Source organism: Pungitius pungitius, chromosome 9 (assembly GCF_949316345.1).
Source record: "Pungitius pungitius chromosome 9, fPunPun2.1, whole genome shotgun sequence".
Lineage (NCBI taxonomy): Eukaryota > Metazoa > Chordata > Actinopteri > Perciformes > Gasterosteidae > Pungitius > Pungitius pungitius.
Window position 1 is genome coordinate 11,136,281 of NC_084908.1, and position 141,767 is coordinate 11,278,047.

The 141,767-nt window shown below is 42.6% G+C and overlaps 4 protein-coding genes and 1 long non-coding RNA gene across 10 annotated transcripts; 4 read left to right on the plus strand and 1 right to left on the minus strand.

The window, feature by feature from the left end:
- Positions 1-64,360: 64,360 nt before the first annotated feature.
- Positions 64,361-68,147, minus strand: c9h4orf33 (chromosome 9 C4orf33 homolog). 2 transcript variants are annotated; one of them, XM_062564703.1, is made up of 6 exons: positions 67,819-68,147; positions 67,131-67,324; positions 66,041-66,101; positions 65,900-65,951; positions 65,613-65,812; positions 64,361-65,225 (listed from the first exon to the last, which is right to left on the minus strand). In XM_062564703.1, exons 2-6 carry the CDS (start codon positions 67,309-67,311, stop codon positions 65,129-65,131), a joined length of 591 nt encoding a protein of 196 aa, XP_062420687.1. In that variant the 5' UTR covers positions 67,312-67,324; positions 67,819-68,147; the 3' UTR covers positions 64,361-65,128. The 2 variants fall into 2 exon arrangements, with proteins under 2 accessions (XP_062420687.1, XP_062420686.1); XM_062564702.1 differs by lacking the exon at positions 67,819-68,147 and adding an exon at positions 67,402-67,761.
- A 66-nt stretch (positions 68,148-68,213) lies between these two features.
- On the plus strand, positions 68,214-83,222 carry sclt1 (sodium channel and clathrin linker 1). 2 transcript variants are annotated; one of them, XM_037471576.2, is made up of 21 exons: positions 68,214-68,675; positions 69,258-69,325; positions 69,536-69,588; positions 69,735-69,807; positions 70,994-71,049; positions 71,384-71,519; positions 71,971-72,093; positions 72,267-72,332; positions 72,940-73,010; positions 73,486-73,576; positions 73,950-74,041; positions 77,153-77,330; positions 77,525-77,623; positions 79,272-79,343; positions 79,460-79,534; positions 79,643-79,785; positions 80,019-80,211; positions 81,230-81,426; positions 82,017-82,095; positions 82,731-82,826; positions 82,936-83,222. In XM_037471576.2, exons 1-21 carry the CDS (start codon positions 68,642-68,644, stop codon positions 82,993-82,995), a joined length of 2,055 nt encoding a protein of 684 aa, XP_037327473.2. In that variant the 5' UTR covers positions 68,214-68,641; the 3' UTR covers positions 82,996-83,222. The 2 variants fall into 2 exon arrangements, with proteins under 2 accessions (XP_037327473.2, XP_037327474.2); XM_037471577.2 differs by lacking the exons at positions 81,230-81,426; positions 82,017-82,095 and having other exon boundaries at positions 77,423-77,623.
- A 6,529-nt stretch (positions 83,223-89,751) lies between these two features.
- LOC119217747 (dynein axonemal heavy chain 6-like) lies at positions 89,752-93,708 on the plus strand. The gene is made up of 9 exons (XM_037471634.2): positions 89,752-89,769; positions 89,853-89,973; positions 91,636-91,766; positions 92,004-92,156; positions 92,304-92,555; positions 92,663-92,785; positions 92,979-93,092; positions 93,217-93,360; positions 93,506-93,708. The coding sequence occupies exons 1-9, from the start codon at positions 89,752-89,754 to the stop codon at positions 93,677-93,679; spliced, it is 1,230 nt and encodes a 409-aa protein (XP_037327531.2). The 3' UTR covers positions 93,680-93,708.
- Positions 93,709-95,959: 2,251 nt separating this feature from the next.
- On the plus strand, positions 95,960-100,355 carry LOC119217771 (uncharacterized). Its single transcript, XR_009956875.1, has 8 exons — positions 95,960-96,622; positions 96,984-97,165; positions 97,258-97,352; positions 97,602-97,795; positions 98,592-98,756; positions 99,285-99,399; positions 99,502-99,625; positions 99,772-100,355. It is a non-coding gene; the product is annotated as an uncharacterized LOC119217771 (long non-coding RNA).
- Positions 100,356-114,886: 14,531 nt separating this feature from the next.
- On the plus strand, positions 114,887-117,834 carry LOC119217763 (sodium channel and clathrin linker 1-like). 4 transcript variants are annotated; one of them, XM_062564287.1, is made up of 7 exons: positions 114,887-115,015; positions 115,122-115,207; positions 115,294-115,416; positions 115,590-115,655; positions 116,261-116,331; positions 117,323-117,410; positions 117,504-117,834. In XM_062564287.1, the coding sequence occupies exons 3-7, from the start codon at positions 115,309-115,311 to the stop codon at positions 117,561-117,563; spliced, it is 393 nt and encodes a 130-aa protein (XP_062420271.1). In that variant the 5' UTR covers positions 114,887-115,015; positions 115,122-115,207; positions 115,294-115,308; the 3' UTR covers positions 117,564-117,834. The 4 variants fall into 4 exon arrangements, with proteins under 4 accessions (XP_062420271.1, XP_062420272.1, XP_037327549.2 ...); XM_062564288.1 differs by having other exon boundaries at positions 115,122-115,195; XM_037471652.2 differs by having other exon boundaries at positions 114,896-115,015; positions 115,160-115,207.
- Positions 117,835-141,767: the final 23,933 nt, after the last annotated feature.

Here is a 141,767-nt window from a genome sequence, read left to right on the forward strand (position 1 = left end):
CCGGCACTTTCCGTCCCCTTCCCTTTGCTCATGCTTGATTGAGACAGTGATTACCGAGAGAAAGAAAGGTCTCACAACGTTAATGGAAGACGACAGTTGTGTGTCAGCTGTCTTTGTGAAAAGACCTGCATAAAGCCGTTGCACCTCTGCACATCTCCTGACTACCTTATCTCCTCGCCCTCTTGTTTTGACTCAAACATAACTACACTATTATGCACATCACAGCACAATGAGCCATTGACACAATGAGGTACAATGCGAGGTCGCCCAGGAAAGACAATCCGCACATTACATGCGGCAGAAAACAATGCTGCATCGGGTCTCGCCACAATCACAGCACTTCTGAAGATCTTGGGCTAAAAGACAGGAGAGCAACACAAAGCATAAACACAGTCATAAACCAACTGTATTCAGAGGCCATGTAGTTCTACCAACTGTTAAAGCCATTCCTACTTCGACAAAGCAACAATAGAGCGCAGCAGAGAGAGACTGAGGGATGGTACTGATATTGAGCGCCGCTGAATGGTCGACTGACTGGCATTCACTGTCACAGCGGATAGATGGTTTAATTGTGGATTGGTGTGAGAAAAAAAGAAGGGCGAGAGTGTGTATTTCTTTATGTGTGTTTGTTTCTGTGTGTGTGTGTCTCTGTGTGCATATGTGAACAAGAGGACCCGGGGAGGTGACAGCCGTTATCTCAGGCCTGCAGACAGACACTTAGCCCTCCTCCAAACCTCAACCACTCGTCCCTACGGCATGTTCAGAAATGTCAGGAGCTGGCACTGTCAGAACATTTTCTGTGTGTGTGTGTTGCGCTGAGGGAGACTGCTTGCACTGTGCCCATTTGAGCCAGAGTCAATGTGTCCATGAAAACGATGTCTAATATACGTCTGCTGCTTTGTTATTATTGAATATAATTAGAATTATTATTTTTTAAATATTATTTACAAAACCAAAAGATTTAGCAAAAAAACGCATAGTTTTCCACTGTTGCTGAGATGATGATTGCTGAGACCTGAGATGAAAATCAATTTATGAGATGTACAGTCTATTCAACAGAAACATCTAATATGATTCACCATAGAGTTTAACCAGGGAAAATAGTGCATGAAGAAGCTGATCTGCACATGGAGCACAACAGACACATTAGCTCAATTTTGTCAATTTAGTCATTTTGCCCCGTAGGGCTCTCACCAAAAAGAAACAGGCCTTTGTGAAATTTGCTGCAGCCTCCACATGTAGTATCAAATGTGAATTGTAAGTATTCCAATATGGAAATAGCTTAATTTGATATCTGCTTTGGTCTTCCAATATTAATGATGTGGCAGGGGTACAAAAAAAAAATTGATCCATAGGCAACAAAAGGCCACCCTGTGACGCCTTTCAAAATAAAAAAAAATCATGAATATCTTCTTTCCCTGCGGCCCAGTACCAAGTGGCCCGGTGGTAGGGGAGCATAAATCACATGTCTGACCCCAGTACTTAGACTTACCACAATAACTACTTGGAAAATGAATTTAGTCTACACCAGAGATAGAACATAAAATGTTTACTTTGTAAAAAAAAGTATATATTCATATTAGAATAATTGCGTGACATGTTGAATAGATGCAAATGATGCTGCCTACTCAAACAGCAGTTTTAAGAAGATTACCATTACTATGGATACAATATTAACGACATTTTTCCATACACACAAAAGCGTTATGTTTTTAGAACTGCCGCAAACCATACATATTGCTATAGAACTGCAATAGTGTTTGACCATGTTTATGTGTGCTCTGGTTTTTCAAACATTTGCCATCAAAAGTGTTCTAAGTAGTCCTGCAATTTTCTATGAGTACTGAGAGAGTGGAGGCTCTTCGTACTCTTTCGTCCTTGTAGTGGGTCATAAAGAGTCCTCTTCAGCTATTGAATGAGACTCCATATTGCTAAAATCATAAAACTCACTGTTGATGCTGCTGAACAAGGTCAAGCAGGCAAAGATGAAGAATGTCAACAACAGAAAGCAGGGCCTCATAGGTGTCAGTTGCAGAGAGGAGTTTCAACGGCAGACAGTGGACTCAAGTAGCTTCCATAATACGCAACGGGCAGAAGTTCACCACAGCAGTTTCCTTGGCAAAACAACCATTTTTAATGCGCAAAACTGTACACTCATTGACAAATTTGGGATTTAATTCTAAGTTGGAATTAATTTTTTTATTTATCAGACACGAGGGCTTAGAATGTGCAATACAGAGAACACCTTCCTTCTTGTTGAAAGTTGCGGATTAATTGATGGATGGATAAATGTTGTGATATTATTGCTTGGCATGTAGTTACGGAAGCGCAAGTTATATTTTTATTGCAGGAAAACCTTCAATTTTTTTATTTGAAAAATATTTTCTCCTCTTAGGCCAATTTGGGGATGCAATAGATTCACAATAACAGCAGAGATTTGATCTAAAAAGGTTAGAAAGGCATTTGGCATTTCATGTGCACCGTGAAATATTTTGTTAATAATCATGACAAAATAGGTGTAGTTATGATGTCGACCAAATGTATAAATAATGGAAAAGAAATGAAAACTGAGGTTCCATGAGATAACTTTACCTACAATACGTGATATTTTTTTCATCCCTGTTGTTGGACTCACTGTTGGACAATAGATGGACCAGCCTAACAGTAGATCTCCAACTGGCATTTCAAACCTTTTTGTTCTTGTTGTTTGTAGTATGCTTCAGTGATGCTGAAGCTGTTTTTGTACTCTATGGCTTCATGCCCTTAAAAACATTTTCCTGTTCGGGTGAATTTGTTTTGACTTGAGTGCAGTTCACTTAAGGATCAGCGATATGAACTTATGTAGCTGCTCCCCCAATTCCCTACAGTGGTGTTTATGAACACTACACAAAACAAAGAAAAGTATTTGATTTGGTGTCATTTATATTATGCATCGCCAGTTTGAGTACTCTAAACACTCAAATACTTCCTCAAACTACTGTGTATTATGTAATTTGAATGCAAACGGTGTGCCATCCCACAGTTTGGTTTCAAATGAAACAGAGCTGATGGCGGAAGATAATAAAGATGGCACACAACCATTGCACTTATACTCCATGTTGTACTTTGGATGTGTTTGAACATCTCAACTGAGGAGCCACTGGTCTCCACAAGCCAAAAAGCCACATGGCGTCCTTTGACCATCCCTAGTGCCTGTCTGTTGCCTTCACCAGCGAACACGAGAACAATGGCTGCCTACAAGTATTTATACAGATCAGTAAAGGTGTGAAAGTCAGTGGCCACGCCCCCTGGGAAAGGTCTCCTGGTGAGTTCAATGTAGCTCGGATTTCGAAGGCCTCTCTGTCAATATCAGTTGTGGCGTTATCCAGTATTACATGAATGCATTTCGGTAGATTACTGTATATTACATTGAATACAATCATAACTGTACATTGGTATTATTATATTGATTAGTTTCAAAATTGCAGTGGTGTTACAATATTCTCATTACTTTATTGAGTACATAGTTCCAGAATCATGGTTGTATTTTGGTGTACACTAAATGCATTTTATTTATATTTTATTTATAAACCTGGGTTGTCGATCTATTTCTAATATCCTACAACGCACAAATAAGCACATTCCCCTTCGCTTGCAGCCCTCACCACTTTTTTGCCACGGGCCACGAACCAGCCATCTGTAGTGTTTGCCTCTGGCAGCCTGGCCCCGAGAGATGAACTTTTTCTGTGTGTTGTGTGTGTGTGTGTGTGTGTGTGTGTGTGTGCGCGGGCGCATTGGTTGTAAAAATAACTCAAATGTGAACAACCTAACCCAGTTGCTCCACCTTCTATGAGTACAACTGTGTTTTAAATGATGCCCCCAACTGGTTCCCCAAGTGACCATCATACGTCTGTCTGTTACTGCTGACAACATCTTTCAGACCCATTGCGTACGAAGGCCCCGCCGGTTTCAACCAACGCTGTCAGCCATGTCTGTTTGTGCTAATTGAGAGCTAAATTCTAGATGCTAATGCAGTGCCACAGACTTGGACGCTTGACTTGTGGTGTTGCAGCTTGAAGTTTTTCTCGGGATACAACTTTACACTCAGCGCTGCGCTTCTTTGATCCCTCAACAATGAATGCAAAACAGTAGTTTCATCATAGACCCAAGATGAAATACACGGTGGATTTTAAGGGATGAACCACCAGGGGTTTGGGCTCAACGGAAACAGAAGAAATCAGTTGATCATAATCAAACTTGAAATATGTAGTATTTTAAATCATTCCGCAAAATGAATAAATACAAAGCCTCTCCTCAACCACTTAAAAATATGTAACTGACTGTAAAGAACTGTGTACGATATATCCCATATGGGTGTAGTAGGTTGGCTGGGTTAGAGTGTTTGTGAAACGCTGATTAGGTGAGTGAGAGAGTGGCAGGGTAGGAGAAGGGAAATATATTAATAACAAACCAAATGAAAATAGGACAGAATCATTGAACATTGAAGCAACCCCCCCCGCCCTCCCTCTTACTCATTAAAAAAAGTTAACATTGCTTTTCCGTGTCAATCAATGGGAACGGAACTACACATACAAACACCTGCTAGACGAGCATGGACACTCCCACACACAAAGCTTAGGACTGTGCATCACTAATGGCATATGTCCCAGTATCTGGTATGCAAACAGCTGCATCCAGGTCCATCAAAAGCTGTTATTTGGAGGAGCAAAAAAGAAATATATATTGATTTGCGTGTCCCTCTACCCCTCCCGTTTCTCAAACACTCACACCTGCTTTTTTTTAGCAGGTAAACATTTACAGGCATTTCTTACCCATTGGGTTTTGGATGTGTTTTTCTTAGATTTCTCTTTTTTTATACCGATGACTTAATTTCTTCTCCTTCTTTAGTGGGTAAATTATATGTAAATACAATCCCTTTACTGCACCTTCTAATCTGACATAAGAACAAAACCTATTTTCCCTGCTACTTGTGAAAATGATGTAGTTTTGCCATTTTATCAATGGCGTTCAATAAACGTCAATTTCAGTTAGTCATATACAGTGTGGTTAAACATTGTTTCAAAAATGGGGTATGCATTGTAAATATGTTTTCATATTTTTTTCACGTCAGTCCCTTTTTTGTGTAAGTGCAGGGCAGTCTGGTCGTGCATACCCCAGGATTGTGTTTGCATGTGAACGTATGTCGGTGAAGCCCAAGTGGCAGAGCTAAAGAGTGCATCCTGAAGCACTACGACAGAGAGAGGGTGGAGAGAAGCACAGAGAGAGAGAGAGAGTTTTTCTGTGTGTGAAAGAACTCTTTCATCTTCACCCCACAATCCCTGGCGATGCCTTCCATGCCAATCCATTTCCTGGAGTTGGCTTCAGTCTCACCCAATGGGACGACACACACATATATTCACACAAACTTGGCTGGCTTCTCCCCACTGTGAAAGCTCTGCAATCTTGCCTCTGCTCACGGACAGACGCACACGCTCGGACCCATTGGGGTGGCAGCGAGGAAATGGCAAGCAGCAGCTGGGGGGGGGGGGTCCCCTCGCTCCTCTTCAGAAACTGTGGCACCCCAGAGACATCCCCTAGCCCTACCGTAACGCATTGTGACTGCTTGTGCGCTTGTGCAATGTGTGTTGAGCTTCGTGTTTGTGCGTTTGCAAATTAGTGTGAAAGGAAATGTGTGAAGTTTTCCCCCCTGATCGCCACCACACTACCTGCCGCACTCGCCTAGTGCTCCGAGCATAGCTGTGTGTGTGTGATTCTGTGTAAAGTGACTCCTTTTAAGTTTCCCGAAAAGGAAAAGGAAAGAGGGATAAACACAGCTTAGAGTGCTAAAAACACACACACACTGACCTAAAGGCTGCCCCGCATGCTGAAACTGCTTTAGCTGCATGTGAAGGGGTTGCATTTCTGTTGCAGCGTTTTGTTTGTGTGTGTGTGTGTGTGTGTGGGTGGGTGGGTGTGGGTTGGTGTGTGTATCATCAACAAACCCATAGGCATTTCAAATGAATCTTTTGTGCATAAATGTGTATGCGTATTTGTGTGTGATACTAACCGCAGGAGTCCAAGTCTGTTCATTAGCAGGACTTAGCTAGCAGAGGAACGCATGCAAAGATGACTGCTATTAATTTAGCATCTCACTGGTCTCCCTTGCTCTTGCTCTCTCTCCCTCGCACACACTACACACACACACACACACTACACAGACACACACACACTCAGTCACAGTCACACAAGTACACATAAAATCACTGCCAATTCATTAAGTGAATGTTTGGAGCCCCAGACTGTACCAACTGGTAGAAGCTAACTAATCTGCACTGCGTCAGTGGAGAGAGAACGAGCCAGAGAAACAGATAACATTCACCGAGGGGGACATTCAGTCTCTGAAAACAACTATTAACTTTAACATTTGGGAAGGCCTCAACTTCAGGAAGATGAACACACACTCATGCTGGTGTTTTTTAAATACAGATTGTAATACATAAGGAAAATTTAAAACCGGTAGCAAGGTGTATAGTTGCACTGTGAGGTTTTTGTCCATTTTCCTCAGCACGTGCTGTTGGAGAAAACTCACTTGGTCATTATTGACTCTCTGTTTCTTAGTTATTATCACGTCCAAACTGCCGAGGGAGGCTTGATTGGATGTATATAAACAGTCTGAAGACGGATACTGTGTTTCTATGGTTTCTTTTAGGCCTGGACTCTTTGAGGTAACACTGGCAGATGCTTGAGCAGGGTCCGAACTACTTGCACAAATTATAGGGGATGACAACCACTTGTCGAACATTGTCTGAAAGAGCTTGAAATGTATAAATTCTATTATAAAACTGTAACTGGTTATCTGGATTAAAGGGCTATATATAGTATTCATTTTCTACAAGCAGAAATGTAAGTAAGTTTCACCTTTATGAGGCGTTAGAATAGAAATAGCATATTTGTGCTACTCTATTACACAAAGAGCTTACATTTTTGCAGAAGAATCTTTTTGTTGCTTTTGGTCCCACAAATGTTGTCCAAAACTTGTAAGCTGTGCTTATAAAGTGGTAAAACCCACAACTAATTTATCATTATGTATTCCCAAAGCCCAATACAGCTTATGCCTTAATAAAGTTCTGTTATCATCCATAAATCTTTGCATTAATTTAAGTAGCTGTACCATTCATTATGATGCACACACCACGTTTTTTCCTCCTGCTCCGTGAATACAAGTGAGAAATCACTTTGTCACAGTGGCTGCATACTTCTTCTTTTTACATATTGACAAAAGCAACATCACTTTTTTTTGTGAATCTACCAACACTGCTGTCTTCTACTCTGCTAAATTGTTGCTGCAGTTACAATTATGGGGTGTAAATACCTTAAGAACCTTAAGAGCCTTGATCCATCGCAGAGAGGCTCTGTGTATCCATGTGTAAGTCTCCTTCACCATCTCCACAGCTGTGTTACCCTCACTGCCACTCACTCTCAAGGTCTTAGTGGCCCTCTGTTGAAAGCTGCAACCTACAATTCAAATAATAACAGAAAATGGTGTCAGAGCCACATTAAGCACCAAAGTGAAGCCGTGGTCAGGGCGCTCTGGTTTCAAAATCATTACTTTGCTAATCCTACTGAAATCAATGAATAGGTTCAAATGTATACACAATCTACAAGAGCATTAGCAGAGTCCTCTGCAGGGCTGAGTCACTGCAAGGATGTGCAGCAACACTAAAGATGAGACATGAAGCTTAGTCAAAGGTTGGACTGTAATTTGCTTATTTAGGTTTACGTAGTTTCCTCTACAGACAACAAAGAAAGAATAGCACCTGCAGTGTTTACAACAGATGAAGAATGACGGCCGTATCTTCCACAAAAGTCACGTGATATAATACAAATCTATTGGTAAGTGTTTTTCATAACACCTTTTTGATCATTCTTGGTTTAATCTATTGTCTTTCAAAGTAAAGATCAGTGTGTTTATGTAGGAGAGAGAGGGGGGGGGGGGGGGGGAGAGATGAGCATGTCTGCATAACGAGAATAAATTGGATGGGGCTGGGAGCAAGGTGAGGGCAGTGCAGCTTTTAAGCCTTCTCAGACCATAGTGACCTTGGTAACAAAGGTTTTCTGCCCAGTGTTATTATCAATAATTGGATCTAATTATATGATGTATAAAAAGAGGAGGAAATGCAGAGGAGTGTTCAATTGAACACCCATTACAAAGACTGTATAATGGTACAGCAACAGGTCAAGTGGAAGCATTGTTCAAAGTTTTGGGAATGTTTGTGTGGGGGTATCTGTGCATTTCTGTCACTATTAAAGCATAGCAGGTCACACACACATCTGTCCTCTCCTGAAATAAAGAACAATTACATCTAAATGTGTTCATGCTATGCATGAATGGGTTTTAAAAAAAATCAGTATGTCACAGAAAAGTAAGCAGGAACTAAATGTCTTTATCTGCAAAATTGCACCCCATAAAACAGTGGTTCCCCCTTAATGACAAGCCGCCACCCAAATCGAGGAACATTCTCAACTCTCAAATTTATTCAAAATCAAGTTCATTTGCTGAATTTTATATTTTATATTCAGGATGTTTAATTATCCCAAAAACCCAATGTCTTCCCCCATATCAGAATGGTTTGACCCAATCTGGCACACGCTGCTGAAAACATCGGCGAACCCTGCCATAAAAGAAACACCTCCTGCATAGTTTTTTCACCGGTACTCACACCCAACTTGGTCAGTGCTGATGGTAATATTGATATAATCTATATCATGCATCTAGCATTTTCATATGTCATAGCCTCATGTCTAGTTGACAGTTACAAACAATATATTTATCACAACAGATTTAAAAAAAAATTAAAATACTAACATCATGTTTTCTTCACTATTTAATAAGATACCGGAAAGTAAAGTAAAGCTGGCAACTCTAAAAGCATGTGAAATATTTTTTTTAAATATGTGCATCACTGAATAGTAGTAGGACGACTGTCTTTGTTCATATATAAAAGCCAACACATATTCACAATAATGAGGAATGGAAGTAAAAGGAGAAAAAAGCTGAAAAAGGGACTGTGTGATGGGGCAAGCACAGTGAAGGTGTGCTGGATAACTCTGGAATATCAAACAGTGCCTGCATCACAAAGCAGAAAGGGTTTGGCCTTCCGTCATCACGCATTCTCTCTTAATGATTAAGCGCAAGAGAGAGAACAGCATTCGGTTAATTGTACTAATTTCTCCACGACTGAGTTTGTGGGCATCGTATATGTATGCGTGTTTGCGCATATGCGCTTGTGAATTTTTGGGTGTTTGTATGTCTGTTAGAAAGAGCGTAGAGTGGGTCTCCGTGTCAGGCTGCTCCGTGCACGGAATAACTGATTCCTTCCTGTTTCAGTGGATTTAAAAAACTCTCTTCTCGCCCGTCTCAGTCAGTTGACCTAAGGGGAGAGACAGACACCAAGCTAACAAGACAAATTTAGTCAGGGAAGTAATTGAAGGGCGGACATATTGACAGACACCGAACACAATTGAATCAAATTAGTCCATGGTGTATTTATTTAGTCCATTTAGTTTCAGGACTAATGTCAGAAAAGAACATTTCCAGATAAATGGCTCACCTCACATCTTTGTCAGACTGAGCTAAAGGGTAACGTCAGATGCGTTCTCAGTCTGACGACCGATAATTCAGTATAGTATCAAAGAGTTTTTTTTTTCTCCTTACCATTCACAAGGCAGTGCTCCATTAGTCATTAGTCATTAGTTTTTTTCCATTGCAGCATCATAATCAACCTCAAAATGCAGTGACCGACTTTCCTTCTGGTTCAACTGTAGTGTATCTCAGCAATGATATCAAACAACAAGAGTGTTGTTCTTGTTTTTTAACTAAAATTATATTCTCTACAGAAAAAAAAGAGTGCTCCGGCCGGGGTTGACATATTGTTTTAGGCTGGCCTGGAAGTTCTCTCAACAGATTTTGTAATATTGCAGCAAATAAGATTTGAAACGTAGAAGGATTTTGCCACTAACAAAACAATAGCTGGTCCATCTTTAAAGCCAGCCCACCATCGATCCCTGAACCACCGTTGAGGCTGACTTCAGGGAAACCGCGGTTCACTTTAATCAGCAGTTGACAGGCAAGCCACGGGGGTTGTGGCATTTATGCAGCAAAAAAGTCGAACCAATGCTACCCACGCTGCATTGCTATATTTGTAGCTCCAACGTTACTGACTAACTTGCTAATGATACGCCTCACACAGCAGGTACCGGTAGACCCAACGCGACTCAACGGAGAGGGTTCACGGAGTGGAATAAAATCACATGGCTTTACACTGTTTTAAAAAAAAATCATTTATAGAAAAGACGAAACCCCAAACCCTGATTTAGCAGTCTTTCACAGATCAGCTGCCCCTTGTGTCATAGGACGTGCGTACACTTGCCTTTCTAACGCAATTGTGATCGGGCAAACAAGGTGGGGAGCTCTCTATTTCCACCAGGCATTTCTCACTCTAAAACATATAGACTACACTAGAGTATTTACTGATATATATTTTACATCTCAATATAATTAAAGCCTCCTTCCTCAGCGCCACCCAGGACCTGAATCTGACATCCAGGGAAGAACTGAATCTGCTGGTGAAGTGGCTTGGCGCAGACTCAGCAGAGCAGGCGCAGAGGATCCGCTCCGTGCACGTCCTCAATCCCGCTGCAGGCCTCCACATGGTGTGGCAACGTGTGGAGGAATGTTACGGGACACCAGACGCCGTAGAAGATGCACTGCTTAAAAAGATTGAAGATTTCCCAAAGCTAAGCAACAAAGACAATGCCAAACTCCGAGAATTCAGCGATATCCTCCTGGAATTGGAGTGCGCCAAGGAAGAAGGAAACCGACCAGGCCTCGCCTTTCTGGATACAGCTGATGCAGAGAAGCTACCATACAGCCTGCAAGAGAGATGGACACCGAGAGCAGAGAGTGCTGTGAAATACGGCTACAAAGCCACAGAAAGTGTGCACAAGACAGAGGCCTCACCAGAATCCAGCTACGGCGATACCAGCTCTGCAGAGAAGAGGACAGGCGACCCAGACCGTGAGTGCCCTATCTCAAAAATAAGCTCAAAAAGCGTAGGACATTCAGATCTAAGCCTATAGAAGAGCGTAAGGCTTACCTCAAAGCGCCTTCTTTCACGCGCGAGCTTAGGACACGATTCGTCTTTTTACTAGGCTGCGTTCATCCTGCGTTTCCTCTTGACAGGAATAGACAGCTAGCTAACACTTTTTTACTTATGACTACTTCTGAGTAAAGATGAACGACAAGTTTTTACTGTTTTCACCCTGTCACTTAAACAGGATTGATCATATTTTTTGTAAAACAGACAAAACAAAGAGGTACAGATATTCCACGTAAAACAATGTGGCACGAGGATAACATGAGAGCTAGCATAGTTTAGATGCTACTGTTTAGCTGAGAATTCTCGTAACATCTAAATTCAACATATTTTAGAAATTAAACTGCCTTCATACAACAACACAAAATATATACTTACAGAAGAATAATGTCCTAAACTCGCGCGTGAAAGAAGGCTCTTTGAGGAAAAATTCAGCTTCGCGCCAAATCGGCGTGCTCTCTCTTTCCTGGTAGCGTTACTTCAACTTAATAACAATGAGCCAAACCTCTCCACTACTACATTTAGGTTTAGAGATGTGGAAGAACACTGGTGTTAACCACATCTCTTATCTCAGAAAGAACGTTTTTAAGGGACTTAAGTATGGAATGCCGTTTTAGTCAAAATTAAATAAATGAACAAATACACGGTAATGCATAATGACACTGCATTTCATAATAAATAAATGAATAAAAACACGGTAATGCATAATGACACTGCATTTCATAATAAATAAATGAATAAAAACACGGTAATGCATAATGACACTGCATTTCATAATAAATAAATGAATAAAAACACGGTAATGCATAATGGCACCGTAATGCATAATGACACAGTATTTCATTTCACGTTCTTATATGCAAATCAGGGGGCGTGGCTATTTATCACATTCAGAACAGACAACGGAGACGTGTGCAAAAAGGGCTGGCTAAGGCAGTGTTTCTCAACTGGTGGGCCGTTTGTCTAGAGCTGCCGAAGTCGGAACCGCAAGCCCTAGTACTTCCAGAAAACCCTCAATATGTGTCAAAATAGTATCTGCAGATAACCCATGTTGATCGATTTGATACGCTAATGCTAGCATGCTATCTCGGAGCCCACCGATGTCTTCCATTATGTCAACACTCTCACGTCCCTTAGCCCAGTAGTTCTCAACTTGTCTGGCTTCGGGACCCACCTTTACCCCTTAATGACAAGAGGCGACCCAATTCGATCGGGGGGGGGGGGTGCTTCCGCGTTCGCTAGCGGTGTCGACGGCACACGGCTCTGTCGTCTGTTCTGAATGTGATAGATAGCCACGCCCCCTGATTTGCATATAAGAACGTGAAATGAAATACTGTGTCATTATGCATTACGGTGCCATTATGCATTACCGTGTTTTTATTCATTTATTTATTATGAAATGCAGTGTCATTATGCATTAGCGTGTTTTTATTCATTTATTTATTATGAAATGCAGTGTCATTATGCATTACCGTGTATTTGTTCATTTATTTAATTTTGACTAAAACGGCATTCCATACTTAAGGACTTTGAGACGAGGGAACCAGAAGTGTAAAAATCCAAACAAATTTTCTGACCTAGGAAAATTTAGATATTTAATAATGCATGTATTTACAACTTGGTTTTAGTTATCCTCAAGTAGTTCAGAGAGACTGTCATGCTATGAGGCAAGACGCGAGTCGTGTTCCGACGTTGAAAGAGGGTTTTTATTCAAGGAGCCCAGAGCAAACTTCGCTATGAGTTCTACACATACAACAACACCTAGCATACGTTCCACTACGGTAACTCCGCAGGGACAAAAGACAACCTCGCAACATCTCCCCTTTGGAAGTTAGCAATAACAGGAAGCCAAACATCTGCATTTTGCAATATTTCTTAAATCTCAACCTTCTCAAACAATATAACAAAGTAGATGCAACGCCTTGTAACCAAAACACTGTTTTCACTTAAAGTCTTAGAACTCAGACTCAGAACGGTGCAGGACGTCACCGGGGTAGACTGCCCTCAGTCCTGAAAGGGATTATTCTGCCCTTTTGCACATCAGTCTTGAAATCTAAGAGGCACCTTTATCTCGCGACCCCTGGAAGTTCTTCTCACAGGAGTAGATGGTGGAAGGGGAGACTCTGAGGGAGGGCCTGCTGGTGGCAGGCTCACCGGTGGTTCCGGCACCGCAGTCAAATCTGGCGGTGGAGAGCCGCTGTTCTGCTGGGACGCTGTAGCCTGAGCGCATCGCTGGTCCGCAGAAGGTTCGGTCTCAGGAACAGTCTGGAGGTGGCGTCTGTTCCGACGGGTCACATTCCCATTGTCCATCTCCACAATGTAGGACCGTGGCTCTTTAGACTTACTGATGACCCTAGCAGGTGTTGTCCATCCCTTCTCCCCATCGAGCTTCACCCTCACCGCTTGACCAGGACGAAGGTCAGGGAGCGCGCGTGCCGAATGCCTGCGGTCGTAGTAGAACCTATATGAATCTTTTGCTGCTGCGTCCTTCATATAGACCTGATCCGGGTTGAATGGGCATGGCCGCAACGTCTTTTCCAGGACTGGAACCGTAGTACGGATCTGTCTACCAGTCATGAGCCGTGCTGGACTCTCACCTGTTGCTGCTAGTGGTGTAGCGCGATAAGCCATAAGGGCTAAGCAGGGGTCCGGCTGTCTGAGGATGTATTTGGCAGTCCGAACGGCCCTCTCTGCAGCTCCGTTTGACTGGGGGTAATGTGGGCTGGAGGTAATGTGAGTGAAACCATACTTCTGTCCGAAATCTCGGAACTCTGCTGATGTGAACTGCGTCCCGTTGTCACTGACCAGTTCAAGGGGGATGCCCCACCTCACAAAAACGTGCTTGAGTTTGTCAATCACCTGCTTGCTGGTAATGGTGGTGAGGGAAGCAATTTCAATGTCTCTGGAGAAGTAATCGACAGCGACGAGAAAAGTCTTACCCTCTAATTCAAACAGGTCGACAGCAATCCTTTGCCATGGGCCGCTGGGCAGGGGAGTGGTTACCAGCGGTTCACGTCTTTGTGTAGGTTTGTGCTCTCTGCAAAAGTCACATAATTTCACTTTGTTAGTGATTTGTGCTCCGATGCTTGGCCACCAAACTGTCAACTTGGCTCGCTCCCGACACTTGGTCAGGCCCTGGTGACCCTCGTGCAGCTGGTCCAGGACTCCAGCTCTTAGCGCTGCTGGAACTACTATGCGGTCGTGGTATAGGACCAGATTGTCCAACTCTGACAAGTGATTTCTGGCTGTATAGTATCCACGCAGTGGTGAGCCCTCTGCCATGTTGCGAGGCCACCCTTTTCTGATGAATGTGATTATTTTTTGAAGCTCAGCATCGCTTTGTGTGGCTTTGCGAATTTCCTCGAGCTTGGGTGACTTGATTGGTTTGCTAGCCACCATAGTGTTAACATATGCCTTTACCTGCATTTCTGTTTCGGGCACGTAACTGTCTTTCAATGGGTGTCTGGAGAGTGTATCTGCGACTACTAGCTGCTTACCGGGAACATGTTCGGCAGCGACATTGAATCGCATGAGACGCATGAGCAGTCTCTGACATCGTAGTGGCGTTTTGTCCAGGTCGTATGAGTTAATCAATGGCACCAGTGGCTTGTGGTCAGTCTGCAAACGGACCCGGCCCATACCTTGAATGTAGCGGGCGAAACGTTCACAAGCCCAGACAGATGCCAGACACTCCTTTTCGATCTGAGAATACCTCCTCTCCGCATCTGTGAGTGTGCGCGAGCAAAAGGCAACAGGCCGCAACTCTCCATCGTGGTCTTGCAACAGGGCAGCACCAAGCCCATAGCTGCTGGCGTCGGCACTGACCACTGTTGGTCTGTTGGCGTTGTAATAACAAAGGGCTGGTGCAGCCATGAGCATTGCTTTTGCTTTGTTAAATGCTTGCTCCTGAGGCTCACCCCAAACCCACGCGGTCTCCTTCTTTAGCAGGTTAGTGAGTGGATGCAACACTGTGGACAGACCTGGAAGGAATTTCCCAACATAGTTAACCAGTCCGAGCACCTGCCGCAGCTGCTCCACGTTGGAAGGACTGGACATCCGAGCGATGGCCTCCACTTTGCTCTCGTCAGGCTTCACCCCCTCCGCGCTGATGATGTGTCCAAAGAAATGTAGTTCAGTCTTCCCAAAGTGACACTTGGCCCTGTTGAGCTTGAGACCAGACGCCTTAACGGTCCGCAGCACCGCGTCGAGATGGCGGTCATGCTCCTCTTTTGTAGATCCATAAACCAGGATGTCATCCATCACAACGACAGTCCCTTCTAGGCCTTTGAGCAGGTCAGTCATCAGCCGCTGGAAAATCTCAGGCGCTGATGTAATGCCAAAGGGCAGACGCTTGAAGCAAAACCGTCCCATTGGGGTTATAAAGGTTGTCAGTCTTTGGCAGTTGGGGTCCAATGGAATTTGCCAGAACCCGCTAGAGGCATCCAGAGTGGAGAAAACCGTGGCTCCTGCCAGCTTAGGTGTTATATCATCCAGTGTGGGCAAAATGTAACGTTCACGCTTCACCCCCTTGTTCAAGCGTTTCAAATCCACACACACCCTGACCTCGTCCTTGTTGCGTTTTGGAGCGGGCACCATTGGGGCACACCAATCTGTCGGCTCTGTAACCTCCTCAATGATGTCGAGGCTCAGCATGCGCTTTAGCTCTTTCTCCACCTTTGGGAGGAGAGGAAACGGAACTCTGCGTGGCGTGTTGACGCTGTATGGGAATGCTTCTTCAGTCAGCTCGATCTTAACAGGTTTACAGTTCAGTAGCCCTATTTCCCCGAACACATCGCTTGTTAAGTCACTAGTGATAGCATTGACTCTCGCTACCAGTCCCATGCACTTTGCCACTGCCTTGCCCAACAAGTTACTAACGTACTGTCCTCTTATGACTGTAATCCAGTATTGGTATTTCTGACTTTTGTATGTAGTAGTGGCAAGGAACTTACCCACGCATTGGACTTTCCCGCCTGGGCTATACACTGCTGGCCTGGACTTGTTCAGTTTGGGTTTTTGACGTAGCTTGCTAAAAGTCTCTTCAGTCATAACGGTGGTATCCGCACCTGTGTCAATTTTGAAATCCACCGGACTGCCATTGACTAGTAGCTCTACATCCCAGTCAGTATCCGGGTTTGACTCCTCAATTATGTTTGGTTTTGACTTCGTGGTTGCTCTCAGGAATAATTCTCCGATGAAAAATGAATCTTCGTCTGAATCCATAACAGCCCCTGCTCTAACTTCTTTCAGCATTTTGGATTTACATGCGGCCTCAAAATGTCCAATTTTGTTACACTTTCTGCACCGTTTGTTACGAGCAGGACAGTTTTCTTTTCTATCATGCATCCTGTTGCATCTCTGACAGTTCAGTTTGTTCTCACTGTATTTCTGTCCTTGTCCCTGCCGTTGTTTATCATAGCTCCTCCTTGTGCTATTGTACTGTTTCTGTCTCACCTCATTCACTGTAGTTTCCGCATGCTCTGCACTTTGTTGTTTAACTTGTTCGCTTTGCCGTGCAAGCTGGATGGCTCTCTCCAAAGTCAGGTCCGCCTCTAGCTGTAGTTTCTGAGAAACCTCTTTGTCTATTATTCCGATGACAATCCGGTCCCGGATCTGCTCGTCCTTCCCCGCACCGAACTCGCAGTGCTGCGCGAGCTCGTACAGGCTTCGCACGAAAGCTTCCACTGCCTCACCGGCCCTTTGGCTCCGCTTGTGAAAACAGGCGCGATCGTGGATGACGTTTCTTTTCGGGACAAAGTGTTCGTCAAATTTCTGCATCACTAGGTTAAACTCATACTCCGGATATGGCATGGCCTCGGTTGCCGCAGGAAACACAAACGAGCCGTAAATAGGTTCGGCATCTCTCCCCATCGAGTACAAGAGCGAGTTCACCTGCACTTCGCCGCCCTCTTTGTCCAGTTTTGACGCGACTCTGAAACGGGAGAATCTTTGCCGCCATGTAAGCCACTCCGCCGGCTGCGAGAAGTCGAACGGCTCCGGAGGTCCAAACTTTGCCATCTTACTCCTAATGTCGACGTGAAGTCCTTAATTCTGACACCATGTCATGCTATGAGGCAAGACGCGAGTCGTGTTCCGACGTTGAAAGAGGGTTTTTATTCAAGGAGCCCAGAGCAAACTTCGCTATGAGTTCTACACATACAACAACACCTAGCATACGTTCCACTACGGTAACTCCGCAGGGACAAAAGACAACCTCGCAACAGAGACATTATAACATTTTTTAGATAAGCTTTATTTTTTTTTATTCTTTTGGAACCAAATTTGGATATTATCAACAACAAAAAAGTTGCTTTTGCCCAAAATCTGTCCTTCATGCTTGGGGTAATTTTTGAAACATTGGCTTACCTTTGAAACAATTTGTTTGTTGCTTTGTCTTCTTATTTCTTGACTTTGTGTTCTTGTTTAGGCAGAGACTCGGTAACTGGATTACAATCACTTCACTATACGAACTAAAACCCCATAGTGTTCTTAGAATACCTTTAGGGCTGGCTTCAATTTAGTGCCTTCTCACAGATTTAGGATTAAATTCATGTCATATTCATTCAATCAACGTACTTTTCAGCCACTACACAGTTTGAATCCCCAATTTAAACTGTTGTTTCCATACCGATCCGGTAAGTCTCCAAGGTCATCGTATTAAGTTTGTGTTTTTTGTGAAGACAATGCCTTGATGTCCTGGGTCGTCCTCATGTGTTCAGTTCCGCAAACTCTGATTGTTTTTAGTCTCATCTCAATTTATTCTCTAATGCATCTTATTCATGATTTCTTGCCCTGGTTTGCTTTTAGTCAAATTGTTTTTCCTCATAGTTTATTTAGATATTACGTTTTTTATCGTGTTTTTTTTTACTGTAGAGCAACCTTGGCTAAATCATTTAAATTGTGCCGATATTACATCCCAACGTGAAACCATTTGCATGTGGGTGGATTGGAAAGTTTTTTTCATGATGTCCTCAATTCCATCATCTTTAAGAATGTAGTAATCAGGAAGTATATTTAAAAGCTACGGCATGAATTGTATACTAGTTTACAAAGTAATACATTGTCTCTCATATTTTGTGGCTGCTTGTCCTTGTTTTTCTCTGTAGAATCATTATGAAAGGAAACATGTTTTTGGCAAAGATTGGCCCAGTTGTCATTTAGTTAATTTTGCATCGCCAGATTGCTTAAAGTGGTTTAGAGGAACAGAGAGTAAGAAATCTGTTATTGGAGTAAATAATGCAAAAGAAACATTAGCTGTATTGAAGAATCAGATGGGAAATCTAGAGAATGAAGTCAGTACTGCCGCTCTTCTTCCTTTTGTCTGACCTTAACTTTAAACCCTAATCTCGATTCTGAGGTATTGGTGATCCATGTGTTTTGAACATGTTATATTATTGCACTTTTTTCACAGAATAGGGTTATGGAACAGTCAATAGGAAGACTTTGACCCATTGTTACCCCACCTGTGTAGTTGTTGGATGTTTCAAGGTGGTCTTAATGGGTTAAGTGGTTAATTTCACCCAGTTAATTGCAGTTTGACACCAAAATTGTGTTTTAGGTTAATTAATGAGAAAGAGAATTAAAGATAACACAAACTATGCAACGGTTCTTTTGTGTACATATTTAAGGAAAACAAGGACTCAAGTTCCACTTTTGTACAGTAGTTCACTGTTGAAAGGAAAACAGTTTGAGGCAATGTGCCTTTAAAACTCCCAGACTGCTTGAATGTGAAAGACTCTCAAAAGTTCCCTGATGATCAAACCCTGTATTCATGTCATGAACGTCCTCTGAATGTGTTGACATCCAGCTCAGTCTGAATATGATACTTGAATTTCAAATTAGCCCCGCAACGGAAAATTTTATTTTAGCTCCAACAAAAGACATGAAGGGAATCCGAGTGTTCCTGTTTGGCACGTAGTCACATACCTGTGACATCCATACACACAAATGCTTGTTGTTTGTTTGTGGTGATTTGTTGGTTTGTGGTGAGTTTATGTACATTTTTATTTAAAATCAGACTGAATAAGGATGTAAAACAACCACAGGGATTGGTGTAGTTTTAGTAATATGCAATATCTTATTTTATAACACCACAATGTCACATTTAAAAACAGGGATGGCTCAGGTTTGTTTGTAGAAGCATGTCGTCCACGTCTAAAACTCAGCCCAAAAACATACGTGATATAACTGACACAAACTAAGAAATAAACTTGTAAAAATAGGCGTGTTATTTATTTCCCGGAATGTGACTGGTAATTTAAAGCCAAAATCAGTTGTGTGAGGCAACCGGTGTAAAGTAGCTAAAGGTCTGCCTTCATGGTGACTAATCAGTTTGTGACAAAATTCTAGCAGAAGCAGTTTTTCTCTGTTGTTATCAGTAACAGATAAACAAGGTTATTTCTTATATAAAATATTGGATTTGTTTGGTTTTTCACTGTGAAATGGAACTTGCCTTTGTTCCTTTTGTTGGAGCTAATAATGTAAAATCCTTTTCTGAAAAATTTAAGTAATCTGAAAATGACTAAGATAATATTCATCCTGCACTTAAATCCTACAAAACTGGTATAAAATTACTTTTCTCATTTTCTTCCAAAAGGCATTTTTAATTTCACCTAGGTCAATTGGGGACTCTACATTGCCCGTGGGAGTGTGGATTTGAGTGTGAATGGCTGTTTTTCTCTATGTCAGCCCTGTGATTGAATAGGGACCAATCCGGGGTGAACCCCGTCCCTCACCCCATGTTAGCTGGGATTGACTCAGTCCCTCTGCGACCCTCTAAGGATAAGCTGTATAAAAAATGACTGACTGCCTTATTTTGATGGTTTGAACACACACATGCCCACACATAATACATAGTTATGGTTCCTGAAATATTTGGGGATACTAGTTAATTTAAACAGATTTTCAGTATTCCTAAACATGTAGAATCTCTCAATTATACTTGTTTTTCTGTCTCACTTTTCTCACAATACCTTTTGTTGACTGTGTCTCAAGAGCACACATAACCATTATGATACTTTGCTGCAAGGGGGACACACAAAACTCAAATCTATAACTAAATCATACATTGAGAAATACATTTCCAGTCTAGTTTTAATGAAGTAAACTTGAAGTAACTTAAAAACATTTAAGTAATTAGGAAGCTTCCGGAATAAATTCTATTAATTAAGGGAAAAATAAAAAACACATAGAAATGTAGATCTTTCTCTTCTTTTACTGAAAACATTTACTTCTAACGAATAAGATTTATTCTTACAAAATCCCACAAAAAGTGCAATAAAGACTGAATGTTTTCAAAAATTTAAAATAATGATTCTTTGTACACAGTGAAATTATTTAGGGACCGTTTCCAATAATGATTTTTATGCAAGTGGGAGGCTGCGGTTTTTGGAGAGCTGGTACATTTGTTACAGGTTTTACAGGTATTAAGAGCATACCATATTTCTCTTACTTAATCAAATGAATTCCATCTTTTCTTATAGTGTTGTGTGTTTCCAAATGAGGCGTCTAGCATTTGTAAAACGCTGCTACATTTTCAGATCTCCTTTATTGACTTGCATTATCTACATTTTTGGAAAACATTTTGTCAAGTAAGGTTACCGAGAAAGTTAAATATTTAGCTGAATTCAGCTTAATTTTAACTCAACTGTTACTTATACTGTTTCAGTAATTTGATCTGTGCTCTGGTAATACATTACTATACTGTTGCTTCCTAGTGTCTCTGTGTTAGTGAGCTGAGATAGCATGACTTCACAGGTACCCTGGGAATCCAGGCTGATGTTAGCAAAGTAAACTAATTAGCTTCCTCTTTTCAGCGTGGAATGTTGTTGCGTTGCCATGGTTTCATATTTGGTGGCTCACATCACCGCAGTCGGGTACAGGAAGGGGTGAGGGGGGGGGGGGAGGTAATCTTATGTTGGCAATCTGCAACCACACCAATAGATACCACTAAGCCAATGGCAGCAGCAGAACAAGGTGCTTGTATTTTTTTTATTTCAAACTATCAAGAACATTTCAAGCAGATTATGGGGTCGGTTACACCGGTGCTCGAAACCAAGTATCAGGGCATCGTCTACAAAATGTAAATCTTGACCAATTAAAGTTGCACATTTAACGGGTATGTTTCTACCCGTAAAACCTCCGAATGGATCCTTTAAAATCCGTATGCAAACAGCTGGACGGACTGGCGGTGGAGCACAGCTGCAGATTGAGAGGGAGCGGTGTTGGCATTGATGATTCTCTGTGTGCTCAGGGGGATTGCTGATATTACAGGGTTTTATACATATCAGCTCAGTGGCGCCTCTGTTGTTATTTCGTGGGCCTGATGGATGGTTGTTTGCAGCGGTCATTTTTTAGCCTTGCCTTTCACTCTAACTGCAGCATACGTGCGAAGGAGCGTGTTTACAGGCGGGTGCACGAGTGCGTCTCGCGTGCGAGTATGTTCAAAGCTGAACGACATGATGGATGTTACATGTAAAACTAAAACTGGCCCCACAGTGAACAGTGTAATACATTACACTTGATGACTACAACGTGTCCTGAGATGACAGCAGAACGCGCCCCAATACCAATAAATCCATATTTCCCCTTGTACTCACCTCATTTACTTTCTTTTCTTCCTGCCGAGGCCTCGTTGCCAAGTGAAACGAGAGCCAGTTTTATCCAGCTTCACGGACGGAGGAGAGGGGGAAAAAACCAGAGCAGATATTTTCGAACGGAGAGATGAAGAGCTCAGAGTGAAAGAGAGAAAGCGCTGGTGATGGACATCACTGACCGGGGCGCACCGAAACCAGTGGTTGTTTGATTTTTCATTTAAGCTGTTAGTATTATTTACAAAGAAATCTGTCCGTACTGAAAGGGCTACAGCCAAGAGTAGCTTCTCTGACTGTTTTCTTCCGTTTGAATGGTCAATACAAGGGTTGCCACATAACATAAACACAAATGCAGCGCTGATGTTACGTTTTGACACAAACACAGCGATCTAATAGATAACGTTTTGTACTTTGACTGCATGGTCAGAGTGGATGCAGGTAGATGTCAGTTCAGGCCTTCAGGTCAGATTCAAGCTTGCCTCTCCGTGTCCAAACACACAGGATTAGTCTCACACTAATGGCCCATTCAAGGCTTTCTCAAGTCTGGTTCTACAAGAGGAATACTGTTGCAGGGTCATTTGATGTTAAGCCTTATTCCTCCTTACTACTTGCTGGATTTCTCTTTTGTGCAAACTATCAAAATTATATTGTAAGCATTGTACCTCAAGTCTACCCTAAAATCATATTCCAGCAGCCCTTTATCCTCAGTTAGATCTGCTTGAGTAGGGAAAGTAAAATACATGAAAATATTGAGCTTTGTGTTTTCGCTACATACTGAGAAGACTTTGAACTTCAGTGTGTAGACTGTGAAGGTACATGACTGGGCGGATTAAGAAAAGTTCTGCTGTGACTTGGACTGAGACTCATGCCAAGCAGAACCAAAGTTTTAATGACCTGACAACACTTTACTGCCATAAAAGACTTCCGATATACTGGAAAAAGGTTTCCCTACACAAACATACATCAAAGCTTTCATATTTACATGGTTGTAGACATGCAAGAACACACAGGTAAATACAAAACCAAATCATGAAAAGTCCCCACAGACACACTGAGACACATCCAAATGACATCTTAAATATGCACACATTCACATGTTGGAGGGAGATTCCTTTACGCACAGAAACGTAGAAAAAATGCAGTGATCTGTCATCCTTGTTGTTGTTTTTCTGCCTTGCCTTTCATGTTCAAAGCTTAGTGTTTGATTCCTGCATCTCCGCTGAGGATAGAGGGAGAGAGCATAATCTGTGTGACAGGGTAGAGGTGAAGAAAGAGAAAAAGAAGCGGCAGAACGAATGAAAGGCATGGGAAAACGTATAATTGAGCAACCTTGGCGATCTCACAACCTCATAACACGATTAAGAATAACCTGGCATCTAAATATGGAAAAGGGATGTGTTCCTTTAGGTTACTGTTGCCACAGGCATCCATATTTCACATGATAACATTTCATTATATTGGATGATTTCCTATCCCATGTAGGTGGATGCGGGCAGGGGGTTTCTGCAGCCGGTCGGGCTTTCAACAGAAAGAAACTGAGGCCACATCTGAATGAAAAAAGAACTCTTGACAGCCAAAGAAGACCTTTATGCACAACTGACGTATTGATAGAAAAATATCCCAGCAGGACGACACTGGCGGAGTACGGATGTGAACGTTCAGTTTCACCTCAGATTGTAGCCATCAGCAGAGATGATGGGTCGGTGGAGGCTGTGTGACCATAATGAACAGAGTCAGCGGGAAGTTGAGATGATGCCCGGCAGATATTAACAGCAAATAGGCTCCAGATTCATCTCTCTGTCCTCACTCACACACGCACACACACGGAAGCACACACACACACACACACGCTCGCTGCTCCTCTGGCACAAGGCCAAACTCAGTAGCAACGGGGTGGAGTGACAGAAGCAGCAGTTGGCAGAATATCAGCAAATGGCAGTATCTGTATTGAAGAACATCGTGTGTGTGTGTGTGTGTGTGTGTGTGTGTGTGTGTGTGTGTGTGTGTGCATGCATGGCACATGTTTATGTGTTTGTTTTGACAGAGGCAGCTGGGCTTTAAACAGGAACGGCCTGTTGGATAAATCAATGAGGCAGTGGGGTGGCCACAACCTCCCCTGCAGGAAGGACCCCTATTCTTTTGCCCAGGACACATCTCAGTGTGTGTGCGTGTTGGTGAATATTGGCCTGCTGAGTTTTTGCCAGCAGGTATTTATGGATCCTGCTGTGTACGGCAGCATAGTCCACTTTATTGCGATCAGAACACTTTCTCATCTAACTTTGTCCTTGTGTGATCAACATAGAAGTTGTTTTGGTCTTCACCCACGTTTTTTGTTTGTATTATGACTACGATCAGGTGTGTTCCTGACAGAACAAAAGAAATTGAGCTCTTTTTAAAAATATTTCAGTCCTGTGGTTCTTGCATATGTGAAATTGTGTTTTAGAGTTGAGGTTGATGCTTTTTCTCACATATTTTATATTATTTTAACCTTGGACTGCAAATATGCAAGTTTTTGAAGGTCTAATGCATGTAGGGTTTAGATCTAGATTTTCACAGACAAAACATTAGAAAAGAGAGAGGTGGGTTATTCCAACTAAGATCACCAATGCAGGGGATTGGGAAAAGTCAACTTGGTATCATCTGCATAATGTATGAGAGAACAACCCTTATATGTCAGTGACGAGGTGTGTTGTTACGATGATGAATTGTGACTGAGGACAGAACCTTCGGAGCACATTGTGACAGGGTGCATGTGGTTTATGTTGCTGCCCAAGGAACCTTTGCAGATCCGACAGATGCATAGGAAATAAATCTGTCCAGGGTACTGTCGTTGAATCTGAATCTGAAATACTTGAGCAACATGTTATTGTATCAAAAGCAGCTCTTACTGTGTGTCCATCAGATCAAATGTCTTGTGATTCAATCAAATGAACAGTTTCAACTAATAACTGGCTTCGGTAAAGAATATTCTAGAGGGACTGTAGACAACAGGCTTTCAGGTGAGACTTTTTACATTAAGTTCTTCATCTCTTTATCATCTTTATAAACAGATTGATCCAATTCCCCATTAGAAATGTACAATTATAAAGAACTTTTCTGCTAATTTTTGGTGAATCCCATGAAACATTAAAAACCCTTTCATATAGATTTTTGTGCAATTTATGATTCATTTTCATGATTTTTATTTCACGATTACATCATTTTTTTACTTGAATCTTTTTCTCAAATGCTATTAAACATCAACAAACTCACAGCGGATATGTCAAACAAATGAAGTACAACAAAAATTATTTAAATGAGCAATTACGGCAACTTCATTTCAAATTATTGCTTTTGGTATGTGTACCCAATTTTGTTCCATTGGACTTGGTGGGTCCTTGTAATGTTTCTTGCCTTACACCAGTATCTATTAATGTAAATCTGGCTAGTTATTCGTTTAATAGATGACATGTGCATTGACAGGAGAAAAAAAGAGACTCACTATCTACTCTGTATTCATCCCATTTGTTAAGATTGATAGCCACGTTGCGTCAATGTAAATATAACTCACTCTCAAGATTCTTTTCTACTGTGTACAATGCCAGGATTTATTTTCAGTCAAGGTTATACTATGTACAGTCTATCACTTCAACATTAAAGGGTGACTTTGTATCACAGATTGTTTACAGCTAAAGTATTTTCTCAAAGTATTGCAGTATAAAGACATCAATCACACACTACTTGCATTGAAATTCAATCATCCCGCCATAACCTTGGCCTGGCCAATTTAAATCCTTATAAAAGTAGAGTTTGTCAGCCACCTGTTGCTATGGTAACATTCAGTCTGACCATCAGATAGGGAGTAAACTGACAAATACAGTTTGTTTCCTCTCGGCCGGAATGCATTCACTTTTTTTGATGCCAGGGACATATCTCGAGGAGATGATGAAAAGGAGTTGCAGGTTGTTGAGGTTGTGGTGAAAAGGGATGCAGGGTGTCGCTGAAGAACAGGTTAGCCCACCTGAGAAATGTACAATATGGTTCTTACCACAATAAAGGAGACAACCATGATGAAAGGTACATTCAATTTAATTTTCCCTCTATAACTTGCTTTGTTGTTGTATTCACTTTCTCTGTCCTTCAACGTGTGACAGAGGGGAGGTCTATGATGTGCTATTGCTGAGCATATTGATGTCACCTGGGCTCTTTCTTTTCTCATCGTTTCTCTTCATATTTAGATATTTCATTTAGCTAAACTTTTTATCAAAGGCGTCTTACATTAGGTGATCTCAACCAAAAGGGTACAGACCCAAAACAACAAGAATCAAGAAAGCCAAACTACAAAGTGCTAATGAAGTGTAAGGTACCCAGTCCAGGTATAGTCGGTAGAGATGTGTTTTTAGTGAGCGTCATAAGCTGTAAAAGCTTTCTGCTGTCTTGATGTCATTTGGTAACTTATTCCAACATTTAGGTGCCAGGACGGCAAATAGTTGGGATGCTGTTGTAGTATTTAGTTCTCTGTGAGGAAGCAAACGAGCAGATTGGCGGATGCAGAGCCGAGTGAGTGGGCAGGTGTCTAGAGTTTGACCGTGGATGGATGTAGACTGGGCAGCCACTGGTAACCAGTGAAGGTGGTGGCGGAGCGTAGTAGTGAGTCTGCATTTAGGTCAAAGGCCAGTCAAGCTGATGTATTCTGGATGAGCTGCAGAGGTCGGCTGGCTCATGACCTGCTACAAGGGAGTTAAATCGAGAGATGCCCAGAGTCTGTATCAGAACCTGCGCCGCCTTCTGTGTGAGAAGGGGGCTGTTTCGGCTGATGTTGTGCAGCATCTATAGTATCAACAATATCTTCAAGGTTAATTTTCAGGGTGGTGTGTGGCCATCCACTGAGAGATGTCAGTCAAACAGGTAGAGATTTGTGCTGCTACATGTCCCTCCGATTGTGGAAAAAACAGGATCAGTTGGGTGTCATCAGTGCAGCTACGGTAGAAGCCATGCCGGTGGAGCCGAGATGGTTGGCCTACAAAGAGAAGAGAAGAGGACCAATGACAGAGCCTTGGGGGACCCCAGTGGTGACAAGTTCCAGACACAGATCCTCTTCAAGTTACCCGGTGTGTGTGGTTATTGAGGCAGAATGAGAAAAGGGAAAAGAGCAGAGCTTGAGCCACACGGTTCCTGTCCCAATGCAACATATTCTAGTATTTTATTCGTAACGCTAAAATGCTGCAGCTGTGTGTGTGGGTTGGTTACATTAAATAGAATCCTAACTGCGGCCAAAAGATCAGCCAAAAGATCACCTCTTTCTATCACTCCAATTCACAGCAAACAAATGTGGGTTTGTCTGCTGTGGCCCTGCTCACATGGTCCCATGGATTGGTACACTGCTATCAATGTAACATTCAGTTCAGTTAGTTGTGACACAGTATTGTGGAGTTTCCTAACAATTCAAACAATAATGGGCTTTTTTTATTGTTAATGACAACTGGTTCTCCAATGGCAGCAGAGAAAAAGAGTGAACATTCTGATTTGGAAGAGAACAGGTAAATATGAGGAGAACAGGGAGGTACAGTGTTTATTCTGCAGCGTGAGACCATTGGTTCCACAGGGATTTTTAAAATGATTAAAAAATAATCAGTTGAGGTTGTTTTAACCTCAGCAGGACTGTGCGGCCCACTTGCTGCTAACAGCTAATGCCACTGCCAGTTTCTGCCCCTATTTGTTGATCACAATGTTCCTTTGTCAGGGAAATTTGCATTTTTGGTTCTTTTCACTTTTACAACAATGGAAGTGTTTGTTCAAAAAAAACGAAGACAGAGTTCCTATTTAATAATTGGATCAATTGTGAAGCGCCCTCTGCAAAGTCTCCAGATGGCCGGCTGATGACAGTTATCTTCAAATACAGTATTTGAAGTTGATGACATATGAAGGCTTGAATACAGCAATTATCACTGCTGAACATGTCACTGCTAGAAATGCTGTCTACTATGATCTCTTTTTAAAAGCATCTGAATCTTGTACGCCTGAAAGTTGAAATGCAATGTTTGAGTCTTTCTTTAACGCAATGCCTTGCAATACTTCAAGGAGTTGTTTATTTGAGTGTGGATGAACAGGTGGATCGTCTTTAGTACAAAAGCCTCAGGCCACTTTCTGTTATTCACAGTCTGTTCTTGAAGTGATAAAATAACCATTCACACAATTGAGCTGTATTTAACTGAGTATGTTTTAGACGTAAAAGTACACTTAGTTGCATTGGTAAATTGACGTAAATTGAACACAGCATGTTGTTTATATATTAAACAAATATAAGCGTGTAGCTGGATTGCTTTGTGTTGGAGGTGGAAAAGTTGGTGGAAATAACAACTGAATAATGCACACACAAACGAAAAGAATTGTCATCAAAATAATACATACACACAAAAACACTATGCCTCTCAGGAGAAATGTTTATTTTCAGAAACTGTCTTTTTCGCTTCCTGTTACTCTCCTTCAAAGATCCTTGCCTCACCCAAGCAGAGTTAGTCGGTGCTTTGGTACCATGGGGAGTTTGAAAGTTAAAAGACGGTGTTTATTGTTTCTAAAGGAATATGAGAATAGCCCGACATTTTCTGCCACTGCGGTCTTTTTGAAGTGTGATCTTTGTTTTGTTTTTTCCTAGGTTTAAGTTTACATTGGAGAATTCTCAAAGAGAACATGCTTCTGATTTTGTATTAAATTAACATCAAATGTGATAAGCTGTCCTCTCTTCATAATAGCTCTGTTCTGGACCAAGACTTTTCATTTTTCTTAAGATTCCTTTAGGGCACAGGTGTCAAATTCAAGGCCCCCCCCAAAAAAATTAATCAACTGGATACTTGCTTTCTTTAACATAAGGAACCATGATTTTAAATAGATTCCAGAGGCCTGTTCTCAGAAGGGAAGTTGGTATGGAGGAAAAGGATGTAACACCTGTATTTAACGTTCTACTTTTTGACATGTAATTATGGGTCCACTTCAGAGTTATGGTGCTGATATTTGTGGCTGGCTGGCTTGGTGTAGTGGCTTGAATAGTCATTACGTTTTAAAACACACCCTGTGCTTTTCATAAAAATATATAATTGCTGCTTTGGGGTATATAATGGACGAGTTTTCCATTTACAAACAACTGACAATATGCCTGCCAGAGGTAAGCAGAAAACATCTTGCTGCAATCTAATGTCCGTACACTGAATATAAGAAGTGATTGTAGTCACGCGATTTGTTTACAATGTGGAGGAATGACAGAAGACACAATAATAAGTAAAGACACAATTAAGGTAATTATCTCATTGTCATGTACATTTTTATACATTGCAAATATAAGGTACTTCTTTGTGAAAATATGTCAGTGCCATTAAATCCAGAATGAGGTTTCTAAGCTTTACTGATACATCTTCATCTGTCTTTTATAAAGAAATGAACAGCATGTTTTTTAATATGAAGAATGGAAATATTTAAATGAAAGAGCTTGTTGTGATGTGGTGCTTGCAAATTAAGTATAACAGTAATGATATCTTCAAATGCTGAATCGGAGTGGAAGCTGCCAAATGCGGCCAGCAAAAGTAGTGTAGTGTAAAAGTAACAGACTAAAAAACAGACCTCGCTGCATTTCTTCTGTCGTTGTCCTGAAAAATATCTGAACCAAAGTAGGTATTATGTCCACAAAAGAGAAGTTAAAAGGACGAAGCTCATGTTGTGGTGTGATCAAGCCTGACTGGAAAAAGATATTTCCAATAGGCCGGTAATTAGGCCTGTAATTGTTAACAAGATGTCTAGATTGTTCAGTTTTCCTGTGAAATATCCTTAGAGACAAGGAATTCAATTAATTACCCTGTGTTTTTCTACTCATTATTTGTTTTATAAGAGCAGTTTCCTTTTGTTTGCCATTGCCAAGGAAATGTTGCTGAGCGTTATCTGGTCTTTGGATTACGGTGCACTTCCTTGGTATTTGAGTGTGCGCCCGAGTCATGAGGTGTGCACACTTTCTTCTGACATAATGCAGTTTGTCATAGGTTCATAGAGTTAGAACTGTGCTATAAGTTGCATTATGACTGCGGGATTTGTTGTCAGACTGTTGACTGCCTGTACTATTTTGGTGCACAACTAGAGAACCTTACCTGATCTGTTATCACCTGGTGATGGCCACGTGAAGGACAGTGTGTCTAGAAACGAAAAATAAAAGGCAGTTTACACAGTTTTCTTGTCTAAAAAATGAGATGAGCATGAAACAGTTTATCAGTGATATATGTTGGTTTCAGTCCATATAGCCAACTAAACATAATTGCCTATCCCTAGTGATAAGCAATTATGTAAAACAATGATAAGCAGTGAAGAAAATACTCTCCCAGCCAATAGCTTCCGTCTCAAGACTTTGATGTTGCCAAACTCCAGCCTCATTGAGCAACTAGGCAATGACAGCACAAATGAGCCAAAGTACACATTCACACAAACCTGCGTAACTGCACACTCAATTAGAGAGACAAATAGAAAATGCTCAGCGTGCACCCTAACACACAACCATGTGCTATCGCTCCCCTGGAATGGCAGTGATCTAGATTATTGAGGGACAAAGCGTAGTCGGTCACGGGGAATCAGCGCATGAACATCAAAGCTGGCTCGGTGGATATTGATCATAGCTTGTGGGTGCATGGAAATGTGCAACGCCACACATTACTCTCAGAGTGATATTGGTCTTTGGGTTGGCATATGGGTAAAATTTGTAGCAATCCTTCCATCCATCTATCCGGTTCAGCGCCTTCTATCTTATGAAGGACAATTAGTACCTGCGTTCAACAGGCCTAAGGCAAATGTGTTGCACCTACATTTATTCTTTTTTCTTTGGATCATCCTGCTTCCCCCTGACAGACATATAATATGCATATTAAACACATTGAAAAATGTTGCTGAAAGCTAGATGACAGGTTTGATACTCATGCTTGTGCAGTACATTTGACTTTGGAGCCAGTTTGCGTAGCATAGCAACCTAACTGGCTGCCTACCAGCACCTTCTAAGCTAACTAATTGAAGTAAGGCTGTAACAGAATCACATGTAAAATCCCAATTTTTCTTTTTTCCCTTCATTTTCTTAGTCCTGTGAAGAGGGAGGTCAAAACAATCATGACTCCCAACGAATAATGAAGATGAGACTTTATAATCTTTGGGCCGGTTGTGTAAGAACAATAAAAACGGCTTACGTCGTCTCACTGTACAGCGTAAATACTTCTAACCACCATCTGACAGAAATTCCAATAATACCAATAAAAGGAAGGAGTATTTTATTTTATAAAGATGCTAAAGAGTGAAATAAAGTGTAAATATTAACGTTTTCTTAAATACTTTCTTGTGAAGCTGCGATTGACAGCAATCACAAAGACAAATAACCAAGGTCTATGCATTTTGTACTTGGCCCACTGAATGAAAGATGAACTAAAGGGAGTTTTTACCTTGAGAGAGGACAAAGGTTCAGATGCAATAAGGAGTGGAGAGTAGAGGATCAGAAAGAAAGGAAAAAGAGCTTTTAGAAAAGGTTCATGACTGCAGATGAGGAGGATAGGTGGAAGAAATAAATGAAAGGAAATCAATCGATTTTAGGGATAAAGAAATTAAGAAGGGAATATATTACATTCCCTCCTTTGCTCTTCAACAAAAATCTGAAAGATTACATGCTAACACAAATGTGTACATATAAATAGAAGCTAATGTTTGCATGTGACACAAACTTATTTAAAGTAATTCTATCGTAAACAGCAGTGCAAACATAATAATATGTGTATTTAATATATATGCTTTTCAAAGCTGAAACGGTATTTGTATTAGTGTTGTATAGATATTGTTTAAGGAAAAAATGCATATGCAGAGAAAGACTAGACCAACTATCTGACCGTAGTTGGATAAGCTTTTTGCATGAAAGTTTAATGTAAGTACAGTAGGTAGAACTAGATAGATGCTAGAGTAAAACTGAGCTTATCATACATAATACGAGGAACAATTTTTTTGTTTTGTTAAAGCTGTATTTTTAAAATGTTTATAAAGATGACCTCAACTATGCCATTTATTAGCTTATTCAGGGGTTTTTTCAGGCAAATCTCAAAATTCAATTTTTTTTGTGTGTGTGTGTCAAATCTCCCCATCATCCACTTTCATTTTTAAGGAGAAATTAAGATTTCAAAGAATTAGCCCTGTGATGGCTTATTGACCCACACGGCCTCCTCTGCATCTTGAAGGAAACTAGAGCTACCTATGATTGCATAGCCAATACGTGCTTTGGTTCAAAGCCCAATTGTTGCATCTGTCCGTTTTCAAAAAGCATTCTGGCATCACACGTTCATTTAACTTATTTCCAACACAGCACACAACTGGAAACATTTTCTTAATGATTACACTTAACATCAAATTGTGAATTCTGTCCAGCGTTCATCACCATTAGTTACTTATCTTTACTCACTGTTTTACATACAGTACCAGTCAAAAAGTTCAACACTTTCTCATTTAATTGGATTCCAAAATGCGTCAACTTTAGAATGGTACATTGTTGTTAAAAATATATATAATTAGTTCATTTAAAATGCAGTCTCAGTCTCAAAAGGAGCACACGTGTCTTCTGATGTCCATATGTCCTTGCATGCTTGCCTTGTGCCTCTGATTTGGTCTACCCACAACTGGTAACTGAGCTGACCATTTAAAGACCACATCTGTTCTATTTCCTCAGTCTTTTTTTAGGTGCACCATCTATGAATGTGATTTAAGATGACAAATAGAGCAAGCGTTAGAAAGATCAAATCCAACTGAAAATCAAAGTGTGTGTTTTGCTACAACGGCCCCCACTTCAAAGCCGCTTATCCTTCATACAGGGTCACTGTAGTCAATCCCGGCGAACATCAGGCGAGAGGCGGGGTGGATCCTGGACTGGTCACCAGTCAATCGCAGGGCTGACACAAAGACAAACAACCATTCACACTCACATCCGCGCACCTACGGGTAATTTAGAGTCACCAATCAATCTAATCCCCATATGTTCGGACTGTGGGAGGAAGTACACAGAAAACCCACTCAGAGACAGTGAGAACATACCGACTCCACACAGAAAGGCCACTGAGTACAGTGGAGTCAAACCCAGGACCCTGTTGCTGTGAGGCGACACCACCACACCACCAACACCATCGCACCCTCTGCCCTGCTTTATATAGATATAACATGTGCTGTCCTTGTTTTGGTTTGATTTCATGATGGTGTTCCAATCTGTACAAAGCAGTCAACTGCATTGGGAAAAAGCTGAATTTTATACACATAAAGTGCAAAGAACACTCTGCTTTGCAGTCAATATTTGTTTGGCATTTTGTCAAATATGTTTTATGGCCCAAAAAATGTTTCGATTGTAATCGGTGTGGCCCTTTTTTACCAAATGAAATGGTACTTTTTATTTATTCGCCCCAAATAGGAGCTGCACTGTAGTGTTGTGTGTTACATGTGAATAATTCTACATCATTCTACATTATTTAGTTACACATTGTTTTGCTGTGTTGAGAAGAGCACATGCCAACATGTCCCTGAAGTGGACAGCTACAAATATGTCTTAAAAATGTCCTAATTTGCTTTAACATTTTTCCACTGGCAGATTGAGGTGTGTGTGTGTGTGTGTGTGTATGTGTGTGTATGTGTGTGTGTGTGTGTGTGTGTGTGTGTGTGTGCGCGCGCTTGAGAGATAATAATAATTCTCCCTCACTGGCAGCTATTGATTCTGTGGAACAAGATATCACATAGCAACCAATCTGAGTTTAGATGTTGTTATATCTCTCTCTCGCTCTGCCTTTTTCCTCCTCTACCCCTTCTCTGGATTCCCTTCATTCAGGTGGGCAGATCCTCAAGGTGGAAAAAAAATTCACCACATATCCCAAGATATTGAACTCCGCATTGAATCACAAGCAATCTTTTTTTTTTTTAGAGGTTGCCAATTACAGAGGGGCTCTAAACTTTGAGGACTTCAAGGACTTTTTAAAAGTCTTATGTCATTTTAATGATATGAATCCAAAAACTATGTTCTTGTAGCCAGCGCAACTCGTTAGAAAATCAGCAAGTAGTCATTCACTGTGTATCCCTGAAATATTAAATAACCTTACCAAATGGGTTGTTGATGTTTTTGCTTTGGTGGAAATGCGGGACATGCAGTTGTTATGGCAACGTTTGACTTACCAGCCATGCCCCACTGCAACTGCAGCCTTTACTTCAGAATTCTTTTGTATAATACTCATGGACCTCTTGACCTTAAATACATCGCCCTACCGTGCACAATGGATGAGGCACGGCTAACACTGAGCAATTTACATGCAAAGATGTGACGGGACCAACTTTAAATTAAATAAATAAGCGAGTTGTTACAACCTCACAACAAACAATGGCAGTCTGCAGTCACATGCACTACTTTATTTTGATTCCGCCCTATTCCTCCTCTTCATAGGCACCACAGAAATACTCGTGTTGCTTAAAAGTGAGATGTTGTTTGGAGAAAATGGGAAAGAATCCCGAGATTCAGATTGGTATATATACCAGCCCACACTTTTTATATCGATGACCAATGGCAAGAATTTAAAAATGTGATTAAAAAAAGGGAGCAAGAACAGAACAGGAGGTCAGGTTCGAGGCGATTCTAGTTAATATTGATACATCTCTTTCCTTCAAAGGCTAAGTCGGCCTCACCTTAACGACTCGTTCTCACCATTTCACTCTGACAGGCAAGGAGCCCAAGACATTTCTATTTAATCAAGATCTCCTCACTGTTTTCAGCAGAATCTTTTTTTCTTTTAATAAGATTTTCTTGAATATTAAAAGGAAAATGAAGTTGCGTTAATAATATAAGGGAGCTTCCCTCTGCTCATGTGTGGCAATAATTAAGTCCCAAGAGTTGTATTGGGGGAAAAGTGTGTCTTTGGGCATGTGCGCGTGCATACTGTAAGCACATGTCTAATAAAGTAATGTCAGTTGTTAACTATTTTTAATGAGTTTTGCACAGAGCTCTTCATCTTCTCAAAATCACAATTCAGCCTTCAACGTCTATCGTATATGGAGTCATTTCCTGATAACGATGGTGTGTGTGCTCGGCAGCACCTTCAATTAATGGTAATCAATTATGAGACCGCAAGGGGACGAAAGTTTCAAGTTAAATTCTGTCTAACCAGAAAGTTTGCACTGGTCATAAATGCAGAATATCAACTCTAATATGCACACTGCACTAGCAATGCAAGCTCCAAAAGTACAGGTACATGTCAGATTTAAACCCAAATTAACTGTGAGCTGCTTATGGATATGGGCCCCGCTTCCAAAATGAGGATAAAACTGGCCATGCATAGGTAATCCTATCTTAATTGGGGTTTGGCAGAAATGTAATATGGCACACATGGTAATGATCTGCGGGCTTGATTATGCGGACGGGGTCCAGTCACAGAGAGAACAGGGTTTCACAAACAATGGGCCCTTTTGATGTGACAGAACAATTGTTGTCAATGCCATAAGCTGTGCATCTGTCCAACATAGTTATATATATTATTATTCAGAATATTTTTTATTCAGATATAGCAATTGAATAGATTACCATTGCATTCTTTGGTGGACTGGACTATTGTAAGCATGCGTTTGCACGTTTCTGTGTAAAGTCAGTCAGCTGGAGTCCTCAGTGAAACCTAGAAAGGGGATCACATCGCTCCAGTTCTGAGGTCTTTGCACTGGCTTCCTCTCCCACAAAGAATTAACTTTGAAAACCTTCTGTTGGTTTATAAAGCACTGAATGGTTTCGGGCCAAAATACATTTCTGATCTGCTGCTACCTAATGAACCGTCCCGAGCCCTCAGGTCGTCTGTGACGGGTCTCCTCTCTGTTTCCAGAGTCAGCACTAAACTTAGAGAAGTAGCTTTCAGCTTTTCTGCTCCACATATCTGGAACAAAGTCCCGGAAGGCTACAGGTCTGCTGAAAATATCAGCTGCTTCAAATGAATTAAGTTTGAAGACGTCTCTGTTTGCTGCTTCCTTTGATTGATCATTTACTACTGTATTTTATGTTAAACTGAACTGCAGTTCTACTTATTTATTGTTGTTAAAATACTTTTTAAATGTTTTTTTTGCCATTATTTATGCTTCAAATGTTTTTAAGTGAAGCACTTGGAATTCCCATTAATTGCCTTGATGTTGAAATGTGTGATACAAATAAACTCTTGTCTATATAGTAGCTTTCACTGTTAGTGTGCCCTTCCCATGGTGTATTTGGATTGAAAGCCGTCTGTCCTTATGTTTTTCTCCCGGCATTTCTCTCACATACACATTTTAATAGTATTAATTGTGTGCGTATATGTGAATTTCGCCTGTAACGTGATATCCGTATTAGATACTGTTCTGCACTACTCAGACAGTGATGGATATTTTCTGTTACAAACACCGGGTCCTCCCCAAAGAACAGTGGATGTTACTATGCAATAGTGTGAATCAAAGCAGGCTGAATCTAGAGCCCAAGTAGAACTGGACTCATTTACCCTTTTGAATGTGGCTCTATTCAGTGCATAGAGGTTTTTTTTTGCAAGGCATACTGAGTGTAACGAAGCTTGGTGAGGCTCTGAATTGTGAAATGAAATGTTCTGAACATGAATAGGGAGAACCTAGCTAGTAAGACATCCAACTGTGTCCTAAACTTAAAAATCTAAAGGTTTGGTGGTTTTTGAAAAGTACATACATACTTTTTTTCAGAATAATATTTTAGTTTGTGTTTCTACTACAACATGTTACTCAGCCTTAATATGGAAAAACTACATTCTTCCAATATTGTTTATTTGAGTTTAACTGTTTTCACTCTCTGAATCAGTCCGTCCGTTTCCCAAAAAGCTGCGTGTGCTCTGATTAGCTTGTTGATCACAGTGTGTAGGTTTGTAGTCACTCCAGACACCCCGATGTATATGCACACCAAAATCACTAAAAAAGTGCTTCATGAAGTCACATATGTAGTATTTTTAGAAAATGAGATTCCCTGCCATTGTATAACAAGCTTTCATATTGATTTGTAGTTTTAAAATAGATTTTTTAGAGCTAACATGTGGCAGGCTTGATTAACCCTTTTTTAGTCTGTCTAAGCTCGCAGCTCTTTCTTTTTCTGCTGAGCCTTATTATCCCAGAGGGAGAAGAGCTGTTTAACGCTAAGTGCCAATTACAGCCACTCAAAGGTTAGCAGGCCAAGATACCTCACATTCAGTCTGCACTTTCTGTTTAGCAGGACACAGCCCTCTGACCGGGCAAACTCCCTCTGTCTCCCACTCTGTCTCCTTCTCTCACACCGTCGTTTGCTCTTGCTTTCCCTCGTTCTCCTCCTAGCTCGCTCATAAGATACGCTTCTATCATGCTTTCATCTAAGGATCTTTCTCTTTTCCCTCTCTCTCGTTTTTTCTCTCTCTGCCTAAAAGACGAGGATGGAGAGTATTTATTTAGACAGACAGTAGCGTTGCTCTTATAGATTAGAGGAGCTGGACAGAGTTCCTCCACATGTGCGCATATGTGTGTGTGTCTTTGTGTCTGCCTTGGTCTTTGTTGGTCTTATGCATGCAGGCTGCGGGCTGTGTGTGCATCCGAGAGGATCTGACATATTGCAGGAATAGCAACTTTCTCTTCCCTCTGTGCGTCTGATACAGTGTTACAGGTTGTACGCTTCCCCTCAGCAAACAAATCAAAAAGGTCCTCATCTCCCAGTGAAGCTCATGCTAAAACGACAGGTTTGATTGACAGGTGCCGTGGGCTCTGCATGCACACACAGACGCACAAAACCACCCCTCGGATTCATCTGTCACGGGGAGACTAAACAGCACGGATGTGAGTTAGATTTTGACTTGGCTTGCATTATGCAGCATGTGTGCACTCAAGTGCAAAAGAAAGGAAGGGGACCAGCTCTAGATGGAAGGTGTGACATCCGTGATTTGCAGCAGTGAGATCCAGGTTTCCTCCCCACGAGCATGGCCTTTGTTTTCTGTTTCTCGCTAGACAGGAAATGACCTTGTTCAAGGGAAACGAGGCGTCTTGCTGTCTTGGTAATGAAAACAATGTTGTTGTGATGTAGGTGAGAATACACAGAGATTACTTGAGTTGAAATGCAATCCTATGACTTTATACTCAATAGATTGTGACCCGTCATAATATTACGTCATTTTCTTGATTTACCTCAGAAGACAGATGTGAGATATGTTAACATACAAACTATTAGGTACAGAATTTCAAAAACTAAATAAAGTAAATTGATGTAGGCCTTTATTGACAAAAATAGTGGCCTTGTTCACATTGAAAAAGGTTACTTACCCAAAGAAAAGACACAAACAAGAGCAGAAGAGTAAATTATGCCTGTTTGAGTTTTCTCAGCAGGGGTTTGAAAGCAACACAGTATGCACGAAATCCAAACTGTTCAATATTTTGAAATGTCACCTGCTGCCCAAATATTTTGTATGAAAATATTTCCACCATAAAATACAAACCAGGATTTGGGTCTTTAACAGGGCTGGTGTGCAGTTAAACATTTTCTTGGATCCCTTTTCTTGGAACAGAACATTCAGGATTTTCCAGTGTTTTGGTTAAGTCGTCTATTTAACTCTCTAATCCTTTTTTCTGGAGTATCACTCCAACCCAAATCTCGTTGTTTGCCTCACTTATCTACTCCGTTTCTCCTGTCTATCCGCTAATACAGACCCATTTTTGAATTAATGCAAAAACAAACAGATCAACACAAATACAAACATTGGTGGTGTTTTCTTGTTGTGAGCCTCAAATGCTGTATATCTTTAATGACATAGCTGTGAGCAATACCATACAGTTATCTCGGCATGTGGTCATTTAAAGGGGGAGAATTGGTGCACGGGGGATTTGTTACACCAGCTGTGCCCAGTTTGTCAATGCAATAACATAAATCAGTAGATAAATTGACCACCACACGGAATTAGGTTAGTTAGAATTGTTTCACACAGGTTAGCTCCAAGGAAATCGGATCTTTTACAGCCCGCTCTTTTCTAAATCTTTGTGTTTTTTAAATTGTCTTAAGCAAAACACTGAATCCTCATCTCAGATAAGATAAAGATAAATTGTCCTGTGACACTCTCATTCATTCATTTTGCAAAACATTCTAGGAGAATCGGGATACATATTAAAATTGACTCGGTATGCCTACGGTACACCTTTAGATCCCCTACGTGTGGTGGAATAGCTCAGACTGAGCTTATCTGGGGAAAGCATCGATCTCACAACTGGAAGCCGAATGAACAAACGTATGTGTGTGTGTGTGTGTGTGTAAAAAGGTAAAATATTGAAAAAAGGTGAATAAACATGCAGGCAGACAAGCAAAAGTTAAAACAGAATAGCAAACATGTTCTTCCACCATAATATCTAATCAACGACCACTGTCAACTATGCAAATGTTTCCAACACACTTTGAAATGCCAAAATGAAAGACGAGCAGAGGTTTTTCTCAAAGTAGTCCGGTCAACTAAAAATGACACAGCTTTTCCACACAACATTAAAATGTCGTCAGGGTTTGGATTTCTTTTTGAAGTGAAATTCAGTCAAATACTTGACTTAGTCAAATTAGCTTCTGTACGCCACTACGCGTTTAAAACACAGACCGCCTATAGACAGAGTGATGCAACTGAGGAGGGTGTGATTGTCTATCATCGTCTAAGCAGCAGTTTGATCAAGCTTACGTGAAGGATAAACGCATAACAGGAACCAGTCAGTCAGTTGAGTTGAGCATAACAATGTTGAACTTGTGGTGTAGCTCAAGATGGCTGATTCCAATTGGTCAATGTCAAAGATGCTTTGGAAAATCAATTAGCCTAAAGTGGCTAGAATTTACATTTGTGTGTGAAAAACAAAGTGGCAATGTCAAAGGCTTGTGATCAAACTGCAGAGAGTCATGAGATGAGAATCTGCAGCTCCCTTCAGCTTTAGTTCAAAGTGAGTTTAAAGCCAGTGTTTAGTTGACCAGCCCAAAGCTTTAATGTTGCGGTTGTCTCTCCCAGCAGTCGTAGTTGCTGGTTGTCAACATATTGGAGCATGTAGCAGCTAAAGAGGCTACCAGATACCAGTAACAAACAACAAATATATAAGTATGGTTGGATGCTAGATTTACTGGAAATGCTGTGGTGATGCTTGAACTATTTGGTGTCTAAAAAGAAGGAAACTGTGTCAAATTTGTGTTTCCACTGCCCCTGAATGGAAAAAAACTGTTATTGAATATTTAGAAATTCCATTACCCATGCACATAGTATTTTATCTTTTGTTCTTTTCAAAGATACATACATAGCAACATGCATTTCAAAATGTTGTATTCCTCCCTCAGCTCCTCCTACATAACCTCACGAAGCCCCAAGGCAACCTGAGACACTGCTCTAATAACCATGAAAAAAACCTTTTCACGACTGAATAACTACAGAGACAGAGAGGCCATAGATGAACACTTTGACTTCCCCTTTACCGGATCATTGTTAGAATATAACAAAGCAAAGGAAACACTCACAGAAGGGTGAAAATAAGGGGTTGGTGAGTGGGAGAAGGGGGCAACAGAGAAAGAGAGCTACGCAGGGGAAATGAAGGGACGCAAAGACCTCCCCTGTCACTATCTGTAATCTTGTGAAGAGCATAAATCCTGCTATCTCTGTCATGCATACTGTACAGCTGCATGAAAGACCATCAGCTAACACACAGACATTCACACACGCACACATTGTCGCGCAGACGGACACAACACACTTTATGTCATCCACCCCTCTTAGCCCCATCTGTCAACGTCTGTTCCCCTGCTCTTCTCTTTCATGCACACATAAAAATCTGCTGTCACCGTGACAGACACAAACAAACAGGGAAATACACGGCAGCCAAGCATGTCAATGCACACACACATACGTATACAGGCACAGTGAATATTTCATTTTTTCAGTCTATTGTTTTGTTTTCTATTTTCCAAGCCTTGTTTTATTTCTGATTGATGTAATACGTTGTTTGATATTTTCTGGCCCCATCATCCTCAGCATGGCAATCGGCACTGTTGGGTCTATTCATCATCCACTTTCGTGCCATGTCTTTCTTCACATTTGATCATTCTCCCTCAGTGTCCTTCTGTCTGTTGCATTTAATGAATCATGATATTGCTCAAGGACCACATTTTGAACTCAGTTGTACTCTGACCGATTTATTTATTTTTTCCATTCATTCTTTTTCATTCCTGCATTTCTTCCCTCATTTGCTTCCCTCATCCCGCTTTGTATTGTAATGCCCCTTTTATTTCCCCTCTTTTTATCCGTACCTACTACTTTAGTCGTGTTTTTCTTTCATGTTCATGACTTGCACCCCCCCCCCCCCCATCTTCATTCCTTAACCATCTTTGAATCCCACAATCATGTTTGTTTTACCCCCCCCCCCTTTCTTCGTTTTTACATTCCCCTTAATAGCATCCATTCTTACCTCCCTTCTCCCTTTGCCACAGCGGATCAGGGAGACATGCATTCAGCACCACGGTCAGCTCCTCACACAGAGAAAACAAAGAGTTGCAGTGCCACCTGTTGGCTAACTTTAGCACTGCGCTTAAATGACGACGTTAGAGGGAAATTATTGTTTTGCTCCTTGAACAGGACAGATAACTTCCATATGATAATGCATACATGAATGAAGCTGGAATATAAGAGGGGGCCTGGGCCCTCAAAAGTCAAGTTAGAGAGAACTGGCTTTAAATCTGATTACTACATAGCGGAGATTCTACTGAAAGATCTATGATAGAGGTTAAGCTGGGAGGCCTTGGTGTAATAGCAACCATATATTACCCTGTAGTTTCAATCCACTACATGTCGGGGCTCATAGATGCAGTGCAACTGCGAGGCGGTCGAGCCAGAATGGGGATCTCCACTCTCATTCCGTTCAAGGCAGCAAAAGGGAGGAAACAATAGCATCTGCTCTCCTCGGAGACAAGGAATTTAATCACAAGCAGAGCCAAGGTAAGATTTGAATGTAAAGTAGCAAAGCGAAAGTGGGTATGTGTGTCTGTGTGTTAGAAAGAGTCCATAAAAAGCAGTATAGATGTTTACATTGGCATTGGTAAATAATAGCAGATGGCAAGAGGTGGATTATACTAGTTGTGGCAAAGTAGGGAGAATTAATGTGTTTGTGTTTATGAAATGATTGTCATTATTGACAGCAAAAGAACAGCAAGCCTCACAAAAATCAGCACACACACGCCGTACACATTTGTCAACACTAACGCACACACACACACACACACACACACACACACACAGGGGCACTGATCCACTGTTGGGATCTACCAGTGATCCATGACTGGGCTCACACTGGGCTGTACTGGTTTGTGTGTCAGGGTCCAATCCACCTGGATTGCTGGTTTGTGTACGCAAACAGTTTGTGGGACAGTGAAGTTGTTTGTGCGTTGGTTTTTCTGTGGAGATTTTGAGAGAAAAAAAACGTGGAAGAAGACAGTGGAAAGAAGGAGAGAAATCAAAGCATAGCGCTGGAAAAGAGGAAAAAGAGAACAACATAGACAAGTGAATGTGCTCTCTTTCTCTTTGTCTCCATCCCTACCTTACTCGCCCACACACAGTAGTAAGTACAATGATCACAGAAAGGTGATCTCAAAGCTTACCAGCCAGACAGTGAGCCGACACAGAGCCACGAGAAGAAAAAAAACTAAGAGGCAGAAAGGGTTTTGGATAACCATTCTCCATTTCGTATGCATGTAGATATGAGTGGTGTTAAAAGAGAGCGAGGACACACCACATGTATTCCTTTAAGTGAAAATAATGATTACTTTGACGACCAGATGCCGGAAATCTCAAGCATTAGAGATCCTGGAAGCTAACAGCATATAAAAATGTGTGTGGTGTGTGTATGACTGTGTGTTTTGGGGTGTAAGATAATGCTAACCAAATCTACATATACTGTATATATATATAGATTGTGTGTTTTGTAGTCATATTTCGAAATGTGAAGCTATGTTTTATTCCAACTTTATTCCTCTGCACGCCCGTACAGTAACTCCATTGGTGGAGGCACCCGGCAGGAGAGAAGAAAAAGATTCGGAAAAATCCATTGAGCCACCTTAAAATATGACTTACACACACAGCTGTGCACAGTGAGACGGACACACTCTGAGGGCAGAGGAACTCTGTTGGCCTGTCACAGAGCTCTGACCACAGTAGGACTCACACGCTCTCACATCTACGCACACCTTGACCACCCATCACTGCCCTCTGATTACCAAAGCTACCCTCGCTCCTTCTCTCCATCCGTCCTACACACTCCAACGATTCTCGCTGTTTTTCTCTGCTCGCCTACGTTCATCCACTCCCCCCCCCCCCCCCCCACCACCACCTTTCTCCACCCTACTACCACCCTTCCTACTATTCCCTACCCCCCTCCCCCCCACCCCCCCCAACACGTCCTCGCCCAGCTTCCACCTTTTGTTACCGCTGCTTGCTCTCTCTCATTTCTTTTCTCCCCACATTCTCCCCTAACGTTCCTCTCGCACACATTAACATATAAAATGCCTCAACTGCTGGCTAGGATTAAGTGCGTAGAAAGCAGAAGTGCTTGGTGACTTAATCAGTCAGATGCATAGTCACTTACCTTGGTCACTTACTTGATTAGGCTGCTGCTGGCTCAGTCACTCATTTACCTGATTATTTTCTCCGTCTCTTTCATTTACTGACTCCTAAACTCACTCTGTCACTTACCTGTCTGTTCAGTTTGTTTTTATTCAAGTTTTGTTTGCATCGACCATGCAGTTGACTAGTAATCTCCTCCAGACGGGGATTACGATTTTCCAATTGTGTCTCAGTAACCATGACTACGCCTGTTTGGCGGGTGGTGTCATTTTCCTAACCTTTGCAAAACCCCGAGCTCAAGAGCAGGATAAAACCAACATTTTCCAATTACATCAGTTTGTCCTCATCCTAAAAGCCTTGGCTTGCCTTTGTCTTACTTAAAAATAGCTTTATACCACAAGCTTTGTCTCCAGTAAGTGAATCATCAACTGATGAGGATTGTGACTGCTTGATGGCGATAAGTTGCTTTGGCACAGTGCTTTCAAATTCTCCCTTCTAAGGAAAGAACATAAGACGCAGCTGGAAAGATATTTGCTTCTTCAACACAACTGGCCGTGCCGTGGTTTTTATCAATACCCGCCAAGGGTAGTGATATTTCACATTGTAAATGGCACAAACCTCGTTCAGATAAAGGATCCGGCAGACCCGACTAACGCATTTAATCTCTCTGCTTCTAGGGGACGGTTCAGCAAACTGGCAGCACGGGTTTGCTTTTGTGACCCACACAGACAACTATTTCACGCAGTTGAAATGGTTCGGACCGAGTCAAAGTGCGGGTTTTGTAAGTACTTGTGTATTTGAGTGTTTCCATGTGGGTTGTGAGACAAGCAACAGGCATTTGTGTGGCCTGGTTTGTCCATCAATACATAAACAGAGACCCACTGTGCCACCAAGATGTGAAAGGTTTTTCATCCCTGCTGTGTGTGTATCTGATTATTCTGTGTGTCCTGGGTACACAATCCTTCATTGCCTGGGAAGGGTTCTGACCCAAATTAAAATTCGCTTTTCAAACATCGCACATCAAGTGGAGGCAAACCCAATATTTAAATGAAACACCCAGGCAAACTCGCTAAAGCAAAAAAGACATGAAAAAAATATGCAAACACACTGATGTCTTGAACATCACCATTTATCTTTCTCTGTGTGTCTCCACGCTTTCTACATTAGAAAGAAGGAACAAAATAAAATGGCTGTGAAAGCCTGAGTAGCAGAGGTGTACAATACAACAACACCCATTTGTCCTCTCCTGGACTGTGTGATGTGTGAGCACATCAAAACTTTAAACTTGAACTGAATTTGACGATAAACATTGAATTCAGAATTGAAAAACTTGAATTCACAAAAGCCAATTTTTACCAAAAAAAATGGGCCTTGAAGGATCATTTATGGCAATATTTGCTAAGAGTGTTGGAGCAGAATTGAAATCGATGTTTAGAAAGACCTTCATCTTTTTTTTACCCGGTGGTTAAATATTGAGAACAATGGGCCTTGCATGATTGCCATTCAGGGATCATAACTTCTTAAATGCTTCTTATCTATTGAGCGGTCCGTCTTTTTTTTTGCTATCCAACATTTGATGTCACCTGTGTAGTTAATAAAAATGTCCACTGAACCTAATTCTTGAGGGGAAAATTTCAAATAAACTATTAAACCTCTTTGCCTTTGTGTAAAGAAGCAGGAGATGGATGATCCTGTGTGTTTGATGCGGGCGAAGGACGACTTGTTTCTTTATAGTCATCCTATTTATAGTTTATTGCAAATATACTCTGGATCATGCTTTAAAAGTTAAGGGTTGATCATGTGTGAGTGACAATTCCTAACATCAATACATCCCAATGGGATTCAATCATTTTTCTGTTTTATTAATAATGTCACATTTCGATCTCCTAGTTTTTTTGAATTGTCAGCGGAAGAAGAGGCTTTTGGAAATCAGTACACAGAAACTTTTTTCAGCTGACAGGGCAGACGTTGTTGATGGAGCTGTGTGGGAGTGACATTTACACAACTTGGATGTTGGCGATGTCAACAAACAACATACTAACACACTCAGAGAGGTGAAAGAAAGCAGCTGAGTCAAGGAATACGGGGAGGGGGTGTATGAAAGGAATACAAAGAGTGACAGGGTGTGGGGGACGGTGTAAAGGAGATTTGGAGAGAAAGACAAGAAAAGCGATGACAGCTGGTTTTCAGACGGGTGTGTTCAACCTGTCTCAAGTCTGTGAGGGTCTGTGTGTGTGTGTGTGTGTGTGTGTGTGTGTGTGTGTGTGTGTGTGTGTGTGTGTGTTTGTGTATCAGAGCAAGTCTGTGTACAAGAGCGAATGTACATGCATGTTGGGAGTTGAAAAATTAGACAAATATTTGTTATAGAATAATTACGTGAATGTTCCGTTTGTTGAGTTATGGAAAATATGTAGATATGAAGGAATGAATAAAGGCTGTTTATGTGGTATTTATGGTAGAGGTTTCCAACATGATGACTTTTTTTTTCTTCATCCAAGGTCCGTTTGAAAATGGGCTGTCGTTAGTACAGAGAGGGATTAAGCTCACTTACAATGGTGTTTTGGAGGATTTATGGAGGTTCTTGTACTAATTGTAGGTTAAGATATTTGTAACATTTTCATTTACAGTATTACACAGTAGGTCAATTGTACAACATTTGAAATGTGTCTCACAAAACTTACAATAAATCATGAATATTTACTCATTTACATTATTCAGATACATTTCATGGAGTTTCCTTTCAACAACTACAACTAAATTCACTACATATTCCACCCAATTAGTGCCAATAACATGATTCACCGAAATAAACATCTAATGGGAAGGGCAAAGCAAAAATAATGATCTAGTTAGCATTGAGTCCGTTTTTGTATCAATGTAATGGTAAAAAATAAAAATAGAAAGCAGCTCTAACAATATTATTAATATATTTATATAAATATCTAATCTATTGATATTTTTAAAATGATATGAAACTGCAAATATGAAATGCCTGATAAAAAGCACATTGTCAAAAGATAATATGAACACACAAAAACCAGCCTTATCTCCTCGGGGAAGGTATTCCACATTGAGCTGGGCCTTCCAGCAAAAATCCGGTCACATTAAATACTCAGTGTGGACTGCTGGAAAGCCAGGAAAGCTCTGCACAGGGATGTCAGGCTGTACTATGACTCAAAGGGGGGCACGAGCACAGACCCCGTTGCTTCTGTTTCCACCAGACATATTGTGAAGTCATAAAACATTAAGTCAGATGGGTATAAACAAAAAACAGTGTATATTGTAGAATTGTGGGGGCTCTATATGACCGCGTCTCCTCACCCTCACAGCAGGTCTCCCTTTACAATTTAGTACACAACAGGTTGTTAAATTATATTAGTAGTACAGTAAATTATTGTCTTGTTTCGGATTGTAACATGCCGACAGCCAGAGGTGAACCAAAGTTTTTGTCAGCTTTAGTGCAGAAACAGGCAATCTTAACCTGGCAGGGGGCAGGCAAAGGATCATCAATTTGGAAACAGGCATTGGGTGGTCTGAATAAACAAGGTTGAAATGCAAGCAGGTGGGTGAGTGATTTGGTGGTGAAGCACAGGAGGGGAAAATGGCAGGATTTGGGTAACGGCCAGGCAGGAGGGATGGTCTGGCCCTGAAATAACACAACAACAAGGAGAATGACAAGATCCAATGCAATTTCATCAGAGGAAGTATTGAAATCACACAAATTGTAAGAAAGTGCGAAGTTGTGACTTATTTCTATTAAAAGGTTTTTGTGTGTCCTTTAACACCCCATTCTCATTCCTAACTGCATAGACACGAGGAACATTTTCTTAAGATTTGTGTGCTATTAATACAAAGTTACATTGGATCATGCTGTTCACTCCATTTCTCTGTAATTTAATCGATTAACACACTGAATGATAAGAGGCGTAGCAGGCTGCAGGATCAAGCATATGACAGTGATTCTTTGTTGCAGCATTCTAGGCGGAAGGATTTGCTCCAGCTAAACAGTCAAGTAGGCCGGCCAACTTAATGATGTCATAGAGCTTAACAGATACAAATGGTTATAATTCGAAATGAAGTCAGAGATGCTGAACAATGATGAACCAAACCAAACAGGCTCAAGAACTAAACCGTGTGGCAAACATAATCATGAAAAAGCATAATATACTATTTGAGATAAGCCTGAGGTATAATGGAGTTAGGAGTCAACACAAATTACTACCAGGATTATTTCCACAACTTTGTGGACAGGAGAATAGAGAAGGAACAAAGCCCTGCAAATCATAAAGGTGAGTTATGGAAAAAATGATTTGGAAGTGATAATTGCAACGGCTTTATTTCTCATCATCCTCAGGTGTGAGGACAGTTCCTAGCTGTCAGTACATTAGTAAGTTCTTTAGTATATTAATTAGTGTGCTACTGTCTTGTTATGTTGTACCTATAATTTAGTTCTACGGGTACTAAAAAGTAAACAATCAAATTCAAACATTAACGATAAACTTTGGAGGAAATCAGAGAAAAAAAAGTTAATTAAGTTATTGAAATAATTTGAAGTCAAGGCCAATATCTCAGGGTGGAAACCCTCAGCAAATGTCTGCTGTTTGACTCACTTTCTCATCCATGTAGGCACATCACACAGTTTGAATTTGACAAAACTAATGAATATTTCTGCCTTTTTCTGAGCATTTAATTTGATTCAAAGCACGGACTCATTACTTTGGTTTTGCTGCTGGTAGACTTGGTCAATTTTCTGTAGCCATCCTGTATATAGTGGAACAATACCTGGAAGCAAGTCAACGTTTGGCTTAAATAATGAAGGGGTTTCAAATATTGACACTACCAGAAATGTCCAAGCTAGATGACGGCAACATTGCTGTGCAAGCAGATATATATATACATCAACTTCTAGGGCGTGGAACAAGAGACCTGGAGATAGATGTAACACAAATGTGAGGTGAGAGGAAGAACTCAATGTAAAGTTTTCAAAACATTCAAATAGATGAGAAAAAGCTCAAAATGTACTGTAGTTGACTCAAAACCTGGTCTTATATTACAAATGCTGTTTCACTAGCTACTTAGTATTGTGTGAAAGACACAGATTTGAGAAGAGCAAGGAGTCGAAATGTCAGCTTTTGGCGGGAACGTGCTGAGATTTAGATTCACTGCCATCCTTTTAATCACTAAGCCATGCAGTACTGAGTGGGACATCGGCAAGTTGTGTGCGTACCAGCGTGAGTGTGTACTCGTGTGTATATCATGAAAAGCGAGAGGTACCTATAATGGAAACTCACATCTTTCTTATCACTGCTGCAAATTTAAATGAGACATTTTCCCTTCTTGCCTTTTAGCGACGAGGCATATTAATAAGCTGAGAAAAGACGCCGAAAGGTTAGATTATTTCTTATTTCATACTGGGGGACACATTGGCTGTGAGTTATCAAAAGACCTGGAAGCTTTTAGAAGCAGTGCGTGCGCGAGGTGAAGCGGGAGGCCGTCACAGATTACACCGAGTTGTGAGCATCAACGAAGAAAGGTTTCTCAAACACTTGTTACGAATCCCTCCCAATGGTGACAGTTTCAGCAGACAGCTTCTCTTATGAAGCATTTCAACGTGCTAAAAAACAGCTTGGCGTCCAATCTGGTCTCTAGCTCCATCCCTCCCTCCCTCCCTCCCTCCCTCCCTCCCTCCCCTCAGTCTTTTCATTACCTTCCTCCTTCCTCGCCTCCTCTTTGTCTCTGCTCTTATCAGAAAAGGACAGAATGGTTTCGCTGCGCGGCTCAGAATTACGCCGCAAAGGCCAAGAGTGACTTGTTCCCTTTTCAGAAAGTGCTTGTCATTCCTTAATCTCTTTTAATTCTCATATTCCCTCATTTGCAGGTGGAAGCGCTGGTGTTGGATGGCAGCAGTATTCTCTGATGCTCTTCTCGCTTTTACAACAGATCTCATTATCACCTTGGCTTAGTGTAAGGGTGCCTTTCTTGGCAACTTCTCACATACATGATTAAAGCGCCCGTGTGAAGTGTGAAGCTCTTTGGTGAGTTCTACAGTGATGATGAAATGGACTCATGCCTGTGTGCGGGTGTATATCTTCTTGTCTATGTTTATGTGTCGCCACAATAGTGTACTATTGTGTATTTGTGTACCCAATCATTTAAATCCGTACAAGGCTAGATTGCCAATCAGGAGGGCATCGTGTCAAGCAGCTTTACTTCAATCATGTTTTTCAGGGCCAAAGCCCACCGTTTCTCTTGTGTCTGTTGTCTTTGAATTTCACAGTGGGAGTACTACAAAATATATGGTTCACGAAAACAACTGTTTTTTATTTGATCCCCGTCCATTGCATTCATCCACTGTGTCTTCTCCTTCAAAAATCTGAAGAGGTCTCTTTCTCTTTATGATTCTGAATGATTACAGAGCATGTGAAAAGACCCTTTTCTGAGACTTGCCAGCGAGGAGATCAAATCATAGCAGCTGTTGTCATGAATCCATCTGGCATTTATGCAGCCCAAAATATTTTCCAGCACCTGTGTGAGTGCGGTCTGGTCTGGTGGTTTCGCCGACATACCATGAATCGGATTGGGTTTAAAAAGTATACCATATACCATAACATACATAAAATACTTTTAGAAACACTTGCTTGCTAGACACTACCTTCCCAAAGACTGTGCCAAGTCCTACTGTGGCAAATAATGAAGTGTCTTGAACATCTTTGCAACCTAACCTGCGGTGCCTCTAGCTGCATGGAACAGTTTGGAGCTGCACAGGTGTTTTCATGAAATATTGTGAAGGTGATTGGATGAACTGTCGCACACGTGGCCATGGATATAGAGAATTCTGTAAATCTGTAAATCTTTTTTAATCACATCAACTCTCCACTAAGAACCAGGAAAAAGCTAATTTAACAGTTTTTCCTTCAAATTATGAAATCTGTTATCCTCAGCAAATTAAATTTACCAAGGCACTGAACTGCATTGCAATCTAACTGCCCATTATGTGCAGGGAATTATGAGTGGACCCACATACAGGTATTTAACTTGCTTCGTATTTGGATTTTTTTCAAACTGAGGGATGAGTGACTGTTCATGCCTTGTTATTGTCAAAATACAAACTTTCTCTCCCCATCTAATGCGGATGTTTTCCTCTCATGGAGTTTTATTTTGGGCTTCAGAAAGCTCAAAATATAATAAAACGATCCCCCCCAAAAAATATCTATTAGTTCTTATATTACCACTTAACTTGTATTTATTATGCAGTCGTATTGTTAAGAAAGAATTTGCAATGAAAGATACTTTCTTCAACACATAGCTGTTTTTGTATTCTAGGAGCTGTAGACCCCATGTTTTCAAAAAATAAAAAAGGCATGTTTTCCATAAATAGACCATCTTCCATCAGAAAGTTTTGTTACTATGCCAGCAGTTTAAAGGTTTTAGTTGACAGTGAGGTGCTGTTAGTGTGCGTCATTGTAGCTAAATGCGGCTATTAGAGACCTACTAATGCAATAGCAACCACAAAAGAGACGTTGTTCGAGGGGCCTGCACTGCAAAGGTCTGTCTCTGGGTCTGTAGATGGATTTTTTTTAGCCAAGAAGGTGCTACAACTGTGCGACTTGGAGTCACAAAAACAAACTAAAGGTTTTAGACCAGACTGTGTGTGGTCCTGATGAAACCTGGTAAACTGCCACCGAATCACTTTTGTGTACTTTGCTTGGTCTATAGGCATATTTTGTGGTCAAAAAGCTTTACAAACAAAAAAAACTAATGTAAAACATAATTCGACCATATCATTGACTGATCACTGATGTCACCATAGTATAGAAAGCATTAAATAATCACTACTAAGCTTGTCTCGTGCAAACTCTCAACACATCAGCACATTGCCAAGCAACGCTGGTGTGTGCTTCCACACAGCCAACATACACACATATATGTATCCTACACATGCACATACACTCGTCCAAGTTCATAATGCTGCTCAACACTTTTTTTGCCTGTGCAAGCTGAAATGGTGTGAAACCAAAAGCAATAGGAAGATAATTATGCCTCTTCTACTTGGAGAGTCAGGTGGTATTAGGGAACAAATGACAAGCTGTGAGGAAATTGGGAAGCAGAGGGGAGCGGAGAAAGGCAACAGAGAGAGAGAGAGAGAGAGAGAGAGAGAAAACAGAGGCACTAGACAGAAATGAGACTCCCGTGCAAGAGACTTCTGTGAAGTCTGTGAAGGATGCGCCTCCGCTTCCTCGCTTTTACATTTATTCAAAAACTTTAAAAAACTGACACATTTGAGAGAGATCATTTATTCCACATGGCATTATGAATAATTTTCTCTTTCTGCACACTTTGACGGAATATTGAATCTGCACGCCACTCTGCGCTTGATGTTGAAGAGCCTAACGATGATCTTCCCCAATATTGATTTTCTATGGTTGAAAAGTGCTTTTTAAAAATCACAGGCAATCTTTATATAGGGCCTTAACCCATCCTTTCTATTCAGTAGGGACATAACTGTCTAATCTCTACTTTGGGATTTAGATCTCCTTTCCTTTACATGTTCACACACATGCACACACAGAGTAGTTGACAGATGTAGCAGTGAAATGGGATTTCGGGTGGAACGTGGTGGGGCTCTGCAAGAAAGCTTTAATGTGATCCTCGAGAGATGATGTGACTGAGATTCAGCTGTAAAGCCGACGAAAACAAAGACGGAGAGAGTGAAGAGGCGAAGGCAGGGAAAGAGGTTAAGCGTTTGTTGAGACAGAGGATGTGAAGACTGACGCAACAGTCGCCCGACAGGATGTGTTGAGGAGGAAAAGGAAGCCGACAGAGAGACCCATCTCAACCGGGAGGATTTAATCACAGTCCCAGCAGTTAACCAATAACGCCATCATCCTTTTTCTCACCCCGCGTCTCGCTTTCTCCGTCCAGCTCTGCGGTTTTCCAACCCTGACACAGGCTGTTGATTCCAGGCGGCTTCCTCCTTAATGGAAAACTAAAGGTGTTCTGGCTCGTGTCAGAGTCTAATGCAATAACAGGCCAAACGGAGCTTGTTATTCCATCATCCCCGGTGCGTGCGAATGTGTGTCTGTGTGTCTTTGTATGCCTGATACCTTGAAAAAGGCCCAAAATAAGTTTTTTTTTTTAACATTCGAGTCACAAACGATGAATCAGTCATGTCATGAGAGCTTATTGGAAAGACACGTGTCAGGCATCGGCTCTCCTAACCGAGTCGCCCTCTCATACACTGACCCTGAAGCAGGCGCTCCAAAACAAACCTGAAATAGTTCCATCGCATGGGTTCTCATTCCTGCAAAGTGAGCATTGCAAGAATTTCTTTCTTTAGTCAGTAGCTTGAAGACGGAATATGTGATTCTTCATTTAAAACACAAATGTCAACAACCCTTGATGTTACCATATTAAATACTATTTTGCCATGTTTTCCATTTCAGAGATATAGATAATAATCAGCCCCCAAAATGTAATGTAATGAATTCAGGGCAAAACAAAATAATGAAATCCAAATAATTAAAAACAATGTAACCAAAGAAAGTTAAAGAAATACACTTTAACAACATTAGCAACAACATTTTTCCAATCAGGGAAATGTCGTAGTGTACTAAAAAAGTCTCAACATGAAATTATAGAATGTTGTGTTAAACCTGTCTTTTGCATATCATGTTGTATATGTTGTATCTTATTGTGTTGTAATTTTGTATGGTTGCAACATTTGCCATACGTATATCTCATCTCTGGGCATCTGCACAGCATTGCCTTCTCCTGGTCTGAATCTCTCTATTTTCTCTCTCTCTCTATAATCTCTCTAATATTTTCACTTGAAACATTTCTTTTTTTCGGTTGTAATGATACTAGAATCAAAGAGACATAAATAGTGAATATCCTGTGCCAACGGGAGGCAGACAGACTGCCGGAGCTTCTCCGCTAACCAACACGACCGAATCCCTGCACATTTCTGAGCGAGAAGCAAACCTTACCCGTCGTCAGTTTAACTGAAATCTCATGACGCCAAGACTCAGCCAATGAGAGAAGGCCTGCTTATATGAGGCTTAACCATTTATTTCCAATAGCGGCTGCATTACTCTTACAGGTAACTTGCACAATCTCTACTTGATGGTAACTATGAATAAATTGTTAATAAAAAATGAGCCTAGTCTTAAATGTCAGAGTATATTTCAATGCTGTTCCTTTGTGACTTTTTTCCAAATTTGAATGGGCTTTATGATGACTTTTCTTATGGATTTTTATACGTACACACAAGACAAACCAAATCAGGAGGGCTTACTATCCGGGTACGTTCAATATGATATAGAAAACCTCATATCATATCAAATATTTGTGGGTGTAGCTGCAACTATAGGATGGAAGTGAGGGCAGGGATCATGAGAGTTACAGACAAAACCTTATTTATTATGAGTGTGTGTGTGCTCAGTTTAAGTTGAGTTAAATTAATTATAGAACATTTTGCATCGAAATACACATGCAAGCACTGTCTCGCATGTGTATTTCGATGCAAAATTTCTAAGATTTAAACATTTTTCTGAACTACGGTATGGATTATCCATGGATCCTATAGCACTACATATATGTTTGGTCTCACATCAAATAAGTTACTGTAACTCAAAATTGAGACATAACACCCTTGCAGTTAAAAAATGATTCCCTAAAATATACATGACTGTCCATCTAACTCAAGACACACCTCTTTAGACTCTACCTTGACTAAAACACTAGCAAACCGTAGCACTAACAAATGGTAGCACTTAAATTGTACTTATAATGGCACTATTCTATAACATGTTTTGAAACTGCTTATTTGATGAAAATTGTACTTTCTTGTTACTTGTTCTTCTGAGTTTGTATCTCTATGTGGAAATGCACTTATTGTAAGTCGCTTTGGATAAAAGCATCAGCTAAATGACATGTAATGTAATCTAATAACAAATAGTCTCACTATTTGTCATTATATGGTTGAGGTTGAGGTCAGTTTTGTTGCATTGTTAATATAGTTGCCAAAATGACTTATTAATTCCCACACTGTGATCTGAAAACATACAATAAAAACAGTATTTTGCAAAAGACATAGTCCCTGTTTTGTGTGTTTATCTTTTTGGTGAAGGACAAGGTAAGGGCCTGAGGTGAATTTGATGCTGTTAAAGGATTTTTTTCCCAACAGTTCGGTGTACAAAGGCTGGAATAAAGTCTTGACTCCTCCAATCCATTTTTAATATGCGCTTGAATTGTTTGAAGCAAAACAGTCCTTTTACCAGCCAGCCGAAACACATTTATCGGAGAATTATCTCATCTTACAGGGGAGAGTTTATATAATATCCCCACTGTACAGTGGAATTTATGCACTGAGAGAAACTGTGTTCCTCTGTGTTCCTCTTCTCTCTTCTTCTGTCCTCTTCCAAAGCCAGTCTGTTTATCTGGAGGAAGATAAAAGGATGACTTTTGCTCATTGATATAAATAAATGGAGAGAGAGGAATGAGGCGAAGGCGTGTAGGAGGGAAGATATCCTTGGGGCAAAAGAAGGAGTAGGAGAGAGGGATGAGCCGACCACAGGGAGGAGAGGAGGTGGAGGGTGAGGGTGAGATAGGAGGTTGAGAATGAAGGGTGGATATGCATTGAAGGAGGAGAGAAGAAAGAACAGGAAAGAGAAGCAGAAAGAGACAACTACACCCAAAAAAACCTACACCAACTAGAAAAGCTCTATAGGAGAATACGAGAAAGAAATCAATTTTTCCACCACATCTGATTACAGCTATCATCAAAGGGTGCATGTGACTGAGTGTGCTTGTCGTGTATGTGCGGGATCATGCAAATGCGTTTTCCAAAATGTCCCAGCATGTGTTGCTGCCTATATGCACGTGCATATGCTTTGGCATGCATGTTTGTGAATATGTTTGAATTGTCCTTTAGCATTTCTTTGTTTTTTGAGGTCATATTTATCTACAAGCATGCATGCTTTTATGTGTGTACTATAAAAGCATGCAGTACTGTTCTGTACCCTGTATTGATACTATACACACATACCAGACACTCGAGTATGCTTGTGTGTGTGTGTTTGTGCTGTGTTTATCTCATCCGCCTGTGCATTTTGAAGCACATTTATATGAAGTACCAGTTCACCTTTCTTTCCTCTCTAAAGCCATGGTATCGTGACATTTTATTCGCTGTGGCATATGATATATTACCATACTTCCCAGAGTAAGATTAGATTCCCCCTCTGCTTTCTCCCCTCATTCCTCTTTTCCACCACTCACATGTGTTTCTTCGGCCCCTGATCATCCTATACTGCCTCCTTTATTCCTTTTCACCTCCTAACTTCCTCTTCAATGCTATCCCTCCTCCTTCCTACCTAACTGCATCCACCACAGTAATTACGCTAAAGAGGACAGGAGACAGGAAGAAGGAAAAGAAAGGAACAAAGGGGCAGCAAAAGAAGACAGTATCTCAATGTAAACCACTTTTTGGATGTCCGAAAAGCAAAGTAGAATTGTAAGTGATAGAGGAATAGAGCAGAGTTCAGAGGAGGGGAAACAGTGAAGCGGTGTGGCGGGCTGGGAGATGATTTGAATGCTCTTTATTTTTCCATGGAGCTCTCTTTGCCGGGTAGGCAATTCCATCTGGCTGTCAGAGATCACTTTGTTCCGTATGGTCTACAAGACAAAATGAGGACTTTAATGATGGTAGAAAGTGTGAAATGAAAATATGTACAATGACAGAGAGAAGCACTTACTGTTGCTATCATGCCGATGAGACATTGTGCTTAAGGTGATGACGTCTGACGAAGGGACAGATGCGGCTTAGTGGTAGATGTAAGATGGACGGATACGACGGAAAAAGAAAGTAAAAAAAACCCAGTCGGTTTTTGGTTGGCTGCCTATTTCATTCAATATATGATTCAACAACCCATTCAGATTTGCCCCCCCTTGCTATGTCACATCCAAGCCCATTGAAATAGTACTGCCCCCCATCTGAGTATCTTCACCTTCATTTGAGAACTACTTTTGCAAAAGTGCACCATGTTCTTTTTGAAAACCCATCAGAGCGAGCTTTTTTGGAAAAGGGCACTTAAAGAGGCAGGTGGGCCCATCTCCATCCTTACAGACTCACAGACTTTGAGGCACTACCCGTAACTCTGTGAAGGTTTAGGGCTTTCCCACTCTCAAATTGTCGAGTGTTTGAGGGCCCTCTGGCAGACTTTTTGGAACCTTTATGAACCCTTTACATAAGTCAGTATTGGATGCAGACCTTCCCCGAGAGAATTACCCACAAGGCATTGCAATAAAGATAGAGAAAGGGGACGACCCCGTATAGCCATATTCATTTTACACATCAAGAGGATCAACAAGGATTCAAGATGGAACAAAATAACCGACATGAAATCAGATGATATTTACTAATTTATTCACGAAATATTTGAATATTTGCCGTTGAAGTTGTTTTGACGAAGAATATAAAAACATAATTTGAAAATACCATTTATCTAGATATGGAAGATGTTCACTTCACGGAGTAAAAGGTAGAAAATAAAACCCAACATTTTACATCATATTCTTAATGTTATCATGGTGACGTGGTATGTTGCAGCAAAGTTACACACTCTCTTAATCAAACATTTACCAGGGGACGTCAATAAGTTCCTGAGGGTTCACGGTTTAAGGCCTTAGGGTCCATATTGGGATTGTGCCAAGCTAAAACGGTGCATTTCTGACAGAGGGTGAAAATATATGCATATATATATATATATATATATATGTATAGACAGACACATTAACCCATGTCAACTCATTCTCATAAAAACACTGACTATAATAAGCAGGGAGTGAGCATAATGTTTCCCCTTTAAAACTTGCTTATCTTATGGTACATATAAACTTTTAGGACAAAGGTAAAGTCATTCCGATGAACAGATGAAATTATTCCCATGAATAGCAGAAAAGGGCACCTAAGGCCATTTAAATTACAGTGTAATTAATAGGTGGCAACGTTCCTGCCCAGTCTGTTGGGAGGGGGGGTTCCTATCAGACTAATTTGACGGACAGGTTTTGGCTGGGGGTTGGTCCACGGAGAGTTGGACGCTCACTTGTCCAGTCAGTCACCTTCATAGAGTCTGACACCAGACTGCTTTTTGCTAATTCAATTTTAACATCCAATCACTTTTCATTTTCTCATAAACGCTGTTAGATCCCGCCTCTCTCCCTGTACTCCTATTAGTTGATTGTGTTTTCATTTAGAGCATCAAATAAGCTATTACCAGTGGCGGACACGTTATCCATGTAATATCGGAAAGGAGCAGAGCAGCTGGGACAATTCATCCTCATTCTCTCAATCACACAGTTCTTGCACACTTGCTAACGAAATGAAATGCATGCATTTACTAGTTTTAATCGCGATTAGCCGTGCCGCACAATTCTAATGCTCAACAGAGACACCGAGACCCACCACACAGAGCACCTCAGCGATGACATCCTCCCCTGTGCCTGTGATTGTAGGTTCAAAATGTGGATGCCTTCCGCCACGCATCAGATATTCACACGGTGGTTCGGAGTGAGAAGGAAAGGACAGGAGGCAAAATGCAGACAAAAAAAATGTTTTCTTCTGAGGGGAGACACAGAGCTTTAGTTAATTGCTGTAAGATGTCAGAACATTATCAGCGACTGCAGGCATCAGAGCTGACTGGCAGCTAGATTGAAACTGTGTCAGCATGATAAGAAGAGAGAAGAGAAGAGAATACAGAAATGGAAAGAAGAGAGAGGGGGGGAAGGAAAAGGGGGAAGGAGATGGGAAACAATAGTTGGAGAAGGAGATATGGAACATGAAGTATAAAATAAAAGATATTCAGGTCTTATCTGTGAAATTGGAGATGTATTATCTCCTCCACTCATCACCAAGCTGCTCCGGATCAGCACTCTGACTGGTTACAGCCGGCAAGCATTTTCAATGATGAGAAATGAGAACAGAATGAAACTGTTTTACAACAGTTTGAGTTTTCTTTTGTAAAACTCCCCTTTTCTGTGTAATCCTAGCAGAATACTTTGTTTGGACTTCCAGCGTTTACATTCTGCATCTTACACTTCCTCTTTAGCTTTCCCTCTATGTATCTCTCCTGCACGATTATTTTTGCTTTATTCTTATTTTCTGTCTGATTCCCTTTTGAATTTCAACTCTCGTACCTAATCTCATTCTCTACCACCCTTTTGTATATCTTGTCTCCCTTTCCTTTACTTTGCTTGCACTGCAATCAAATTCTGATCACATATTTTTTTCAAAGATGCTAACCCTCCAGGAGGCACTGCTTTAATGTGATGAAACTTTCTTAATAATCCTTTCAAAGCTGTGAATCTCAGGCTGAATTTTAACCCTCCACATTGTGACCTTCTAATGAAACGACACGTCTTTGGTGTTGATGTTGGAGAGCCGCCATTGTTTTATTTCCCAATTACCATTTCTTGTTTTTTAAGAACAACATTTCTCTCATTTTTGTTTCCTCTAGAATATCCAATGGTTGTTGACCTTGGACACTTTGCTTCCTGTGGCCCTCAGCACACACACCTCGGTCACCTCTCCTCGCTCTCAGAAAATCAGTGGAATACACTCTGTTTGCACAGGAGAAAACTAGAGTGTCGCACCTTGCTGCAAGGTCCCAACTAACCATTGTGTTGATGGTTATATATTAATATATATTGAATTATATTACTGTACTTCTTGTACACTGAAATATCTTTACAAAAGGCCCCCAATTCACATAGATCGTTCTTACTGTGTATATTTTCCCTGCAGATGAAAATGTTGTGGTCTATTTTGCCTCTCTTTCATTCTTTTCTAAACATTTCAAGGCTGAAGTGAAGATGAAGTGAAGAATTGCATAATTAATAGTTTTAGTAAGAATTGTTGACAGGACTATGTTAACCGCTGGCGGTAACGCAACTTGGGACTAGGGCTTACTCACAAAAGAGCACAAAACCTGGTCTGACAAAAAGCGTTGTGCTCAGGCCATATCAAATAGAAGTATAGTCGGTTTATATCATGTCAAAACATTTTTGGGATGGGTCGGATTTCTGCCACAAATTCTGGCAGGTTATTCTCCGCAGCAACGTTGCTTCTGTGAGAGAGAGAGAGAGAGAGAGATAATGTATAAAAAAACGCAGCTCGAGTAAGTGATGACACCAAGATTGAAGTATCTCACGTAGTTCTTCAGTGTGCCCATAGTTGCAATTTTAAACCAAAACTCACAATATGAAATTAATCCAATGTAACTAAAGCGAACCTTGTTTGGCCCATAGTCCCAGGGGATGCCATTGTCTACCCCCATGCGTCACTGCTGGGGTAATTACTATTACTATATAAGTCAAAGTGCATCAGAGCATCTGAGTAATGGATGGTGTTTATTGAAATGAACGGTATTTTTCAGTAATAAGAGGCAATTGGGGCATCTCAGCACTTCACTTAGGAACACACTTTCTTCAGTTGCACTGATTGACCTGCTGAGTGAGAGCAATAGAATTAATTGAGTCAGTGGAGATAAATGGCTGTGCACTGATCATCCAGTGACTTTCCAACCATTGATCCGTCCCTTATCTCGATGCTCTTAGTGGACAGGATGGCAGTGGTTTTTCAGACCAAAGCCACTTAGCGTTGCCTTTTTCTGCAGCTGATTAAACCAATATATTTTTTATTCCCAAACCTAATTAGCACTAGGATAGTTTGCAAGTTGTTGCATTATTAGCTGTTGTCAAAGCAGTAGTATTTATGTTTTTTGCGGGATAATTTATGGATAATTCTGCCCATTGGGAACGTGACATGGGTTCACATCCCAGCATGCACTGTATATGATCAAAACTCTCCAGAAAGCCTTTTACTACTTTGAGGAAAGTTATTATGTCGGCTTGTTGAACCAGTAAATTCCACAAGTGACAAATAAATCCTGAATCTTGAATGATAATGTACAACTTTGGATGATATAATTTTTGGTTCATCTTAATGTTTTTGTGTCTTCTTGTAAACCACCATAAAAAATAAATAAAAAAACACTACATTTTCCAATTGTGCTTGCAGATAGAAATGTGTCAGAGATACGTACATTATAACTTGTTAATGTTGGGATATATTTTCTAAGCAGAATAAATTCAAACAGAGTTCATTTCCTGTAGTTTAAACTATTTCCTCACATATCTTTATTCTAGTGAAATTAAATCCTACAATAACATGCCGTAGCAGCCCTGCATTTGAATATTTTCCCTTTAATTATAGACTTCATCTCTTTCATGCATGGTCTGTTCACTATTAAAAGTGAGTCACAGGTGTTGAATAGATGGAAAGCATTGAAAGTAACTTCAGCCTTTTATCTGTTCATAATGCAACACAGGCAGCCACGACACCGAACCTAACCCAGATAAATACTATAATTATCACTCCTGCCTCTCAAAGCTCAGCCGTCGGTTGATTGTCTGTTGTATCCATCGTGCCGACTCAAACACACTGCTGCACACACATACCAGCACCAGCAGACTCTCACAAACTCCTTTTGGTGTGCCACATTTGTATCCATCATAGCAATTTAAAGTGAGATTTAGCGCAACATCCTAGCTGGGTAACCGCACTGTGGGCGAGTCCATATTAAATTGTCTACTGAAGTGGGCCAGATTGTGTTTGGCAGTCTACCCATTCATCTATGCTAATGCCCTTTCTGCTTCCATCCATTTCACGAGCTGAAGGGGACAGAGCCCGGGAGAAGAACGTAAAGGGGAAGAGGAGAAATGAATGAAAGATGGAGATTTGTGAAAAAAGTCAATTGGGAAAAGTGGTAAATATTGATAATTTACAAAGTGGAAGAAATCATTTGTAGACTGTGAAACCTAATGGTGTGATCTTTTTTTCTCAGTTCACTATATGTGGTTAACTACATTGTTGTTTCAACATTTGTCAGTGTTTTGAACGAGCAGGCCCGCAGCTCCTTCTGTTAAGAGAAATACACACCAAACAAGACCTAATGGAATGAAACGGCATGCCATGTACAGTACATAGCAGCAGCTATATTAACAAGGCTCTCTAGTAATGAGCTGCAGGGGCTGAAAACACACGCGCGAGTGGACACACATGCACGTACACACTCACACACACCAGCCTAATGTGCTGAGATACTATCTGCACACTTTCATTTCGCCATTACCACTTTTAAGTGTTTGTTACTATGGCAACAGTGTGATTTATTTCCCAATTAAGAGTTAGTGAACTCGTTCACTTACGGCCAGTAATATCAAGGTGCACATAAATTACCTTCAAGCCTGAATCGGTCCATTTGCAATTAAAAAAAGAGAAATATATCAATTTCTTATCTCCCCAACAAGTAAACTTCTGTATCAAGAGTTTGTTTCAATGTGAGTTATAATACAGCAAGTAAATATGCTATCATAATTCTGTGTCACATCTAATTGGCGATTAATGTGCTCGCTAAAAAGGATAGAATTCAGCAGTGTTCACATCTAATAACAACCTCTTTCATCCATCTAGCCCGAAATGAAGATAAACAATACACGACGGAGGAAAGAGTCTGCAAGCAGGTGGGAATGTAATAGAATCAATTAGGCTAGCACTTCTGATTTATATTCTGTGTTGATAACAAAGAAAGCTGAATTTACTTTATTTCACGCTCTTACTGATACCACTTGTTTTGAATGCCTTTGTGAAGATAATGTATGAATACCAGTCCCTTTTGTGACACATAAATTGGGCTGCGGTGTTTGATAGCAGTGTATATATGTGTGTGTATAAGGCAGATGTATAATTGAGTTATTGTTTCTCACTGTAAAATATTAATGCATATTTGAGTACAAAGACAAATTCAGTGTGGAGTAAATGATATCTCCTGTTTGTATGTGTCTTTCCTTGAGTAATTCGTCTTCATGTTGAGCTAAACATTTTGTGCATATCTAAGGGGGTGTGGAAATAATAAAAAGAAAGACCTTTGCTCGCTTAAGTTTGCAAAGGGTTGTCAAGCTTTCTTCTGTAATGAAACCCCCTTTGTCCTTGCTTCTTTTTTCTATTCCCTTCATTTTTCCCCCCTCGCTCCTCCGTCTTATGCCGCTGGCATTCGCTTGCCGCTGCATCTCTTTTTTCCTCTCCCACATTCTGACCATGCCATCATCATACATGGCTTCAACTGCAATTACCTGTATCATTATGCATTCACACACACACACAGACACACACACACACACAAACCCACACATCCAGATGTTTTGATCATTGCACCACTATTTCACCCCTGTAGCCCTCTCAATAAAGATGGACTTGATGGACAATAATTTGACAGACATAGAAGACATTCAGTTGATCCAAGGAAACATTGTATTGTCGAATTCCCTTCCACTGTGGCTTTCTTATAAGCCTATTCCCTTTAACCTTGGGGAAAATGGACATTACACAGGTCTGTTAGTGTATTTGTCGATTTCATGACTGTTCTTTCCTCATTTGCTGTGGAAAAGGTTGCCTTTACGTTATTAGGTAACTTAAAGTCATAGTTGGCTTTTGTTTGTGCAATGTGTTATATTGGATAACAGCCATATTAGGGTTGTGTACTGCCCGGTGTTCATATATCTCTGTACAATCTGGTACAAACTGTCCTAGTATCTTATTAGCTCCAATGTGAATCTTTTTTTTGTGTCTCCATCTCAGAATCCTTAAGACAAAGTCATTACCGTTTTCACTTTTTCAATCTCTCCCTTTTTCATGTTCCTGAGATCACTCTTTTATCCCTCCCGCTCTATTTTTCATCACAACTTTATCCTCATTTCATACCCTCAAACCCCTCTTTAAACTTACGTCTCTTGGAGAGGAAAAAAAAAACTAGGTCTTGGGTGATCACCAGAAAGTTTCTGACACACAGAATCACCCTTAAGCTGGTGTTGAATGTTTCAAAGCAGGCTGTTTTTTTTCTTCGGAGGGGGATAAGACGGCTCTTGTGTCTGCTTGTCTGCCGGGGCTTTGGTGGTAGAGGAGAGGCAGCAGCTACCTGTTCTGCTCTCCCCTCTCATCTTTTCACACTAATTAGAGGGTTGTGGGGACACACATTCTCTGACTGCACATAGGTGGGCGGGTAGAGTCATCTATATTCATCAAAGTGCTTCATGAAGACCCTGTGTAATCTGACTGTGTCCAGAAACATATTTTGGGGGTCAAGATATTATTAGAAGGAGATATGAGAGTGAAACACAATGTGCACAAGCATGTACGTGCATGAATAGTGTGCACTGCGGTGGCGAGGCACTGCAGGCAATCATGAGGCGGGGGCTTAAGCAGTGTGCTCGCTAGGCCTAATCAAGGCACGCATTTCAAAGGCAAGAATGCCAATTAAAACGGATACGGCTCAATGTGGACTTTTGGGCTGCAACTGCAAAGAGCAACACATCCAATATGAATATCGATCAGTTCCCTGGGTCCTGGTTTGAAGGAGTCGTTGGCCAGCCAATGATCCAAGACGAGCTGCTGATAAATGCACAGGCTTTACAAGGCGGTGTGGGCATTGGGGAAGGGCTTGCGGGGTCACAGAGAGAAGAGACAGATTTGGCAGTCATCAATCGTCATGTGTGCGTTTGCGGTGTGTGTTGAGGATGAGAGGGTCTCTGATCTCAACTCAACTCCCAAAAGGTAGGCGTAAAATTAAGTGAGGGGGCTGATGTTCTATGAGGGAAATGTACTTCAGAGTGTCAGGATCAGTCAATATAATATCCCTTCATTTAATTTGTCATTAAGTGTCCAAATCATACATTTTTTGATTTAATGACAGGACGTAAAGTCTGCAGTTGTCACGTTAAAAGAATAGTTGGATATTCTGGCAAATAAGTATCTATTGTCTTGCAAAGAGTTTAATGACATGATTAAAGCTAGCGACCTGCATCCAGAAGTGTGAACATCCTATTGCTTACACATCGATGCATCAGTACTATCCATCTTATAATATTGTGCAGAAAAAAGTTATCTTTGAGACTTCAGGCGACACTACTTACTAAGAACTTTTAAACATTATTTGTGTTTATTGACTAGTACTTTAAAATAAGTAACCTTAATTAATCAACCAGTCATCATGGAAGCGACAAATACATTTTCAAAGTGCATAAGCTCTAATGGATAAACTTGGCACTGAACACATGAGAAATACAACTAAAGTAAAAATGTCCAGACAATTGCAAAGAAAAGAATGTAAGAATTACAATGTATGTAATTAACACATTAACATATGTAACTGTTAAAGACATTCAATAAAGAAAGTAAAGTACAGAACATTTATTGAAAACTTTTAGAACTCAGGGACAGTATCACAAGGACCTGCTGTGGTCTTTCTCCCTGAAGGGAAACGCTCCAGCTACAGAGGAGCTCAATGTCAAAGCGAGCATTTCTTGCCACCATCCACAGTATAACGCTGTCAGTCACACTCTGCTTAGGGAAATTATGCGGATGTCCAATACTTTGTGACGTGTGTGTGTGTGTCTGTGTGTGTGTGTGTGTGTGTGTGTGTGTGCGTGAAGGCTAATACACGGTGACAAGCTGATAACATATTTGTTGTCATATTGTTTGGCAGCATTAACTAATAAAGATTGATTGGTCTTTGTTTCCCGTCAATGAGTGTTTGTACCATTGCCCTGTGTGGTGTGTGTGTGTGTGTAGGTGTGTGTGTGTGTGTGTGTGTGTGTGTGTGTGTGTGTGTGTGTGTGTGTGTGTGTGTGTGTGTGTGTGTGTGTGCGGGCAAAAGAGAGAGACAGGGAGGGGTTTTTGAAAAGCTCAGGCCTTTCCTTTCCATAGATCAGATTCCGGCTGGATCCAACCTTCTCCCATGATGCTTTGCAGGCTAAAATCTTGGAAATACTCCAGGCGGTGGCTAAAAGACAAAGGGAGAATTTGATATAGGATCCACAAAACTCTCAGATATACACTTGCACATTCATACACACGTGTATTCTGTATTTAAATTGAGCCAGTGGGTAGATAATAGACTTTTCTAAAAAGTGCAACTTGGCCTGTCAAAACTGGAATTCAAACTTATTTTGGTCCGGCTGCAAAATATAAAGGGAAATCAAAGGGGCAGTCAAACGCTTTCCCACATAAATATCAGTATCTACAGCAAACAATACATCAAACAGTGATCATGTCATCATAGGTGTCTTGGCTAGAGTTAAGAGTGGAAAATGTACTACCCTTTCAGAACATTTTTACTATAAATAATATCTAGTACAACAGCTGCACTCATAGGAATCAGTATACTCACAAGTTGGGTTTTTGGCCTTCCACTATCTCCTCCTTGGGGATGGGGTAGAGAGCCTCATATGTACGCTTCTCTCCTGAGCCATGAATTGCGTAGGAGTTCATCTTGTTGATATTTGGAGGAAAGTACGACCAGGGCAGGAGAGCCTCACCCATCCACCTGTCCCCTGTGATCGTGGCATTAAACACCATGGGTAGTTGTTGCTGGAGAAAAAGGCAACAAGACAACACAGATAAATATTTCAAAAGTGAACTCTGCCCCGTTCAAAAACTCCCTCAATGTCTGCCTACCTGGAATGCTTTTCCAACTTCTGATAGCAACAATATCAGGTGCTGTCCATGTCTAAAATGAAAACACAGTGCATGTTGGATTCAAGATTGACGTTGACATGCGGTCACGTGGGTGTCACACCAGTTTAGCTCTGTACTTACGGACAAAACTCCACTTCAAGGTAATTTTCTGTGGTACTGTCAAGGAAGAAGGACTCCACAACTGAGGAAATGAAGGAGATAGACCATTCAATCAACAAGAATTACAATAATAAAATTATTTGAGTGATATGTTTTGACTTCTAACTTGACTAAACTACGTAAAAATGAAAGAAAAATATAGGTAATATAAGCACAAGGGCTCACCCAACAGCATTCTCAATATTTTCCTAGATTATAATGGGGTTGGTTTCCAATCTAACAAGTAACATTAATGAGGTCAAATATGTGGGGCTCATTAACCGGAAATCAAGCTTACTTCAGGTCAATTAGATAGGGTTGTTATTTCTCAACCTCATCATAAGGTTTAATTGCTGTGTCACTATTATAATGATAATGCAATTACTATTATGGCCTCATAAACAGAGTTAGTCTATTGGCTCTTAAACCTCATTGGAATATAATCTAAATGGTATAACACCTTTGAGATTGGCCTCCAATTGCACCAAACAGACTAAAACCCTAAATGATGACAGCAATAACCAGATGATTGTGGGGCGGGAACCATCAAAGCAACACTATCTACTATATAACCCAACCTATTACAATAGGCCATAAATGCAACCTTTGTGAGGTTTATTAACTTTATTTTACCAACACAACAAAGTTCAGGACTTTTTATTACTATAAAAAGTAAAAAGGCTTAAAAATATTGTGTTAACTGGACATAATGACTGGTAACTGGGGAAAACACAACTTTGTCAGTATTACACTGTTATTATATTTCATATTGTCATCTACATCTTGATAAGAAAACAAATAAACAGTTACAAAATATTGAACTGTTTTGTAGCTGTGCAATGCATTTAAAAAAACTTGATTAACATGATTACAATAGAGTTGCACCATTAAAAACCTTTGTGCACTATTTATCTAAACTATTACAAACAAATTAAAAGATATTTCCAGAATACAAATGTTTGATGATCACACTTTTGCACAATGACTTTATTCATGTATGTGCCTGTCTAAGAAGCTGAGTGGTGCACTAGAATGTATACAGCATCGCCTGAGCTCCTACCGTCTCACCCACCTTCATAATCCCAGAGTCCAGGAAAGGGCTGACTAGGGGGCCCTGCGGGGGCTGCTGGGTCATTGAAGAAGGGACCAAACATCTCTATCTTCAGCCCTCCTTGCCCGGGAGAGAAATGGATTCTGATGGGGTCATGATTCACAGGATCGCTGTCCCAAGTGTGCTGGATCACAAACTGCATTTGCGTAAGAGGACTGAAAGACAAATTCAGTCAGAATGGGAAACTGCCACGCAATGCAACACAATGACACGTTGGAACAAACAAACCCACAGAGATTCACAGCACAGCAGAATGTGGATGAGTGTCAGAAACTGTGGAGCATGAACTTCCCCCATGTTGTCAAAACTCTAAAGATTCACTAGTTAAAATAGTGTCAATTGAGCTCCTGCTGGGCTTCTTGTGCCTTAAAAGGAAACCTGCTCGGCTCTTTAAGCAGTTTGTTATCAAATGAGGTTACTGAGAAATACATGTCTGTTACTCAATAACGTATGTATTGTAAAAATGACTTCCTGATAGGGAAACAAGTGATATGGTGTCCTTGTGGTTTCAGATTACTCTTTTCAATTCTTAGCACAATGTGAAGAGAAATACACTAACGTAACCCAAATTAGAATTTCGTTGGCAAGTCATATGAGCCCAGTTAGTCGAGAGCTGAAAATATCAGGAAAAACTTTTTATCAATCTTACTTTTTGACGGACCAGTGTAACCGAGGCGTGTGTTACGCCTATACTTTATATTAGTAGCAAATAGCAATAACACGGGGCTCTGCAGTCAACACCAAGACGACAACAACTTCATTTCCCTGATTAACGATACACTAGTAGAAATGTTGTCCCTTTAGTTGTATCCTTCACAATAAAAGTCCTATCACATCCGCTTAACCCTCTAGCTTCACAGAGAGCTCTTAAAATAACTCAACATAAAAGCTCACACCAGCAAAGTGAAAGCAAACGGATAAACGGAAACTGAATGACCGGGTTTCCCGAGTGTCCTTAAAAAACGAAGCTTCCCTCTACAGAGCGGAACACTTTCCACTTCCGGTCGTAGCGACGGAACCTTTTATCGGGTGCTCATCCCCCTTTCCATTGGCTGTTGTTTGTTTGTTTCAACACGGACGGCGCCAGCGAATATTCATTTAAAAAATATGGTCTTCTATATGTAGTTCTGCAACCGATAAGTGACGTCTTTCTCCGTAACGTTTTGTTTTTTAAGTTAGCTATTTGTTTCACAGACCATGACGTCAAGTTAGCCATGGAGGTTTAGCTGAGATTGATTAGCTGCCACAGCTAATGCTAACTAACGTTACAAGCACAGGGTAGCCATAGCGAGCGTAAACGTCATATTTAGCGGCTTTGTGTTTAAAGGACACCCGCATATAACTTTTGCCTAAATATCGGTTGACACAATTATTGTATCTGATTCTATAATAACTTTGATAACAACCCGGAAGTTATCGGTTAATTTACAAGCCGTTTTGATTGCGTCTAACGCCAGACATCGACTTCAGTCATGGAAGCAGAGGTTGAGTTCTTACGTGATCAAGGTATTATGAACCAAGAGTCTGGGTTAGTCTGGGGGATGCAGTGACTTGTAATAGACTGCCGTATGGTTCTAAATTAATACAAAAAGCATCATGATTTTTCCTTCATGACAAGCTCACTAATGGCCTATCTTTTCTAAAACTTCTAAAGGTCTCAAAATGATCCATACATGACTGTTCTGTAATTGGATGTCACAGTCCAGCACACCCAGACACCACAATAAGGCTCTTGTCAGGACTGTTGTTCTGCATTCATTAAGTGTCGTATAGCTTATGTGTGCTTGAACCATGAAAGGTTAGATATGGGATTTTATTGTGCAATGTGATAAACACACCCACATATAATTGTGAATTGATAGTATTTGGATAATCATGTTTTGTCAAATGAGTGATTTGAGCTGACCAAAAAAGTCAAATTTAAAAACCCCTTAAATTAACTCTCACACAAATGCAATTTAAGTATAAATTGCATTAAAAAAATGATGTTACAAACAATTGTGTAGGCCTATCCCTCCATTTATTCATACCATATTTTGGTTTGTTATGTAAATGTAATAGAGGAGCAACTTGTGTGTGTTTTGTCAGTTCACAGACTCAATGCTGTTCTCAGTCAGTACCAGTATGGACACCGCACTCAGTCAACACCATCTGCGGTAAAAAGATATTGGTTACTGAAACTAAATAAACTGACTTGGCACATTTATTTGTACTTTCAGTAAAAAGTTTTCAAAATACTTTTACATTGTGTAGAAATTATTTGAAAAGATGCCCCATATATAAAGGACAATTTGATTAATATTTACTTTAAGTATTTACAACTGGACACTCCATGCTAACTCATCTCTGGCATCTCTGCTCATCAGCCTGAGGAAGCAAGACGGGAAGAGTTTCCTTCACCCTGGATTTCCGATAGGAGGTCAGGAGCAATAAAATGATTTCCTATATGGCTGCCAACAAATTCTTGTTCCAAGGCAGAGAGACAAAAATTGTCAGTGGATATGTGTGCACCGGACAGCAAGTGCTTTTGACACAAGTGACATGCTTCCTCCATCTGTGTTACAGTATAATGGCTCCTCTGATAGTGGAGTATGATCAGCACATGGGTGAAATGACTGAACAGCTGCAGCGATACCAGGTGAAAGAAAAGACTCAAACAATGACACACAAATTCAATTCCTACAGCCAAATGAAATATTGTACAAGCATGTTAAATATTAGGACGCTATCTCGGAGATATAATAATGAATGACTCAATATCCTTCAGTATCCTGGGACTCACACAGTAATAAATTAAATTTCTTAACATCATCTCAATATGGTAAATGAATAGTCTTTAATTCAAACAAACCCAGAAATACCACATGCATTACTCCGCCTATCAAGGACAAATCCCTTTAAAGCCACATTTTTCAGTTTCTTTGTGTATTGAGTTTGTAATTACATTCTGGTACTCAGTACCTTTTTTAAAAATAGTATTGTATAGTAAAATCAGAATAGCTGGGTTAGTCTGATATCCCTTTCAAATATTCTCAGACCTTTAAAACCATAACACTGTAAAATAATAATAGAGATCAATTATACAACTGTAAGAAAAGTACACTTTTTGCAATTCTGCAACCTTGGCGGATAGATCTGCAATCTTTACTGGCATTTAGGAATAGCATGGCACAACTTTAAGAACCGGGGATGAATGTCTTCCCAAAGCAAAAGGTTTGATCCCAATATAAACTGATGCTGCTTTTTGCTGAATGCATTACAACAATTCCAAACAAAGCTAAACCATCTCATTAAACTCATTCAGAGTAATCTCTTTGATCCACAAAAAGCTTGACATTAAATTTGATTGGCCTTGTAGCTGGTTTGAATTTAAATTGGGATTTGAACAAATATGTAACATGCCGTTTATGTCAGCCAGGTATCATGAAAAAATTGTTTTTTTCAATGTCTCCCAGTTAAGGTGGGATGGAGATTGGGTTTAGACAGTTCATCATCAAATGTTGTAGAGTTGGAAAGTACAGTGAGAGAAGGTGGTAATATATTTCATGAATAATATGTCAATATTAATTATTTAAGGTGCAAACATTGCATTGCCAATGCATATTAGGTTTGACAATACAACATTTGCCAGATTCAGTGCAACTTCAGGTAAAAACACTGATACCAAGACAGATTTGTTGGTTGAACAAATATATATTTTCTCCTTCTACACTTAACATAACTTTTCCAAATCAGCAAATCGGGCCTTGGATTCTGTTACAGGTGCCCTCAAATGTCATAACTAATTAATAACTCAGTGCTGGTCTTCTTGTTTAAATCCACAGGGGTTGATGTCAGATGTCAAAGTGAAGTTGGAGAGGGTTGTTGAGGAGAACGAAAGGTAGGAAGATGTCCACTGGTTGTAAAGTATAGTGAGGCGATACACTAGAGGAAGTAGAAGCAATCTTTACCACATCGGTCAACGTCAACCAAGCTTTTCTGTCATGGCACAAATTTTTAAAGAATGAAAGATATAGATCTATAGTTATTATACATTTCAGTTACTCTGGGACTAATGTTAGTTTGCTTGATAATCAGGCACTTTGACCTTCGGATTGCAGCCAAATAGTTTATTTGGTCAGATGTAGTGACCGGTTGTAGTTTTTTTTACAATTGCTTGTATCGTTTATTTGTATAAGTCACCCTTTATCAATATTAACCTGCAACTTTGCCAGGCTACATGCAGAGCTCAGGGAGTCTGTTGAGAAGCAGCTTCATGCCCTGCCTGCGGCCTCAGGAGCGGAGGGCGGCACGATGGACGAGGAAACGGCCATCCGAAACCTCCAAGAACAGGTCCAGCTGTTTGATCAGGTCTGCGTACGACTAAACACATATGTAGAATAAGGTCAAATTTAGTTGCTGTCTACTGTATATACGAGTTAGGTTGCTGCACTAGTGTAGAACACACACACACACACACACACACACACACACACTAACTGAATTAAAAAGCGCTGAGCGAGTCCCCAGTAAATGAAAAGGTCAAAGCCACTGGGCCCAACTGTTGTTGAGTTTTTCCCTCTGCTTCCAGTTATTGTACCAAATGCAATGCATTTAAGCCAAAGTTCAAGTAAAAACTGGCATTATTGAGTCACATGCTCAGCGTTTTTCACTTGAGCTACAGTAGCTTTATCACAGTATTTAAACTAACTAACTTGATGAACCAAATTAACCAAAAGAAAAACATCCACGAGCAGTTCTTTTTTGATCTGCATCAATGCTTGTGAATGTGTTTAGAACTGCGTGTGCATATATTGTGAAGGAGCGGTTGCAGGCCATGGAGCTGTGGCAGACTACAGCCCAAGAGCTGGACCTCCTCCAACAGACCTACCAGAAGAACATCTCCGATGGACAGATCCATGATACTCAGAGGCAGCAGCTCAAGGTTCAGTATGTTGGCTTAAACATGCAAGTGTTTTGCCAGTAGATAGAGCCATTATCATACAAATAAGGTTAATTAGATTAGCTTGTCCTCAGATAATACTTTATATACCGTAAGCATGAGGTAATTGCAAGCAGTCAACTTTCATTGAATGCCTCTTTCTTTTCCTTTCACAGGATCAGCTTGTTCAGTTCCAGCAGCACGCTCACAAACTTCAAGTGGCCAATCAGAAGCTGGAATCAGTAAGTGATGGTTAATTAAAAGCTTGTTAAATGATGGCCTCCTAATTAGCCGTGGGATTGAAATGCGGCACAAAATGAACGCTGCTCTAATAATTCATCTTGCAACTAAGTGATTTGGTTCTCCAAACCATTGCGTGGTAGTTACCCACAACTGTCGTGGTATGCGATGGACTGTTTGCTCCCTTGGTAATCCTCTTAACACAAACTGTTATGCATTAGTCTCACACTCTGTCTATCTCCCACACACAGTCACATATCAATACATTTAGAGTCCAAGTGCAGGTTCATGTTGTTCATATATTTATTTAAGTACACTACATGAACACAGATCGCCATGCAAGCCCTGTGCTTACTTCAAAATACAGTGTGAACAGAGGGTAATAGTATATCCCTCTGGTGCATATTTGATGAGAGGGCGAGCCCCAGGCTTTACGTCTCGTGACTCCTCATACAGGCAGCATACTTTAGTCACTGTATGTAAGAGCGGATGATTTGTAGCCATTACTGACACATAAGATGATCCTCTAGCTTGGCTCGAAAAGGGCTGGACAAAGTCGAAAAAACCATGCCACACAAATGGCAGTCTTGTCTTTGTTGCCACACACAGACTAATCAGCAGTTTCTGAAGACGCTGACGGAGCAGAGCACGGAGATGGAGGTGCTGCAGGGCCAGCTCAGGTAACGGAATCCATCAGATATTCAAAATGGCTTCTGTCAGCTTTCTTGCTTTGTGAATGCTCTCTTTGAGGGAACTTTGAACCGTTAGACAACAATCAGTTGTGGACTTTTAAGTGCTGGGAAAGCAACTTCAACATATGTTCCAAAATATTGAAATGTGCATTATATTTTATGAGCACATAAGGCCTTCACCTCTATTTAGTGTGTAGACATAGAGAAAAGAATTGTTTGCTTTTTTGTTGTCTGATAGCACTAATGTAGGTCATTAAATATAAAGCTGCATCCAGCACCCGGTTACAAGATAGAAATCGGCTACCACCATTCTGTACAAAGGTAATTCAATCCACCTGATAAAAATAAAGGATAAAAATTCACTCATTGCGTGTAATGACCTCATAACTCAAATGCAAGATGGCAGTCAGAATTCTGTGTCATGCACTTGAAGTCTTGTTTACTCTGTGTCCTCCCGGTGTAGGCAGGCAAAGGCTGAGCTGAGGACTTCCACAGCCAGAGTGGAGGAGATGACCAACTTGCTACAAAATGTGCAGGGCCAAATGCAGAGACGGGTGAGAAAGATCCAGTATGTTATTTCCTTCTCCGTCGATACAAAGGTAAAATCAAACCACATACTCTCAGCAGACCCTGGTTGGCTTCTGCGGAGCCATCTTTAACTATATTGTATGATTTAGTAGTGTGCATACTTTTTGAACTGTCTTAACCCTAATAAAAAAACGTTTATTTATTTTTTTGGCTGTAGTAGGACTGAATAGATTTCTAATACAGTTGAAACATGAGTTGATTCTGTTTATTAAACAAAATAACAGTTATTAGGATTTCACTTCACTTGGGCTGTCGTGGTCACCGATTGTCATGGTTTATGATTTGAAAAAAATTATCCAGTTAATTAAGAGCCAACTAAATGTGTGCGTATGCATTCAGGCAGAAGATGTGGTGGACGCTCGGGGCAGAGAGGAAGCAGCAGACAGGCGACTCCAACAACTTCAGGCGGCCTTGAGCCAGCAAGAGGCCAGGTGAGCACAAGTTCAATTCAATTCAATTCATTTTATTTTGTATAGCCCAAAATCGCAAATTACAAATTTGCCTCAGAGGGCTTTACAGTCTGTACACATGCAACATCCTCTGTCCCGAAACCCTCACATCGGCACAGGAAAAACTCCCCAAAATATGAAAAAACCCTTCAATGGGGAAAAAAGGGAAGAAACCTTAGGGAGAACGTCAGAGGAGGGATCCCTCTCCCGGGATGGACAGACTGCAATGGATGTCATGTGTACAGAATCAACAATGTAAAAGATGTACAATACATTCAATTTCTCTAACTGAAATGATACAAGTAATTGCAAGTAGCAGAAGAGGTGTACGGCAGGACCACTGCAGGGACAACCTCCATCAGATCGAACCACCATCCACAGAGGCTTCTTTGGGGAGGGAGAGCAGAAAGATGTTGGTTTTTGATGACAGTAATATGAATCATATTTAAAGTAATGATGATGGCAGCAGCAGGTGTCAGCAGAGCCATGAGCCAGGAGTCAGAACCGGGGTCCGCACGAAACTATGATCCACGGAGACCTGCTAGGCGAGAAAGCACAAAAAACTCCCGGAAAGAAGCTTAATTAGTGATGTACATTAATAAAGCATGGATGATTGTGGGAGGAGAGAGTGAGAGTGAGAGAGGGGCTCGGTGTGTCCTAAGAAGTCCCCCGGCAGTCTAAGCCTAGAGCAGCTTAACTAAGGGCTGGTCCAGGCTAACCTGAGCCAGCCCTAACTATAAGCAATATCAAAGAGGAACGTTTTAAGCTTTATCTTAAATGAACTGACCGAGTCTGCCCCCCAGACTGAAAGTGGAAGCTGGTTCCACAAAAGAGGAGCTTGATAACTGAAGGCTCTGGGCCCCATCCTACTTTTTAAAACTCTAGGAACCACAAGTAGCCCAGCATCTATGGAGCGTAGATGCCTTGTAGGACAATACGGTGTAACAAGCTCTTTAAGATAAGACGGTGCCTCACCAGCAAGTGCCTTGTAGGTGGGGAGAAGTACCTTAAATTCTATTCTTGATTTAACAGGAAGCCAGTGCAGAGAAGTTAATACAGGAGTTATATGATCCCATTTCTTAGTTCTTGTTAATACACGTGCTGCAGCATTCTGAATCAGTTGGAGAGGTTTAAGCGATTTACAAGAGCAGCCTGATAACAAAGAATTACAGTAATCCAGTCTAGAAGTAACAAATGCATGAACTAGTTTTTCTGCATCACTTTGAGACAGGAAGTTCCTGATTTTTGATATATTCCGTAGATGAAAAAAGGCAGTCCTTGAAGTCTTCTTTATATGAGAGTTGAAGGACATATCCTGGTCGAAGAGAACTCCAAGATTTCTGACGGTGCTGTTGGATACCAGAGCAATTCGAAGGCGCTCTGGGCCTATCATGATAACTTCCGTTTTTTCCGAGTTTAACATCAGGAAGTTGCAGGTCATCCAAGTTTTGATGTCTCCAAGACAGTCCTGAAGTCTAACAAGTTGGTTGGTGTCTTCTGGCTTGATCGATAGATACAGTTGAGTATCGTCTGCATAACAATGGAAGTTTATGCGGTGTTTTCTGATAACGTCGCCCAAAGGAAGCATGTACAGGGTAAATAGAATCGGTCCAAGCACAGAACCTTGTGGGACTCCGTGACCAACATTCGTGGTCCTCGATGATTCACCGTTCACAAACACAAACTGGGATCGATCCGATAAATAAGATTTAAACCAGCTGAGTGCAGTTCCTTTGATGCCAATCAAGTGTTCCAGTCTCTGCAGCAGGATACGGTGATCGATGGTGTCAAATGCAGCACTGAGGTCCAGCAATACAAGAAAAGAGACAAGTCCTTGGTCCGATGCAAGTAGAAGATCATTTGTAATTTTCACCAGTGCCGTTTCTGTGCTGTGATGCATTCGAAATCCTGACTGGAAATCCTCGAACAAAGCATTGTTTTGTAGAAAGTCACATAATTGATTCGCGACAGATTTCTCCAGGATCTTAGCGAGGAAGGGAAGATTAGAGATGGGTCTGTAGTTAGCCAACACCTCTGAAGCTAGAGTAGGTTTCTTCAGAAGAGGTTTAATTACAGCTACCTTGAAGGACTGTGGTACATGTCCTGTCAACAAAGACAGATTCATAATATCCAGTAGGGATGTGCTAATTAACGGAAAAACTTCCTTAAGCAGCTTAGTTGGAATCGGATCCAGGAGACAAGTGGAAGAGTTGGATTTCAAAATTGTAGAAGTCAGTTGATCAAGGTTGATGGAAGAGAAACCATCCAAGTAGGTATCAGGGCCCACGGCTGCATCCAAGGATCCTACATCCGCGGACGGGTTGGCTCCGGTTGGGGGTAGTAGACCATCAATTTTCTCTTTGATAGTCAGAATCTTATTATTGAAGAAGTTCATAAAGTCGTTACTACTGAGGTCCACAGGAATACACGGCTCGACAGCGCTGTGACTCTCTGTCAGTCTGGCTACAGTGCTGAAGAGAAACCTGGAGTTGTTTTTTTTTTTTCTCGATTAATGATGAGTAATAGGATGCTCTTGCGTTACGGAGAGCCTTCTTATATGTTTTAACGCTGTCTTGCCAAGTTAGCCTAGATCCTTCTGATTTGGTGGAACGCCATAACCGCTCAAGTTTCCGCACAGTTTGCTTTAGGTTCCGGGTTTGAGAGTTATACCAAGGCGCGAACTTCCTTCTTGTTGCCATTCTTCTTTTGAGGGGAGACAAGTGAAACCGTTTCTTTGCCACTTTCCCTTTCAGTAGCAGAGTTTGTAAAATGAATTCACCACTGTGACATGCACATTTGGATGAGGTGAGAAAACTGCATAAGTATTAAAATTTCAGCATATTTTACAAATTCCTCACTAGACATGATCACACCACATTCATTTTTTTCTCCATTTGACTTGAAATATATAGCGGTAGCCCAAAAACTATTGCATAACAAAGAAAACTGTTACCGAGCTTCTGGAAGCAGTGAGATGTCAGAATCTTTAAAGAAGTCACAGAGTATAACATCAAAATGACAGTGCCGCCGAGCCAAGCAGTTCCCTGTCTTTTCCCTTGCTGCTGGTACTCACTCGTTTTTCTCCTCTTCCAGACTAAAAGCTGCATCTCATGAGGCTGAGGCAGTTCGCAGAGATCAAGCTGTGTGGGAAAGAAAGGTGGGGGAACTCCAGTCACATTGTACCACTCTGGAAGAGGAGAAGTATGAGGCCCTGGCCAAAGTCCGAGAGAGTGTTCAGGTGGCTGAAGAGGCTGCATTGCAGAAGGACCAGGTGACTGCCGTCACTCTCTGTCGCTTCCTTCCAGTCTCTAACCCTTGCCTGTAATATATACATATATATATATATATATTTTTTTTTCCCAGAACAAGCCTTACTCTCAATCTGAAGCTGTGAAGCTCTGCGTGCACTTTAGAACTTTGCACACTGAAATGTATGCTGCGCCTGTCTTCATCCTCTCCCTTCAGGCCCTGTTAAGAGAGAAGCAGAAGACAGAGGAGCTCGAGAAGACAAAGGAGGCCATCAAACAGTTGATCCAGGATGCCGCAGTCCGCACTAGAAAAGAGGTGCGGGCTTACTGAATGTCTGTGCGACCTGTTTGGCTTCTTTAGACGTTTAAATAGTAACTCTGGGAAATAATGTCAGCCCTGTGCAATAGGCTTGTTCTCCAAAAGTTTCTAAATTCAATTTGCCGGGGTAAAATGTGCTTTTAACACCAAATGCATTGCAGCAGAATTAAAAGCAGATGATAATGTCGAGAGATTTGGTGCCAACTCCAGTCTAAAATTATCAAAGAATATCTGTAAAAACTTACAATTTCTGATTCATGATTACTCCAACACGGAGCCACAACCTTTAACTTCACTGATGTACGAAGCCAAAAGCAAAGCGCTGCTCTTTTCCTCTGCCCAACCTCGGTCGGGGACATGGTGATTAATGCTCAGTTAATGGGTCTTCTTCGTCGAGCCCATAAACTGTTTAATCCTGTTAATGAAGCCTAGTATGACTGCAGCTCTGGCTGTCATCTTAGTCCCTGGCTGGCCTTCAACAAATGATGCTATTTAAGAGAGTCACTGATGATGTGTTTGACTTTCTCTAAATTAGGGCCACTTTCGTTGAATTTGCCTTTTTTAACTTCCAGGACGTATTCTTTTGGAGTTAGAGGTTGAGGTTAAATATTGCAGTAAAAGTGAGGCACGTTTTTATCGTTAATCTTCCATTCCCCTCATCTTCACTTGACACAAGTATGTAACATTGGGAAGGAATCCTAAAACTTCTTAGGTTTGTAGTGTCACATCAAACTTACCTTTTTAAGCAACTAAGCATGAGGGTCTGAATTTCCCCAAGTAAAAGTGAATCAAGACTTATCCATTAACCCAGCTTGTTTGGAACATTGTCACCCAAAAATGAACGCTATGTACTAGGTTCTGTCCTTAACTTTTGCTAAAGAATTTTGCCTTCCCATGCAATTCAACATTAGTATCTTGTGCCCACACAAAAACGCTTGTGTATGCGGGAGGGAGGGACACATGCAGCAGATGGATTTATGGTTAATATAATGTGCCAAAAAATACAACATGGAAACCATTCCAAGGAAAAGGAAAAGAAATATGGATGACTGTGTCAAACACTTTCTTTGCAGATGTTTTGTTATGAATTAAATGTGTTGTACAAAAGTCTAGTACCTGTCAAGGATACACACAGAATTGATGTCGGTTTGTCATCTTTAAGCGAGCAGGTTTCTTATATAAATATGGAGAGGGTCATTTTTACAGAGCCAGCTTTTTGTGAACTGGATAAGGCCTTTTGAAGGTTCATCTTTTTGCTCCGGTCACAGTAGATGTCCTTCCTGCTTGGCACACAAGCCCCAGTTGGTTGCAATCTGCCACTTGTCATACACTCTACAGCCCCAGATCTTTAGCATTAAAGGTAAAAGTTCTTGGTTGACACAATGGAAAACCCAAAAATATATATCAGCATAAGTGAATCCTCACAGACTGAGTGTAATTGATTGGTCCTTTTTGAGGTCATTTTAATTATTACCCAAACAGTGTTTTGACTTAACTTAAACAGCTAACTCCACAACTTTTCTCCTTGGCCTTTTTTCATCTGTTAAAAGTTCCTGTCTGACGTATAAAATTGCAAAGTGATCGCGCTGCCCAGATCCCAGCAGTCATTTTCCATTTTGGAACCGCATTACTTTGTATTCAACAGGTGGATAATGTGCGTAAGCAGTGCAACTCTCAAATTAACCGTATGGCCGAAGAGCTGTCTGCGCTGCAGCTGGTAAGGACCTGGCCTGTTAAGGATACATTCATTTCAACCTTACATGAAATCCTTTTGGCAATCTCCACCTGGCTCCTCAGGTGTTTTGCTCATCCTCACCCTCCACTTCTCTCTAGGAGTGTGCAGATAAAGAGTCTCAGATTGAAAAGTCCCTGCGGGAGAGAAAAGCTGTAGAGGAGGAGCTGGAGAAGGTATCTATTAAAGTATCAGTGAAACTACAAGCAAGAAGCTGCTGAACTAAACTCGTGATTTCTGATAGTGTTTGATTGTTCTGATGGTAAAAATCATTTTGGTTTTAGGTTTATAAGGACGGCAGAGCCGAGCCAGAGTTCAGGAGGATGGATGCCCTTCACCAAAGGTGTCTGGATGCAGAGAGGATAAAGGAAGACATAAGCCTCACTCTGCAAAGCACACAGAACAAACTGAAAAAGATAGAGATGGAGTAAGTGTAGCTTAGGATTGTATTTGTTCTTCACTAGTTCAACCTAAGCAAATTCTTGTCAGGAAGTTAAGCACTCCACCGTTACTCCATTCCTTCCCTCATCCTCACAACACACACAACAGCAGGGGTAGGTGCCCACGTCGCTGCCAAAAGACATGGATATATCTCTCTCTCTCTCTCTCTCTCTCTCTCTCTCTTCCTACTTTGTTGATCCATCTGTGCTGGTGTCACAGCTACAGTGAGGAGTTGCTCCGGTGCCAGGAGGAAGTGCGGCGGCTGCAGGGCTCTCTGGCTGCAGCCCGGGACGACTGCGTCGGTGTCAGCGAGGAGCGGCTCCAGCTGCAACGGGAGAACATGCAGCTCCACAAGGAGATGGATGAGATGCGCAAGGCTCTGCTGCTGGTCCAAAGGAAGGCCAAACAACAGGTAACCTCAGGATCGATGGAAGAGAAACGGAGCAAGAGGGGCTTTCCCCCGGATATGCAAGGAAAGGGTTCCTTTTGATTTGTGTAAATAAATAAATAAAGGGGAAGGAAGTGACTCTCCAAGGCACTGGTGTGCTGGCCCATTAGAATCATTAACAGGAAGGATGGAAGAAATGGGTTAATGGAAAGAACATAAGGGGATCAGAGGATGGAAATCAGGCTAAAGGGGAATAACAGTTACTATTGCCCTTTAATAAAGAGAGGACTTAAAAAGTTCTATATTGCATTCTTCAGGCACTCAAACGTAGTGGAGCGGAAAAACAGCCACTTGCACCAGACACCTACTGCACTGTAATCAACCACTTCAATAAGGGTATGAAGTTATTAATGCATCTACACGAGTCTGTATTTAAAAGCATGGTACTCACAAGGACTCTTTATCATTTTGCCACACGGTCTGTAAATACTACACAGAACGGAAGGTTTGTACAAAGGGTCATTTCAGTTATTATTGTGGCTTTTAGAGAGCAAGAACAAGTTTCATGTTCAGTTCAGATCCCTTGCAAAAATAATAAAGTGTGAATCAGTTCATTGCTTTGCTCCCCGTGCTGCTGGTCTGTCTCACCCAGCTGTGGGTGTGCTGACCACCATCTATGGCAGGTTACACATTGGATTAGTACTTCACGCAACTACACTTCAAAACACCTGCTCTATCGCTTTAAGAAGAGTGGGAGAAAATATGTATCTTTGATCAGCCAATCACCCATTTAGGTTAACACAGACAAAAAATATATAACTCAAAGAAGGTGATACGTTGAGTTTCAAAGTTGTCAGACTGATAATGTAATAATATTATGTCCTGGTACATAATAGGAGATAATATTATGCAATGGTTGCACCTTAATTCATTTTAATTAGATTCAACAAGATTGTTGAAGATGTTCTTCATCTACCAAAATTATTTTGGACCAGCGAGATGACCTTAAACACCCAACCTCCCTCTGCTGGTGTCCCTCTAGCTCCTACAGATGGAGCAGGAGTACGACCTTAAGGAGCAGGGACTTGATGCACGCGTGCAGGAGCTGGAGGAAAGCAGTCAAAACTCCAGGGCTGATCTGACGCGCCTTCTTCAAGCACAGCAAAAAAGTACCCAGCGCTGGAAAGAAGAGGCCAAGAACCTTGTATCTGCCTATGAGACTAAAATCACCGGCCTCAAGTAAGAACTTGCAAAGATTGTTTTAACATTATCAAAATATGGAGAGAAAAAGAGAAATGGGCTTGAGGCTTAATAAAACATGTCAGTGTGATATGTTTTCCGTTTGCAGATACATTTCAAGGATTGTGGTGCACAAAAACCACTGGCTGGCTGAGCAATAGATTTCTATTCCAATAAAACCCTGCATAATGATAACCAGTAGAATGGAAACTAGAGGATAGAGCTCTGACAGAAGATGGCACCAAAACTGTTATGAGTCCCAATATGTTTAAATGTACAAGAATATTCACTACAAAAAGTGCAATTCAATACATTCTTCTGCTACTTCCTAAGAATCATTTTTTATTGTATCAGTTCTATCACTTAGACTGGATAAAAGACAAAGCAACAGCTGAAGTGAAGCACCAAAGATCACAGTTAAAAAGGAATTGACTTACCACTTGTTTTGCCTTCAGCAACAGCTATCTCCCACTGAGATGTGATGGAAAGAGGTGAACATTGAAACGTGAAGAAAAAAAAGTGCTTTTTAAAAAGCATTTATGTATTTTTCACTTTTGATGAAATAGTTTATCTCTTTATGTCTATTTCAGAGGAGAGCTGAATCGGCAGAAGCAGTGTTCCCACAAGCTGGAAATGCAGCTTGAAACTTACCACAATACGGTTGCTGAGGTTTGTGTAACCCACGCATGCACACAAACAAGCATGCAGCGAGACTTTCAGTCAGATGTGAGGTGTGAAAGGGAGATAAAATGATGAGTCATTCGGATGGATAATTCTGGTCTTGTAAAAATAAATGTTGGATGTTTGTCCTGCAATGTAGGACAACAATCTTTTACATTTGGAACAGTGTGCCCGGAAAAGTAGCTCCACGAACAGGAGGCACTTTACTAGAAGGTTACAGCATCAGAAGTACCGAGCAGCATCAAGCGGTGTCACAAAGACACTAGGGCAGTTATTTAAAAAGAATGCAGTCCATCCAGAATATTGCCTTGTCATACAGTTACTTCAGAAATATGAAAAAACACATTTCGGTTGTAATAATGGTAGAGGGTCTTGTCCTCAGTCCTGGATTTAGGGACAGTACATCAAACAGAAATAAGTCTGATTATTTCTGCCTAAATAACTATCTACTAACAGCCTAACAAAAAGCACTATGGTAATGAATCTCACTTCAATGCACAAACAGTTAATTAGGGCCATGGGTGTATTTGTTTATCTTTTAGATATATTTATGGTTTGACAGTAATTCATTGTGGTGTGTGTGCGTTTGTGTGTGCGTGTGTGTGTGTGTGTGTGTGTGTCAGTATGAGAGGCAGGTAGAAGAGCATCAGGAGAAGGCGAGTCGTCTTCAAAAACGACTTACACAAGCTGAACAAAAGGCGACTACTGCTACACAACAGGTATGAGATACTCTCAACTCTTACATGGATATGTGTATTTTACCTAATTTAAAACTGACTCAACTCATTAATTAATTGTACTGTTGTGTTTGTTCTTTCATCCTAACAGCTGACTATGTTAGCGCCCCAGCGAAGAAGAGCAGCATTGGTGGACCCAGAGACTTTATAACAGCGACTGTTGCTATGGTGGAATGAATATGTAGCTCAGTGTGTTTAGAGCTTGTTTTTTTAAATACGATATCACAAGGTTTGCCAAATACATAAGACAACAATGGGGGTTGTCTGTGATGTGGTTCTTAGATGGCAATTTTCATGCACTAATGTGTCAACTTTAGTGATTTATATTTGCATTTGTAACAAACTGCTACAACTACAAAATAAATAAATATCCCTGTTGGTTTTTGCAGAAATATCTGCTGAATGTAAATCCTATGCCTTCGGTTTTAAACATATGTGCGCTTGTCAAACGGCCGAGATGTATTGCATGCCGGGAGAGGATTGTGTTGTTAGGATACCCTAAACGAGTCAGCAAATCCTATTAACGTTTGCTACTAGCGTTAACGTCATAAATAGTTGTATGAAGGTAAGTCACATTGGCGTGCGCTTAAAAGCCATAGCGAAACATTTCATCAGCGCCGAAAACGTAATACGGTAGGCATGTTTTTATATTATAGGGATGTTTGCAAGTCGAAAATAACGTTAACTGAAACTTAAGTTAAACGTTAAGTGTTATACGCTACGTTAGTTAAGTAAAAACCTGACTTTGCAGAAATTAATCTTTTTTCATATTTAATTAGTAATTTTAGGGAAATAATCAACAATTAGGCGGTTAAGTTAACGAATGTTAGCTAACGGCTGTCCAAGCTAACGGCTGTCCAGTTTTCCAATGGTAAACTTACGTCATTAACGTTACGTACGTTCAATTTAATTTGTGTTATTAAATGGGTCTGTTCGTTCAATAGTTGAGGAATACGTTAAGATATGTTACTTAAATCTTCCATTTTCTCCCAATGAACGAAGCGTTAGTCTGTCCGTTAAGAGGTACAGACTCAACGGCCTTAGTTTTCAACTGACCGGTCCACTGTTTCTGTCGTAGAGAGCACTATTCACCGACAGGTTACTAACGTTACAGAAATTAGGGAAATTAGTTAATACTTGATACGGTAGGCATGTTTTTAATTTTTTGGGATGTTTGAAAACTTTATCATTAACAGCAATTTAAGTAATACAATAGCAACTCTGCTCACATCTAGCAGAGTTGCTAGTTAGCGTTAACACCCATATTTTTAACGACACACAGTCTGTAGTTCTATATTTATGACGTTTTAAGAAAAATATTAAATGTGTTGAAATCATGTATTTGCGTAAACCAAATTTCGTCGACCAGTTAATTCATTATTATGATAATCTTAATGATAATATCGTCTCTCTTTCAACCTTATCTTACAATATGACACATTATCAAGAAATGTACGTTTTTCTAGCACGTTGATGTTTCACACACTTTTTGGCCGGTTGAAAAGCCATTGAAATGAGGTCTTAGACGTTCAGACCTCATTTCAACCCGATTTCAAACGTATTTCAACGTTGAAATTACGTCTTGTACTCACTGGGTCCTCGCCTTTAGTTCCCAACTTCTCCGCCTCCGAGCTGGTGAGGATACAGTAGCTAAGCCATGGCGTGGGACCGTGCAGCTCCGAAGGCCCCTCCACCGGGCTCCAGTGAAGGACAGGGCTCCCGTAAGGGACAGGGCTCCAGTGGGGGACAGGGCTCCAGTAAAGGACAGGGCTCCAGTGAGGGACAGGGCTCCAGTAAAGGACAGGGCTCCAGTGAGGGACTGGGCTCCCGTGAGGGACTGGGCTCCCGTGAAGGACAGGGCTCCAGTGAGGGACAGGGCTCCAGTAAAGGACAGGGCTCCAGTGAGGGACAGGGCTCCAGTGAGGGACTGGGCTCCAGTGAGGGACAGGGCTCCAGTGAGGGACTGGGCTCCCGTGAGGGACTGGGCTCCCGTGAAGGACAGGGCTCCAGTGAGGGACTGGGCTCCCGTGAGGGACTGGGCTCCCGTGAAGGACAGGGCTCCCGTGAAGGACAGGGCTCCCGTGAAGGACAGGGCTCCCGTGAAGAACAGGGCTCCAGAGGTAGGCCCACCCTCCGCTTTAAGATTTCTCTAAACGTTTTCTCAGTCGCATAAGTGTTCTATTGTTTAACCATCTTGTCTCGGGTGAAAGAACAAACCAATTGGGGGCTGCAGCAATGGCACTTCCTAAAACAAGCTCAGTGTGTCGCTGTTTGGGAAAAGTCACACGTAAATACAGTATATATATACATACGTTACATATATGCATAGATGTGACCAAACTTTTGACTATTATATTTTACTCCACTGCCTGAACGTCTTTAAGTAACAGCTGACGTTATCTTAAAATGATTTATTTTAATCAAAATGATTCAACCAATTACAACTACCATCAGTCATACTTGCAAGGATCTTAATATGCTGTCACATTAAACTTTGAAAACTGGCAAACTCTACCACACGGTGCCCCCCTCAACAGGTGATGGTATCTGAGCTTGCTACGGGAAGAGAGTTAGTTATCGTATTCATTCTCTGTGGTTAACTTAAATTGCAATTGACAAACTGTCCCAGAACGGCTGCGGTTTCCTGAACAACCGAGCTCCGACGACAACTTACCAAGAACCCCACTCGTTCAAGAGACACAGGTGAGTCTTGGCAAAATATGCTTAGCTCCTCCTTTGCCCAATAAAAAAGTAGTTATGCTACAATATGTCAATGTGAGACTTTTGGAGATTTTGCTGTATTCGCTTTATCTAGGCTGTGCTGAAAAGACGTATAAAAGCGAAACCAGCCAGCATCCGTCAATTAAAAGATCGTGAGCGGATGCTTTTTCCGGGCTGGGACACTCAGTTGCCTTCATCTTGTCAAACAAAGCAGCCACCCGTGAGGCGTGGAAAATTGCCTGTTCACCTCCCTCCTCTGGTCAGTGATGGACATGTTTCACATGAGAATAATTATTGCTTGAAAAATGTCCATTCTATGGACTTTATCAGAATATTGCCATGTCATACAGTTACTTCAGAAATATATAAAATAACAAATTTCAGTTGTAATAATGGCAGAGACGGGTTGTGGGTCTTGTCCTCAGTCCTGGGTTCAGGGAAAGTACATCAAACAGAAATAAGTCTGATTATTTCTGCCTAAATAACTGTCTACTAACAGCCTAACAAAAAGCACTCTATGGTAATGAATGGTGATAATCTCACTTTAATGCACAAAAAACAGTTAATTAGGGCCGTGGGGGTATTTGTTTATCTTTTTGATATATTTATGGTTCGACAGTGATTCATTGTGGTGTGTGTGAGTGTGTTTTTATTTTTAAAATATGCTTAGCTCCTCCTTTGCCCAATCAAAAACTGGTTATGCTACAATATGTCAATGTGAGACTTTTGGAGATTTTACTGTTTCGCTTTATCTAGGCTGTGCTGAAAAGACGTGTAAAAGAGAAACATCCCAGCATGCATCACTTAAAAGACGGCGAGCAGATTTTTTTTCTAGGCTTGGACACTCCGTTGCCTTCATCTGATCAAACAAAGCAGCCACCCGTGAGGCGTGGAAAATTGACTGATTACCTCCCTCCTCTGGTCAGTGACGGACATGTTTCACAAGAGAATAATTATAGCTTGAAAAATGTCCATCCTATGGACTTTATCAGAATATTACCTTGTCATACAGTTACTTCAGAAATATAAAATAACACATTTCAGTTGTAATAATGGCAGAGACGCGCTGTAGGTCTTGTGCCGAGTCCTGGGTTCAGGGATAGTACATCAAACAGAAATAAGTCTGATTATTTCTGCCTAAATAACTGTCTACTAACAGCCTAACAAAAAGCACTCTATGGTAATGAATGGTGATAATCTCATGTCACTGCAGAAAAAAACATTTAATTCGGGCCGTGGGGGTATTTGTTTATCTTTTAGATATATTTATGGTTCGACAGTGATTCATTGTGGTGTGTATGTTTTTTTGCAGTTTGCGATGCGGCTAATAAAGAATCAGGAGAAGGCGAGTCGTCTTCTGAAACGACTTACAGGAGCTGAACAAAGGGCGACTACTGCTACACAACCGAGCTCAACCGACCACTTACCAAGAACCCCACTTGTTCAAGAGACACAGGTGAGTTTTGGTAAAATATGCTTAGCTCCTCCTTTGCCCAATCAAAAAGTAGTTATGCTACAATATGTCAATGTGAGACTTTTGGAGATTTTGCTGTTTCGCTTTATCTAGGCTGTGCTGAAAAGACGTGTAAAAGGGAAACAACCCAGCATGCATCACTTAAAAGACGATGAGCAGATGTTTTTTCCAGGCTGGGACACTCCGTTGCCTTCATCTTATCAAACAAAGCAGCCACCCGTGAGGCGTGGAAAATTGCCTGTTCACCACCCTCCTCTGAAATACAGTACCAAGGTCAGTGACGGACATGTTTCACAAGAGAATAATTATTGCTTGAAAAATGTCCATATAGTGTGTGATGGACAGATTTCTCTGTCTCTCTTCACCTAAAATGGCGAATTGTTCAGGTTTCTAGGCTCATCTGTTGCTCTCATTAACCTGTAACAAAATGTAGTGCAAAGTCAAAATGGTCTCGGATACATAAGACTCTTTAGGCAGAAGCTTGACAAAGACATTTTGTTAAATCCCCAATTGTTTATTGACTTTGAAAAAGTTCTGTAGGAAATTTCTTTTTCATTGTGTCTCTTCTCAGATGTCCCAGAATGTGGTGCCAACCTCTACTGTACCCACTTGGCCCTTTTCCCTTAAGAGCATTGTAAAGTTGGACACCCCCTCTGAATTGAAAGTTATTGAGCACAATAAGGATCAATTCACCCTTATAAGTCAGGATGGTGTGGTATCAGTGGATAGGAAAAAGGTTGACTTTGTAACCCGCGAGCAATGGGAATGGGAGTACAACAATTACTCAAAGCTTATCCGCATCCCCTGGTTTTACAACTTCAAAAAGTATAAAGCTTTCCATGTTTGGCGCTTCAAAGTTCGAGCCAAGAAGACGGAAATGGCCAGGAGGTCCCTCCAACGCTGCTTGTTTTATGTGGAACCGGTAAGTAAGAGTGCGTATAATTAAAGGTCTGGATCTTTTAATGTGTATTAATTTTAAATATGGAATATTACACTCTGTAAACGGTAACTGAGCCAAACATATTTTACAAATTTACAACAATGTTTTAATTAACTAACATTTGTATATGTCAAACAGTGTCTACATTGTGCACTGCTAGACATCAGGAAAATGTGTAATCAAATTGGTGGTGACACAAGCCTGTGTCACATAGAGAAAAAACACACTTACACACTTAAGGAGTTCCAGGACATCCAGTCCAAACAACTACAGGAGGTACTAACTATATGTACACAATTATACTTTTCTGGACAGATGTTAAGTGGGCCTCCTCAGCTGCTCATTCCCCTTATTCATTCATTATTATCAGGTGTTGAGTGACTTGAGGAAGTTTCAAGACCTGGTGAAGGAGGTGACCGTTTGTGCATGCCAAAACTACGCCATAAAACTTCAAGCCTTCAATCTTGTGAATTTCGGTACATACACACTAAGCATTTGAAAACGCTGGCGTGTAAATGGCTAGACCATAATGTTGGAAGATTTATAGTAGGCTTTCTGTGTCACAGAGGACGTCACAGAATGGGAAGATCTTGCAAGAATCACATCTCAATACAAACGGAAAATCTGGTAAGTCGCCCTCCATTTTTTTGTGCTCTTTTTACTAATTAATCTCTATTTGTGTGCCAGAAATACCTGCTCTTGAAAATCCCGGTGAAAATATACAGTTGTACAAAGCATAATGAATTGTGGCTGAATTCCAGTTCATTGTCATGGCTTACTGGGGCACTAATTTCATTGAACAGAACTATTGGAAATGTTATAACAAAGACTGTCTCCTTTGTGACACATCGAAACGTTTGCTGTGAAAAAGGCCTGTGAAACACACTATCTAATTAACCCAGTCCAAACCATCTCTGCCCCTCACCTCCCCAGCTTCATCCGTCTGGTTGACTATTTGGTTATTAACACCTTACAAACCGTAGTCGCGAGTTCAGTGGCCAAACTACTGGCTGTGTTCCAAGAGCACGTACGTCAAACGCCCAGCATTGCTGTTATTCAGAGCTGGAGCCGAAGCTCTGAGGGGGACCCTTCTGAAGAACTCATGAGTCAGAAGGTAGAGGATTGTTTCAGTATTATTATTGGATTATTTCCAGTAAAACCATGGCAATATCTATCAAGTGGGTTTTCAAGCACATACTGTACATACCAGTGTTCAGTTTGGGTCAGTGTGTGTTTATGTGTCATAGTCGAAAACTCACTGCTGTCTGCCTGTGTTCATCACTGAGCTGATGATGGACCCAAATGCCTTGACCTACAAACCCTCTGAGGAGGACTTTCACGTTAGTTTTCCAATTTGTTACAAACCGTTACGCTTTACTCTATTCATTACCCATTTAATACCTTACAGTGTCTCTTTGAAATCTCACAGAAAACTATTGCTGAGATCATTGGATCGTTTGGGAAAACACTGATGACCGTGAATATGCTTACAGAAGATCCTGATTTAATGACTTTGATATCACCTGAAGGCATTGAGGTAAAGGCATTGAGGTCAAACCTCCACCTGATAGCCCTGACGTGTATATTCAGTGTTCTGAATGTTAGTGTGATACATATTTTAAAAATATAATGGTATTACCAGATTTTACTCTGTGATGTATTCTATACATGAGTTTCTCTATCCGTTTGTTAACTTTTAGAATTTTGAAAAACAAACTGAACATGGCCCTAGTTTGGAATGGATCTTGAAGAATGATAGCCTACTTCTCAGAATGATCCAGAAAATCAAGGTTAGCTTTTACTTTGCATTGGTTGATATCTCTTGACGTTATGGTACTGTATATGTCTGGGTCTGAATTGTTTCTCCCTACAGGAATCATTCCAGTTTGCCTTTGACGCAGCAAAAGTGTACTCGGACACATTTGAGCGTTTTCGTATGTTCTATAAAGAGTACGAGAGTCTGAATCGGGATGAAATCCTGCAAAAGAATCACGGTGATGCAATTTACATCAACATAAACATTGTTATTACAGATCCCACATCCGACACATATATATAGTATATAGGACCCACATTAAATCCCAGGCCTGTACCTTTTGTAAAGTCTTCTAAATAAATACAAAGACCCCTCTTACCTTTTAAAGGCACCCAATTAAATTAAAATTCTGTGTTTCTAACTTCAATTGTAGGGCACAATTGTTGATGTGCTATCATCAAAGCAGGAATGTTTTATCACATAATCCTCATGTTGCACAAGACAAGTGTTCGTATGTGCATGCATGATGCAAACTAAATGTGTCACTGGTGGAAAGAATGGCTCCATATAGCGCTACAAGTTATCAAAACCTCCACAAGGTACCTTTTTTATATATATTTGAGGATTTTGGATCATTTTTATAACAAAAATCAAGGTCTCAAGAAATATTTATGGTCATTATGCACCAAAGGAATACACAACAAAATGTGTGCAACTTTTGTGCACCTTTTGCCAAAGTGTAAAGGCAAGATTACTAGAGCTGCAACTAACGATTATTTTATTAATCGATTCATCTGTCGATTTTTTGTTCGATTAATCGATGAATCGGATAAAAAAAAAAAAAAAGTGTAAAAACATTCATTTCCAACCCTTTATTGAAAAATAGAACTGACTGTGCACTTCCTAAATATCTTTTGCACTAACAGATTGCTCCTTGAACATCCCTAAGTAAGCAAATAAAATGGACTAACACAAAAAACATACACACATCGCATGATGTATACTTTACAGCCGCCAAATTAAATATATTAGGCACAAAATCATGAATCATTGCCGTGGTGCTCCCGTGCCAGGCCATGTCGCTTTTGCATATCTTACAATCAGACATGTCAACCCTCCCGAATTTCAAAGCCCCTCCCGAAAATATCCCGGACCGACCTTTCTCCTGATTTCCACCCGGACATCAATATTGCTGCACCACCCGTCACTGGGCGCGCTGTTTCAGACCGAACAATAATAAAGGTTACACCTTGAAGTCGAGCGCGGCGATTAGAACGTAAAACTACTGGCGCTGCAAAGAAAACCGCAGCACCCCCCCCCCCCCCCCCCCCGTTGCCCGCTAGGACCCGCACCCCCCATTTCAGTGTGAAATATTTAGATCGCATTGGCTTCTCTTCCTCCGCATGTTTCAGAACAGTAGTACGGGTCTCTCCGATGTTCTGCTGCGCGAGCGCTCAACTTTTTTTTCCCCAGCTCTGCGCGGCGCGCGCAACTTTCTTTTAAAACTCAAAGATAATAGTCGCGCGACACAACGAATCGATAATGAAATTCGTTGCCAACGCTTTTAATAATCGATTCTAATCGATTTCATCGATTCGTTGTTGCAGCCCTAAAGATTACAAACATGTATAGAATTCATAATTTGTACTTTCAGAAGATGAAACCCTACTATGCAAGTCCATTGCAGCTAGTTTCTTTTCTTTTAGGGTCCAGTGCTTGCGTCCTTTAGTTTCCCATGTTTCTTTATATGTTTGCCAAAAAGAAACTGTAAAACTGTTTTGGCATTAAGTCATCAATTGTTGAAACTTTACACTCTGTTATCTGTGTGTCCAAAGATGGTTCTTTTAAACTGCTGTATGTTAATTTCTTTACTTCACAGATGTGTCCTTTTTTGAAACAGCACTGAAGTTACAGCGCAGTGTGCATAAGGATGCCACAGCCATTCAACAGAAAAGGCACCTCGGCTTGCTGCTTGTGGACAAAACACAGCTCAAAGAGAGGCTTGTGTATTCCCAACCCCGCCAAATACAGGTGAGGACCAGCAATGTGCAAACGGACAAGTCATATCAGTTTATGGCGAGTTTCTAAGCGTTTTGACCATGGATTGATACAATCTCACTGAAGTGAAAACATAAGCAAGGTCCAGGGTCTCAGTGAGGGAAAATCTTGGGAGAAAATCAGTTCTGTCAACAGGATATTAGCGCAACTGCAAAAACATTGATGGAGCATGTAGGAGTCATTGTTCATTGTTTTTAACGTCTGTTCCAGGTCATGAACGAGATAGTTCCCATGCAGGCTAGGAAGAAGCTAGATGCTCTCCTGGCTGAGATTTGTGACGCCCAGTATAAACTTGTGTCCCGTGCCTCCACCATAGCTGAGTTAGCCAACTCCGTCACATTCCTGGATGAGATTCAGAAGAGGGTAAGACACACTTTTAACAGTAACAGCAGTTTCTCTTGCAGTCACAAGTGTTTGTAACAAAACCAACAAAGTTAATCTCACAGTACACTCATCATCCAGTATCCTCTCTCATTTGACTGTTCTACTACTCTGCCTCCATTTTACCAGGTTACTGGGCTTAAAGCAGAGCAGGAGACAATATCTCAGATGTACAGTCTGACTAAAATGTACTCTATTCCACTGTCATGTAATGATATGGTGGGTTTTGCCTCAGTGCACGTCGACATTGACTCCTTGCTCAGCAGCATTATTGAGGCAGAATTTAAGAGGGACTCCACCATGGAGAAGCTCGGCAGCTCGCTGCAGAAAGAAATTAATGAGCTTAACCATGACCTCCAGACTATCAAGCTAAAATCACAGGTACGTGGATATGTTTTATCAATTTTTCCATTAGCAATAGTTTGGTTGACTCAAAGTGTATCAATATGTCTTCCATCTATTTTTACTTTTTGGTTTCTTGTGCACAGGACCTCCTTGACATCAATGCAGATTCCTCCAAAGTCCGGCTGCTGCTTGGGGAGGTCAAAATTTCCATAGATGAACTGCAGGCCCGGGCACACGCCTACACCTCCTACCAAAAGCAATTCAAGGTGATGTAGTATTTTTAGGATCCTTCAGTAATTCAAAATAATTCTAGCAAAAAACATGTCCCAAATCAAGTTGAAAAAAATTCAATTTCAAACTAGGTTTTTTGGACATTTTATTTTAAACTTTGCAGCAAACAAGCCTATTTACCCAGGTCAACTCACTGCCCCCTCCCTCTTGATCTTCTGATCAATAAAGATGGAGGTCACCAAATTTGATGCCCTGGATGAGGAAATTGCTGAGTTTCGACTGAAACAACTGCTGTGGGACTGTCTAGAGAAATGGGACTCTTTATCAGATGAATGGACGGAGGTGAGTAGTACTCAACACACTGTATCTATAGGTCTAGACACGTTTATGCACAGACACCTTTTCAGCTTTTCCTCTTTCCTTCTTTTAAGTTTGACTGTGTCCTTCCATTTACACCCATCCACAGAGCACTCTTGATGTGCTTGATCTTGAGCAGTTCAGCTCACAGGTCACAACATATAGCAAATACGTCAACCAGCTGGAAAAAGGCCTGCCACTCAACAACGTTGTGCCAATTCTTAAGGAGAAGGTCGAAGTCACAAAAGAGAGGGTGGGTTGTATTGTGTATAGTGTGTGGCATTACTAAAAAAAAATAATTTTAGCATGCTATCGAACAAAGCCACTTCAATAATTGAAGTTGTTGTTGACTACATCTTTATGACGCCATCTAGATAATGTTCATGTTTTTCCTTCAGCTACATGTGATCACTGCTCTACTTAACCCAAATATGAAGCCAGAACACTGGAAGACACTGGAGTCTGTAATGGGGATCCCCCTAAATAAAGAGGAGCTTTCCATGGTTGCTTTGGAGGAGCTCAACATCTTCTCTTATGGCATGGAGATACAGGAGGTAGTAACACATGCTTAAAGCCTACATAATTACCTTCTCTTTCTATAGTTGTGGCACTACTGTTACTGATGAGTATTGAAGTTATTACAAGAAACGTTCCTTATTTTTCACTTTGGCGGTCCATGTGGACCAAACAATGGCGTTTCTGAGACGGCCTGCAGCAGGCTTCCTTGTAGTTTCTTTAAGTTGGAAAAAGTACAAATAATCTAACCTATACCTCGTGAAGAAGTGGTGTTTTTTTGTATTTTGACCTCAAAGGGAGATCCAGAATGGAAGTTCACAATCTGCTTATTCTTATTATCTTGTTTGTGTATCTTATCTGGCCTGGATAAACAGGATTAACACCTCTTGACTTTTAGGTGTCAGGGCAGGCTTCGGGAGAGGCATCAGTGGAGCGCATTATTACAAAGGTTTGTGGAAAAGCAACTAACTTCCAGCTACTCGGATGTGCATATGCAATAGTGGTGTACACTCTACCTTGATGCCTGTTGAATATTATTTGTTTTAAATGATGAGATTGTGGTGGCGGGGTGTGGTTAGCTCAGCTGCAGGGGAGAGAGCGGGGGAGTGGTTCAGGGAATGGTGCCGGCAGGTAATTAGCACAGCCGGGCAACATCATGACTGATTGTCTCCCCTAAAAAACAGTGAGCAGGACTCTGATGAGGGAGCGAGACTGAAGTGGCGACGCCAACCTAAGACTAAATAAAGCATTTTTGCTTAGCGGTACCGTGTGTCTGTGCCTTCTTCTTGACGACCGCGGCGGTGGTAGCTCCAGCTGTCCGGCTGTAGTAGCTGAGAGAGAGTAGCTGGGACCAGAGGTCCCAAAGTCCACCAATCCGACCCGGCTCCGTTTCGACGCCTATCTCTCTGCGACACAGCAAACAGACATAGCCCAGTTGCAAGACCAGTTTAATGATGTGTTCTCCCTCCTGCCAGGTCGCACAGATCTCATAGCACATCACGTTGAGATGTTACCGGACGTGACGGTGCGATCGCGGCCCTACAGCTTACCTGAACAAAAGAGGAAAATTGAGGGAATTGGCTGCTATGCTGGCGATGGGCGTAGATAGAGGAGTCCAACAGTGCCTGGTGCAGCCACATCGTTCTGGTCACTAAGACGGATGGCTCCATAAGGTTCTGTGTAGACTATCGCAGGGTGAACGCTGTGTCACGGTTTGATGCATACCCGATGCCCCGGTTCAACAAACTCCTGGACCGATTGGGCACCGCGTGTTTTTTTACGACACTGGATTTTACCAGGGGCTACTGGCAGACTCCCTTGTCGCCCGAGTCCAGGGAAAAAACATCTTTCTCCACTCCGTTTGGGTTATACCAATTCACAACGCTTCCCTTTTGGCTGGTTGGTGCCCCGGGCCTTTTTCCAACGCCTCATGGACCAGGCGCTGCGTCCGCATGCTGCGTATGCTGCCGCCTACCTGGATAACGTCATCATATACAGCACCACGTGGGCGGAGCATATGCGGCGGGTGGGCGCGGTGCTGGAGTCCCTGAGGCAGGCCGGCTCACTGCCAACCGAGGAAGTGTGCAGTTGGGCGGAGGGAGGTACGGTATCTGGGGTACCACTTGGGCGTCGGGCAGGTGCGCCCTCAGGTGGACAAGACAGCAGCTATCGCAGCCTGCCCGCCGGCCCAAGACAGAAAAAGAGGCAGCGAGGTTTTTGGGGCTGGCTGACTACAGGAGGTTCATCCCGGGCTTTGTGGCGCTGACCAGCCCCTTGACTCACCTGACCCGGAAAGGTGCCTCAGATCCGGTCCAGTGGACGGAGCGATGCCAGTGAGTGTTTGAGGCGGGGGAACCACTGCTCCAACACATAACTTTTCTCTCCCTTTTATCTTGCAGACTGATCCATCGAACAGAGGGCTGGGGGCCGTTTTGTCCCAGCAGGTGCAGGGGGTGGGCCGCCCGGTCCTCTACATCAGCCGGAAACTATCCGAGAGAGAGGCCAGGTACAGTATGGTTGAGAAGGAGTGCCTGGCCATCCCGTGGGCGACTCCCTGCGCTACTACCTCCTGGGACACCAACTCACCCTCTGTTCGCCTCGCCCCAATGGATCCACCGCATGAAGGATACCAACGCCCGGATCACTCGGTGGGATCTGGCTCTACAGCCGTTTAACTTCAAGGTGGTCCATAGGCCGGGGGCGCAGATGGTCATGGCTGACTTCCTCTCTCACCCACAGGAGGGAGAGGGGGGTGGGGGGAGTTGGCCTAAGTCGGGCGGTGGGGGTGTGTGGTGGCGGGGTGTGGTTAGCTCATCTGCCGAGGGGAGAGCGGTTCAGGGAACGGTGCCGGCAGGTAAGGTAAGGTAGCACAACTGGGCAACATCATGACTGATTTTCTCCCCTTAAAACAGTGAGCAGGACTCGGATGGGGGAGAGAGACTGAAGCAGGTCCTCAGGGGCAAGGGAGCAGACATTAGGAAAATATTTGTGTTATTGTAGCTAACAATGGTTTACAGAGCTGATTGTTTTTATATGGGGCAATTTGGAATAAGTGAATATGGGATAAAGTGGCATATATCTATTTATAATAGTAGCCAATTAAATGCAATCACCAGGTTTTCTTTTTCTGTTAATCCTTGCTTCTACTGTGCAGCTATTTAAAACTTTAACGTAGACCATTACCCTTTACCCCGTCAATGAGCCATGTAGGTGGAGGAGGTTTGGAGGAATACAGAGTTCACTGTGCCGTCTCATGGGGAATCTAAAAAGGGAGCCACAGAGGATATCCAAGTGGTAGCATGCAGTACACACACAGTCTTTAAAGCACACTAGTAGTGTTTCAGTACTAATGTGTATGTTATTTTTGTTTTACTCGAAAGGTACTCTTGGATGACGGCATCATAAATGTAGGCACGTTGTCATCTTCTCGCTACGTAGCTCCCGTCAAGTACAGGGTGCACAAATGGCTGAGACAGCTGACCCTCTTCAACCAAACCCTGGTAAAGGTTTTCAAAAGAACAGAACTGAGTGATCTTGAATTTGGCCACAAGTGACTCTTCTCTAGATAGTAGTGGCTTTTCTCCAAACAAATTGCAGATTTGGTCTCAAATGTTAAACACTAGCGCTCCCTAGTGGCTTCAGACGAGCATACAAAGTACTTGCAAAATATATTTTGCTTTCATAATATTTAACAAGTGCTATATTCATGTTGGATATATACCTTGGAGTAAACTAATCCAAGGTATCATAATTGGCCGTTACTGCTTAATTTTCCTTTCTGTCTTTCTTCTGCTCACATTGTTCCGACTGCTCCCTACCCCACTATTAATTCTTACTCTTCTCTCCCACTATCCTTACCAGGATGAGTGGCTTACATGACAAAGAAACTGGCTTTATCTACAGAGTATATTTTGTGGCCCCAGACATCAAAAGGCAGCTTCCTGCTGAGTCCAAAATGTTTCAAAAGGTGGACAAATCATGGAAGGAGATAATGGCAAGGGCCAATACGAGGCCTAATGCCCTTGAAGCAGCCACACAGCCCGGTGGGTAGCCTTAAAGCATTGTTGGAAAAATAGGACATGGTAGGGCAGTCAGATTCACAAACTTTCCTGTGCACTCCGTTTATGTGATGCAGATCTGTTTGAGACTTTTCAAAAACACAACACTCTTCTGGATGAGATACAGAAGTGTGGAAGACTACCTGGAGTCCAAGAGAGTCATTTTTCCCAGGTATAAATACATGCTCTTTTACATACTAAAACAGAGCTTCTACATCATACTACATCTTCTTAATCCTCTCCTGCTTTTTGCCCCTTGTGCAAAAACTCCATTTAAAATGCATCTAATATGATCCTTTGGATGGTCTCTCTTGAAAGCTTGATAGTTGTTAGTCTTCACCTCTCTTCCAAAAACACTAGGTGAAAAATTCTATAATCTTGAACTTGGCGTGTTGTGTTAAATGCTCTGGTACTGTGATAGCTCCTCTATCCTCACAGGTTCATCTTATCTAATGACGAGCTGCTGAAGATCTTGGCCCAGACAAGAAACCCCCAAGCAGTGCAGCCCCACCTTCGGAAGTGTTTTGATGCCATCACCCGACTAGAGTTTGCTTTGCTACCCAAATCTTCTGGGACCAAGACATCCTGTACATGGTTTCCCCTGATCGAGAGAAGGTCAGGTTTGAGCAACCTCAACACAATTTAGTCATCCTGCTCTTTTATATAAGTTGTTATTACCTTGCTGAGAGCATGAGTGAATTTTACTTGTATGCATATACTACCTTCCTTGGTGTATAAACTGTGACAATAGTGAACACTGTCAACCATCTTAAATGACCCCCATCTTGCCCTACCTGGCAGCCCTATGTCAGTGCAATAATCAAGCAATTTATCAAATGATGCCAAAACTCTTGTAAGCAGTAATTCTGAAATTAATCATTTATAGTATTTGTTAAGAATTGGTTGGTTTGAGAATTGAAGTATTTGTCCTGCACTCAACTCATCCAAAAAGGTTAAGATTTCTTATTACTCAAATGAAGACTAGATTGTCCTATCTTGTAATAACAAGGCAATCATTGTGATATTATTGTGTTTGATGCCTCAAAGTCTGTAGGAAGGATGATGAATAATTGTTTAAGTAGGGTAGCAGATTTCCTTGCACTGATTGCAGTTGCTAGCTATATTACACATCCTCCTTGACTGATTGTCTCATTGTAGCTGATGTTGCGCTTTTCAGTCACCTGGTAGTCTATTGTGTTTTTTTTAAAGTCACTTTATGTTTCTCTGTGGTCTTTTAGATTCTATTGTTGGTTGGTATGTGGCTTCTTGAGTGACGCCTGTGCCTATCATGACCGCAAAGGGCTTCTTTGTTGCCATTGCCGTCCAATAATCAAATGAAAGGAGTGTGAATCAACACAGGACTCACAGTGAGCCCTGAAAACTGATGTTGTTCTTCTGTTTGTAATTTTAGGTGGCTTCGACTAAAGGTCTTAAGGTACAAGGCACTGTGGAGGATTGGCCTTGCAAGGTGGAGGAGGCTATGTTCAACTCGTTGCGCTCCCTCAGTAAGGCAGCCATCGCTGACTACCAGGTGAAGTCTAGAGAGGGATGGATGCTGGCCGGACATCCATCGCAGGTACGCAGCCACACACACACAAACTGAAACATGACTTTTTATATTTTTTGAATAAATGACAGATACGTTAGGTATACTTTGAGTATAACTCTCCTTGGGTTTGTATCTAAAAAATATTAATTCGTTTCACAATTGTTACCAATACATCTCAGGTTTACAGATATTTGTTTTCCTAACCATCAAAATTGTCGCTTCCTCTCAGAAATGTATATATTAAAGTTTCAGTGTGTATAAATAGGTGGCATCTCGCATTAGGGTAACAGATTGATTTGAACTGAATGTCCCTCCGCTTACTCCTTACTCCTCTCTTACCGGTGAGCCGTTGAGTGCAAAACCCCTTACTTGTTTTGCATTGAATTATCTGTTTGGGACTAGTGTTGAAACCTGGCTTTGCAACACTGTAGACTCCATGAAGACGTCCCGCTTCAATGTTACACACTGGTCCTTTCTATCATTTCAGGTGGACACTTTAATCCCACTCCATTTTAATGCTGTGATTTAACTTCAGTTTGTCTGTGCGTCCACCAGGTGGTGCTGACCATCTCACGGTTGATGTGGTACAAAGAGATGGACGCTTGGCTGGATGGAGACCACGACCACTTAGCTGCCTCGCAGGAATTCGAACTAACTAACTAACTTTGATGTAAACCACACAAACTTACTGCTACCTTCTCAAAAAACTAATCAATTTTATTTTGTCATTTAAGATTATTATTAATACCTCTTTGTTTTCTGTGTATTCCAGAGGGTGAATGCCTTGGCGGCATTGATTCGTAATATCATCACTTAGGCCCATCATAATCATATAAGCCCTTATCACCATCGATGTCCATGCCAGAGATAAAGTCACAGATGTAGTCCGCCAGAAGGTACAAGAATACAAACACACACAGAAACCATCAATGAGTTTATATCACTTCCTGTCCTTGACTTTTTAAGATAGGTCCAAAGGTAATAAAGGTGATGAGAAAATGTTTGATACAACTCACTAAGTAACTTGATTTCTCTATTTTAGGTGGACAACAGGGATAACTTTGAATGGCAGACGCAGTTGCGCTACTATTGGGACCTGGACCAGGACAACTGTGTTGCCAAAATGGCCCTGTCCACTTCCATTTACGGCAATGAATATCTGGGAGCCTGTCCTAGACTGGTTTTAACACATCTTATGGTAACACATGAATACACATTCATTCTCTGGCACACCTGTCTTGTACTGTACTAACATTAGTTATAAATATGTACAACACAAACTCTTTTATGCATAATGTTGGATACAACTACACTGAAGTCACACATTTCTTATCCTCAGTTTCAAAAGCCTTCATCATTTTACCTCATTCCGATTGTTTGTGAACCTGCAAACACACAAACAACCAAGCCACAAGCTACAAAACCACTAGATGGAGCTAATAGTGTGACCTATACAATGTGTGTCCAATAGTAGTTAGAAAGCAGTGAGAAATGACAACGGGACACACAAATGCTGCATATTGTTTGTCACAATTACTCGATTTGCCTTCTATTGCTCACCCTGCCCAGGAACTTTGCTATTTGTGCCTGATGGGGGCTCTCCAATTCGACCTTGGAGGAGCACTAGCCGGGATGATATCACTTTCACACTCATAGAGGATCTTATAATTACGTTATTACTTGTTTCTTTTTACAGTTTATATGTCTGATTTAATTTATGATGATCAGTTTACAAACATAATTCATGTTCCATGTTTTAATAATAACGTTTCATTATGGATTGACTATATTTTATGTTATCAAGTTCCAATCTTTAGATTGGGACCTTGAGACACATTGTGCATTTCAATGTAATGTTAAATGGTACTTTCTTGCAGTGCATCAAGGTTGGAGCAACAAGTACAAGTGAAAGCTGACACTGTCGAGATGGCTGAAAAGCACATTTCTCTATGTCTGCTTCAGTTTGTTTCTCTCAGCAAACACTTGTGTGTTAGAGTTGGATTGAGGCTTTCTTTCATCCAGTCTAGATCCAGATTCTCTGCTCTACCGTGGCTGAAGTTTAGTTTAGTCGCTTTTTCTTTCTTTCTTTGTCACACTTCTGTCTTCCAGATGATGGGGCGCTTATTTAGCGGTCTTGCTCAGTCAAGTGCTTGTTTTTTTTTTTCCGACGAATTCAACCAAATTGACATGGAAGTGTTGTCTGTCATCGCTCAGCAACTCATAACCAAACGAAATGCCAAAGCGGATAAGGTACGCCCACAAACACGCTATCTTTGAAATTCAGCTATTGAGCTTTTGTTTTCTGTGATTTTTACCAGAACATATAATTAGAAATCACATTAAATGGCCGCTTGTTCCCCACCATGGAGGCTTTGGGTGGGTTTCTGCATATGCAGTATGTTTTACTATATTCACATTTTAATCCATAATTGATGTATTTTCTACTCACTGCGATATCAGGAAAATAAATAGTATTTCTTGATTTCCACTATGGAAGGTTATTGCTGCTTTATTTTGGAGGGGTGCAGTGTTGATATCCCAATTAAATGCATCAAAATGTATTGTGTTGTTAACCAATAGAATTTCCAATGTTGAGAAAATCCCCATATCCCCATATATATATATATATATATATATATATATATATATATAATTTGTTATCTTCTCCTTTGCAATGTTATTGCTAATCATTGACATTGAAAATAATACACCCCTGCTATTCAATATATTGAAAATCTTTGAACCGTAAACCACATATTTTTTTTAAAGATTCAAATTGATATCGCAAAGTGATGGCGTGAACTAAACTTGGTGAAAGTGGTGAATATTGTTGACGTAACATTCATGGAAGTTTTGACACATTTATTTTTGTTCTTTAAAGATATTGGAACAATATTGTGTGAGGCACAATGTTCAAGAAATCACGCTCATAAATCAGAGCCTCTCACTCATTTCTGTGTTACGCAGCTATCAGAGTTTCAATTTGAGGGCCAGAAAATCAAGCTGGTGAGGACGTGTGCTGCATTCATCACTATGAACCCAGGCTATGCTGGATAAACAGAGCTTCCTGACAACCTAAAAGCCCTGTTCAAACTGCCCACTTATTGCTGAGGTCACAGACTCTCTGCGGTTATTCCTGCGTGTCCTGTCGGGGTTATGCGTCTGCACGCTCCGCTAAAGCCGCTGTCCCCCTCCCCACTACGCTACAGCGGCCCATTTGCCTCTTCAAGCGAGTTCCTGGTTTCAAAACTCTGCCAATCACCCCTAACAGCTTGTCAAAGGATCTCAGCATCATTAAATTAATTAAAAACTAGAAGAAGAGGCGTATTCTGAGCGGCTGGACGCTCTCGTTTAACTTCCGCTTAGTTCATGTCCAATACAGTCTGTTAATGTACAAATGTCAGCTGTCTATTACGGAATCTTACAGACACAAACCACACTGATGGCATAAAGAAGAGTTAAAGCCCCATTATTATTGGACATCGCTAAAATCCGGAACAGACTGACAAACAGAAGCTTCTTTGGGTATATATATATGGCAACGGTTTCTGTCCTGACTGAGGAAGCAAGGTCAGCGGGTCAACCAGCAGATGTGCCAGATAAGGGGGGTTGAAATGCACACCACAATATCCAACATACACACTCTGTTCATTGTCTACTTAAGTCAGGAGTTCTGGACATTGGATGTGACCGGATCTTTAGATGCGGGGGGAGAAAGATCCTCCCGTACGCCAGCTTAGGGCCAATAGAAATCTTTCCTTCTCTGTCTTTTCGGGTTATAAAACATGATGTTCTTGCTGATGTTAGTGAGTGTTCTTCCGGCCTGCCGGCCGGCAGGGTTGCTCCTGCCTTTGCAAACGCAGCGCTTATACTTGACCTGTGATCTGACGAATAAATCTATCAGAACAAGAGAAGTTGTCTGGCTGAATTCTTCCAGACGTCCCCATCCAGGCTTCCAATTTTTGAACACGTGCCTCTGATGCGTTCGCTCCTTCTCTTTTTAAATTGTCTAACATATTCAGTGCTAGAAATTCAATCACCTTTTTCTTTCAAAACCCGATGACACAGATTTACTTACATACCTAAGTCAGATGAGAGCACACAAAGATTTTATTACTGTCAAAGGCACTTTAGGATTGTACCTCATCTTGTATATATCCATACCTGGATCTTTTTCCAAAAGAACTTGGTTCTGTCATAGAAGCCTGAAAGGCCTGGAATTGACGCAAGAGTTCAATAGGGAGCCATATTCGTCCAATTTAGGCATATTCAGGTCATGCAGAACGACCACTAACTTCTTGTTACCAGGAGCACCTAAAGGAAGGGAAAATGAAAAGGACCTGCGAGTCAATACCCATCATGTTTTTACTTTTTCTCCAGTTCGGGCTCAATAATTTCCTGAGTGCGGGCGGATGAGGTCTGAGCCGAGAAGTTAATGCAGACTGGGAGGCATCCTGCCCTTTCCTGGATACCGTTCAGAAGGCCCTGAGCCACCACTGACTGTAAGCATGGATGCAAAAATACTTCAACAACACTGACACATGTGATTCCTTGTCCAACCAGTGATACTGAAAGATTCACCAGTTGAAAAAAAAACTTTTCAAGACTAAAAGATAATTCTCTTGGATCATTTTCTTATACAAACATTGTGGCTCTATGGTTAAGCACAATAACACAGCCCTATAATATAAACGTGTATATAATTCCATTACACTAGAGACATCAAATAACTTTTTGAAGGTGAGGTGTTCCATGCTCTATCTATAAGTGGATAAGTGTTACAGTAAAAGGTAATGTACAGCTTGTGTTCTTAGAACTTATTTTTTTAATAAGTTATTCTCAAGTCTCAAAAGCTACCTGCAACTCCTCCACATAGAGACTTTGTGGAAGTCTCTATTCTGCATTGACTTTGTCCTTGAAATATTAAGGCCACTTTGCAAGGAACGTCTCCGGTTACGTATGTAACCTTAGTTCCCCGCGGGTAACGAGATGCATGGAAACGCTGTGGGTCCTGCGTGACCCCGTCATGAAGCACGTGTGAAATCTTTGGGTTACTTAACGTAACCTTGGTTCTTTGATAACAGAGTGAGGTGTTTCATGGGAATCGTCTCGGTGTGACCAACTAAGAAAGCTCCAATGACACCACGTCTGTCAGTGACAGACAGGTCGAACTGTGCTGGGGCCCCGCCCCCTCATGTTACCACAGTCGACCGCCCCTCGCAAATCATTCTCAACGATTTCTTTCTGTGTCAATGCAAGGAGGGATGTGTGGTGAAACACCTCACTCTGTTATCAAAGAACCAAGGTTACGTTAAGTAACCCAACGTTTTTTTTAAATTTTGCTCAGTGTTTCACTATGGGAAATATAGACCGCTCCATGTATTGCAAATTTGTTTAGCCCGGTAATGACCATCACAGGGACTCTGGCGCGTTGGCCTCTAGCACAGCATGTGCTAAGGACGGCCCTGAGACATCTAGCCTGTAAAACCTTACAAAAGTGTGAGGTGTAGACCAGCTTGCAGCTGCACAAATATCCTTCACTGGAATTCCCTTGAACAGGGCCCATGAAGTGGCCATACTCCTCGTGGAATGAGCCCTCAAACCCTGGGGGGGCTGCAAACCCCTACAACTATAGGCTAGAGATATGGCCTCCACAATCCAGTGGGACAGCCTCTGCCGTGACAATGGCTTTCCTTTGTGAGAATTGGCCCAGGACACGAACAGCTGATCTGCTTTTCTGAAACCTGCCGATCTACTCACTTACAAATGCAGTGCTCGCACCGGACACAACGTGTTAAGCCTTCGTTCCTCTGAGGAGGAAAAAGGAGGAGGGTGAAAAGCTGAAAGCTCCACCGTAGGACACTTGTACGATGCCTCCAACACCTTAGGCACAAACGCGGTTGGGCCGCATACAGACCCTCGTGAGCCCTGGAGCAAACTGTAAGCAGGAAGGGCAAACGGATAAAGCCTGTAAGTCACTCACACGCTTTGCTGTGGTTAAAGCCAAGAGCAAGGCTGTCTTAAGTGAAATAAATTTCATCTCCGCTGCCTCCATTGGCTCAAACGGGTGTTGAGAGAGGGCCTCCAACACCACCAATAGATCCCACAGAGGAACCAGGGGCCTGGAGACGGGCAGCTTACGGCGAGCACCTTTCATGAAATGACATACTAAAAGGTGCTGCCCCACCATCCTCTCACCAAAGCCCAAATGACTGGCTGGGATAGCCGCTAAATATACTTTAATAGTAGAAAAAGCTTTGCCCTTGTCTACTAAATCCTACAGAAAGCATAGCAGGTTGACCACTGAACACTGGAAAGGAATGATGTGCCTAAGACGGCACCACTCCTCAAAAAACCGCCATTTACCACTGTAAAGGGAGCGCGTGGAGGCGGCTCTTGCACTCTGAATGGTGTCAATGACCCGTTCAGGCAGGCCTGTTGCGTTCAGGTTCCACCTCTCACCGGCCAAGCCCAGAGCGCTATTCGGTCTGGGTGAGGGTGGTAGATCTCCCTGCCAGCCTGGGACAGAAGGTCCCTGCGTATGGGCAGAGGCCACGGCTCGTCCGTCAAGAGCTGTATTATTTCCGCCACCCAATGTTTGGACGGCCACCGCGGAGCTATCAGGATTAGCGTCAAGCCCTGCTCTCGTACCCTGTCTAGAGTGGGGGGGAGCAGGCTGAGCGGGGGGAATGCATAGAGCAGCACGTTTGGCCATGAGTGGGCCAGCGCATCCATCCCCAGTGGTGCGTTCGCGTCTGCCAGGGAGAAAAACAGTGGACATTGGGTGTTTTCCCGCGAGGCGAAGAGATCTATGTCTGCTTGGCTGTATTTCTGCCAGACTTGCTACACCACTTGAGGGTGAAGAGCCCACTTTCAGTACAGAGGGTTCCCTCGGGACAGAAGATCTGCACCTCTGTTCAGCACCCCTGGAACGTGTGTGGCTCGAAGAGACAGGAGCCACAGGATTAGCTTTCGAGCCAACCTGTGTAACTGCAGTGAGCGGGTGTCTGTTTTTACCAGGACATGGCGTCCCTGGAGAAATGTCAGAAAATGTTTTAGTGCATAAAACACTGCCCAGAGTTCCAAGATGTTTATGTGACTCTGAGCTAGCCTCGGGTCCCAGGTTCCGTTCACCGTCCTGCCCAACATGGTTGCTCCCCACCCTGATAGGGAAGCATCCGTTGTCAAGGTTACCCTGGATGACACCGCCCCCAGCGGGACACCTGACGCAAGAGCTGTCACGTCCTCCCACGGGCGGAGCGCAGCTACGCACGACGGTAACACTTTCACTCTGCGGTTGAGGTGACGGCACGGGCACAGACGCAATGCCGCGACCCAGCGCTGAAAATCCCTCATCCGTAAAAGCCTCAAATGTACCACAGATATCACTGACGCCATCAGGCCGAGTAGGCGAAGGCATAGTCTGAACGGCTTGCATTTGTTTTTATCAGGGAATTTGGAATACAAACTCGGGGGTTTGTCTCACCTCGACCTCCCTTCTTTTCTTTGAAGGTGGAGGGGAGGGAAAAGCAAAGCCAGATAGGACGTGCGCTTCTTCTTCCCTTCCCCGGGGTGGGATGGGCGGTTCTTTGCTGCCGTGGCTGCAAAGGAGTGTTTCCACTCGAGGTTGCTGGACCGTCTGCTGACTTGCTGCCTGTCTGTGCGGTCTGGCGCCTCCCCGCGCCCCTCTCAAAGTTGCGGCTGCAGCTGCAAAACCAGCCCTGGGCACCTGCGGGGGGCGAGGGATGTGCTTTTGGGGCAAACAGAGGTCGAAGTCTTCGCCCTCTTGTTTTCTGAGGGTGCTGGCCTCCCGCATCTTTTCAAGCGCAGGGCCAAACAAACCCTTAGCTGGGTCATAAGCAGCATCCATCACCTCTGCCTTCTGCACATCGCTGAGGCCCGAAAGATTCAGCCATAGGGCCCTCTCACCTGAGACCGCAAGTCCCATTACACGGCCGCAGCCCTGCACCGCACCGCACCGCGTGATGAGCGGAGGATGAGATTGTTTACAACGCAAATCTAATCCCACAGGGCCGGGTTTGGTGCCCCAGAGTCCTGTTGCCTGCCCATCTCCTCTAAGATTTCTCCCTGATACGCCGACAGCAAAGTCACCGTGTTTAGCGAACACACTGACTGTGCCGCATAGCGGTACATTCTCTGTAAAACAGAGGCGGTGAGGCTGTTTTATTAGGCAGGGTGATGTTAGGAAGCTGAGAGAGAGCGGCGGTTTGGGTGGAGGTGGTAAGCCACTGAAGGTTCTACCTCTGGTGGGCCCGCTAGGCCCAGTTCTCCCATCCCATCAACTTCTAGTTTAGAGTAGCCCTTGGTGGGGAGCTTACTCTTGAACGGGCTGGACCAGTACCTGCCCATTTCCTTCATGCAGATGGGCACGGCTGGCAGAAGTTGTTTAGACGGCGGTAGGGTTGGCGGCAGCCTTTTACCGTCGTATAGGTCTCTTTCCTTTCTTTTGCCTTCAACTCTGACCCTTTGGCGGGGGTAGTGGCCGACATAGCAACTGAGAAAAGAGGGGAATACACAACAATTAGCCGAACCTAGCGTTAGCTTAGCTTGACGGTAAATTGCTTCGGTAACCGGGGGTTAATCCCGCTAACTGCGCACCGTAACAGTTTGCTCGTCGTGACACGTTAGCAAAACAACGGTTACTCGGCTCGGCTAGCAAACTAATGTCAACCGAGACCCGGCAGGCTCGCCGTAACGCGTTACCCCGAGATAATAGATACACACAGTCACCGAAGGCACCGGTAACCAAATACCGAGCCGTCGGGAGAACAGTTCGCCTTGACGCGGACACTGCCTGTGTAGTAACCAAATACACTTCTATGAAGTAACTTACCCAGCAAATCCCGACTACAGCCAGGAACTGCGTTCGGCGACGTGTCCTAAAAGGGTCATCTGTGAACTGTTAAGCAGCAATCCAAGCTAGCCAAGATAAGCTGAGGGAGCTATAGTTCTTCACGGGAAGAAAACGAGAATGATTTGCGAGGGGCGGTCGACTGTGGTAACATGAGGGGGCGGGGCCCCAGCACAGTTCGACCTGTCTGTCACTGACAGGCGTGGTGTCATTGGAGCTTCCTTAGTTGGTCACGCCGAGACAATTCTCATAGTGAAACACCGAACGAAGTTAGAAAAAGAACTAATCAATAGCGAGCTGGTACGTCATAGGCGGGCGGCGCCAGGACCAGGAAGCTACAAAGGGCCCCGAAACACAAGCCCATTCATCTCTGAACAGCCGTATCAAGTGTCACGGACATGCCGGGAGTATGGCATAGACATGCAGCGTCTCGTTCCCTATCCACGATCGTGTCAATGGCGTCCCCAAAGAGAGCTGACGGGGAGAGAGGGGCGTCGAGGAGGAAGGACTTGTCCTTCTCCCTAATTCGACTGGCTGAGCCACATGTGCCTCTCTATGGCCACCAGGGCTCCCCTCAGCCATGTCCGCAAGCAGCTCCGCCCGACATGCTTGAACTAACGCCATCGTACGCAGGGGGATGAGGTGACGTGCCCTCAGCGACGGCCGCCTCAATGCTAAACACATCCAGTTCCTCAGAGCTGGATGGCTGCGTGAGTGGTGCCTCATGCTGGGTGGAAGAACCCGCCATGCGTGCTTCCGATGCCCGGTATGAGGTCCTGGATCCCACGGCTGCGAGAAGCGTTGCTTGCTACTAGCCATTATCAGAATTACACACGCACTTGATGAAGGCACAGAGATGAATGGGCTTGTGTTTCGGGGCGCTTTGTAGCTTCCTGGTCCTGGCGTCGCCCGCCTATGACGTACCAGCTCGCCATTGGTTAGATTTCACACGTGCTTCATGACGCGATCACGCAGGGCGTTTCCATGCAGCTCGAGTTCCCTGATAGGGAACGTCCCTGATACTTCCTCCATAAACATCATTAAGAAATCCTGGTACCGGAAAGAGTGTAAAATTGCGCATTCCGGGGGTTAGGGCAATAAGGCCCTGGTGGTTTACTGTGTTGAATGCTGCAGAAAGGTCCAGAAGGATGAGGTCGGAGGAGAGAGAGGCGGCTCTAGCAGCGTGGAGTTGCTCCGAGACAGCAAGGAGAGCAGTTTCTGTGGAATGGCCCGCCTTGAAGGCTGACTGGTGGGGGTCAAGGAGGTTGTTACGATGGAGATAGGAGGAGAGTTGGTTTAAGATGACTCGTTCAATAGTTTTGGACAGGAAACAACAGAGCTGTTAAGAGAGTCTCTGCGGCAACGTTCGGATGCAAGAGTGCGAAACAGTCGGTTGAGAGGAGAGCCGATAGAACGGAGGAGGTCAGGGAGGGGGGAGAGTGTAAGCGAATGTTACGGCGGACGGGTATAGTCGATTGATGGGGTGGGGTCGTTAGTTGGGGACAGAGGAAGAGAGTATGAGACAAAGTAGTGATCAGATACATGCAGTGGAGTTACAGTGAGGTTAGTTGTAGCGCACTCTTCAGTGTTCCTAGTGAAGATGTCAAGGTGATTGCCAGCTTTGTGAGTATTTGTGGGAAACCGGAGAACCAGGAGAAAAACCCACGCAGCTGGGGAGAATATTAAAACACACAGACCACTGTGTTCAATGGATCTTGAATATCCGTTTGAAGATCCCGATCTTCTTTCCTTCTTTCTTTGTTTTCATTTGCTCCAAGTCTGTCTCTCTTTCCTGCTTTCTGCTTAGACTGTCTCTTTTCATGCCGACGCAAATGTCCTCAAGGACTTTATTTCTCTCTTTTTGGAGTTTAATCTTATCTTCTTGTTTTGTCTCTTTCAGGATCTTGATATTGTCCATACATTGTGTTAATTCAATCTCCTGGGTTTTTAGTATCCAGGGTTTTTTCAATCACGCGTTGGTTTTCTTCTTCTTTAAAGTTACCAATTGGCCTAAAGGGATTTTTTTTTATTTTTGGGAAACCGGAGAACCAGGAGAAAAACCCACACAGCTGGGGAGAATATTAAAACACACAGACCACTGTGTTCAATGGATCTTGAATATCCGTTTGAAGAAACCGATCTTCTTTCCTTCTTTCTTTGTTTTCATTTGCTCCAAGTCTGTCTCTCTTTCCTGCTTTCTGCTTAGACTGTCTCTTTTCATGCCGACGCAAATGTCCTTAAGGATTTTATTTCTCTCTTTTTGGAGTTTAATCTTATCTTCTTGTTTTGTCTCTTTACGGATCTTGATTTTGTCCATAAATTGTGTTAATTCAATCTCTTGGGTTTTTGTATCCAGGGTTTTTTCAATCACGCGTTGGTTATCTTCTTCTTTAAAGTTACCAATTAGCCTAAAGGGATTTTTTTTTTATTTGTGGGAAACCGGAGAACCAGGAGAAAAACCCACGTAGCTGGGGAGAATACTAAAACAGGCCATGATGGAGAAGGTGGTACTGGAGCAGTTCGTGGAGGGGCTTCCGGCCCGGACGGCAGCGTGGGTCCAGTACCACCGCCCGCTGACGCTGGAAGCGGCCATCACCCTGGCGGAGGACCACTTGGCGGTGCACCCCAGCGGGAAAAGGGACCTTGGGGGCGACCCGCCCTCGACCCGACCAGCAGCCGCAACATGGGGGCAGAGCCAGCAGCAGAGTGACCCATACCAACAGTGCTAACTCTATATCTTCTATTTATATTGTGAAGTCTGAAGGAAAGCTTTGCTATCTCTTGAATATCCGTTTGAAGAAACCGATCTTCTTTCCTTCTTTCTCTGTTTTCATTTGCTCCAAGTCTGTCTCTCTGTCCTGCTTTCTGCTTAGACTGTCTCTTTTCATGCCGGCGCAAATGTTCCTAAGCAATTCCTTTCTCTCTTTTTGGTATCTACTCTTATCTTCTTGTTTTGTGTCTTTAAGGATCTTGATGCTGTCCATAAATTCTGTTAATTTACTCTCCTGGGTTTGTGTATCCAGGGTGTTTTCAATCACGCGTTGGTTATTCTTCTTTAGAATCGCGACTTCTTCCTCCAGTATTCCGAGTGCGTTATTAAATTTGTACTTCCAGACCTTGTTCTTATTCTGAAGAATTTTCATGGATTTTGACATTTTGGTTATATTACTCAACTCCATCTTAAACTGCTCATTCATACAGATTTGCTGCGCGTGAGATGTCTCCTTCAGATGATTATATTTTTCTTCCCAGACCATATCATTTTTGATGTACAGCTGCTGTTGACAGGCTAGACGTTCTCTGGTCTCCTCCAACAACAGAGACGGACCTTCTCCGGTGTTGAAAAGTTTTTTGAGTTTGTAGTTCTCAGCAGCCAATTCTTCTTTATCTTTCTCAATCTGTTTAGCCAGGTTCTCAGTAGCTTCTTTTTGGAGTTTCAAATCTGACCTCAGACCATTGATAGTCTTATTACAGAGCTTAATATGCTGATGGAGGTCAATTATTTTTTCTTTGTCAGCTTTGGCCTGGAAGCGTAATGTCTCCAACTGATTTAGAGATTTGTCCTTGAACTTCTGTAGTTCAGTTATCCGCTTCCTGCAGACTTCATCTTCACAATTAAGGGGCGCAACCCTTACTCTCCTTTTCATCCAATTCATGCTGCAGTTTGAGGCAAAATGTAATGGTGTTAAAATTCTATTGTCTCTAAAAGTCTGTTTGACAATGACAACGTTGGTAAGTAACACTTAGCACTGAAGTTGATACAATGTATGTCTCATCAAAGCAGTTCTAGAGTGATGAACTCATGACGCATTTGTAACCATAGATACGCATCATGACGCATTCGTTACCATAGATACGCATCATGACGCATTCGTTTCTATGGATACAACGAAACACCGTAAGTGTTTGTTGTTTTATTAGTTATAATCAAAATGATTTGTATTATATTTATTTACTGAAAATGTGTAATTAGTAGGCTTGGTTATCGAGGATCGATTGGGATCGGGACTAGCTTTGCAATTTACCCGGAATTGTTCAAAAGTTTAAAATTCGATTCCTAGTTTCGATTCTCAGTCCGCCGGCTCCGAGCGGAAAAAGAAACCTCTGAACACCAACGAAGAAGCGTCCACCGGAAGTGTTGGCATAACACCGCGACCGAACAAGGACAGCGTGCGTCGGCGGTCCAAAGTGTGGTTACACTTTTCGAAACAAACCGCAAGCTCAGCAAAATTGTTTCATGCATAAGAGGGTGCACGTCAAATATGATTAAGCACCTCCGAGGTCATGGAGTGGAAGTAAAAGTGTGCCCCGTGTTTGACGCGCTGCCTCTTCCTCTGGCTCCAAGGGTTTAGCCCGTCAGTGGGAGCAAGGTAACGTTTAAGTACCTGCAGTATCATGCACTCATGTGTAAATGTGTTTTTGTGAGGTTTCAAAAATAAAGCTCTCTTGAGGAAAGTATACCCCTGTTAAAATATATTCATGATTTATAATGTTTATACAATATTCAAGTTCATAGTTTGATATTTATATTTTAGTTGAAAACTAACTTTTATGTCTGCATTTTAAATGCAATTAATATGAACAGTCAAACACAATAAACATATTCAGACCTATTTATTGTAATCAACATGGCAACAGGCCTTCAAATCAAGCAGTAGTACAAATGCCCCTTTAATGCTTGACTTAATAAAATATTTACCACATTAGGCTACAGTATGACCACTAATAAAAAAAGAAAACAAAGGTGCTGCATATAATTGAATATGTGATTTTACAAAATGGTTTAATAAACATGCCTCATACACTAAATAGAGATAAGAGATGAGATTCTCAACAAATGTTTCTAACATGTCTCATCTCTCACCTCTGACCAGTAGCCACAACATTGCTCGCTCTCAACCCAGTTATTGTACCTCAAGAGGGGAAGCTTTTTCAAACTTTTGATCTGAGAGAGAATTCGTCCATTGCTGTGACTCCTGATTTTAAGTAATCAGCTTCTTCATTTTCAACATAGACATCCTCCTCACTCGCTGTGTTGTTGGGGTTTCCCTTGGGAGCTCATCCTGCTCTGGGACATATTTTCTGACTGCTGCTACTAGACTTGCTTTTACCAGGTCCTTCCTCTCCTGGTCATGCTGCCAACGTTACTTAAAGTTGGGTAGGGTTGCACCAGCCAGTACAGCATCATTATCCCCAAGAACATGTGCAAATCATATTTTGATTGCCTGAAATACAAGACACAAAAGACATAACAGTATTAGAACAAGTCTTTAAAACCAGTGTTAATATGCAACATGCATATTTTGCATATAGCATAAATCTGACTACAGAGCAGTCACTACAAAATTGACCTGCACTTATAAATACTTCACAATATCTAGACATAAATAAATGCAACTGAGCTATTGATTGGTGTGATGGCGGGCGTGGGTTTTGGCTTGGCTGCAGAGGGGGGGAGTGGCTCAGGGAACGGTGCCAGGCGGAGGCAATTGAGCGCAGTTGAACTAAATCATTATTGTTTGTCTTGCATCTCACAAACGCACTGATGGCGATCCAGAGACGGACACGGGAGTCTGTCAGCAATAGAAGAATAAAAGTAGCGGCAGGCGCTGGAGCAACTGGCGGCGCAACCGGCTGCTGCCCGTGGACCACTGACGGCGATTTAGGGGGACCAAGCTGGGGCTGGATAGGCCGTTTGCCTACGGGGAGCGGCTGAAGGACGCAAGGCCGAAATGAAAACCTGCTTACAAGCACTGATAAAATAAACGGATTCTGTTTAAAGATGCAGCTCTGGCAACAACATGTGCAGCGTGGCAACCTTGAGATGTTCCTGCCCACCGAGAAACGTCATGATGGCAACACTGCTGCAATGTGCGAGGTGATTGGCACACATTTGAAAACTCTCGAGGAGAAGTTGTATTTTTTTTCTCTTCATCTTTTAAAAACAATAAATGACCTTGTGCGTCTTAGCAACTGGCTCAGTGCAACACACTAAGAAAATGTACAGTTGCAGAAATTAAATTTAAAAAGTGGACGTTAAAATGTATAATTTATTATCAATAGTTAATTGTCCTCAAATAATCAAAGATTTGTTTTGTGTGTGTTTTATTCCAGGTGACCTACTACCTACGGACGGAATCCTCATTCAAAGCAACGACCTGAGTATTGATGAGAGTCCGATGACCGGAGAGTCGGATCACGTCAAGAAGACTGTCAACAAGGACGTTGTAATGGCAAAAAATATATGTAACTCTTCTAAATGCTTCATTTGTATAACCAGTTTCTTAATTGCAAGTGCTGAGATGAAAAGGCCATGGTATAAGAGCTGAAGTGTTCCACACTGATAAATGTCCACAGCGTCCTAGCTCTAGAGCAGTGGTTCTCAACTGGTCTGGCTCCGGGACCTACCATCACTCCTTCATGACAAGACGCGACCCAGTATCCTGGCTGTAGAGATTCAACAAGGTGGTCAAGGTTTCTGTTGACGCCACCGATAACTGAACTTGGGTATAAGAACTGCCTCGTTCTGTTGGGGGGAAGGAGGTTCATGACAGTCTGCAGAGCACGTAGCTGTTGTGACCTTTCTTCCCTTGCAAGGAAATAAACGGAGAAAGACATATTTGACTCAGAGCCTTTGTTTCTTACTTTACGATTGTCTGTGCAAAATCTTCCACCACAACGTCTTGTTGCTTTTAGGGATTGGTCTGCTACATCCTTTAAGGAGTCTCACAGTTCCAGTATCATAGCATAATTCCGCCATTATTAAAACATTTTACAAGAGTAAGAGTTTTTCACTTGAGCTACGGTAGCTTTATCACAGTATTTAAACTAACTACTTTAATGAACCAAAAGAAAAACATCCACGAGCTGTTCTTTTTTGATCTGCATCAATGCTTGTGAGTGTGTTTAGAAATGCGTGTGTGTCACCAGGGGGACATTGTGGTTTAATAAATTATTGGTTATTATATTTTAGCATGGTTTGGTTTTATATTTTAGAATGTTTTGTTTTTATAACATTTTAGAATGTTTTGTTTTTATAACATTTTAGCATGGTTTGTTTTATCACATTTTAGCATGGTTTGTTTCATTACATTTTTACTTATAAAACCAATGTTTAGCAAACTACATGCACCTGGAGGGACTAATCAATTAAAGAGCCCTGGCCAACCATATTTCACTAGGAGAAAGGACCTCCCCTCTCCAATCACCCCAGCTGCTATAAAGGACACCAAGCACGGCATGAGAGGGGGTAGAGAGGCCACGGGAAGGAGAGGCCACAGTGGAGTAAAGCAGTGGAGGACGGCAAGGCAGCGGACGAGCAGGCAGGGTGCATACAAGAACGAGACGGATTGGGCACCTCACTGGGCAACCGGAAACTCTGAGAAAGGGCCGGACGGATCAGCAGCAGTGGCTGGTTGCATTTTAAACCTTGTTTTTAGCACTTTGTTCCAGCTGGACTTTTTACAATAGTAGTTATTTATGGGCTTTTAAAAAATCCTCCTTTTAACCACGTTTTTAAGTCTTGTGATCCATGCTGTTCTTCCTTCGATGAACAAAGAACCGGGTTTTATGGAGACCTAGACTCCGCAACTAGGTGGCGTTGCTGGTACCCTTTTTATAAATTCATCTTATTTTTTTATTAGATTTTAAGTCCCCCGCCTCACCGGGCTGACATGTGCATATATTGTGAAGGAGCGGTTGCAGGCCATGGAGCTGTGGCAGACTACAGCACAAGAGCTGGACCTCCTCCAACAGACCAACCAGAAGAACATCTCCGATGGACAGATCCATGATACTCCGAGGCAGCAGCTCAAGGTTCAGTATGTTGGCTTAAACATGCAAGTGTTTTGCCAGTAAATAGAGCCATTATCATACAAATAAGGTTAATTAGATTAACTTGTCCTCAGATAATACTTTATATACCGTAAGCATGAGGTAATTGCAAGCAGTTAACTTTCATTGAATGCCTCTTTCTTTTCCTTTCACAGGATCAGCTTGTTCAGTTCCAGCAGCACACACACAAACTTCAAGTGGCCAATCAGAAACGGGAATCAGTAAGTGATGGTTAATTAAAAGCTTGTTAAATGATGGCCTCCTAATTAGCCTTGGGATTGAAATGCGGCACAAAATGAACGCTGCTCTAATAATTCATCTTGCAACTAAGTGATTTGGTTCTCCAAACCATTCCGTGGTAGTTACCCACAACTGTCGTGGTATCCGATGGACTGTTTGCTCCCTTGGTAATCCTCTTAACACAAACTGTTGTGCATTAGTCTCACACTCTGTCTATCTCTCACACACAGTCACATATAAATACATTTAGAGTCCAAGTGCAGGTTCATGTTGTTCATATATTTATTTAAGTACACTACATGAACACAGATCGCCATGCAAGCCCCGTGCTTACTTCAAAATACAGTGTGAACAGAGGGTAATAGTATATCCCTCTGGTGCATATTTGATGAGCGAGCGAGCCCCGGGCTTTATGTCTTGTGACTCCTCATACAGGCACTATACTTTAGTCACTGTATGTAAGAGCGGATGATTTGTAGCCATTACTGACACATAAGATGATCCTCTAGCTTGGCTCAAAGGGCTGGAAAAAGTCGAAAAAACCATGCCACACAAATGGCAGTCTTGTCTTTGTTGCCACACACAGACTAATCAGCAGTTTCTGAAGACGCTGACGGAGCAGAGCACGGAGATGGAGGTGCTGCAGGGCCAGCTCAGGTAACGGAATCCATCAGATATTCAAAATGGCTTCTGTCAGCTTTCTTGCTTTGTGAATGCTCTCTTTGAGGGAACTTTGAACCGTTGGACAACAATCAGTTGTGGACTTTTAAGTGCTGGGAAAGCAGCTTGAACATATGTTCCAAAATATTGAAATGTGCATTATATTTAATGAGCACATATGGCCTTCATATCTATTTGGTGTGTAGACATAGAGAAAAGAATTGTTTGCTTTTTTTGTTGTCTGATAGCACTAATGTAGGTCATTAAATATAAAGCTGCATCCAGCACAAGATAGAAATCGGCTAGCACCGTTCTGTACAAAGGAAATTTAATCCACCTGATAAAAATAAAGGATCTGTAATATCTGTAAATACTACACAGAACGGAAGGTTTGTACAATGGGTCATTTCAGTTATTATTGGGGCTTTTAGAGAGCAAGAACAAGTTTCACGTTCAGTTCAGATCCCTTGCAAAAATACAAAAGTAGAAATACATCAGTTCATTGCTTTGCTCCCTGTGCTGCTGGTCTGTCTCACCCAGCTGTGGGTGTGCTGATCACCATCTATGGCAGGTTACACATTGGATGGCACATTTAGGTTAACACAGACAAAACATTTATAACTCAAAGAAGGTAATAAGTTGAGTTTCAAAGTTGTCAGACTGATAATGTAATAATATGTCATGGTACATAATAGGAGCTAATATTACGCAATGGTTGCACCTTAATTCATTTGAATTAGACCTCCCTCCTCCACACCCAACCTCCCTCTAATAATAATGGCAGGTCTTGTCTTCAGTCCTGGATTTAGGGACAGTACATCGAACAGAAATACGTCTGATTATTTCAGACTAAACTATCTACTAACAGCCTAACAAAAAGTACTCTTAATGAATTGTGATAATCTCACTTCAATGCACAAAAAACAGTCAATTAGGGCCGTGGGGGTATTTGTTTGTTTATCTTTTAGATATATCTTTGGTTCGACAGTGATTCAGTGTGTGTGTGTGAGAAGGCGAGTCGTCTTCAAAAACGACTTACACAAGCTGAACAAAAGGCGACTACTGCGACACAACAGGTATGAGATACTCTTACATGGATATGTGTACCTTATTTAAAACTGTCTTCATTAATTAATTGTACTGTTGTGTTTGTTCTTTCATCCTAACAGCTGACTATGTTAGCGCCCCAGCGAAGAAGAGCAGCATTGGTGGACCCAGAGACTTTATAACAGCGACTGTTGCTATGGTGGAATGAATATGTAGCTCAGTGTGTTTAGAGCTTGTTTATTTTAAATACGATATCACAAGGTTTGCCAAATACATAAGACAACAATTGGGGTTGTCTGTGATGTGGTTATTAAATGGCAATTTTCATGCACTAATGTGTCAACTTTAGTGATTTATATTTGCATTTGTTACAAACTGCTACAACTACAAAATAAACAAATATGCCTGTTGGTTTTTGCAGAAATATCTGCTGGATGTAAATCCTATGCCTTTTAAATATACAGTATATATGCGCTTGTCAAACGGCCGAAATGTATTTCATGCCGGGAGAGGATTGTGTTGTTAGGATACACTAAAGACCCGCACAGTACAGTGGCGCCCAACGTGGGGCAGAATGGCGGACGAGGGACAACAGGCGATGCCGGCCCAACCAGCGCTGGCACTGGGCCAGATGATTGGGGAGCTAGCAGCGATCCAGAGGGACCAAGCCGAGGCTAACCGGCAGTTCCTAGGGGCACTCCAGGCCCAGGTGGGGAGGCAGGCGCTGGAGCTACTGGTGTTGCGGTCAGGACCCGCGCTACCACCACCGGGCCTGACGGCAATGGCGGGCCTGACCCTCCACCGTATGACGGCGGAGGACGGCGCCCAGTCCTTCCTGGAGGCCTTCGAGGCGACGGCGGAGGCATGCGGATGGCCAGTGAGGCTGGTGCCCCTCCTGACCGGGGAGGCGCAGACGGCGGCCATGGGGCTCCCCCCGGCGGCCCGAAGAGACTACGCGGCCGTGCGGAAGGCCGTGGTGGAAAGGCTGGGGCTACTGCCCGAGGACCACCGGCGGCGATTCCGGGGGGCCAGGCTGGGGCCGGAGGACAGGCCGTTTGCCTACGGGCAGCGGCTCCGGGGCGACGCCGCCAGGTGGCTCCGGCCGACGGGGGCGGAAACAGCGGCAGAGGTCCTGGAAGCAGTAGTGCTGGAGCAGTTCGTGGAGGGGCTCCCGGCCCGGACGGCGGCGTGGGTCAGATACCACGGGCCACCGACGCTGGAGGCGGCCACCACCCTGGCCGAGGACCACCTGGCGGTGCACCGCAGCGGGTGGGGCGGCCGGGAGGGTGCGCCGCCGGCGACGCAACCGGCAGCAGTACCGCAGCGGACCGCGGGGCGGCCCATACCGGCCCCACGTCGGGCGCAGACAGCCGCACACCAGGACCCCCCGACCGCAGCAAACGCCGGCATCCTTCCTGACCCACCGGGAGGTTCTCGGACGCCAGGGCAGAAGTGCGGGCGGCCCGGCCACCTGCGGAGGGAGTGCCCGCTGATGGAGGTAGGGCAGGTGATCCGGGTCGCCGGCGCTCCATCACCCTCCCCCGGCCCGGGAGCGACGTACCGCGTTTCGGTAAGAATCCAGGGGGGTACACGCCAGGCGATGGTGGATTCTGGGCTGTTCGCCGTCCATGATACACCAGAGCCTAGTTCGGCCAGGGGCATTGGTAGAAGCGTCGCGGGTGAAAATTAGGTGTGTGCACAGGGACATTCACGAGTATCCCATAGTGTCCGTCGAACTTAGGTTCAAGGGGAAAAAATATAGAATAAAGGTCGCGGTTAGCTCCCACCTGACGCACCCAGTAATTTGGGGAACGGATTGGGAGGGATTAACACGCTATTGGGAGAGGCTGCAGGCGTGCGTTCATCTCCTCCCGTGGAGACTCCGGCGGTTCCCGAGAGTCCACTCCCATGGAAGATTTTCCACTCGAGCAGTCTCTGGACGATACTCTACGCTCAGCCTACGACCAAGTGATAAGAATTGATGGTCATCTGGTGCGCTCTGACGCAGCACAGTCATACCCGCACTTCTCATTGATTAGGGACAGACTGTATAGAGTGAGTCGTGACACTCGAACGGGGCAGGAAATCACACAGCTACTGGTGCGCCCGCCGCTGGTGTGCGTCCTGCCCGGAGTGTCAGTTAGTCAATGCACCAACCATCCTGCGTGCCCAGCTGCGGCCTCTACCGCTGGTGGAGGTCCCGTTCGAGCGCATCGGCATGGATCTAATCGGGCCATTTCACCGGAGCGCACGCGGATACCGCTTTGTGATAGTCCTCATGGATTACGCAACCCGGTATCCGGAGGCAGTGCCATTGCGCAATATCTCTGCAAAGAGCGTCGCGCAAGCGCTGTTTCAGGTCATCTCCCGGGTTGGAATCCCGAAAGAGATTCTAACAGACCAGGGCACCTCGTTCATGTCGCGCACACTGGGAGAACTTTACGGGTTACTGGGCATTAAGTCCGTCCGCACCAGCGTTTACCATCCCCAGACGGACGGTTGGTGGAGCGGATGAATAGGGCGCTGAAGTCCACGATTCGTGAATTTATTAGCGACGATGAACGTAATTGGGATAAATGGCTTGACCCTCTTTTGTTTGCAGTCCGGGAAGTTCCCCAGGCCTCCACCGGGTTTTCCCCCTTTGAGCTTTGGCAGATCACCAAGAGGGGTGCTGGACCTTATTAAAGAAAGCTGGGAGGAAGGTCCGAGCCCCGGGAAAAACGAGATCCAGTACGTCCTGGACCTGCGAGCAAAATTCCACACACTGGGTAGAATGTCACGGGAGAATTTGCTCCAGGCCCAGGAACGACAACAGCGGCTGTACAACAGAGGAACCAAGCTGCGAGAATTCACACCGGGAGAAAAGGTACTTATATTACTTCCTGCTTCCAACTCAAAACTCCTGGCTAAGTGGCAAGGGCCTTTCGAGGCCACATGCCGGGTGGGGGATGTTGATTATGAGGTGGTGCGGTCTGACAGGGGCGGGGCTACACAAATATACCGCCTCAACCTCCTGAAACCCTGGAGGGAGGCGGAGTCTGTTTCTCTGATTTCCACAGTATCGGAAAGAGGACCTGGGGCCGGAGGTGCCAAAAGCGGCCAATCCCACCCCGCTCCCGTGTGAGGGTCATCTCTCTGAGGACCAGAGAGCAGACATTGCCCAGTTGCAAGAGCGGTTTGCTGATGTGTTCTCCCCCCGGCCAGGCCGCACCGACCTGATAGCCAGTGCCGGCGCTCCGCACACGCACATCACGCGCTGCGCGTAGGGCACCAAGTGCCTGGGGGGGCACCAAAAAATCTGGGACGTGAAAAATCATAACAGTAGGCTACAAGTATAAATAACATATAAAATATGTCTAAAGCATTTTATTAGGCAAAAGTAATACAAAAGTAATAGGCCTAAACCAAATTAGTCGAAAAAAAGGGGAACCTCCTGTGCGCCCCCCTCCCCCCACCTCCCAGTGGTTTGTTCGATTAAGCCTCAAATCTCAAATGTGACAGACAGCTTTTAAATGGCTTCGAAAAGGCATCAAGAGTCGGGGGCGGAAAAAAGAAGAAAGAAGAGACAGCGCGATGATGCTCGTGCGTCGCTCTCAGGTAAGACAATGTTTTAAATCAGGGGTCCCCAAACTTTGTCTCGTGAGGACCGTTGCTAGCGGTCACCGGGCGGCCGGCTGCCCACATGTACTCGCGCTCATAATGTCCGCACGGACCGCCGGTGGGCCGTATTCGGTACTCGTCCGCGGGCCGCCCGAAGTTTCTGTTACCGTTACCGTTTTTGTTATTTGTTTTTTATGTTATCATTTACGTTCATGTTATCATTGATGTTACCGTTATCATTTCTGTTACCGTTAGCAATAAGACTAGCAATCATTCCTTAGGTTGCTAGCTAGCTAGCTAGCAATGGTATTTCTGATTATGCTTAAATTGGGCCTGCTATTTCTTTTAGCCATCAGAGATATAGTCAGGTAACGTTAGCCATTAGCCTAGTTTGCTTTGCACTTCAGGACGCTTTTTTTGCGTTTCTTATCAATTATGTTCAAACAATCTTATTGTGTAGTGAAAATTAGCCTAGCTACAAGTGACACTTTCATAACGTAATGAAATGATGGGTCGGAAACGGCTCTTGGTAAGGGTAACTTTGACTTGACCTTTGACTGAACGTGATGTGATTTTTGCCAAATTAGACAGCTTTAGATAAGTTCAGTTGTTGTTGTTCTGTGCGGTCATTTTCAAGAGGTTCATAGGCCAAAGGGACATCTGTTCGTGAAACTACAATTGGAAAAAAAAAAACACAATCTCAGTGTTCGTAGATTTTCATATTCACAGAGTTGTCAAATTATATTCAGAATTGTTTTATTGTGCCTTATCAGACCTCGTTTAAAGGTAAAATAGAGTTTTGAATTTTAAATGTTCCAGTGACACATAGGCCTATATAAACCTCAAAGACTAATGTGTGCAATATGTTTGTATGATGGTTCAATCAAAAATGCATTTTAGTAGAATCCCTTAATATTTTGTCTTGTTCTTCTGAATGCAGGGTCAATGCTTAGATACATGCAAGGAGCAACTCAAGGCCAGGAGGAAGAATTCCAACAACCATCAACCAGTTCTGCAGACTCTGCAACAACACTGGACCCTGACCAACAACCATCATATAGCCCAGGTACCGCATCCGCTTCTGAAGGCAGAGTGAGTCCTGTCACACCGGGGCCATCAGCAAGTGACACTGCAGAGACATATCTGCCCCCTCCAATTGATCATGCTCTATGGTCCGCTCACATTGTAGATGCTGATCGTGTGGACATTGTGCGGAGAGGGCCTTTTAAAGTCAGCTCTGATTTTAACTTCCCTAAGGAACCGGATGGAAGAGCGTTTCATACTAGCCTCCAGTTCAAAGTTCTCTCTAATGGAGAAAAGGTGCACAGGAGCTGGGTAGTGTACTCTTCACAGAACAATGCTGTGTTCTGCTTTGCATGCAAGCTTTTTAGCACAAAATGTATAAAACTGACTGCAGAGGGCCACAGTGATTGGTCTAACATCAACACCAGTTTGAGGGGTCATGAATCCAGCCAAGATCACACACAGTGCATGCTCAAGTGGAGAGAACTGGACACACGGCTAACGAAGGGCATGGCAATAGATCAGCAGGAGTTGACACTACTGGAGGCAGAAAGAAAAAAGTGGCGAGAGATTCTCAAACGCTTGCTCTCAATCACTCTCTCACTGGCCTCAAGAAATTTGTCTTTTAGAGGCTCTTCTGACCGTCTTCATGAGCCAGACAATGGCAACTTCTTAAAGGAAGTAGAGCTTATGGAAACATATGACCCTGTTATGGAAAACCATTTGGCCAGAATAAAAGATGACAGTTCCCACACACATTACCTCAGCCATGATATACAAAACCAACTAATTCAGATCATCTCTTCAGAGACACTACGCACCATTGTGAGACAAATCCATTTGGCCAAATATTTCTCCATCATTCTTGACTGTACTCCAGATGTGAGTCACACAGAACAGATGTCAGTCATCGTGCGCATTGTCTGTTTCCAACTGCAACCGGCCATTAAAGAATACTTTCTAGGATACATTGATGTGGAGAAAACTACTGGCCTTAACCTGTCCAATGTTGTCCTTGAGAAATTGAAGGAGCTTGGCATTCCCTTTGAAAATTGTCGAGGACAGGCTTATGACAATGGAGCCAACATGAGAGGGAAGAAGCAAGGTGTTCAGGCTAGACTGCTACAGTTGAACCCAAGAGCATTGTTTGTCCCCTGTGGAGCTCACACAATGAATCTTGTCATAGCTGATTCTGCCAAGTCCTCCCAAGATGCCACTGGCTACTTTGGATATTTGCAGAAGCTCTTCAATTTCTTCTCTGGTCCCACCCAGCGATGGGCCATTTTAACAAAACACGTTAAACTCACTCTGAAATCTTGGAGTGACGTTAGATGGGAGAGCAGGCTTCAGAGTGTAACAGCTGTCCGAAATCAAACCCAGGAAGTGAGAGATGCTCTCCTGGAGGCAAGGGAGGCTGTTAATGATCCAGTGGCAAAAGTGGAGGCTCAAGCTCTTGCTGAGGAAGTAGCCTCATTTCGTTTTGTAATTTGCTCTGTTGTGTGGTGTGAACTTCTCACCATTACAAACCAGGTGAACAAGCTACTGCAATCCAGTTCCATGCAGCTTGATATTGCTGTCACGCTCATTGACAGTACCAAAATCAACCTCTCCAAATACAGACAATCTGGGTTTGATGAGGCTGTGTCAACTGCCAAGGAACTTTGTGAGGCCCTGAATATTGAACCAGAGCTTAAGGAGAAAAGGCCCAGGAGCACAAAAAGGCTCTTTGCATACGAAGCTGCTGATGAGCCCCTCAATGATGCCCTTAAAAAGCTTGAAGTCACATTTTTCAATTTGGTTGTGGACTCTGCTATCATGTCACTACAGGAGAGGTTTGAGACCATGAATCAGGTCAAAGAAAAATTTGGAGTGCTGCTTGACTTCAGCAAAGTGAACGGAATGTCCAAGGAGGACTTGAAGAAACACTGCAAGGAAGCACACAAGACACTGACTGATAAGGGACAGTCTGACATTGATGGACCTGAGATGATGCAGGAAATCATCAACCTTCCTCAGCTTTCACCACAGACATCTGCCTTGGAAATGCTGACATTTCTGCATTACAATCGGCTTCAAGAGGTATATCCCAATCTGTGGATTGCCCTTCGTATTGCACTGACTCTCCCTGTCACAGTTGCCTCTGCTGAGCGAAGCTTTTCAAAGCTCAAACTGATCAAAACGTACCTGCGCTCATCAATGGGGCAGGAACGTTTAAGTGGTCTGGCTGTCATCAGCATCAATGGGGACGTGGCTCAGAAACTATCATATGATGACCTGATAGCTGATTTTGCAGCCAGGAAATGCAGGCGTGTACCTCTGTAGGGCCTTTGAGATATAGTTTTGTATATATGTAATATAGTTTTGTATATATAATATAGTTCTATCGGATAGCAGAATGGTCTCTTTTATAGAGATGGTAAAGTAAATTCTACTGTGCAGTTTGTACTTATGTATGGTTATTTGCACTTTAAAATTTGCACTTTATTATTATTACTTGTACTTATGTATATTTACTGAAGAAATGTGCACATTATTACTTGCATGGTTATATGCTTGAATACTTTCTGTGTTTACAATGTTCAGTTCCAAATCTGTGTTTTTAGTAATTGTGGTGGTATTTGGTATTTATAATTTTATCTTATATAATTTATTTCTTTTCATGTTTGTTTATGTTAAATTATTTATGTTTAGAAGTTATTTGGGGAATAAAAAGAACCTAAGACATTCGGAATGGTTGTTATTCCTTTGGTGGTTGGTTGGTTGGTTGGGGGGGGGGCACCACCAGGCATTTGTGCTTAGGGCATCCAAATGGCTAGCTCCGGCCCTGCTGATAGCGCACCGAATCGAGACACCCCCGGGGGTGACGGTGAGGTCACGACCCTACAGACTACCCGAACACAAAAGAAAAGTGGTTCGGGAGGAATTGGCGGCTATGTAGGAGATGGGGGTAATAGAAGAGTCCAACAGCGCCTGGTGCAGCCCCATCGTTCTGGTGGCCAAGAAGGATGGGACTGTGCGGTTCTGCGTGGACTACCGCAAGGTGAACGACGTGTCACAATTCGACGCCTACCCAATGCCCCGGGTCCACGAACTCCTGGACCGGCTGGGCACTGCACGTTTTTTTACAACCCTGGATCTAACTAAGGGCTACTGGCAGATTCCCCTGTCGTCAGAGTCCAAAGAGAAAACAGCTTTCTCCACTCTGTATGGTTTGTACCAATTTACCATGCTTCCCTTTGGCTTGTTCGGTGCCGCGGCCACGTTCCAGCGCCTCATGGACAAGCTGCTGCGTCCGCACGCTGCGTATGCGGCCGCCTACCTGGATGATGTCGTCATTATCCACAGCACCACCTGGGCGGAGCATGTGCGGCAGGTGGCCGCGGTGCTGGAGTCGCTGAGGCGGGCCGGGCTCACCGCCAACCCTGGGAAGTGTGCAGTTGGACGGACGGAGGGAGGTACGGTATTTGGGGTACCACTTGGGGGGGGCAGGTGCGTCCTCAGATGGACAAGACAGCGGCAATTGCAGCCTGCCCGCGCCAAAGACGAAAATGGAGGTGAGGCGGTTTTTGGGGCTGGCGGGTTACTACAGACGGTTCATCGTCGGGTTTGCGGACCTCACCAGCCCCTTGACCGACCTGACCCGGAAAGGTGTGTCAGATCCGGTCCAGTGGTCGGAGCAGTGCCAGCGGGCGTTTGAGAAGGTAAAACGGACTCTTAGTGGGGAGCCGCTCCTCCACACACACCTAACTTTTCCCTCCCGTTTGTGCTGCAGACCGACGCGTCGGACAGAGGGCTGGGGGCGGTTTTGTCCCAGGAGGTCGAGAGGCTCGACCGCCCGGTGGTCTACATCAGCCGGAAACTGTCAAAGGGAGGCCAGGTACAGCACGGTGGAGCAGTGCTTGGCCATCCGGTGGGCGGTGGGCTCCCTGCGCTACTACCTCCTGGGACGCTCATTCACACTCTGTTCGGACCACGCCCCGCTCCAATGGCTCCACCGCATGAAGGATACTAACGCCCGGATCACTCGGTGGTATCTGGCCATGCAGCCGTTTAACTTCAAGGTGGTCCATAGGCCGGGGACACAGATGGTCGGGGCGGACTTCCTCTCCCGCCCTCTGGTGGGGGGGGGACCATTTGAGCAGTGAGGCGGGGGCGAGCGAGGAGAGACCGACCGAGCGAGCGGCGAGTGCCAGCAAGGAGAGCAAAATAATAAAATATGGCAACTACCCCCCTGGTATTGAGTGCCTTTGTCCAGAGCCGTACAGACCCGCACAGTACAGCTACAATATGTCAATGTGAGACTTTTGGAGATTTTGCTGTTTCGCTTTATCTAGGCTGTGCTGAAAAGACGTAAAAGAGAAACATCCCAGCATGCATCACTTAAAAGACGATGAGCAGATATTTTTTCCAGGCTGGGACACTCCGTTGCCTTCATCTTATCAAGCAAAGCAGCCACCCGTGAGGCGTGGAAATTGCCTGTTCACCACCCTCCTCTGATACAGTACCAAGGTCAGTGACGGACATGTTTCACAAGAGTATAATTATTGCTTGAAAAATGTCCATATAGTGTGTGATGGACGGATTTCTCAGAAGTGCCTCTTCACCTAATTTGGCGATTTGTTCAAGTTTGTAGGCTCATCTGTTGCTCTCATTAACCTGTAACAAAATGTAGTGCAAAGTTAAAATGGTCTCGGATACAAAAGACTCTTTAGGCAGAAGCTTGACAAAGACATTTTGTTAAATCCCCAATTGTTTATTGACTTTGAAAAAGTTCTGTAGGAAATTTCTTTTTCATTGTGTCTCTTCTCAGATGTCCCAGAATGTGGTGCCAACCTCTACTGTACCCACCTGGCCCTTTTCCCTTAAGAGCATTGTAAAGTTGGACACCCCCTCTGAATTGAAAGTTATTGAGCACAATAAGGATCAATTCACCCTTATAAGTCAGGATGGTGTGGTATCAGTGGATAAGAAAAAGGTTGACTTTGTAACCCGCGAGCAATGGGAATGGGAGTACAACAATTACTCAAAGCTTATCCGCATCCCCTGGTTTTACAACTTCAAAAAGTATAAAGCTTTCCGTGTTTGGCGCTTCAAAGTTCGAGCCAAGAAGACTGAAATGGCCATGAGGTCCCTCCAACGCTGCTTGTTTTATGTGGAACCGGTAAGTAAGAGTGCGTATAATTAGAGGTCTGGATCTTTTAATGTGTATTAATTTAAAATATGGAATATTACTCTGTAAACGGTAACTGAGCCAAACATATTTTACAAATTTACAACAATGTTTTAATTAACTAATTAACATTTGTATATGTCAAACAGTGTCTACATTGTGCACTGCTAGATCAGGAAAATGTGTAATCAAATTGGTGGTGACACAAGCCTTACACACTTAAGGAGTTTCAGGACATCCAGTCCAAACAACTACAGGAGGTAGTAACTGTATGTACACAATTATACTTTTCTGCACAGATGTTAAGTCTGCCTCCTCAGCTGCTCATTGCCCTTATTCATTCATTATCAGGTGTTGAGTGACTTGAGGAAGTTTCAAGACATGGTGAAGGAGGTGACTGTTTGTGCATGTTTGACGGGGGGGTTAGAGAGAGTCCAACAACGCCACTTGTGGACCCACGAGCTATAGAAAAACACCCAAGGCATGCAGATAAGTTACTGTGGGCTATAGGCAGACTCCAGTTGATATTTAAGTAAACGGTTTTATTAAAACAAAGCAATAAAACCACAGTAAATTCTAATAACTACAAGAAAACAAACAAACTCAAGTCTACTTAACACGGCAAACAAAACACAGCAAAAAAAACACAAACAGTACAACAAAGAAATGACAAAGTAGAGAAAACATTACCAAATATAATTGAGCAAAACAACAGCAGGGTCCTTGTGCAGCACAACACAAGAGGTCTTTGTTAGTATACGGATTTAGAGACATTAAAAACCAACACAACCAAACATACCTGTGCAGCACAACACAAGAGGTGCTTGAGGCCCTGACGGCAGGTGCTTTTAAAGGCCTGCTCTTAATTTGCCGTTTGGCTGGGGAGGAGCCAGCCGAAAGGCTGCGTTTAACCCCACCACACATGCCAAAACTACGCCATAAAACTTCAAGCCAATCTTGTGAATTTCGGTACATACACACTAAGCATTTGAAAACGCTGGCGTGTAAATGGCTAGACCATAATGTTGGAAGATTTATAGTAGGCTTTCTGTGTCACAGAGGACGTCACAGAATGGGAAGATTGTGCAAGAATCACATCTCAATACAAACTGAAAATCTGGTTAGTCGCCCTCCATTTTTTTGTGCTCTTTTTACTAATTAATCTCTATTTGTGTGCCAGAAATACCTGCTCTTGAAAATCCCGGTGAAAATATACAGTTGTACAAAGCATAATGAATTGTGGCTGAATTCCAGTTCATTGTCATGGCTTACTGGGGCACTAATTTCATTGAACAGAACTATTGGAAATGTTATAACAAAGACTGTCTCCTTTGTGACACATCGAAACGTTTGCTGTGAAAAAGGCCTGTGAAACACACTATCTAATTAACCCAGTCCAAACCATCTCTGCCCCTCACCTCCCCAGCTTCATCCGTCTGGTTGACTATTTGGTTATTAACACCTTACAAACCTTAGTCGCGAGTTCAGTGGCCAAACTACTGGCTGTGTTCCAAGAGCACGTATGTCAAACGCCCAGCATTGCTGTTATTCAGAGCTGGAGCCGAAGCTCTGAGGGGGACCCTTCTGAAGAACTCATGAGTCAGAAGGTAGAGGATTGTTTCAGTATTATTATTGGATTATTTCCAGTAAAACCATGGCAATATCTATCAAGTGGGTTTTCAAGCACATACTGTGCATACCAGTGTTCAGTTTGGGCCATTGTGTGTTTATGTGTCATAGTCAAACTCACTGCTGTCTGCCTGTGTTCATCACTGAGCTGATGATGGACCCAAATGCCTTGACCTACAAACCCTCTGAGGAGGACTTTCACGTTAGTTTTCCAATTTGTTACAAACCGTTACGCTTTACTCTATTCATTACCCATTTAATATCTTACAGTGTCTCTTTGAAATCTTACAGAAAACTATTGCTGAGATCATTGGATCGTTTGGGAAAACACTGATGCCTGTGAATATGCTTACAGAAGATCCTGATTTAATGACTTTGATATCACCTGAAGGCATTGAGGTAAAGGCATTGAGGTCAAACCTCCACCTGATAGCCCTGACGTGTATATTCAGTGTTCTGAATGTTAGTGTGATACATATTTTAAAAATATAATGGTATTACCAGATTTTACTCTGTGATGTATTCTATATATGAGTTTCTCTATCCGTTTGTTAACTTTTAGAATTTTGAAAAACAAACTGAACATGGCCCTAGTTTGGAATGGATCTTGAAGAATGATAGCCTACTTCTCAGAATGATCCAGAAAATCAAGGTTAGCTTTTACTTTGCATAGGTTGATATCTCTTGACGTTATGGTACTGTATATGTCTGGGTCTGAATTGTTTCTCCCTACAGGAATCATTCCAGTTTGCCTTTGACGCAGCAAAAGTGTACTTTCACACATTTGAGCGTTTTCGTATGTTCTATAAAGAGTACGAGAGTCTGAATCGGATGAAATCCTGCAAAAGAATCACGGTGATGCAATTTACATCAACATAAACATTGCTATTACAGATCCCACATCCGACACACACATATTTATATATAATATGTTTCTTTCGATGTTTGCTAAAAAGAAACTGGAAAACTGTTTTGGCATAAAGTCATCAATTGTTGAAACTTTACACTCTGTTATCTGTGTGTCCAAAGATGGTTCTTTTAAACTGCTGTATGTTAATTTCTTTACTTCACAGATGTGTCCTTTTTTGAAACAGCACTGAAGTTACAGCGCAGTGTGCATAAGGATGCCACAGCCATTCAACAGAAAAGGCACCTCGGCTTGCTGCTTGTGGACAAAACACAGCTCAAAGAGAGGCTTGTGTATTCCCAACCCCGCCAAATACAGGTGAGGACCAGCAATGTGCAAACGGACAAGTCATATCAGTTTATGGCGAGTTTCTAAGCGTTTTGACCATGGATTGATACAATCTCACTGAAGTGAAAACATAAGCAAGGTCCAGGGTCTCAGTGAGGGAAAATCTTGGGAGAAAATCAGTTCTGTCAACAGGATATTAGCGCAACTGCAAAAACATTGATGGAGCATGTAGGAGTCATTGTTCATTGTTTTTAACGTCTGTTCCAGGTCATGAACGAGATAGTTCCCATGCAGGCTAGGAAGAAGCTAGATGCTCTCCTGGCTGAGATTTGTGACGCCCAGTATAAACTTGTGTCCCGTGCCTCCACCATAGCTGAGTTAGCCAACTCCGTCACATTCCTGGATGAGATTCAGAAGAGGGTAAGACACACTTTTAACAGTAACAGCAGTTTCTCTTGCAGTCACAAGTGTTTGTAACAAAACCAACAAAGTTAATCTCACAGTACACTCATCATCCAGTATCCTCTCTCATTTGACTGTTCTACTACTCTGCCTCCATTTTACCAGGTTACTGGGCTTAAAGCAGAGCAGGAGACAATATCTCAGATGTACAGTCTGACTAAAATGTACTCTATTCCACTGTCATGTAATGATATGGTGGGTTTTGCCTCAGTGCACGTCGACATTGACTCCTTGCTCAGCAGCATTATTGAGGCAGAATTTAAGAGGGACTCCACCATGGAGAAGCTCGGCAGCTCGCTGCAGAAAGAAATTAATGAGCTTAACCATGACCTCCAGACTATCAAGCTAAAATCACAGGTACGTGGATATGTTTTATCAATTTTTCCATTAGCAATAGTTTGGTTGACTCAAAGTGTATCAATATGTCTTCCATCTATTTTTACTTTTTGGTTTCTTATGCACAGGACCTCCTTGACATCAATGCAGATTCCTCCAAAGTCCGGCTGCTGCTTGGGGAGGTCAAAATTTCCATAGATAGGGCCCGGGCCCACGCCTACACCTCCTACCAAAAGCAATTCAAGGTGATCTAGTATTTTTAGGATCCTTTAGTAATTCAAAATAATTCTAGCAAAAAACATGTCCCAAATCAAGTTGAAAAAATTTCAATTTCAAACTAGGTTTTTTGGACATTTTATTTAAACTTTGCCGCAAACAAGCCTATTTACCCAGGTCAACTCTCTCCCCCCTCCCTCTTGATCTTCTGATCAATAAAGATGGAGGTCACCAAATTTGATGCCCTGGATGAGGAAATTGCTGAGTTTCGACTGAAACACCTGCTGTGGGACTGTCTAGAGAAATGGGACTCTTTAATGGACGGAGGTGAGTAGTACTCAACACACTGTATCTATAGGTCTAGACACGTTTATGCACAGACACCTTTTCAGCTTTTCCTCTTTCCTTCTTTTAAGTTTGATTGTGTCCTTCCATTTACACCCATCCACAGAGCACTCTTGATGTGCTTGATCTTGAGCAGTTCAGCTCACAGGTCACAACATATAGCAAATATGTCAACCAGCTGGAAAAAGGCCTGCCACTCAACAACGTTGTGCCAATTCTTAAGGAGAAGGTCGAAGTCACAAAAGAGAGGGTGGGTTGTATTGTGTATAGTGTGTGGCATCAATAAAAAAAATCATTTTAGCATGCTATCGAACAAAGCCAAGTTAAAATATGGACTTCAATAATTGAAGTTGTTGTTGACTACATCTTTATGATGCCATCTAGATAGTTCATGTTTTTCCTTCAGCTACATGTGATCACTGCTCTACTTAACCCAAATATGAAGCCAGAACACTGGAAGACACTGGAGTCTGTAATGGGGATCCCCCTAAATAAAGAGGAGCTTTCCATGGTTGCTTTGGAGGAGCTCAACATCTTCTCTTGGCATCTTTTTTGGCATGGAGATACAGAAGGTAGTAACATGTGCTTAAAGCCTACATAATTACCTTCTATTTCTATAGTTGTGGCACTACTGGTACTGATGAGTATTGAAGTTATTACAAGAAACGTTCCTTTTTCACTTTGGCGGTCCATGTGGACCAAACAATGGCGTTTCTGAGACGGCCTTTAAAAAATATTTCATTTTACTGCAGCAGGCTTCCTTGTAGTTTCTTTAAGTTGGAAAAAGTACAAATAATCTAACCTATACCTCGTGAAGAAGTGGTGTTTTTTGTATTTTGACCTCAAAGGGAGATCCAGAATGGAAGTTCACAATCTGCTCATTCTTATTATCTTGTTTGTTTATCTTATCTGGCTTGGATAAACAGGATTAACACCTCTTGACTTTTAGGTGTCAGGGCAGGCTTCGGGAGAGGCATCAGTGGAGCGCATTATTAAAAAGGTTTGTGGAAAAGCAAGTAACTTCCAGCTACTCGGATGTGCATATGCAATAGTGGTGTACACTCTACCTTGATGCCTGTTGAATATTATTTGTTTTAAATGATGAGATTGTGGGGGCGGTGTTACGTGGAGAACAGAGGACCCAGATCCAGAGCTGCGGAAAGTGTCTTTATTTCTTCAGAACTAGAACTAAGGGGGCTGCCGTCAACAGACGCAGTCTGGGACAAAACTAAAATCGACCTCGAAAAGACAATGCGGGCTTGGTAACACTGGGACAGGCGGCAGCTCAGCGTGCAACAACAGTCTGACAGGGGAGTAGAGAAACAGTGGTTAGAATCCGAACAACGGGTTTAATACACAACACGTGAAAGACCGGGTGGATGCGACGGAGTTTTGGGGGAAGCCTGAGTTTGACAGTCGCAGGGCTAAGAACCTTAATAATGGGAAACGGTCCGATGAACCGGGGTGAAAGTTTACGGGAGCTAGACTGCAACGGTAAATTTAGGGTCGACAGCCAGACGCGTTGCCCGCAAACGTATCTCGGAGCCCTTACGCGCCGACGGTTAGCGGATAAGCGAGTGCGTGATTTGGTACGAAAGAGGGCAGTTCTCACTCTCTTCCATGTGCGACGGCATCTCCGAATAAAAGCCTCTACAGACGGAACAGAAGCGTCGACCTCTTGGGACGGAAAAAGCGGAAGTTGATACCCAAGGCAGCAGTTAAAGGGGGATAGTCCTGTTGCAGACGATGGCAGGGAATTGTGTGCGTACTCCGCCCATGGTAGTTGTTCGCACCAGGACGAAGGATCTTGGAACGCGAGACTGCGGAGCATGCGACCCAGTGTCTGATTAGCTCGTTCGGCTTGCCCGTTAGTTTGGGGGTGAAATCCCGATGACAGACTGGCCGTGGCGCCAATGAGTCGGCAGAATTCCCTCCAGAATTGAGAGACAAACTGCGGACCTCTATCAGAAACAACGTCAGTGGGGAGACCGTGGAGTTTGAAAACGTGATTGACCACCGACTGAGCGGTCTCAGAAAATCTATCGACCACGGTAAGGATGACAGTGTTACCCATAGATGGGGGGAGACCCGTAACGAAATCTAAGGCTGTGCGACCAAGGACGCGATGGAGTCGGGAGAGGGCGGAGCAAACCGGCAGGGGGAGAGTTACCAGACTTGGTCTGGGCGCAGACAGGACAAGAGGATACAAAACGACGGATCTCCTGTTCGATGGTGGGCCACCAAAATCTCTGCCGAATGACGGCAAGAGTTCCTCTGACTCCAGGGTGGACAGACAATTTGGACGAATGACCCCACTGGAGGACGGCCGCGCGACGGACTGGGGAACAAACAGTGACCGGTCGGGGCACCGAAGGGGCGTGACGGTCCGGCTAAGGGCCTGCTTAACGACGCGTTCGATTGCCCAGACCGCAGCTCCCACCACACACTCCTCAGGAAGGATGTTCTCCTTGGTCAAGGCGTTCTCAGAAGACCCAAAAAGACGAGAGAGAGTGTCAGGTTTAATGTTCTTCGATCCGGGTTTGTAGGAAATGGTGAAATTAAATAGACAGAAAAAAAGTGCCCAACGAGCCTGACGAGCGTTAAGTCTCTTGGCAGATCTAATGTATTCAAGGTTTCTGTGATCCGTCCAGACTATGAACGGATGAGACGCCCCCTCCAACCAATGACGCCACTCTCCTAATGCAAGTCGGATTGCTAATAATTCTCGGTTACCCACGTCATAATTCCGTTCTGTAGGGGATAGACGATGGGAGAAGAACGCGCAGGGGTGAACCTTATCGAGAAGAGAGCGCTGTGAAAGGACCACCCCCACATCCGACGCGTCAACCTCGACGATGAACTGTCTCTCAGTGTTGGGGTTGATGAGAATAGGAGCGGTGGTGAACAAGGTCTTTAGGTGAACAAACGCGGCTTGTGTCGCCTCGGTCCAAGAGAAGCGAGACTTGACTGAGGTGAGCGCAGTGAGTGGTGCGGCCACCTGACTAAAGTTGCGAATACAGGTTACCTGAACAAAAGAGGAAAATTGAGGGAATTGGCTGCTATGCTGGCAATGGGCGTAGATAGAGGAGTCCAACAGTGCCTGGTGCAGCCCCATCGTTCTGGTCACTAAGACGGATGGCTCCATAAGGTTCTGTGTGGACTATCGCAGGGTGAACGCTGTGTCACTGTTTGATGCATACCCGATGCCCCGGTTCAACAAAATCCTGGACCGATTGGGCACTGCATTTTTTTTTTTACGACACTGGATTTGACCAAGGCCTGCTGGCAGACTCCCTTGTCGCCAGAGTCCAGGGAAAAAACATCTTTCTCCACTCCGTTTGAGTTATACCATTTCACAACGATTCCCTTTGGGCTGGTTGGTGCCCCGGGCCTTGTTCCAACGCCTCATGGACCGGGCCTGCCTGCGGCCCAAGACAAAAAAAGAGGCAGTGAGGCAGTTTTTGGGGCTGGCTGACTACAGGAGGTTCATCCCGGGGCTTTGTGGCGCTGACCAGCCCCTTGACTCACCTGACCCGGAAAGGTGCCTCAGATCCGGACCAGTGGACGGAGCGATGCCAGTGAGTGTTTGAGGCGGGGGGAACCACTGCTCCATACACATAACTTCTCTCTCCCTTTTATCTTGCAGACTGATCAATCGAATAGAGGGCTGGGGGCTTTCTTGTCCCAGCAGGTTCAGGGGGTGGGCCGCCCAGTCCTCTACATCAGCCTGAAACTATCAGAGAGAGAGGCCAGGTACAGTATGGTCGAGAATTAGTGCCTGGCCATCCCGTGGGCGACTCCCTGCGCTACTACCTCCTGGGACACCAACTCACCCTCTGTTCGCCTCGCCCCAATGGATCCACCGCATGAAGGATACTAACGCCCGGATCACTCGGTGGGATCTGGCTCTACAGCCGTTTAACTTCAAGGTGGTCCATAGGCCGGGGGCGCAGATGGTCGTGGCTGACTTCCTCTCTCGCCCACAGGAGGGAGAGGGGGGTGGGGGGAGTTGGCCTAAGTCGGGCGGTGGGGGTGTGTGGTGGCGGGGTGTGGTTAGCTCATCTGCAGAGGGGAGAGCAGTTCAGGGAACGGTGCCGGCAGGTAATTAGCACAACTGGAACTGGGCAACATCATTTTCTCCCCTTAAAACAGTGAGCAGGACTCAGATGGAGGAGAGAGACTGAAGCAGGTGCTCAGGGGCAAGGGAGCGGACATTAGCAAAATATTTGTTATTGTAGCTAACAATGGTTTACAGAGCTGATTGTTTTTATATGGGGCAATTTGGAATAAGTGAATATGGGATAAAGTGGCATATATATATATATATATATATATTAGTAGCCAATTAAAAGCAATCACCAGGTTTTCTTTTTCTGTTAATCCTTGCTTCTACCGTGGAGGTATTTAAATCTTTAACGTAGACCATTACCCTTTACCCCGTCAATGAGCCATGTAGGTGGAGGAAGTTAGGAGGAATACAGAGTTCACTGTGCCGTCTCATAGGGAATCTAAAGAAGGCTTCATCTTGGGAGCGACAGGATATCCAGGTGGTAGCATGCAGTACACACACAGTCTTTAAAGCACACTAGTAGTGTTTCAGTACTAATGTGTATGTTATTTTTGTTTTACTCGAAAGGTACTCTTGGATGACGGCATCATCAATGTAGGCACGTTGTCATCTTCTCGCTACGTAGCTCCCGTCAAGTACACGGTGGACAAATGGCTGAGACAGCTGACCCTCTCCAACCAAACCCTGGTAAAGGTTTTCAAAAGAACAGAACTGTGTGATCTTGAATTTGGCCACAAGTGACTCTTCTCTAGATAGTAGTGGCTTTTCTCCAAACAAATTGCAGATTTGGTCTCAAATGTTAAACAGTAGCGCTCCCTAGTGGCTTCAGACGAGCATACGAAGTACTTGCAAAATATATTTTGCTTTCATAATATTTAACAAGTGCTATATTCATGTTGGATATATACCTTGGAGTAAACTAATCCAAGGTATCATAATTGGCCGTTACTGCTTAATTTTCCTTTCTGTCTTCTGCTCACATTGTTCCGACTGCTCCCTACCCCACTATTAATTCTTTTCTTACTCTTCTCTCCCACTATCCTTACCAGGATGAGTGGCTTACATGACAAAGAAACTGGCTTTATCTACAGAGTATATTTTGTGGCCCCATACATCAAAAGGCAGCTTCCTGCTGAGTCAAAGATTTTTCAAAAGGTGGACAAATCATGGAAGGAGATAATGGCAAGGGCCAATACGAGGCCTAATGCCCTTGAAGCAGCCACACAGCCCGGGGCTAGCCTTAAAGCATTGTTGGAAAAATAGGACATGGTAGGGCAGTCAGATTCACAAACTTTCCTGTGCACTCCGTTTATGTGATGCAGATCTGTTTGAGACTTTTCAAAAACACAACACTCTTCTGGATGAGATACAGAAGTGTGGAAGACTACCTGGAGTCCAAGAGAGTCATTTTTCCCAGATATAAATACATGCTCTGTTACATACTAAAACAGAGCTTCTACATCATACTACATCTTCTTAATCCTCTCCTGCTTTTTGCCCCTTGTGCAAAAACTCCATTTAAAATGCATCTAATATGATCCTTTGGATGGTCTCTCTTGAAAGCATATAGTTGTTAGTCTTCACCTCTCTTCCAAAAACACTGGTTGAAAAATTCTATAATCTTGAATCTGGCGTGTTGTGTTAAATGCTCTGGTACTGTGATCGCTTCTCTATCCTCACAGGTTCATCTTATCTAATGACGAGCTGCTGAAGATCTTGGCCCAGACAAGAAACCCCCAAGCAGTGCAGCCCCACCTTCGGAAGTGTTTTGATGCCATCACCCGACTAGAGTTTGCTTTGCTACCCAAATCTTCTGGGACCAAGACATCCTGTACATGGTTTCCCCTGATCGAGAGAAGGTCAGGTTTGAGCAACCTCAACACAATTTAGTCATCCTGCTCTTTTATATAAGTTATTACCTTGCTGAGAGCATAAGTGAATTTTACTCATATGCATATACTACCTTCCTTGGTGTATAAACTGTGACAATAGTGAACACTGTCAACCATCTTAAATGACCCCCATCTTGCCCTACCTGGCAGCCCTATGTCAGTGCAATGATCAAGCAATTCATAAAATGACGCCAAAACTCTTGTAAGCAGCAATTCTGAAATTAATAATTTATAGTATTTGTTAAGAATTGGTTGGTTTGAGAATTGAAGTATTTGTCCTGCACTCAACTCATCCAAAAAGGTTAAGATTTCTTAATACTCAAATGAAGACTAGATTGTCCTATCTTGTAATAACAAGGCAATCATTGTGATATAATTGTGTTTGATGCCTCAAAGTCTGTAGGATGGATGATGAATAATTATTTAAGTAGGGTAGCAGATTTCCTTGCACTGATTGCAGTTGCTGGCTATATTACACATCCTCCTTCACTTATTGTCTCATTGTAGCTAATGTTGCGCTTTTCAGTCACCTGGTGGTCTATTGTGTTTTTTTTTTTTTTAAGTCACTTTATGTTTCTCTGTGGTCTTTTAGATTCTATTGTTGGTTGGTATGTGGCTTCTTGAGTGACGCCTGTGCAACCACAAAGGGCTTCTTTGTTGCCATTGCCGTCCAATAATCAAATGAAAGGAGTGTGAATCAACACAGGACTCACAGTGAGCCCTGAAAACTGATGTTGTTCTTCTGTTTGTAATTTTAGGTGGCTTCAACTAGAGGTCTTAAGGCACAAGGCACTGTGGAGGATTGGCTTTGCAAGGTGGAGGAGGCTATGTTCAACTCGTTGCGCTCCCTCAGTAAGGCTGCCATCGCTGACTACCAGGTGAAGTCTAGAGAGGGATGGATTCTGGCCCGACATCCATCGCAGGTACACAGACACACACACACAAACTGAAACATGACTTTTTATTTTTTGAATAAATGACAGATACCTGAGGTATACTGTGTTGAGTATAACTCTCTTTGGGTTTGTATCTAAAAAATATTAATTCGTTTCACAATTTTTACCAATACATCTCAAGTTTACAGATATTTGTTTCCCTAACCATCAAAATTGTCAACAGGAATAACTTTGATTGGCAGATGCAGTCGCGCTACTATTGGAACCTGGACCAGGACAACTGGGTTGCCAAAATGACCCTGTCCACTTCCATTTACGGCTATGAATATCTGGGAGTCTGTCCTAGACTGGTTATAACTCATCTTATGGTAACAACACATGAATACACGTTCACTCTCTGGCACACCTGTCTTGTACTGTACTAACATTAGTTATAAATATGTACAACACAAACTCTTTTATGCATAATGTTGGATATAACTACACTGAAGTCACACATTTCTTATCCTCAGTTTCAAAAGCCTTCATCATTTTACCTCATTCCGATTGTTTGTGAACCTGAAAACACACAAACAACCAAGCCACGAGCTACAAAACCACTAGATGGAGCTAATAGTGTGACCTATACAATGTGTGTCCAATAGTAGTTAGAAAGCAGTGAGAAATGACAATGGGACACACAAATGCTGCATATTGTTTGTCACAATTACTCGATTTGCCTTCTGTTGCTCACCCTGCCCAGGACCTTTGCTATTTGTGTCTGATGGGGGCTCTTCAATTAGATCTTGGAGGAGCACCAGCCGGGCCAGCAGGACCGGCAAAACAGAAACCACCAAGGACTTGGCTACGGCCCTGGCAGTTCAATGTGTGGTCTTTGACTGCTAGGATGGACTTGACTACAAGGTCAGCCTTGACACACCGTTTTCATCTATAATGCCCATACTTTGATTCAACCAGTAATGAAAGGAGACAGAACAAGTAATACTTTGTTTTTAATAATTTCTTCCTAATTTGTTCCCCTGCACCTCTTTGCTTACATGTGACTCGGCAATAATTCTCCTATTCCCTTCCCTTCACAGTCAATATAATGCCTCGTTTCCACCCAGTGGTACGGTATGGCACTATTACAAAAGCAGTTAAAAGTGCAGATGCTCATTTGTGTCATAAGTCAGTTGCAAGCAATAGTTTAATAAAAGGTTTTGGTGTGCTTTTGTTACATTAACCATGTAATAAACATTCATTGTTTCATATGCAAATAAAAGGAAAGATATCACTTTCACACTCATAGAGGATTTTATAATTACGTTATTGTTTCTTTTTACAGTTTATATGTCTGATTTAATTTATTATGATCAGTTTACAAACATAATTCATGTTCCATGTTTTAGTAATAACCTTACATCATTATAGATAGACTGTATTTTATGTTATCAAGTTCCAATCTTTAAATAAATAAAGGTTAAATGGTACTTTCTTGCAGTGCATTAAGATTTCTCTATGTCTGCTTCAGTTTGTTTCTCTCAGCAAACACTTGTGTGTTAGAGTTGAATTGAGGCTTTCTTTCAGCCAGTCTAGATTCAGATTCTCTGCTCTGCTCTACCGTGGCTAAAGTTTAGTTTAGTCACTTTTTCTTTCTTTCTTTGTCACACTTCTGTCTTCCAGATGATGGGGCGCTTATTTAGCGGTCTTGCTCAGTCAAGTGCTTGGTTTTGTTTTTTGACTAATTCAACCAAATTGACATGGAAGTGTTGTCTGTCATCGCTCAGCAATTCATAACCAAACGAAATGCCAAAGCGGATAAGGTACGCCCACAAACACGCTATCTTTGAAATTTAGCTATTGAGCTTTTGTGTTTTTGTGATTTTTACCAGAACATATAATTAGAAATCACATTAAATGGGCGCTTGTTCCCCACCATGGAGGCTTTGGTTGGGTTTCTGCATATGCAGTATGTTTTACTATATTCATATTTTACTCCATAATTGAGGTATTTTCTACTCCCTGCGATATCAGAAAAATAAATAGTATTTCTTGGTTTCCACTATGGAAGGTTATTGCTGCTTTATTTTGGAGGGGTGCAGTGTTGCTATCCCAGTTATATGCATTAAAATGTATTGTGTTTGTTAACCAATAGAATTTCCAATGTTGAGAAAATCCCCATATACTTTCTGTGTTTACAATGTTCAGTTCCAAATCTGTGTTTTTGGTAATTGTGGTGGTATTTGGTATTTATAATTTTATCTTTTATATAAATGTATTTCTTTTCATGTTTGTTTATGTAAATTATTTATGTTTAGAAGTTATTTGGGGAATAAAGAGAACCTAACTAAGACATTCTGAATGGTTGTTATTCCTTTGGTGGTGGTGGTGGTTGGTTGGTTCGTTGGTTGGGGGGGGCACCACCAAGCATTTGTGCTTAGGGCACCCAAATGGCTAGCGCCGGCCCTGGCTATTCGGTCTGGGTGAGGGTGGTAGATCTCCCCGCCAGCCTGGGACAGAAGCTCCCTGCGTATGGGCAGAGGCCACGGCTCGTCCGTCAAGAGCTGTATTATTTCCCCCACCCAATGTTTGGACGGCCACCGCGGAGCTATCAGGATTAGCGTCAAGCCCTGCTCTCGTACCCTGTCTGGAGTGGGGGAGATCAGGCTGAGCGGGGGGAATGCATGGAGCAGCACGTTTGGCCATGAGTGGGCCAGCGCATCCATCTCCAGTGGTGCGTTCGCGTCTGCCAGGGAGAAAAACAGTGGACATTGGGTGTTTTCCCGCGAGGCAAAGAGATCTATGTCAGCTTGGCTGTATTTCTGCCAGACTTGCTACACCACTTGAGGGTGAAGAGCCCACTTTCAGTACAGAGGGTTCCCTCGGGACAGAAGATCTGCACCTCTGTTCAGCACCCCTGGAACGTGTGTGGCTCGAAGAGACAGGAGCCACAGGATTAGCTTTCGAGCCAACCTGTGTAACTGCAGTGAGCGGGTGTCTGTTTTTACCAGGACGTGGCGTCCCTGGAGAAATGTCAGAAAATGTTTTAGTGCATAAAACACTGCCCAGAGTTCCAAGATGTTTATGTGACTCTGAGCTAGCCCAGGTTCCGTTCACCGTCCTGCCCAACATGGTTGCTCCCCACCCTGATAGGGAAGCATCCGTTGTCAAGGTTACCCTGGATGACACCGCCCCCAGCGGGACACCTGACGGGAGAGCTGTCACGTCCTCCCACGGGCGGAGCGCAGCGACGCACGACAGTAACACTTTCACTCTGCGGTTGAGGTGACGGCACAGGCGCAATGCTGCGACCCAGCGCTGAAAATCCCTCATCCGTAGAAGCCTCAAATGTACCACAGATATCACTGACGCCATCAGGCCGAGTAGGCGAAGACATAGTCTGAACGGCTTGCATTTGTTTTTATCAGGGAATTTGGAATACAAACTCGGGGGGGTTTGTCTCACCTCGACCTCCCTTCTTTTCTTTGAAGGTGCAGGGAGGGAAAAGCAAAGCCAGTTAGGACGTGCGCTTCTTCTTCCCTTCGCCGGAGTGGGATGGGCGGTTCTTTGCTGC

Bases quoted from the DNA above. Each gene is read 5' to 3' on its own strand.
- c9h4orf33 (XM_062564702.1), bottom strand. From the start codon at position 67,466: ATGGGGGAAGTTCATGCTCCACAGTTTCTGACACTCATCCACATTCTG. The intron at 67,325-67,401 runs GTGGGTTTGTTT...TTTGTCTTTCAG, and splicing joins CTGCTGTGCTGTGAATCTCT to TCCTCTTACGCAAATGCAGT. The intron at 66,102-67,130 runs GTGGGTGAGACG...TCATTTCCTCAG, and splicing joins TGGACTCTGGGATTATGAAG to TTGTGGAGTCCTTCTTCCTT.
- sclt1 (XM_037471576.2), top strand. From the start codon at position 68,642: ATGGAAGCAGAGGTTGAGTTCTTACGTGATCAAG. The intron at 72,333-72,939 runs GTAAGTGATGGT...TGCCACACACAG, and splicing joins CCAATCAGAAGCTGGAATCA to ACTAATCAGCAGTTTCTGAA. The intron at 82,096-82,730 runs GTTTGTGTAACC...TGTGTGTGTCAG, and splicing joins ACCACAATACGGTTGCTGAG to TATGAGAGGCAGGTAGAAGA.
- LOC119217747 (XM_037471634.2), top strand. The intron at 89,974-91,635 runs GTGATGCAATTT...TTTTTGAAACAG, and splicing joins AATCCTGCAAAAGAATCACG to CACTGAAGTTACAGCGCAGT. The intron at 93,361-93,505 runs GTGGGTTGTATT...TTTTTCCTTCAG, and splicing joins TCGAAGTCACAAAAGAGAGG to CTACATGTGATCACTGCTCT.
- LOC119217763 (XM_062564287.1), top strand. From the start codon at position 115,309: ATGGAGCTGTGGCAGACTACAGCACAAGAGCTGGACCTCCTCCAACAG. The intron at 115,656-116,260 runs GTAAGTGATGGT...TGCCACACACAG, and splicing joins CCAATCAGAAACGGGAATCA to ACTAATCAGCAGTTTCTGAA. The intron at 116,332-117,322 runs GTAACGGAATCC...TTGGTTCGACAG, and splicing joins GTGCTGCAGGGCCAGCTCAG to TGATTCAGTGTGTGTGTGTG.